The 144179-nt window shown below is 46.2% G+C and overlaps 3 protein-coding genes across 8 annotated transcripts; all 3 read left to right on the top strand.

The window, feature by feature from the left end:
- Positions 1–42566: 42566 nt before the first annotated feature.
- Positions 42567–70695, top strand: Tbc1d22 (TBC1 domain family member 22). The gene is made up of 12 exons (XM_089571921.1): positions 42567–42772; positions 44242–44289; positions 44794–44927; positions 49097–49270; positions 51066–51257; positions 53586–53656; positions 54481–54609; positions 61110–61175; positions 62068–62188; positions 62758–62940; positions 64696–64919; positions 69675–70695. Exons 1-12 carry the CDS (start codon positions 42693–42695, stop codon positions 69807–69809), a joined length of 1557 nt encoding a protein of 518 aa, XP_089428047.1. The 5' UTR covers positions 42567–42692; the 3' UTR covers positions 69810–70695.
- A 4628-nt stretch (positions 70696–75323) lies between these two features.
- Positions 75324–131270, top strand: LOC149359812 (uncharacterized). Of its 6 annotated transcripts, XM_089571920.1 has the most exons (9): positions 75324–75766; positions 77272–77322; positions 80625–80729; positions 118970–119077; positions 120224–120329; positions 125585–125703; positions 126447–126501; positions 127883–128016; positions 130993–131270. In XM_089571920.1, the coding sequence occupies exons 1-9, from the start codon at positions 75686–75688 to the stop codon at positions 131143–131145; spliced, it is 912 nt and encodes a 303-aa protein (XP_089428046.1). In that variant the 5' UTR covers positions 75324–75685; the 3' UTR covers positions 131146–131270. The 6 variants fall into 6 exon arrangements, with proteins under 6 accessions (XP_089428046.1, XP_089428045.1, XP_089428043.1 ...); XM_089571917.1 differs by lacking the exons at positions 75324–75766; positions 77272–77322; positions 80625–80729 and adding an exon at positions 93650–94748; XM_089571915.1 differs by lacking the exons at positions 75324–75766; positions 77272–77322; positions 80625–80729 and adding an exon at positions 94747–94869.
- A 6865-nt stretch (positions 131271–138135) lies between these two features.
- Positions 138136–141226, top strand: LOC149359811 (uncharacterized). Its single transcript, XM_089569149.1, has one exon. It carries the CDS (start codon positions 138136–138138, stop codon positions 139957–139959), a length of 1824 nt encoding a protein of 607 aa, XP_089425275.1. The 3' UTR covers positions 139960–141226.
- Positions 141227–144179: the final 2953 nt, after the last annotated feature.

Below are 144179 nucleotides of genomic sequence, written 5' to 3'. Positions count from 1 at the left end.
CTCTGCTTCGACGCCGATATCAGCCGCCCATCTTCCTTCAGGGTGCATAATATACACCGATGCATCACACACAGCAGTGCAGGGAGTTACTGCAGTTTACAGTCCCTCACATCCTCATCTCAACTCCCGCGCTACATATAGGACGGATACTTGCTCCCCCCTGGCCTTGGAGCTTCAGGCGATACACAATGCCATTGCTTCCCTTCCATTCGTACCTACTTTCGATATTGTACACATTTACACCGACTCCCTTGCCGCCCTTAAGCAGCTTAAGGCTGTCCGGCGCACATTCCAAGTTACACAATCCATTCACCAACTTTGCACAAAATACCCCTGTCCTGTGCGTATACATTGGATTCGCGGGCATGCCCAGGATCCGCATAATATCCATGTGGATGCAATGACACACCTTGACACATCCGATATCCCGCCACCTTCCCCTCTTCCCTCAGATCCGTTCCTGTTCCATGTTTCCGAGAAACAGTCTTTGCGTCAGCGAACACGCGCTCTAATTCCTCCGTGTTCGTACCCTCTCCCCCGAAGTCTCACTCGGGAGGAGGAGGTATCTGTGCGCCGGATTCGGGCAGGAGCGGCTCTGACTCCTTCTGTGCGTCATCGGTGGCGTGACAAACGTTACGAAGTGACAGACAAGTGTCCCCATTGTGGTGCTGCGCCCGACCAGTGTGATGAAAAACACTTGCTGTGGACTTGCCCGGCTACAGCTTCGGCGAGACAACGTTTTCTAAGAAAGGTTGGCCTGCGATGGGACGTTGCAGACGACTATACCAAGTGGACTCTAGATAATCGCTATATCACGAACTTTTGCCGCTTTTTAAGCGAGGCTTGTTTGCACTCCTTTTTATAACTTTCTTTCCTTCTTCATTATGCCTGATGGCAAACAGCTCGAATAAAAAAAAAAGTAGCCAAAATTTGTTAGGCCACAGCGGCGAGGTAGCCGCGTTTTCGAAATTCTAAAAACTGATGCGCATATTAATTACAGTGGGCTACACGCCTTTCAATAATTAAGAAGCCTAACAATGATAGTTAAAAAGTTAACTATTCGATATTAGTTAACTATCCTGCCAGTTAGCGTATCTTAGCTGTATTCTGATGCACTACACGGGTGACAGTGCTATGCCGAAAAGAGCGCTCTTCTTAGTCAAAATCCCATTTTTAAACACTTTTTAAAGTCATGGGTGAAACACCCTGTATACTTGTAGGCTGTAAGACAGCTTTGTTGCTGACCGATTTCTATTCTTCCGATTTCTATTCTTCCGACTTCTATTCTTCCGATTTCTATTCTTCCGATTTCTATTCTTCCAGTTTTTTCAAAGGGATTAGAAAACTTAATTAACAACAGGATGACTGAATTTTGTGAAAAGCATAACATACTAGCTAAATCTCCGTTCGGATTTAGAAAGGGACTTTCAACTGAATTAGCACTTGTAACTGAAAAAGAACTTATTTTGCATGCAATAGAAAGCAAATTACTAACTCTAGGTGTATTTATTGATTTCTCGAAGGCCTTTGATCGCATAAATCATACTACATTACTAAAGAAACTTGAAATCTACGGATTTCGATGGGTATTCCTAAGTTTACTGAAAAGTTATCTCCAGTATCGCCAACAAAGAGTGCACATTAATACTCACATATCTGAAATTAGGGAAATTAACAGCGGGCTGCCTCAAGGGAGTATCCTCGGCCTATTGCTGTTTAATATTTACATTAACGACATAACATCTATTGATGAATCAGCTACATTTGTTATTTACGGCGATGATACTACCATATTTTTTACTTCACCTACTCCGGTGGCTTATTCGACCGAGCAAACCTTACATTGTTAAAATTGCACAAATGGAGCTCTGAAAACTCATTAACAATCGACACTAATAAAACCAGAGCTATTCTCTTCTGGGCAAAAAATCAGGACGTGTCCGTTACTGGTAATCTAATGATCGGAACATCAGTCATTGACATCGTCCATTCCTTCAAAAGTTTTGGGGTCATATTCGAGGAGCATTTATCTTGGAATTCACATGTCGACATGGTGGCTAACAAAATTGCCAAAGTAGTTGGAGTACTAACCAAATTACGTTCCTTTTTACCGACCAGAATAAAATTAGTTATTTGTAACTCACTCATCCTTTCGCACATTAGCTATTGTCATCTGATTTGGGGGACTACCACTGCCTCTAACATAAACAAGCTGTTGTTACTCCAGAAAAAGTCAGTGCGCGTCATTTCGGACTCCTCGTGTGATCCTCATACAGAACCCCTCTTTGACAATCTGAAAATCCGTCCAGTTCACTTTCTGTATAATGACACATTACTCAACCGATACTTTAAAACAAGAAACCAAGGAAATAATTTCATTGCAACATTATCGAACCTGATGAGAAATGATAAGGTTTATGAAACACGTCACCATGAAATCTGGCACATTCCATCAGTGCGCACCAACTATGGCACTCAGTCATTACGCGTGAGATTGTCGTCCCTATAGAATATTCGCAATCTATAAAAAAAATTCAGTTAGCTAAAAGCAAACGTAGAAGAAAGTCTACCTCTTTTCCTGCACATTTTAGAACTTTCATCAACGTGTCACTTTCTCTTGTTTTTCCTAACGTTCTTATTGCTGGCTTTGTTATCCTCTATTCACCAGTGCTTTCGTGCTGTCGTCCTCTGTTTGTTTTGCTTAGCTATTATCCATGTATCTGCCTTGTATCATTACCGAGAATGTTTTTACTAGTAGATTGTGAATTGTTTGTCTTATTAATAACGCAATTGTTCATTTAGTTTTCAGTCATGACTTTTTATGTTCTGAATTACAAATCTGCAACTGACGATGCCAACTATCATTTGTACGTACATGTCAGTACGCACATGAATTGTTAAGGGGCACAGACCCCGTCAAGCTGTCTTCTTCAGCTTTTTGTCTGTGCTCCAGACCTCTGTAAATATGTCGAATAAAGATGAATGAATGAATGAATGAATGAATGAATGAATGAATGAATGAATGAATGAATGAATGAATGAATGAATGAATGAATGAATGAATGAATGAATGAATGAATGAATGAATGAATGAATGAATGAATGAGAGTCAATCCTGGCTTGAAGCCTTCGAGTTTCGAAGGTTCTCATTCAAGCTTCCGTCAGTTGCACTCGCTATGCGTGCGACTCATGGTCGTAGAATACGGCAGGGTATGCCGGAAATTATTCTGATCTAATCGCACTTCGGTTCTCTATCACCACGCTTTTACTTTAGCGGCTACGAATCTTTTTGTTTCTGAAATGAGGAATAAGTGGTGTAATGTTGTCAAGACCAGAAAAGAATAGAAGCCCCTTTGTCTTGAATAAGCAAAGTTTTTTACGAACCTGTTGATAACATTAACTGAGATACGAACTTATCTTGGGGTCTAAAGAGCACAGCTTTTGTCTTGTTCATGTTGATATTCAGCGAGTTATAAAGGGACCAATGGTATAAGCAACACAGGCATCTTGTAGCCTCTACTTTGAGGTTCGATAGACATCGCGCTCTATAGAATAGGCTGGTATCTTCAGCGTAAATGACAAAAGTTTTGTTAGGGTCAATATTCACAATATCATTTATATAGAGATTGCTTCTTACGAAATAAAAATAAATTAAAAATAAAACAAAGCAGCGGCCCGATTATGCTACCCTGGGGTACGCCGGTAAAGATGCGCTTGGGGTCAGATATAGTGTTATTAATTACAGCCCGCTGGTAACGGGACTCTAAATATGATTTAATATTATAAAAACAACCTCGTGAGCCATGTGTATCAAATTTTGCATGTAACGTTTCGTGATTTACCCGACAAAATGCTTTTGAAAATTTTACAAAAATGCCCGTTATCTCTTAGTGTTTGAAAGAATCTAGATTTAGCTCCTTTTGTGTAAGAAGGGTGGTCTCAGTGGAACATAACTTTCCATGCTGTCTTGGTGTCATTAGCCTATGTTTCCCAGAGAAACCTAGAATCCTAGTATGTAGTAGCTTTTCTAAACATTTGGAAAATAAAGGAAGTATAGATATTGGAAGGCAATTGGATGAATTATTTGCATCCCCTCCTTTATGAATTATAATGACCCTTGCAGTTTGCATGCTTCTAGGGAAAGTGCCTTTGGTAAGGCAAAAAGTTAAAGGTGTGGTCCAAAATCGGTCAAAGAATGTCAGTTACATGCTTGAATGACGGTATGTGGAAATCATTCACGTCCCTAGACTTGCTATTTTAAAGAGAATTAAAGCGTCGTTTAATCTCATTTTGGTCCGTGGGAGCTAGGAAAGCAATAAATGAGTTCCGCTGATCCAGATGCGTCATGCAAATAGGGTCGTGAACGCTATGCGCAACTGACGCAAAGAAATCGTTGAATGAATCTGCTAGCCTTTGTCCTGATAACTTCTCTTTATCTATTGTGATTTCTTGTCCACTGTCGTTTTTCGGCGGATTAATAATCTGATTAATTTGTTTCCACACTTTAGCACTTCATTTCAGGTTATCACCGTTAAATAAATTGTGGAAGTATTCTTTCTTTACCCGGCGAAGGAATGAAGATCAGCGGAAGCAGATTGAACGGGTCGCCCGGACGTTGCAGACACTGGAGTCTTGAAATGAGGGCCCCACCCGGGGGCAGGAACACCGAGCATGAAAATAGCTCCATGAAGGGTCCTCGAACCTTTTCAGCAATAAAGTTTTATCCTCTCTATCCCTCTTGCCCCCATCACCCCCCTCAGCTCTCTCAGCAACCCCTTCCCCGAAAGGGCGCCCACCCTCAAGCCCATCTAGAGATCGTATTAATGACCGAAAATAGCATTGTCTCAAAGGAACCCACTGAACCGGACCCATGGCCCCTAATCTCTAAGGATGTGCTGAGCCATATATCGTAATAATTCTTTTTCGAGGTTCCTTAAAACAGCGCAAAAAACAAGGACACAGGAAGAAAAGACACACACAGCGCTGACTGACAACTAAATTTATTCATGAAATATACATGTATATATACACATGGCAAGATGCGCGAGAGGTGCAAACTGGTATAATGCGCAAAAAACTAGAAAAAACCTAAGAATAGGTTTTTTTCTTCATTTTTTGCGCATTATACCAATTTGCGCCTCTCGCGCATCTTGCCATGTGTATATATACATGTATATTTCATGAATAAATTTAGTTGTCAGTCAGCGCTGCGTGTGTCTTTTCTTCCTGTGCCCTTGTCTTTTGCGCTATTTTAAGGAATCATAGTTCACCAACTAGCATGGCACGTCTTTGGTCGTAGCCGCCTGCAGCATTAGGATGACGATCGCAAATTGTGCCATTTTCCGACGATATAGTGTCAATGGCAGGGCTGACTAAAGGCAAGGCAGTGAAGGAATAGATGTAAAAAAAAAAAATATATCGCATGTTATAAATACGGCCGCAGGACAACATTATGTTTAACCAACACTGTTTAAGCAACACTGTTTAACCCAGAGTAATGCTATTATACAACTTTCACGGTAAAAAGGGGGTGTCTTTTCGAGCTCTTCTGCAGGACCGTGGACACAGGTGCTTCATGCGAGGAGCTAAGTTAGGAACCATGGGTGCCATGGGCCAGCTGGTGAGCCAGCCAAGCACATCGCGTGCCGGCTATCCAGCGTCTCCAATGGGAGCCTCGTACACGTCTGGCAGCACGCCACCGTGAACGCGGAAAGAATGCCGTGAGCGGGAGCGCGGGAAATTCGGCGTGCTGACCCGCATACGTCAAGGGGATCGCGTAAAACATCGTTGTGTGTAGGCGGAACGCTACCGGTCGGCTGACCTGCTCGTATACAACAAAGCGTGGTCGATACTGGGGAGAGGGCTGAATATAGCAAGTCTTTGCTGCTCTTCATTTTTTGGGCAATTTTTGTAGCGCCGGCGTGGAAGTTGTAAATGATGGAGCTCAGAAATGCTGAGCAGTGCGGAGGTAACGCAAGGCGATATTAGTTTCAGTGAAATGTTTAAACTGCGATAGCTGCGCAGATGGTTTGGTTTGGTTTATTGGAGTTTAACGTCCCAAAGCAACTCAGGCTATGAGAGAGGGCGTATTGAAGGGCTCCGGAAATTTCGACCACCTGGGGTTCTTTAACGTGCACTGACATCGCACAGCACGCGGGACTCTAGAATTTCGCCTCCATCGAAATTCGGCCGCCGCGACCGGGATCGAACCCGCGTCTTTCGGGTCAGCAACCGAGCACCATAACCACTGAGCCACCGCGGCGGGCAATCGAAAGATATCACAACATGATATAAAGGGATTTCATGATTATGTCATTGCACTTAATGACTAAGTGACTAATTGGTAATTAGTAGTACTTAAGAAGTGGCATGTGGGACTGTGCACTGCGCCTGTACCTTAACTAACATTAATTAATCAGTGTGCCAGTTAAGGTCATGTTAACTGTCATTAACCACACATTAACTAGTAATGTGTGGTTAGTTAGTTTCATTAACCGTAACCACTGAGCCACCGCGGCGTGGAATAGCTGCGCAGAGGATGGTCTCTGGGCTAAAATATGTTACTGCTTCTTCCCCATGCAGGTCAATGAGAATGTTATCCAGGTGGACTTGTTCTATATGCGGCCTTGTGGAATGGTTTGGACCATGAACATTTTCGTATGCGGTCGCTGCAGTACGTTTTAATATCAGTGCACCAAGCACAGGACGATGACAGCTTGGAAACAAAATACAGGCTGCTATAGGTGGTTCCACGCAGAAAGACGGGATATTTGTAGTGGTGTTTACGTTATAGCAGGATGTCTGTCGGCAATTGTTTGGGCGGTGTCAGTCAGCAAAATGGACTACCCGCTGTACCAGTAGGCCAATGTCCCTTAATAACTTCAGTAGTAGTTCTGTCACTGCACGCTACTCAGTTCGTGAACCGTCAGGGTACATGTGAGGACGTTTTACAATGGCGCATTCTATTTCTGAATGGTTGACACGCCGTGGCTAAGGATAACAACACCAGTACTGTTGATGAGCTCGCCGGTATCCTGCCCTCGAGCGCTTGTGATCCGGCTTTTCCAGGTGATTGGTGATGTGCACTGGAATCCCCGTCAATAATATAAAGCTCGGATATGCTATTTAGAAATGAAACCAATTACTGATAGTATTTCGGGGCCCCGCATTATTGTGGGAGCTTCCAGATCGCATCGCTGTGGAAAGAGTCGCAGCATCAAAAAGATTTCCCCGGTGGAGAAGGTTTGTCCGCTGCCACTAAAATTGTTTGCTGAAATTTTACAAATTTCATCAGCTGCCAACAGCGTTTGCGCAAGCGCAATTCACGTAACTGAACCCATGTCTGCCAAGTTGTGACGAAATCAAATCGCAGCTTTGCTAATAGGACCACTATTAACACCACAGCGTTAGAGGCCCCGAGTCGCAGAAGAGCCGGTGTCGTTGTCGGCGTCGGCGGCGTTGACCGTGAGCGAAAAATCCCAGAAGCATTGTTAAATAAAACCCAATAAGAAATTGGTGGCGTTGGGGAATCGAACAGTGGCCTCCGGAGTGCGCTAACCACTCCGCTACGCCAGCACTAGGGCTCGGAATGAACAGAGGCGCGTCTAAGTGAATACGGTATTGTCTTAGGAGGGTGCTTCAAAGGCATGTGGTGCCCATTCCTTTCGGGTGTACACCGAGATATGAGAGACAAGCGTATTTCCTTTGCTTAAAACCAATTTTCATTTCATGTTCCTTCCCTTATGGCGTGGTTCGGGTGTCCACCGAGATATGAAAGACAGGCGTCGTTTCCTTTCCTTCGGGCAAGGCGTCGCTCCGAACGGGCGATGGCGTTCTGTGGACCCCTTGGCATCCCTGCAGCACGAAGCATCCTCTAATCTTCTGAAGCGAAAAGCTTCACCACTGGGGTCGGAGCCGAGATTCGTGTATGCCGTGAAACCGAATGGCGAGTTCTGCGCATGCGCGAAACCGAGTGACGTCACGCGCGGCGCAGGTGGCCGCAGCCGTCGCCGCCGCCGCCTCCGCCGCCTGACCTTTCGGCGCAGCCGCGCGCTACTGCGCACGTCGTCGCCTCCTCGCCACCGTTTGCCCTTTCGTTGCAGCCGCGTCTTTACCACAGTTGCTACGCGTGCAGAAGGAGGGTTATATAACGCGCCCGCCTACACCGTTATCGTGGTGCTCCCAGTGCATTGTGCGCGAACTGCGACAGCCTTGACGTCAAACAAAGCATAACTGCAGCTTTTCGCTTGTATATCCAGGCTTAACCAGAGCTAAGCCACTGCCATAATTTTTTGCTCAAGAAGTTGAAACAATTTCTTTAGGTTGATGTATACTGAGAACAAAAAACACCTTGCATACAACAATAGACACTTCTAGGCGCTTATGCAATAACTCTGACACATTGGCGCCTTTGTGTTCTCCGAGAAATTTACATTCTCGCGTCCTTATTTCTCAGCTTTCAGGGACAGGCACGTGCCCAGCTATTGCGCAAAAGTTATGAGCTTACAAGCGACCTTTCTTATACATTTGGATGACGACAGCTAAATGCCTACCCGAGGCGCCGCTCTTACAACAATGGAAGAAAGACATGAGGGAATAATAAGCAGCCCGTGAGTATACCAAAGAGCACTTTATGGTCCAACAAGTTTGCATAACTAAATACAAAATTTTGGAAAAATAATAACCATAGTGAAAAGAACCCCTAAGTGCTATTCTAAACCCAAGATCTGTACTTGCGATTTTATTCTGTGTTGGTGTTGTTAACCCCTGCAGAAACGGGCCATACCCTCTCATCGCATACCATATATCTTTTCGTATCGTGCCCACGTACCGTTATTTATTGCATATGGCGTATTTTAATGCGCGTTTAACCACTTCTTGTTTGAATTTAGTCTGATGCTTGACAAAAAGATATGAAACCACTTCTCAAACTACCAGTGTGTTAGAAAATGAAAAAAAAATTGATGCAGCGCAATTGCAGCAGTAGAATAAACTGGCAGCGATGCCACGAAAAAGGAAAAAAAAACGCTACTGATGAGAGATTTTTTTTAATTTTCATTCTTGGCATTTTCGAGAAGCGGTACTCGGGATGTTGATTTTGAAGGAGGTGAAAAATTTGAATTACTAAGTTATTGAAAAATGCCTTTCGCACTTTGTGCCGGAGACCGGTGACCCTATTTCAACCTTGCTCAACATGAACTTCTTTCACGAAAGTGCTGATGGCGCCCCTTTTTATTTTCGTTTGCCAGCTCCGAGGCTCGCATTTGATGCGTGCAACTGATGCGTCACAAATTTGCTGCAACAGGCTTGAAGTGTACAACACTTGTGAGATTGGCTGATCATGAGGCACCTCAGTATCAGCGCGGTAGCGTGGCCACTCTGTGGCTCCCAAACTCTATTTCAGAAATTAAAAGTTTTCACCACCACCGGCTGTCATAGGCAGCGGCTGGTATCGAAGCATTTAGCGCTTTGATTCGGGGATACAGTGAACTCTGCAAAACACGGTGACACCGCGCGTACCTGTAGGCGTATACTTAGGGTTATTCGTTTTCTGGTTTTATATTTTTTCAAATTCGGGGGGTAAAAATCGGGCGTTATTTTTCGTCTTGATAATAGGGGAGAAATCGGGTTTTTCGGGGAAAAACTCCGAAATTCGGGTTGTATCGGGTTAAATTTGGGAACTAATAATTTATTCGATTTGCTCTATCCGGTGGGTAACAATTAGGACTATATTTTGGGCTGCTTTCAAGAAAGTATTGCAAAATTTGGCGTTTCTTTGGTAATTAATTATTACTCGCTGTGAGAGGCAACGGTCAGTTTTGAGAAAAAAAAACATTTTATTCACGAGGGCTGGTCATAGAAGTTCTACACGTCCTTATTAACATACATAGTCATCTGCATGCGCAACATCTCGGTTTCCATCCGAGACCTGTCTGGTCTCTGCAGGTACCTTAGCTGAGAGAACGCTCGCTCAACGTCACAGCTGCCATTAGCTAGGCACAACAATGACAACGCTGCATTTGCTAGCCTTGGGTAACGCACAGTTGCGTCGTTCCAATAGTCCATCACCTCAACACCTTCATTTGTGGGGCTTGCTTCCAGCAAGTACTGGTTAAACTCCTCGAGAAGCGATCCTACATCGTCCATCACGGAAATAAAGAGAGGTCGGTAGTCATCAAACGACTGACTCAGCAGCCGCTTCTGGAACGGATCGAGTACGGCTACACCACTGTAGTACGGCTCCCAGTTTCCACAATGTCAACTGGTTTTCTTCTTTGTCTGAGAAGTTCCGTTTCAATGTGCAGTCCCATTTTGTGGAGATTTCGGCGCTGTCTTGTCTGTCTGTCGGCCGCCTTGGCCGCCTCTCGCCTGCGCGCCAACTAGAAGCACAGCAATTCCGTGGGCACAATTATTTCAGAAATCGGGAAAAATCGGGTTTTACCCGATATTTTAGGAACACGTTCGGGGTGCAAAAATCGGGTAAAATCGGGTTTTACCCGAAAACGAACAACCCTACGTATACTGAGGTTCCACGCTGGCGAGCCTTTGCCTCTGCAACTGTTACAATACCCTCCCAGCAACGCAACGGACTTAGCGAGAGGTGGTAAAAATCATCGAGCTCGCTCACCTTCGTGCTCAAATAAATAAATAAATAAATAAATAAATATATAAATAAATAAAACTTTATTTACATGGAAGGCACGTGAGGTTTAACATTCTGAAGCTGCAGGTGAGCTGTAAGGAACGACGTAAGGGGAGCACTCCGGATTGATTTGGACCGCGTAGAGTTCTTAAACAGTACTGACGTTGCAGAACATGAGACCTTTTGTACGTTTGGCGACCATCAAAATGCGGCTGCAGTGGCCGTTATCCGACTCCGCCGCTATCTTGGGCTAGGAATGAAGTTGAACGCCCAAGCCACCGAGTCACCCCGAGAGGTGCACTTTGGATGGGGAAAGGATGGCTGAAGGGTTAAAACACATGTACGTTGGAGCCACGTATACTCACCGAGGGCATTCGTGGCTGGCAAAAAAAAAAAAAGCGCTCGAAGTCAGCGCCTGTATGTAAAGACACATGGGAAACCATTGAAATCTAACGTTCGACGAAAACTCGTCTGGTCGGGAAGAACATTCATGAAGTCAATAGAAGGAACACCGACCAAAAGGTTGTTGTTTAATATGAAGACGAAGACGTTTCGGCTTCCATACGGAAGCCTTGATCACTGGGCGAAAAGCCCAAAACACATCGCTTAAGTGCACTGCAGTAATCGCCCCAGGCATCTTGCATACGTAGGCGGGAGATTGCCTGCGTTGTGGTTAAGGGTTTTTTCTGTTGATTGAATTATTAGGGATTCTAGATACCGACGTGATAGCCAATTCTTCTCTCTTGCGATGACTGAAGCTTCTTCCCAGGCTATTTTGTGCGTCGCGGCTTCCACGTGTTCCGCAAGTGCATTAGAAGCAATCCTCTTGTTCCTGACGTCGTTCTTGTGGTCCCTCAATCGTCTCTTGAAATTCCCGCTCTCGCCGATATAGCAGTAGTCGCAATCTGCGCAGGGAATCTTGTAGATGACGCCAGGAAACTTCTCTTTCTTTATCTTGTCTTTGACAGACACCAGCTCGTGCTTCAGCTTGCACGCCGGAACGTGAGCGACGTGTACGCCGTAAGTGCGTAAAACGCGAGCCAGAGACTCGCTCACGCCCGGTACATATGGGATAGCGGCTCGGGCTCGGCGCGGGGGACCAACTGGTTCTGACTGGCGTGATGACCGTTGAAGAACTGGATCTACGAAGTGCTTCGGGTAGCCGCATTCACTCAGTTCTCGGCGCACTTGGCGTAGGTCAGCAGCCCGATCTTCTGGTCTTGGGCAGATGTTTTTGGCACGTCGGACGAGGGAAGCCACGACGGAGCGTTTGTGGCAAACCGGGTGCACGGAATTAAAATGAAGGTACCGGCCTGTGTGGGTGTCCTTTCTATAAACTTTGAAAGAAAGGCGGTGGTTACGGCGTTCGACCAAACGTCCAGAAAAGGAAGACGGCAAGCAGCCTCCTCCTCAACCGTGAATTGAATGGAGTCTTCCATGCTATTGATGTGATCTGTGAAGGCACCTAACGCATCCTTTTTGATAATGCAGAAACAGTCATCTACGTAACGTACAAAAACTTTTGGGTGCGGTTCGAAGGTGGCCAGTGCACGGGCTTCTATTGCTTCCATGGTAAGGTTTGCGGTTGTCACCGATATAGATGCGCCCATAGCGGTGCCGTGAACTTGCTTGTAGACTGCATCCCGGAAAACAAAGTAAGTGTTCTCAAGGCAGAACTGCAACACCTTCAGGAGATCTGATGTTTCGATAGGGGTTCGTTCACACAATCCGTCGTCATTCTGCAGCGCTGAACGGCACACATCCACAGCCAGATCAACGGGTACGCTGGTGAACAGCGATTTTACTTCAAAAGACACCATGACCTCGTCGTCCTCCGTGACGTCACGTACTTTTTCAATGAAATCGAAAGAGTCACGTATGAAAGTCGAGCTCTTTCCAACGAGTGGCGCCAGAACCTTGTGCAAGTAGCCCGACAAGCGATATAAGGGCGATCGTGTAAAGTCAACTATCGGTCGCATCGGGACATTAGGCTTATGGATCTTCGGGAGACCATAAAAGGCGGGAGCGGATCCATTGTGGCAGAGAAGCTTGAAATAAAGTGACTTGTGGTCCGGTGGAACAAAACGGAAGACGTCAGTCAAAAGAATCTGCAAGTTCCTTTCTACCTTGAGCGTGGGGTCACGTTTCAGCGGCAAGTACGTACTGTCGTCCTGCAGAAGGTCATTCATTTTCTCGAGGTAGTCGCTGCGGTCCAAGATGACGGTAGCGTTGCCTTTGTCAGCGGGAAGTATAGTTATGTCGGAGTTCTTACGCAGGCTTTTGATAGCATCACGCTCCCCAGGAATAAGCGGGGTCGGAGGGTGTCGCGGAAGCTTGGCAAGGATGAAAAAGTACGTGACGTCACGGTGGAGGACGACGAGGTCATGGTGTCTTTTGATGTAAAATCGCTGTTCACCAGCGTACCCGTTGATCTGGCTGTGGATGTGTGCCGTTCAGCACTGCAGAATGACGACGGATTGTGTGAACGAACCCCTATCGAAACATCAGATCTCCTGAAGGTGTTGCAGTTCTGCCTTGGGAACACTTACTTTGTTTTCCGGGATGCAGTCTACAAGCAAGTTCACGGCACCGCTATGGGCGCATCTATATCGGTGACAACCGCAAACCTTACCATGGAAGCAATAGAAGCCCGTGCACTGGCCACCTTCGAACCGCACCCAAAAGTTTTTGTACGTTACGTAGATGACTGTTTCTGCATTATCAAAAAGGATGCGTTAGGTGCCTTCACAGATCACATCAATAGCATGGAAGACTCCATTCAATTCACGGTTGAGGAGGAGGCTGCTTGCCGTCTTCCTTTTCTGGACGTTTTGGTCGAACGCCGTAACCACCGCCTTTCTTTCAAAGTTTATAGAAAGGACACCCACACAGGCCGGTACCTTCATTTTAATTCCGTGCACCCGGTTTGCCACAAACGCTCCGTCGTGGCTTCCCTCGTCCGACGTGCCAAAAACATCTGCCCAAGACCAGAAGATCGGGCTGCTGACCTACGCCAAGTGCGCCGAGAACTGAGTGAATGCGGCTACCCGAAGCACTTCGTAGATTCAGTTCTTCAACGGTCATCACGCCAGTCAGAACCAGTTGGTCCCCCGCGCCGAGCCCGAGCCGCTATCCCATATGTACCGGGCGTGAGCGAGTCTCTGGCTCGCGTTTTACGCACTTACGGCGTACACGTCGCTCACGTTCCGGCGTGCAAGCTGAGGCACGAGCTGGTGTCTGTCAAAGACAAGATAAAGAAAGAGAAGTTTCCTGGCGTCATCTACAAAAAAAAAAATAAAAAAAAGATTCCCTGCGCAGATTGCGACTACTGCTATATCGGCGAGAGCGGGAATTTCAAGAGACGATTGAGGGACCACAAGAACGACGTCAGGAACAAGAGGATTGCTTCTAATGCACTTGCGGAACACGTGGAAGCCGCGACGCACAAAATAGCCTGGGAAGAAGCTTCAGTCATCGCAAGAGAGAAGAATTGGCTATCACGTCGGTATCTAGAATCCCTAATAATTCAATCAACAGAAAAAACCCCTAACCACAACGCAGGCAATCTCCCGCCTACGTATGCAAGATGCCTGGGGCGATTACTGCAGTGCACTTAAGCGATGGGCTTTGGGCTTTTCGCCCAGTGATCAAGGCTTCCGTATAGAAGCCGAAACGTCTTCGTCTTCATATTAAACAACCTTTTGGTCGGCGTTCCTTCTATTGACTTCATGAATGGGAAACCATTCGGCCCATGTTAGTGTGCATGAACTAATATTCTTGGTGTATTTTTACGATTATGATAAGAAGTGCAAGGCATGTACGTGTCGTTGCGCGGGTTAACAAGTTAAACAGTTCCGCCTGACGCAAGAGCCGCCTTTTGCGTGTTGTTGCCAACAGACTCTCAATAAACCATCGGCAGCTCTTGGTAGCGGTGTTGGCGCAACCAGTCAAAAACGCCACGAAGCCATCTAAAAAGTAACGCTTAATTTGATTACAATTTTTTTTTGTAGCGAGAGCTACATTGCTCGCCGTCTCGCCGTTACGCTGTGGGCCTTTGGCGCCACCTGCGCGCATGCACGAGGAGACGAGTGACGTCACAGCCGCGCAGCTGGAGCGCCGCGCGCTCGCCGCTCACCTCCGACCGAGAGCCCGAGAGGAGCCGCCGAGTGACGTCACAGCTGCCGGCGCCGCTCGCCTCCGACCGAGAGAGAGACTGCGCATGCGCGGCGAAGGGACGAGGAGGGTCTCGGTGTATAAATGATGGTGATGCGGGGATGGAAAAAACACACTGTCATGGCGGCCAAGGAGAGCGAGGCCGACGCTGTGCGGCACAGGAGACGGGAGAAACTCCAGCCGTCGGGCCATGACGATAAGCGAAACAACTAGACGTAACCAGAGATATACCGTACCTCTCGCTACGTATACCCTGGCATAGCTCAGCTAATGTACTGCCAATTTTTTTTTCATTAAATCGTCTTGAGGCGGCGTCTGGCTGAGACCGGGCGCTAGTCAACGACTGAGATATTGCCAGGCGCGGGCCGCAAGCGTGGCATACTACAGAAAGAGAGAGACAGAGAGAAATTTATTTACTGCGCGCAGTCCGGCGTTCTAGCCGTGTTTATAGCTCCCAACATGCAATGGCTTAGGAGCAGCAGCAAGATCTGTCATAGTTGTACTGGTTACAAAAAAAAAGAAAAAATAATGGGCACGGCGGACGCAGCCTGGCTATTTCGCTAACCAGAACTCTGCTGTGCAGTACGGAGCTCGAAAGAACGCTTTTTCAATACAGTGTTACTAAATCTTCATGTGGTCCTGACAACCTTGCAAACATTTTTTTGAAACGATATGCTGAATGTATAGCTCAGTTCATTGTAATTTTAGTTTGGGCTTCGCTACTTGCTGGAAAATTACCGGATGACTGGAGGAAAGCCAGAGTTGGGCCCGTGTTCAATAACGGCGACCGTTCATTATTGCAAAACTACCGTCCAATATCACTGACATCCTCATGTTGTAAACTAATTGAACATATTGTTGTCAATGAGATTAACGAATTTCTGGATAAACACTCCATACTGTCTAATGTTCAACACGGATTTAGAAAAGGCTTTTCAACAGTAACACAACTAGTCACAGTAATACATTCACTCGCCTCATGTCTTGATAAAAATGGTCAAATTGACGCTGCCTTTCTCGATTTTAGAAAAGCTTTTGATACAGTTCCACATGACAAGCTAATATTAAAACTTAGACTTCTTGAGCTTCCAGAAATTCTGATCGCATGGATAACAAACTATCTAACAAACCGCCGCCAGTTCATAGCAATTAATGATCAATAATCTAGCTGTCTTCCGGTCAACTTAGGAGTCCCTCAAGGAAGTGTCCTAGGATCATTGCTTTTTTTTACTTTACATAAATGATGTTACTACTGCAATTAATTCCACTGTGCAAATCAGGTTGTTTGCGGACAATTGTGTACTTTTTCGTGAAATCACTTCAACAAACGATCAAATCTATTTAAATGCTTCTCTTGCTGGCATATTTGATTAGTACAAAATCTGGAGAATGCGGCTTAATACTGAAAGGCGGTCTTTCTTCGCTTCTCTCATCAAAGAGCTCAATTATCCTTTACGTACATGTTAGGTTCGTCGCCTTTGCAGGAAGAAACCAAATATAAGTATTTGGGCGTCACAATTCCTAACAATTTATCATAGAATTTACACACTGACAATATTTGTTCTTCGGCCTTGCTTAAATTTTTTTGCGACATAAACTTAAAAACTGTCCCCCTAACGTAAAATTGCTTGCTTATCATTCACTAATTAGACCTAAACTTGAATATGCATGCGTTGTTTGGGACCCGTTTACTAAACAAAATATAAAATGTCTTGAAAGGGTACAAAGGAAAGCTGTGCAATTAATCTACTCAAAATTCTCTCGCCATGATTCTTCCTCACAAATAATTAGTTATAATGGCATTGAGCTTCTTGAGCAGCGAAGGAAAAATCTTCGATTGCGGTTCCTTTCCATGCTTTTTAATGGCGATTTAGCAATAAACCCTTCATCCTATCTGTCTCGTTCAACCTCCAGACTTACTCGACACCATCATCCGAATTCACTAACCCCTCATTTTGCACGGATGGATGTATTCAAGTTTTCATTTTTTACCCGAGCTACAACAGACTGGAATGATTCATTGGTTCCTGTTTCCATTGACTGATGCATTGTTTATTCTATTATTCTTTCTTAACACCCTGCTTGGGCGTGAACAAGGTCTGCAGTATGGAATAAATCAATCGTAAAATAAATTGACAGGGAGATCATGAAACCTGATGCGAGAAAGCTGCGATAGCACTTGAATTTGCCCTCGATTATTACTTTGATGCTTGTACTCTAATGAATGGTTTTACTCATGTCCAACATTCTGGGACAAAAATTTTCAATATTGCAATATTATATATGGTACTGTTATGGAAGTATTGAAGGTAATGGTTCATTTTCTCGATGTGCGGCAAATTTTTTTTTAAGTTTTCCCATCCAAACCAATAGTTAACGCTTTCAACGATATCAAAAACGTTAATAGCAAAAAAAGTTAAGCCTGTCGACGGGAGATCTGAGGATATAGTGATTGTTCTAGTGAAATTTTACAATATATGAAAAAAATGCGTTCATAAATTCTTTCCCGTTCAAAAATGCTTTTGTGCAGAATTGTTGGGAATGAAGCCAACACTTCACACACGCGACAAAATTTTTCTGGAACGTGCAGGTGGGTGGGTAATGGGTGTTTTTTTTTTTGTGGGTGGAGGTGGGGTTGGAAGGTTGTTCTTGGGTGGGACTTCTCGAGGACAGCCGACTTTCCCACTGCGTTTTTGAATTCGATTTTGCCTTCGTTTTCAGAGCGAAAGCTCTATTCCTGACCCAGGGAACGGCTGGTTCCGTCAGTTTCACCTTCAACCTCAGCCAAGGTCAGGCCCCCGCTCGGGGCGAACGGCGCAAGAACGAAGGGGCAAAAAAAAAAATGTACAGCCAATGGCGCGCCTTTCCCGTCTGCCGGAGCGAACAGCGCCTCTCAATAGATGGCGCTGGCGCCCGCACAGGGGAGAGAAGGGAAGAGAGAGGGGAGAGAAGCGCAAGCTTCAAGCACAGCTTTGCCAGATCGAGTCAAAAACGGCTGACACCGCCATTAGAAGCCACAATGGCGGGCATTCCAGCGCCAGCCACGTGGATGGGGCTTGCACTGGCATGGACAGCGAGAGGCCAGAAGGTCAGACATGTTCAGGCAGGTGGCAGGTGGCAGCTGGGAATTCGAGAGGCGATACTGAGAAGGGGTCCGAGCTATTTCCAAGAAATGAGGTCACAGTCGCTGATAAGAGGCAGCAAGATCCGGAAGTTAGGAGGGAGTGGCAGAGTACCCTAGTGCTTATCGCTGGTGACTCAAACATGGGGCGCTGCAAAAGAGCTATTCTGGACCGGGTGAAGGGTGATAGGCGGGTAGCAGTCGGGGTGTTTCCAGGAAAGACAATGGACGATGTTCTGAAAGCGACTAAAAGTGAACTTTCCGAGAAGGCTGCAAGGCGTAACTTGGTAGTGGTAGCTGCGGGGCTAAATGATGTCCTGAATGGTAACGCCGCACAAGTAGGGAAAACATTAGCTGAGGGAGTTGACGGTATAAGGGCGATAGCACAGCAAGCGCAGATCGTGGTGTGTACAGTGCCGGAGGTGCAAGGAAGGAATGCAGAGGTTGCTAAAGACGTTGTGAATCTTAATCGCGAGATAAGGCAGTTAGGCCTCGAGAAAGGCTTTGAGGTGGTAGAAATAAACAAGGAAGTGCACAGGGCAGGTTCGGGCAGAGACTTTGGACGAGATGGCATCCATTTCAGTGGAAGGGTAGGAGAAGAGATAGGCAGGCGCCTGGGAGGCCGAGCGGTAGCTTTTTTAGGGGGTCCACGGTGGCTCAGGGCGTAGGGGTAGGTAGAAGCGATGTAAATGTAACAATGGCGGCTGATCCCAACAAAGTGGCCACTAGGAGGCCCAGAAAGAAAACTACGAAAAAGAAATTTAACGCCAGGATTAGTTACATAAACATGCAAGGGGGTAGAAAGAGAGCGAAATGGCTAGAAATAGAACAGCAGTTAAAGGACGAAGCAGTAGGTGTATACGCTCTATGCGAGACACATCTGAGGGATCTAGAAGATCCACCTTTCATCGATGGCTATGTCTGGGAAGGGTGCAACAGAACAACAACGGAGAAGAAGGGAGGATGAGTAGGTATGCTGATACATCAAGGAACAAATTGGCAAAGAATAAAATCAACTTGCAAAGAACATGTCTGGGTATCAGGTACAATTGCTGGCAAAAGGACATGGCTAGGGGTAGTTTATTTAGGGACCTGGGACAAATGCAGGCAAGAAAACAAGGATCTAGTTAAGTGCCTCAATGACGATATAAAGCAGATTGGAGACGGTGTCGATATTATTTTGCTTGGAGACATGAACGGCCACATCGAGGATCTGGATGGATACAAAGATTGTAACGGGAAGTTAATGCTAGACTTGTGTGAGCGGCACAACTTAGTTATTGTCAATAGAGAAACTAAATGTGAGGGACAAATCACGTGGGAATCCCGTAACACGCAAACAACGATTGACTACTGTCTAATGTCGCAGGGCATCTATAAAAAGCTCACAATAATAGAAATAGACGAAGAGGGGAAGTCCAGCCTAGGAAGTGATCATAAACGTATTAGTCTACAGTTGGGAGCCCTAGTCAAAAGAGAAATGCAACGAAGTCAAAAAGACGACGCAAAATTAAACGATGAACAAATAGCGCTAATATCAGCCGATATAGAAGAAGTAATCGAGAAACGCCCCATGGAAAAATGGGATTATATTCAGTTGGAACTGCTCATCGCTACAAAAATGAAACAAGTGAAAGGAGTTAACCGCTGGAGAGGAAACAGGAAGCCACGAAGCTGGTGGAATATGGAAATTAAGGAGGCCATCGAACAACGACGGGTGGCTTCAAGGGAACACAGAGAAGCAAAGAAGGCGCAGTTATCTGTAGAGGAAATAGGAAAAAAATGGGAATCTTATCGACAAAAGAAACAGCAAGTTCAGGTCCTAGTCCAGGCTAAAATAAAGCAGTCCTCTGATAAATGGCTGGCTGAAGTTCGCGAGGCAAATAAAGGGGGGCCAAGAAAATTCTGGAACCATATAAGCTGGTTGGGAAAAACAAATCAAAGAAAGCAGGAACAGATTATAGATGCTGAGGGAAAATGTTTAGAGGGAGACGATGCTGTGGACTACATTACGTCATTTATAGCTGCGTCTTTTAGCAACGCCAATGGGGTAATCTCCCCAAGTGAGGCGGCAACACAGGACAGCACAAAAGAGAACAGCTTAGAACTGACTAGTCTTAACTGGGAAAAGGCGGAAGCGAATATTCCTAAAACCACATCCGCAGGGATAGACGAAATTCCAATTAAGCTGATTAATGAACTTGGCCCAAGAAGCAAGGGCGCGCTGATAAAAGCATTGGAGGCAGTCATAACAAATCAGCAAATTCCGCACAGCTGGAGACAGAGTAAAGTGAATTTGATTTATAAAGGGAAAGGAGATAAGATGAACATAAAATCCTTCCGTCCGATTACGATAACATCTGTTATGTACAGGCTGGCAATGCAGGCGGTGAAATTAAAAATGCAGTCATGGGTAGAAGGGAATAGGATACTCGGAGAACTTCAGAATGGGTTCAGAAGGGGTAGGCGGTTAGATGATAGCCTGTTCGTGCTTACCCAATGCATAGAAATAGCTAAGGCGGAAAATAGACCTCTGTTTTTAGCCTTTCTGGACATAAGCGGTGCATACGATAACGTGAACAGGGAACTCCTGTGGAGCATATTGAAAGATTTAGGTATTGGTGATGAGGTAATTGATTTTCTACAGGAAATCTACCGAGATAATGAAGTTGAAATTACATGGGAAGGGAAAAAAAGTACCACAACTGTGGGGGTGCACAAAGGATTAAGGCAAGGTTGTCCTCTATCACCGCTGCTGTTCATGCTTTACGTGATAAATATAGAAAGAAGGCTAGAAGAAAGTAATCTGGGTTATAATCTATCGTACAGATTAGGCGGAAATGTAGTTGAGCAGCGACTCCCGGGTTTAATGTATGCAGACGATATTGTACTGTTAGCAGATAGCCAGGAAGATTTACAAGCTTTGGTTAATTGCTGTGGAGACGAAGGAGATGCTCTAGGATTCAGTTTTAGCGCAACTAAATCAGGTGTGATGATTTTTAACGATACAACTGATCAGGTGCTTAAAATACAAGGCCACGAAAAACCCAAAGTGGCCGAATACAAATACCTCGGGATATGGCTAAACGAAGGGCAGATATACACGGAAAAGCATGAACAGGCTCTTAGGGCAAAAGGACGAAGAGACGCCGGGATAATGAAACATAGAGCATTATGGGGGTACAACAAATATGAAGTACTAAGAGGTATTTGGAAAGGAATAATGGTGCCGGGACTTACTTTCGGCAATGCGGTTCTGTGCTTAAGGGCAGAAGTTCAGTCGAGATTAGACGTAAATCAGAGAGCTGTTGGAAGATTAGCACTAGGTGCCCACGGTAAAACCACAAACGAGGCAGTACAAGGGGATATGGGCTGGGCATCGTTCGAGGCACGGGAAGCTAAGAGTAAAATAATATATGAAGAACGCCTGAGGAAATTGGACGATAACAGATGGGCAGCTAAGGTATTTAAATATTTATACAGAAAGAACGTTGACTCACAGTGGCGGAAAAGAACTAGAAAACTAACCAGTAAGTATACCGGTCATGAGGACGGAGAAATAAAGAGCATTAAACGACAGGTTAAAAACGCGGAAGTTAAAAATTGGATGAATTCAATGGAAAAGAAACATAGTGTAGAACTATATCGATTCTGGAAAAGGCAGATCAGGAAAGAATTTTTCTATGATAACTCAAGAGGCAGTGCCCTACTTTTTGAAGCTAGATCAGGGTGTCTTAGAACGCGCAGCTACAAAAAGAAATTTAACGAAGAAGATGACACATGTGCAGTGTGTGGTAGATCTGTGGAAACAATTGAACACCTCATAATCAAGTGTGATGGTATCCATCCGGATGTCGATGCAGGCACAGTCACTCTTTCTGAGGCCCTAGGGTTTAAAGATAACAATGGTCATGCAAATAAATCTGCAGTGGAAGTGAGCAAGGAGCGATTGGAGGATTGGTGGCTGAAAAGCAGAGATGTGGCATACGGTTAGAATTGTAGGAAACCGTAGGCAAAGGTGATGGCGAATCTTAATGAGAATTGCCAACACAGTAAACAAAAAAAAATAAAGAAAAGCTGAGCATGGTGGCAATTGCCACCACCCCGTTTCAAAGGGGGCGCTCCTATCCATCCATCCATCCAGCCATGGGCTCACGGAAATTGGCGCACGCGGCGCGAACAGCAGCGAGCTCGGCGACACAATCTCTGCAAACCGATGGTCTTGTCCTTTGACACACCAAACAGAACCGAGCTATCGCTCGACAAACTTGGTTTAACCGATTTCACCCGCTGCTAATTTTTACGTTCCACTGCTGCGTGGACTTCTAGTGGTTGAAGGCCTTGCTGAGGGGTGAACGTAGGTGGGTTGATGGAGGGTGCGCTTCTGGAGGGTAGAGTTGGGTGGATGTACGGTGTCTCTGGAGGTTGGAGAGTGAACAAAAGCCTGAACGGAATAAATGGGCTTCAATGAGAGCTCTTGTAAGAAGAGGAGGGGATAGGCGCAGTAGTGAGTCATGCCTGCCACTGTCTGTTCGAATATACTCGAAGGCAAAGATAAAGACTCGATGAAGATGTAAACAATTAAACTGTACCTAAAATTTGCGGCCTGTCTTCGCCATCGTGAAATGGCAAGAGCGGCTGAGCTATGAAGACAGAATAGCAATGATACCCATTTAAAGGGAGACTGAAGCACTTTTTTTTGAAAATCAGGCTGGCAGCGTCGTCGTGCAGTTTTTCATGCTGTATACTGGAACATCGCATCCAAACGTTGTTCCAGCGCCCTTCCTGTTAAAATCCCCAGTGGATTGACAGCATCTCTAAATAAAAATAAATAAAATAAGGCAAAAACAAGCGCGAATGGCCTTTGTTTTTGGCAGAAATATGCGGCCTGTGCCGCGGGGCACACCGCGCGGCGCGCCGCCGCCCGTGATTGGTCAAGAGAGGTCGTGACGACACTGAGGCCTGGAGAAGCTGCCGATGCGGATCCGGCGCTGCGTTGAGTGCAGATCGCAGCTTTCCGTGGTGTTGTAAAAGCGAATATGGCGACTATTTTTTTACTCACCTCCAAAGAAAAGGATACTACAGTTTGTCCATTCCAAGTATCACCTGAAAGCAAAAAAGACATAAGCAAAAAATTCTACGCCTAGCACAAGCATACGCCAGCGTGAAAGACGCGTATGCAGACCATACGTAAAAGGTGCCAGCACAACCTCAGCTCGTATTCTCGGAAAGAAAGGGGTGAGAACAATACTCAAGTCAATTATCACCCCCGGACGCCTCCCGGCTCGCCCGAAAGAGCGTCATCCTAAAGAAAAGGCCCAAAGCGCTGTGTACAAAAAGTCCTGTTCTCAGTACCCGGCGTTGTAGGTTGGGGCAAGAAAGTATTTCAAGGAAACGATGAAGCAGCACAAAGTTGATGTCAAAATTAGCGAAGCGCAGTGGCCAAGCACTGCGAGGCATGTGAGCAAAGGATAGTGACGCAATCATTATGCACTGGAAACCAAGCCAAATACGCGCACAATGCTGCTGCTTCACTCGTGGCGCGTTCAGCAAATGCCAGAAACTATTAACCGCTCCCTCGGAAACGCTCTCCCTGCCTAGATTTGCAGTTTAGGTTCAGTGAAGTAGTGGCCAACTATATGTGTGTTTAAAAGCCAAGCTAGCTGCAACACGCCCGCTGCCACAACTTGATGAAGAAACCGAGTAGGGTTGCGAAACATGGTGTTTTTTTTTTTTTTGCAAAAACTTGGTTGGCATTCATTTCTCTCTTAAATTTGCATGCGAAATCAGAACGTGGAACGCTTTCAGTTTAATCGCTTAGCTACGATTAAACGAGATGCCGCATATGAAGAGCTTCGATGCTTGCTTGATTTGCTTTTCTTTGCTTGCTTGCTTGCTTGCTTGCTTGCTTGCTTGCTTGCTTGCTTGCTTGCTTGCTTGCTTGCTTGCTTGCTTGCTTGGACACGTCGAACCGAGTATAAAATCACTAACCGAGCCTTGCTGAGGACGCCTCAGGTGGTCTGGCCGCACCTAAGCTGAGGAGAGCGACACATGCTTGAGCCTCTATAAGGTTTCTGCAGGGGCTAAGTGAGCATGTTTCTACCTTTAGAAGAGGCGCTTCTTCGGAATGGTGACACCCCTCTCATGCGCGAGAAAATAGAAGGGACTGTGTCATAGTTCAGTCGCGGCCGTAGTTGTTCGTGGACACGAACGCAGAGTAGTACCTCGTGTTGAATCTTATTCTCAAGGTCGGCTGACACACTTTGTACGTCACAACGCATGCAGCACGAGAAACAACGCGCGCTGAAAACTCGCTCGGGTGCGCCGAAGTATCCCCGGCTCCTCAACGTGACTTCACGTTGGCCGACATGGACCAACACCACCTTGACTTAGGTGGTGTTGCATGGACGAGGTTTCCCTCTCCGCTGTTCTCTCCTGCGCTCGCGCAGGGGCGCGGGAGGTTTAAACATCGCGTTTTTAATTGGTGATTGCGCCACTGTTCTAGCCAATATCGAAAAAATAATTTCACAGACGTGATCAGCAATGACACTACTTCAAAAACCTAAAAAATTAGGTGATTCGAAAACCGCCTCAGTATCCCTTTAAGCCCAAGTGATGATGAAGAGGAAGGTAAAGTAGCAGGAAGTAATCGAAATGTGCCATGTTAAATGAGGTCAACAACAACAACAATCGAAATCGGCGCAATTAGGGGGAATTCATTTCTGCATCACTTGTACCTGCTTCTGTATGCAGGGTGTTCCACCTAAGACTTTCCGCAATTTTTAAAAATAGGCTTTTTTGGTTAGAGGAGCGCTTTTTCGGCATAGCATTGTAAGCGGTGTAACACATCAGAATGCAGCTAAAACGTGCTAACTAGAAGGATGGCTAATTAACCACGAATAGTTAACTTTTTAACTGTTACTCTTAGACTCTTCTAACCTCATATAGAACTTCTATACCTCATACGAATTCTCACATGTTTCTTTGTTTTTCTTCTTCCCGGTTGCTGTTCTTGTAATTGTATTTACGGCTGCTTTGGATTTGCTACGGTACTCCTGGTATCTGCGGAGTATTTGATGATGATGGTTATTTATTTTTGAACTCTTTGTATAGTTTAATTAGGTTTATGTGCGTTTTGTCGCTGTCTGCCAATTAGAGGTTCATGGGTCCCTGTCAAGTTGTTGCTAACAGCTTTAACCCATGAGCCTCTCCATGGATGTACCTTTTCGTTCTGAAAAAATGAGTTGATTTATTGATTGACTGACTGATTGATTGATTGATTGATTGATTGATTGATTGATTGATTGATTGATTTGCTCTTTAATCATTAAGAGTCGTGTTGCACAACGTGAGTAATATCCATGCCAGTTTTTAGTTTTGTAAACGCCCTTGGTGCTGTGAACTACAAACGCTTGTCCTGAACTCCTGGTAATGCACCATCATAGCTCAGCGGTTACAACGTTTGACTGATGAACCCAAGACAGCATAAGCTTTCGATGGCGGCGAAATGCAAGAGGGCCCATGTTCTGTAGATGTCTGTGAATGTTCAAATTCCCAGAGAATCTAAATCGATCCGGCGCTCTTCACTGCTGCGTCTCATAGCCCGCGTGCGCCTTCAGATGTTAAACACCACATATCATTTATCATCTTTTCAGCATCCAAGTTGCGTCATATAAATCTGAGCACACTGTGCGAAGCGTTAAGCTCGGTTCCAAGCAAGGACTCAGTTATTTGATGAACGCTGGGTGAAGGTAAGGCGGGTAGGTGAGTATCTTACCGGTATTCACCTACGAGGCGGAAACGCGGAGGCTAACGAAAAAGATTCAGCTCAAGTTAAGGACAACGCGGCGAACTATGGAAAGATAAATGATAGGCGTAACGTTAAGAGACCGCAGGAGGGTAGAGTGGATAAGGGTACAAACACGGGTTAATGACATCCTGGTTACACGGATGTCATTACGGGTTATGGGAACAAACACGGGTTAATGACAGGCAAGCGTAGCATGGGGCGCCAGAAAGTTAGGTTGGCGGATGATGTTGAGAAGTTTGCGGTGATACGGTGTGCGCAATTGGTAAAAGACAAGATTAATTGGAGAGACACGGGAGAGGCTTTTGCCCTGCAGTGGGCGTAGCCAGGCTGATGATGATGATGATGCTATTTTCTGGACAAGAATGCCAAGGAGGTAAAATAGCAGAAGCATGTTACACCTGCATATAAAATCGTACAGTGTGAACAAAACAGAGCCAACCTGTCCACCTGCATATAATAATGCTATATGCACACCTACAGAAAATGCAGAAAGAAAGAAACTAAGATTGAAGGTTAACTTATCCTATATTCTGATGTCCTGTATTACTCCGCTGGCCAATCACAAAAGTAAACGAAATCAACTTTTTTATGTCGTACTACATTAAAGAAGCCAGGAATCAAAATTCTAAAGGCTATAATTTTTTTTCCCTCTTGATCAGCTTCTTCTTTAGGTCACAGGAAAAAGTTTCAATAACGGACTACTTTTTTGTCGTGGAGAAATTCGGTGCAGCGGTCCAGAATGGGGGCGCAGCTTCACTGCATGTTGCATCCGACCATACACAGTTATTACGTAAGCTTTGTTTCGGTTTGGGCGGAATGATGGGCCAGTTTTCCTCGCGTTGCGGGGATTCCGAGGTCGAATTGTTATTCGTTTAAAAAACTGATATGGCATCATCTTGTAGTGGCTGTGAACTCTTTACTGGCCCTAACCAGCAGGCCAAACCAATTAAAATCAATTCTTAATGTACAGCACCTTGCCTAGTTGCTTAGTATGGTTCTCAAAATTACTGCGGTGTGGTGTTCCTTGGTTGCACAGTTCGTCCATGAAAACATGTTACCTTTCGCTTCCGCCACCCTATATTTAAGAATTTTTCAGAGCTTTCGGTGAAACACCAGGTGAATGATGCAACTGCGTGCCTTGACCGTCTCGCTCACCGACTCCCTGCGTGCTGTCCACAAAGGAGTAATGAAAGTGACAACGTTAATGGCAAACGCACAATGGGCCGGGCTTTACACTTTCCTCCGCTTCACCTGTGACTTTGTTGAATACTTCGGTGTTTTGTACGTGCGTAATTTACTTTGATAGCTGACCAAGAACACTGTGTCAGTGTGTGGTGCCGTGGAAAAGTAAGCACTCGTGCCTTATCCTCGTTTCCAACGGCGGCGATCTCAGTTCAGTGAGCTAATGGCCTAGTGGCGCCACCTTGTGACAGTAATACTAACCGGAATACGCTGGACTTCGCAGCGGGCCAGCCTCAAAAGCCGATAAATCATTATTCGACCTACGTTATCAGTTGTTTGCTCGTGTAAATAATAATACAGTTACTGCCATTGACATAATTGATGCCAAACGCCGCGGTGGCTCAGTGGTTATGGTGCTCGGCTGCTGACCCGAAATACGCGGGCGTGTTCGATCCCGGCCGCGGCGGTGGAATTTCGATGGAGGCGGAATTCTAGAGGCCCGTGTTCTGTGCGTTGTCAGTGCACATTAAAGAACCCCAGGGGGTCGAAATTTCTGGAGCCCTCCACTACGGCGTCTCTCATAGCCTGAGTCCCTTTGGGACGTTAAACCCCATAAACCAAACCAAACCAAACCAAACACTTCTTTTTCGAGCCTTCTTCCAATAAACGCATACGCACAGAACGCAGTGCTTGTACATGAGGGCTCTACCCCTCCGAATGTGACTGCAGATATAAACAAACATAAAAAGAACTAGCGGCGTTCGCTGGCGGCGATTTGAGGAATGTCGCTCTTTTGCTAACGAAGCCGTCGCGGTGGCTCAGTGGCTATGGTTCTCGGCTGCTGGCCCGAAATACGCGGGTTCGATCCCGGCCGTGGCGGCTGAATTTCTTTGGGGGAGAAATTCGAGGCCCGTGTACTGTGCGATGTCAGTGCACGTTAAAGAACCCCAGGTGGTCGAAATTTCCGGAGCCCTCCACTACGGCGTCTCTCATAGCCTTAGTCGCTTTGGGACGTTAAACCCCATAAAACCAAACCAAACCTTTTGCTAACGCAGTAAAACTGTTCCTAACGTTCTCTGTTTTGTACGGCGTTGTAGAAGAACAACTTTGGATTTGGATTGGGATGGTCGTAATGTTCCTTCTCTCTATCTCTTTTCCATAGCCGTTGGCACAACTGTATCAGAATGGTTTCATAGGGTCCTCTACCAGACTGGAATAGCAGGAATGCTAGTACACAAGCAGGCAGCAGGCTTTGGTCCGACACCGAACATTGAATGTTCAGAGTGTCCTCGATGGAAAGCACGAACAATCTAAATATCTTCTTTACTGCAGTTTCATACTTCTATACAAAACGCCTCATGACCTTAGGCGTACGGGACTCAGGAAAAAATGCTAACATAATATATAAACTAATAAGAAAGGAAATGTCAAAGACTACAAAATTTTATGCCGATTCATCTAGCGTCGTTTCTTCACATGGCAATGGAAAACGTATGCCGAATTTTGAAGGGGAACTCTGAAGAAGCACTGCAGCAGCGGCATATGGTGCTGCTGGAGTGAGCATTCTAATTTGAGCAATCTATGTGGAGCTTCGAAGCTGCGTTCTTTTACAGGGTGGTGATACCTACTGCTCGATCGGGAGACACCATTTTGGGGCACAATAATTGCTCTGACCCCTACCATGGAGAGAAACCTTTAAAAATTTATCCTAAAACAAAATTTCGATGTCTGAAAGCAGTATTGAACATTCTAGTGGGCAAAACGGCAGAAATATCAGCCCAGGGTCCTTGATAGGCTCCTTCTTTGTCGGGAACTTCATAGCGAGAATAAGGTTGACCACCGAAGGCGGTGGTCAGTTTGTAGTGCGGGTTCAAGAAAATCGGTAACGTTGAAGGACATTTTTCCTGTGCGGCTCTAAGGAATGAAGAGCAGGTATATAATAAGGTTGAAAAAAATTAAAGGGTACACATAAGCTTCGCCTTAAGGGTATAAGGCGATAGCGTAATGGATTAATTCCCATATATGGACAAGGTCATTCTCTACTATATGTTCATAGATCCGTACGAACCCTCAAACCCCTCCAGGCGCAGTGGTTAAGCGATACGCCACTGCCCTGCGATGGCAGGTGCTTCCAGCGGTGGGGCTTGTGCGACCCAGGTTGCTCTTCCCGAGCGACCAGTCGTTAATTTAACTACCACCTGCCACGGTCGGCAGTTCTGCCCCTATCCGGTGGGCAGCTAGGTCGTGATGACTCCGTAAGGTCACGTGACCTAGGTGGCCTACTCGCCAGAGCCATGCTCGTGATTTTTCGCTCACTACACTGACCCTGATTTTCGGTGTAACGGGGCCTTTAACGCTCTCGCGCTAACAAAAACGAGCATGGTAGCAACTTCCACCAGCCCGTTTCAAAGAATACGTTCCTATCTGCCATCCATCCAACATAGAATCACTGGAAGAAGCATGGTGGAGGACAATAGATTCTATGCACCTGCTTGAAGATGGCCGTCCCTTTGGAAGCGCGCAGAGAATCCGTGTGCGGTAAATTGTAAGGGTGGGAAACCATTTAATATTGGCCGAAGAATCAAGGCGCAGTATGGGAACGCCTGTCTGTCGCTTCGGCAGTTTTATGAGTGGCAAATTAAGTGTAAGAGCAGCTTCACCAATAGCTGACGCAGCACGCTCCGGACGTCTGCACGCTGCGACTACGCCGGACGTTATTGCTGCTGTGGAGGCAACGACCCATGACAGCGGGTGGATTGCAATCGAAGTGGCGCAAGAGATTACTCATTGCACTTCGCGGGTGAAATCATCTGCGACGGCTTGCGCTGTCGCGAGGTTCCTGCTATATATGTGGGCACCAAAATAACTTACCCGAGAACTGAAAAGAAAGACGCGTGTACGCTGAAATGTTGTTTCGACCTTTTGAAGTAGAATTAAGGAGACGGCTTCCTACAGCGTATATAGCCACAGGAGACAAATGCTGGATCAATTATTTACAGCTATATACCAAATAAGCTAGCGGTGACATTCATCGTCGGAAGAACCCAAAAAGCCCTGGACAGCACCGTCGGCCGGCAAATTAAGGCTTACAGAGTAGAAGCTTGGGCGAGTTGGTGACATGGTTCACTTGCCACATAGCGCTAAAAAGACACGGACACAAGGGAGACACACAGGACGGGCGCTAACGGAGACTATGGTGCATGGTTGCAAAGACAAACCTGGAGCATTACACGCCCATGAGACTAACTGCGAACGGCAATTGACCGACTGCATTCAATGTATTCACTTGCCCTATAGTGCCCATTGATTACCACATTTTCTGCCTCTAAAGATTCTTAGGCGCTCAGCGGAAGGCAGTTTATTCCGGAAGGGGAAGCAGCGATGCGTGGAAGGGGAGTAGGAGGAAGGGAACCCTTTTGGGGTCAATATATTTATTAATTAATTTATTCACAGGTACTATCAATCCCAAACGGACTGATAAAGAATGAAAAGAAGTTTAATGAAAAGAAGGCCTAAGAGGTCGGCCGGAAAGGTGGATATTTGGCCTGCTACTCTGCACTGGGGAGGGGGAAAAAGAGAAAAAAAAAGAGGGGTCGTGATGGGTGTCGATGTGGTGAGAAGAGAGATGAGAATATGTGCGCGCACATTCGATGGCATCGCAACCGCGAGTCGAGGCCCGTGAAAAGGAACGTTTGCTCCGCCAATGCCCTTGCCCATCTGCTGAGACCAATTGAAGAGCTTGTGGAAGATGGGCGAGGGTAAATGAAAGAAAAAGAGGCAATGGCGGCATTGCGTGAGCATAGAATGTGTTATATATCTTCCCTGATCTCCGGACAGTTGGAGGTGTGAGCTGTGTCACGCCTTTCGACGTTGCAGAACATTAGGGTGGTGAGGGGAGCAATGCAGAGGTAGTGCAGGACCAATCTGAATAGTTCTTTTATTCCGGAATCAAGGGATTGGTTCTCAAGTGCTTTCAGCGCCCTTGGGAGTATGCCAAACGAAAGTAAAATACTTCTCTGCCTTACTGCATTTTCTTCACAGAAAAGATATCTAGGATATTTTTTCACTACCCGGCCTATACCGGGGCTTATAAGTTATGGCGCCCACCACATTTGCAGGGCCTACTAGCAGGAGCGTCAGATGTTTTTTTTTAATATGTGAGAATTGAATGGGCTTGCAGAGACGGGGAACGCTGCACGCTAGCACCTAATTTCAATAGCGCCGTCTCCAATATCGAGCGATAAAAGAGCGGCTTGGTTGCCGCGAGCTTTTAGAAGTTTAGATATTAAAACCTCACGATTTACGGCGGCGCGCCGTATCATCCCCCAGAGGATTCCACTTAGGTTAATTCTTCCCCCAGAAAAGCAGTAAGGGCTCTGTGTTTCTTAGCGTCAGGTCATCCCTTGCTGGAAGAGTGTTACAGCAAGAAGGGACACAGCGGCGAGAAAACACGAGCTTTTTGTCATCTGTCACCTCTGTCGCAGCACCGCTCTGAAAGTCGCATACTTCGCACAGCCGAACGAGAATGTATAGATAGTTTTCATCACGGGCGCCATCTTTGAGTATGCGGCTACCTTCCACAGTTTACGCGGGAACCGGTTGGCGAGGGTTGGGCGCAGGCTTCACATTATAGACTAACAGTGCGTGGTATATGAGCAGCCAGAAGTGAAGGGTCAGGCGAAAAACGAAAGTTGTTTTTAAAGGTGTGTCACAAAAGTTTTATTTTTTTTCCTCTGGCCCTCTGAGTAAGTTCGAGCTGCGCGGTGTGCAAAAAAAAAAGTTTGTCAGTTTGACTGCATACACCCTGTCACACAAGAAAATTTAATCGCACTTTGTACCTTTTATATGTGCTTGCAGCTATATTGAAATGATTAAAGAGACCCTGAAAAAAAAAAAGTGGCTGTGATTCAACCCGGCTGAAACTAGCAAGACAAGAGAGAAGCTCGGCTGTGCCTGGTCTTTGCCAGACGGCCACTTTTTTATTGTGCCCCTCTCCACTCTGAGCACGTGATTTGGCGAGGGAGGCAGCGGCGCAGCTGACGCGTGGCAGCGAGCGAGGCACGTGATCTGACGTCACAGTCACACCTCCGCCCCTCCTCCTGGTTGAAGGTCATTGTAAAGCGGTTTTGACGTTGAGCTTTGCATGCGGAGAATATAGCTTTTCGCGCTAATAAGAGTCTTTATCGATAAAGCACTGCGCTCGAATCAGAAAGAGGCCACTACCACCCGAAATGAAGCTTTTGTGAGCTAGAAGTGACAAAAAAAATGGCTGGTGTTGAATGCGTTTTGAACCTATTTATACGAGCGAAAGCTCTTTAAAGGGACACTGAGGAGAAATTGCAGTTGGCTTGTATCCACAGAATACCAGCTCCTGATTACAAAAACGCCACTCATACTGACAACAAAGCTCTTGTAACGTAGAAAAGAGCAAGAGCCAAAATACAGGTATCGCCGCCACAGGCCAAACTCGCAAGTACAAGCGTGATGACGTCATAGGACAAAACAGTGTTGCTAGAACCAATGGTTCTAGCAACACTATAGCACGGCGGCTATAGGCAGCTACGCGTGCGCCTGCAGCATCGGGACCAATCAGCGCCTGCTCACCAGCGGTAGCCGCGCGGGCACCCGTTACTCTGCTGACGGCATCCTCCATGGCTGACGGTAACAAGGCACACGGTATGCTAAAGGTGTCTATTTGCGAGAACTTCGTTCACTACTTCGAGAGCGGGATCCACCGTAACGCTGGCAAAACGCCGGTGCAAACGTAAACGAAGCGACGGTAGCGACGACCGCAATAGCCGATAGATGCCTTCAACGTGCGGCCGGCGGTAGCTTTCTTTTCGGCTGCTGCTAGGCCGCACTGCTGGCCGTCAGAAATCACGGAGTCTGCGTTACGTCGTGTGCACGTCATGTTTCACGTCACTTAGTCCTTTGTCGTCATAAGAGAATCCCAAGTTTGAATCAGAGCGGCGGGAAAAACTTTTTCAACTTCGAATCCAAATTTCTTAGAAATAAATGCATCTTTCACTGCCGGCCAAGTGGCAACAAAGCCATGAAATGCCGAACTCTCGGATTTTGCTATAAAAAAATATTAATAGAGCTCTCCTCGCTGTCCCTTTAAGCATGGTCTCCACTGTCTCAAATCAGATGTCAAGATCAAGGATCAAAGTCAAGGTCAGGTACCCAGTGTTCATAGTCATATGATCACGCGGTCATACTACTATAGTTCGGGTCATACCACCACGCAGGTAAGTTCGGTTTGACCTTGTGAGGCACTGAAGGTCATTGTCTCATCCACATCGAAATCGGAAATTGTACCTCGAGGAGTAGAGCTCTAGCTCTAAACAAATTTCAGAGGGCACTTAAGACTCCTTGCGTGCTGTGAAGCGCGCGTTGCACTTATATATTGACTTCAAAACGGTGGCAACCCGTCTTTGTCAGTAAGAACGTCACGATGTTGAACGAACTGGTGGGAAATCCAATCTTCACGGCGATAAATATGCGCCTCTTGCCCCCAAACAAAACCAACTCTGGGAACTCATTCAATTTGTTTTTCAGACATGTTTAGAACTTCCATTACTGGCAGAAGTCGAGGGGTGAGTAGGGGGCCATTGAAAAGCTGGATTATCTCATCAGCGTGATGGTGGGTGCAGGCACTCAGCTTTGCCTTTCACATTGTTGTGCTTTCACTGAACTTCAGTGTTAGGAATATGCTTATGTGTTTGTCCAACAACCCAGGTAGCATCGGTCATGAAAACAATGTTTTAAAATTGTTATGTAAGTTGCAGTAACATTATTGTTGCATTGGAACGTTACGTTAAAGTTAAATATGAACAAATAGCGTTATATGTACGTCACAACGCATGCAGCACGAGAAACAACGCGCGCTGAAAACTCGCTCGGGTGCGCCGAAGTATCCCCGGCTCCTCAACGTGACGTCACGTTGGCCGACATGGACCAACACCACCTTGACTTAGGTGGTGTTGCATGGACGAGGTTTCCCTCTCTGCTGTTCTTTCCTGCGCTCGCGGGGCGCGGGAGGTTTAAACATCGCGTTTTTAATTGGTGATTGCGCCACTGTTCTAGCTAATATCGAAAAAATAATTTCACAGACGTGATCAGCAATGACACTACTTCAAAAACCTAAAAAATTAGCTGATTCGAAAACCGCCTCAGTATCCCTTTAAAGAAGGTAAAGTAGCAGGAAGTAAGTAATCGAAATGTGCCATGTTAAATGAGGTCAACAACAACAACAATCGAAATCGGCGCAATTAGGGGAATTCATTTCTGCATCACTTGTACCTGCTTCTGTATGCAGGGTGTTCCACCTAAGACTTTCCGCAATTTTTAAAAATAGGCTTTTTAGGTTAGAGGAGCGCTTTTTCGGCATAGCATTGTAAGCGGTGTAACACATCAGAATGCAGCTAAAACATGCCAACTAGAATGATGGCTAATTAACCACGAATAGTTAACTTTTTAACTGTTACTCTTAGACTCTTCTAACCTCATATAGAACTTCTATACCTCATACGAATTCTCAAATGTTTCTTTGTTTTTCTTCTTCCCGGTTGCTGTTCTTGTAATTGTATTTACGCCTGCTTTGGATTTGCTAAGGTACTCCTGGTATCTGTGGAGTATTTGATGATGCTGGTTATTTATTTTTGAACTCTTTGTATAGTTTAATTAGGTTTATGTGCGTTTTGTCGCTGTCTGCCAATTAGAGGTTCATGGGTCCCTGTCAAGTTGTTGCTAACAGCTTTAACCCATGAACCTCTCCATGGATGTACCTTTTCGTTCTGAAAAAATGAGTTGATTTATTTATTGATTGATTGATTGATGATTGATTGGCTCTTTAATCATTAAGAGTCGTGTTGCACAACGTGAGTAATATCCATGCCAGTTTTTAGTTTTGTAAACGCCCTTGGTGCTGTGAACTACAAGCGCTTGTCCTGAACTCCTGGTAATGCACCACCACAGCTCAGCGGTTACGACGTTTGACTGATGAGCCCAAGACGGCATAAGATTTCGATGGCGGCGAAATGCAAGAGCGCCCATGTTCTGTAGATGTCTGTGAATGTTCAAATTCCCAGAGGATCTAAATCGATCCGGAGCTCTTCACTGCTGCGTCTCATAGCCCGCGTGCGCCTTCAGACGTTAAACACCACATATCGTGTACCATCTTTTCAGCATCCAAGCTGCGTCATAAAAATCTGAGCACATTGTGCGAAGCGTTAAGCTCGGTTCCAAGTCGAAATCAAGAGGAAGAAATGGGCTTGGGCAGGGCATGTAATGCGCAGGTAAGATAACCGCTGGTCCTTAAGGGTAACGGAGTGGGTTCCAAGAGAAGGCAAGCGTAGCATGTGGCGCCAGAAAGTTAGGTGGGCGGATGATGTTGAGAAGTTTGCGGTGATACGGTGTGCGCAATTGGTAAAATACAAGATTAATTGGAGAGACACGGGAGAGGCTTTAGCCCTGCAGTGGGCGTAGCCAGGCTGATGATGATGATGCTATCTTCTGGACAAGAATGCCAAGGAGGTAAAATAGCAGAAGCATGTTAGAGCTGCATATAAAATCGTGCAGTGTGAACAAAACAGAGCCAACCTGTCCACCTGCATGTAATAATGCTATATGCACGCCTACAGAATTTAATACGTTAAAATGCAGCAAAAAAGAAACTAAGGTTGCAGGTTAACTTGTCCTCAGTGGTTATGGTGCTCGGCTGCTGACCCGAAAGACGCGGGTTGGATCCCGGCCGCGGCGGTTGAATTTCTTTGGAGGAGAAATTCTAGAGGCCCGTGTACTGTGCGATGTCAGTGCACGTTAAAGAACCCCAGGTGGTCGAAATTTCCGGAGCCCTCCACTACGGCGTCCCTCATAGCCTTAGTCGCTTTGGGACGTTAAACCCCATAAACCAACCAACCTATATTCCGGCGTCCTGTATTACTCCGCTGGACGATAACAAAAGGAAACGAAATCAGCCTTTTAATGTCGTACTACATTAAAGAAGCCAGGAATCAAAATTCTAAAGGCTATAATTTTTTTTCCCTCTTGATCAGCTTATTCTTTAGGTCACAGGAAAGTTTTAACAACGGACTACTTTCTTGTCGTGGAGGAATTCTGTGCAGCGGTTCAGAATTCCAGAATGGAGGCGCAGCTTCACTGCATGTTGCATCCGACCATACACAGTTATTACGTAAGCTTTGTTTCGGTTTGGGCGGAATGATGGGCCAGTTTTCCTCGCGTTGCGGGGATTCCGAGGTCGAATTGTTATTCGTTTAAAAAGCTAATATGGCATCATCCTGTAGTGGCTGTCAACTCTTTACTGGCCCTAACCAGCAGGCCAAACCAATTAAAATCAATTCTTAATGTACAGCACCTTGCCTAGTTGCTTAGTATGGTTCTCAAAATTACTGCGGTGTGGTGTTCCTTCCCAGTCAAAAAAAAAACCATTGAAATCAATTGGACATTCCAAATGGAACCAAGTGGACATTCCCATTGGTTCCAATTGGATTTCCCAATTGGAACCAATTAGTTCCAGTGGTGTTTTTGGACACCCGACCAATTCGACCCAACTGGACTAGCCAATTGGACCCATTAGGCCAGGCAGTTATTTCACCCAGAAAATATTCACAAAATATGTTATGTTCATTGAGAGAGGTAGCTAAATGTTTGTGAATAATATACTCTAGAATCTTGGACAAATATTTCTACAACTGAACATATTATAATATGCAAAAGGAAAACTCATTTATGAGGACTGCAGGGAGATGTCGTGCCTAGTGCCAATCAACATTGTTCTACGGAATTGAGATTAACACGTTTTTATGGAAATCAAAGTCAACAGGCACAGATACATCACACGCAAGCAACATTCAGGCACTAGTAGCATATATTAGCTCAATATGTACATCCAGAGAACATACTTCTGCTTTAACTTATATACCCCATTTTTGAGGCTCTCATGCTGGGGCCAGTGACACTTGCCCACTGAGCGCAGTTATTTAATTTAATTTCAGCTGCAGTGGTGGTGCAGATGATGAGTACAATTTAATAGGTTAAGCTGCTGATAGCTCTTATTATAGGAACCATATTGGTTCTACCTTGTTTGTCAAAAATGCAAACATTCATTTGAAAAATTGGGTGCAGTTGGGCGGTCCAATTGGATGTAATGGGTAATATCAATTGGGCCCACCAATTGGAAATCCAAATGGTCCAATCGGATAGTCCAATTGGAATACCATTCCAATTGGAATTATTTGGAAACTCAACTAGTCCAATTGGAACCGTTTGGAACCAGTTGGAAATCCAATTGGTTCCAATGGTTCTTTTTGACTGGGTTGGTTGCACAGTTCGTCCATGAAAACATGTTACCTTTCGCTTCCGCCACCCTATATTTAAGAATTTTTCAGAGCTTTCGGTGAAACACCAGGTGAATGATGCAACTGCGCGCCTTGGCCGTCTCGCTCACCGACTCCCTGCGTGCTGTCCACAAAGGAGTAATGAAAGTGACAACGTTACACAATGGGCCGGGCTTTACACTCTCCTCCGCTTCACCTGTGACTTCGTTGAATACTTCGGTGTTTTGTACGTGTGTAATTTACTTTGACAGCTGACCAAGAACACTGTGTCAGTGTGTGGTGCCGTGGAAAAGTAAGCACTCGTGCCTTATCCTCGTTTCCAACGGCGGCGATCTCAATGAGCCAATGGCCTAGTGGCGCCACCTTGTGACAGTAATACTAACCGGAATACGCTAGACTTTTCAGCGGGCCAGCCTCAAAAGCCGATAAATCATTATTCGACCTACGCTATCAGTTGTTTGCTCGTGTAAATAATAATACAGTTACTGCCATTGACATAATTGATGCCAAACGCCGCGGTGGCTCAGTGGTTATGGTGCTCGGCTGCTGACCCGAAATATGCGGGCGTGTTAATTCGATCCCGGCCGCGGCGGTGGAATTTCGATGGAGGCGGAATTCTAGAGGCCCGTGTTCTGTGCGTTGTCAGTGCACATTAAAGAACCCCAGGGGGTCGAAATTTCCGGAGCCCTCCACTACGGCGTCTCTCATAGCCTGAGCCACTTTGGGACGTTAAACCCCATAAACCAAACCAAACCAAACACTTCTTTTTCGAGCCTTCTTCCAATAAACGCATACGCACAGAACGCAGTGCTTGTACATGAGGGCTCTACCCCTCCGAATGTGACTGCAGATATAAACAAACATAAAAAGAACTAGCGGCGTTCGCTGGCGGCGATTTGAGGAATGTCGCTCTTTTGCTAACGCAGTAAAACTGTTCCTAACGTTCTCTGTTTTGTACGGCGTTGTAGTAGAACAACTTTGGATTTGGATTGGGATGGTCGTAATGTTCCTTCTCTCTATCTCTTTTCCATAGCCGTTGGCACAACTGTATCAGAATGGTTTCATAGGGTCCTCTACCAGACTGGAATAGCAGGAATGCTAGTACACAAGCAGGCAGCAGGCTTTGGTCCGACACCGAACATTGAATGTTCAGAGTGTCCTCGATGGAAAGCACGAACAATCTAAATATCTTCTTTACTGCAGTTTCATACTTCTATACAAAACGCCTCATGACCTTAGGCGTACGGGACTCAGGAAAAAATGCTAACATAATATATAAACTAATAAGAAAGGAAATGTCAAAGACTACAAAATTTTATGCCGATTCATCTAGCGTCGTTTCTTCACATGGCAATGGAAAACGTATGCCGAATTTTGAAGGGGAACTCTGAAGAGGCACTGCAGCAGCGGCAGATGGTGCTGCTGGAGTGAGCATTCTAATTTGAGCAATCTATGTGGAGCTTCGAAGCTGCGTTCTTTTACAGGGTGGTGATACCTACTGCTCGACCGGGAGACACCATTTTGGGGCACAATAATTGCTCTGACCCCTACCATGGAGAGAAACCTTTAAAAATTTATCCTAAAACAAAATTTCGATGTCTGAAAGCAGTATTGAACATTCTAGTGGGCAAAACGGCAGAAATATCAGCCCAGGGTCCTTGATAGGCTCCTTCTTTGTCGGGAACTTCATAGCGAGAATAAGGTTGACCACCGAAGGCGGTGGTCAGTTTGTAGTGCGGGTTCAAGAAAATCGGTAACGTTGAAGGACATTTTTCCTGTGCGGCTCTAAGGAATGAAGAGCAGGTATATAATAAGGTTGAAAAAAATTAAAGGGTACACATAAGCTTCGCCTTAAGGGTATAAGGCGATAGCGTAATGGATTAATTCCCATATATGGACAAGGTCATTCTCTATATACTATACATTCATAGATCCGTAGGAACCCTCAAACCCCTCCCGGCGCAGTGGTTAAGCGATGCGCCACTGCCCTGCGATGGCCGGTGCTCCCAGCTGTGGGGCTTGTGCGACCCAGGTTGCTCTTCCCGAGCCACCAGTCGTGATGACTCCGTAAGGTCACGTGACCTAGGTTGCCCACTCGCCAGAGCCATGGCCGTGATTTTTCGCTCACTACACTGACCCTGATTTTCTGTGTAACGGGGCCTTTAACGCTCTCGCGCTAACAAAAACGAACATGGTAGCAACTTCCACCAGCCCGTTTCAAAGAATACGTTCCTATCTGCCATCCATCCAACATAGAATCACTGGAAGAAGCATGGTGGAGGACAATAGATTCTATGCACCTGCTTGAAGATGGCCGTCCCTTTGGAAGCGCGCAGAGAATCCGTGTGCGGTAAATTGTAAGGGTGGGAAACCATTTAATATTGACCGAAGAATCAAGGCGCAGTATGGGAACGCCTGTCTGTCGCTTCGGCAGTTTTATGAGTGGCAAATTAAGTGTAAGAGCAGCTTCACCAATAGCTGACGCAGCACGCTCCGGACGTCTGCACGCTGCGACTACGCCGGACGTTATTGCTGCTGTGGAGGCAACGACCCATGACAGCGGGCGGATTGCAGTCGAAGTGGCGCAAGCGATTACTCATTGCACTGCGGGTGAAATCATCTGCGACGGCTTACGCTGTCGCGAGGTTCCTGCTATATATGTGGGCACCAAAATAACTTACCCGAGAACTGAAAAGAACGACGCGTGTACGCTGAAATGTTGTTTCGACCTTTTGAAGTAGAATTAAGGAGACGGCTTCCTACAGCGTATATAGCCACAAGAGACAAATGTTGGATCCATAATTTACAGCTATATACTAAATTAGCTAGTGGTGACTTCATCGTCGGAAGAACCGAAAAAGCCCTGGACAGCACCGTCGGCCGGCAAATTAAGGCTTACAGAGTAGAAGCTTGGGCGAGTTGGTGACATGGTTCACTTGCCACATAGCGCTAAAAAGACACGGACACAAGGGAGACACACAGGACGGGCGCTAACGGAGACTATGGCGCATGGTTGCAAAGACAGACATGGAGCACTACACGCCCATGAGACTAACTGCGAACGGCAATTCGCACTGTGACCGACTGCATTCAATGTATTCACTTGCCCTATAGTGCCCATTGATTTCCACATTTTCTGCCTCTAAAGATTCTTAGGCGCTCAGCGGAAGGCAGTTGATCCCGGAAGGGGAAGCAGAGATGCGTGGAAGGGGAGTATATAGGAGGAAGGGAACCCTTTTGGGGCCAATACTAGAGAGATAATTATTTATTTGTTTGTTTGTTTATTTATTTATTCATTTATTGACAGGTACTATCAGCCCCAAAAGGGCTGATAATGAACGAAAAGAAGTTTAATGAAAAGAAGGGCTAAGAGGTCGGCCGGAAAGATGGATATTTGGCCTGCTACTCTGCACTGGGGAAGGGGAAAAGGAGAAAAAAAAAGTGCCGTGATGGCTGGCGATGTGGTGAGTAGAGAGATGAGAATATGTAGTATGAGAATATGTAGACTGTGAACAAGAAACCCGTACGGGTTTCGAAACGTCTTTCTTTTTTCGACTATGGTCAGTGACTGCTACTTCACTTCATTGCAGATGAGACTATGTGCGCGCCCGCCACATTCGATGGCATCGCAACCGCGAGTCGAGGCCCGTGGAAAGGAACGCTTGCTCCGCCAATGCCCGTTGCTCATCTGCTGAGACCGAGTGAAGCGCTCCAAGATGGGCGAGGGTAAAGGAAATAAAAGAAAGGTAACGACAGCGTTACGTGGAGAATCTTCTCTGTTCTCCGAACAGCTGGAGGTGGGAGCGGTGCCGCGCCTTTCGACGTTGCAAAGCATTAGGGTGGTGAGGGGAGCGATGCATGGGCGGCTGCAGGACCAATCTGAATAGTTCTTTTGGAAATGGGCACATTTCCGCTCCCTTTCTATTCGCTAAATCCCTCTCATGGTTGGCAATGTCAGCTGGATGATCAGATTCATTCCGCCGCCTGCGAAAAGATGTCGGCTCCAACCGACTCTCTTCGTCCATAGCGAGAAACAGGCAGGCGCGCGCGCGAGAGCGGTGCCTTTGCCTTTTCAAGTGAACGGAGTCATGTGGCGTGACCACAGCTGGCAAGACGACAGTCGGCGCAGCGGCGGTGGCGGGCGCGCGGCTGCAGCTGTGGCGAATCATGTGGCTGGTCACGTGGCAGGCACTCATCCGCTTAAAGGTCAAATGTGGCCTCCCGGTGACCTTGGCTCCTGCTAGGTCAATAAAGCTTTCGCTTTAAAAAATGGTTATTGAGGAACGGACATGACGCGGTAACTGTCTCACATATCTCGGTGGACTCCCTAACCGCACCGTAAGAGGAGGGATAAAGGAAGGAGTGAGAAAAGAAAGGAAGCAGTGCCGTAGTGGAGGTCTCCGGTATAATTTAGACCACCTGGGGATCATTAAACTGCATTGACAATCGCACAGCACACGGGCACCTTTAGCGTTTCGCCTCCATCAAAACATAGGGCATCATTTCGCCTCAATCAAAACAGGGCATCGCCAAATTTGAAAATCTGAGGACCGCCAAGATTTGTTAACTTGGAAAATGTGGACCCTCAAAATTCCAAAGGAACCCAAAAGTAGGAGCACCCCAAACGATCAGTTAAGTAAGATTCGTGTGGATTAAAGTGGATTAATTGCTCGGATTAGTATAATTAATCCCAACGGATAATCCAAAGGAAGGTACTCGGACATTCTAGGAGGATGTGCCTACCATGTAAGAGTTATGGAACCTGTTCCACGCGGAGTTTTGGCGGGAAAATCGCATTCATTGTGACACCGCAACAGGCAACCTAAATGTATGGGTTTCGCACGCGCAGAGATCCGTTTATTTATTCTGCGATTAAATTGCTTTTTTTCCTCGAAAAAGCTTATATACTTTCAACCCCCCCCCCCCCCCCCAAAAAAAAAAAATGCTTTCCGAAGCACCCATTCGCTTTGCTTAAGCATTTTTGTTAAGTCGCTTGGGCAAGACAGCGTTGGTTCAAATGGTTCAAATCCGAAAGTACGAACCACTGATGGTACGAACAGTACGAAGGTACAAACACGACCTATCGTCAACGTAAAACGAGAAGTGAGCTCCTGGAGAGCAACTTTTTGCACAAGAGGCAGAGCACGTATTCTCAATCAATTATTTTTTAGAAATAATGAGTGTACAGAATTCTTGCGAGTTAGTTTTTTATTAAGGATGCTTTTGGTTTGCGACGATAGGGTGCGAGCAGTAACGACGGATCTGACGCCACCGGAAAAGCAACGTTGTGGAAGACAACATGGCGACGTGATGTGTGAAAGTACCGATGAGCAGTTGTGTAGAAATGCTAGTTGTGCCCTCTTTTATTACTTAAATCATGGGGATCCTTGACTTTCTCCTGAAATCATGATGCAAGGGTTCACGGAAAAAAATGCCAACGACAGGACCGCATTTTGGAGAAAGAATGCGCGATCCGTTCCAGGAAGGTAAAACATATTCGCCGCTTTTTCCCTTTGAATAACCGCGACAACGGTGTAATCTGCACTTACGAGGTTTAATTACCCGTGCAAACTATGCATGGCATCGGCGATCGTGCACAAGAAGTGTCTACGACGGGCGTAGGCCGAAGCATTGCGACATGCCGGCAAACGTCTTGGCAGTCGTCGCCGTGACCTCGCCTGTGTTTACGATTTGATGAAGTTTCCGTAAACACACGTAGCAGTGGCGTTCTCCAATATTTGATACCATTTCTGGCAGCGTCGTGCAATGTAGAGGACACGTCACCGCATCAGTTGATTCATCGGGCCCACACATTCTTGTGCATCGGTTATAACCGCGTCCGTGTAGCCGTTTTTGGTCACGGTCATTGCCTGACAAAATTGTCGACAATAAGCGCACCCCGTGGGAAACAATATTGCATACTCTGCCTTCCCGAGCTCGTGCGCATTGTATACCGCTTGGGTCAGCTTTCGCGAAATTGTCCATTTTTAATGAATCGCTGTGCTTTGACGGCCTTCCTACCTCTACGTTAACGGGAGAAAAAGCTTAGTGCTGTCGTTTATTCCGTGCATTACGACACGTCCTGCGTAACGGCGCCAAAGTTTGTTTGAGCTTTTGTTTTTGGGTGTCATCTCGCGGACTGGTTGTAGCCAACAGCGTAGGCGCCGTCCAGCAGCTGCTTGCCTCGTTTTGTGCATACGGGAGCGCTACGTAGGCGCAGGCTTGCGGTCACTGCGTTGCATGCACATTCGCGGTACGCACATTTGTTTCGCTTCGCATTGTCGACTGTTTAGTTCACAGCGAATATTTTAGAGCGCTTGCTGCGATGCTTCCTTATTTGTGTCCTTTCGCGTACTTCCCTCTGCTGCTGGACTGTGTGCGTGCACTTCTATTGTCCCATTACAGTGCAGGTGCTTGCCGGTCACGGGTGCTATTAACGCTCAGCCGTTACTTGAGGGCTCTACCCATTGTCGTAGTTAGATACTTTGTGTTTTAACTGGCGTACTTTTGCCCCCGGGATGTTTTGCGGCATTAGCTCGGGTCAAACAAAGTCTATTCCTGCTGTATGTTACCAATAATCAAGTTTCTTGCAGTCGGTTTGTCCAGGTGTTAAATAATCTCAGAGCATGCCCTTGTAGTATATACAGGAGTAAGTGTTTGCACTGAATGGAGTGCAAATCTTCCCTAACGTATTTGTAAGCCCCAGGACGGACCTTCATAATACTGAATGGGAATGTTTTAAAATTTTGGTTGGCATGGTTTTCAGATGACCATTTAGTTTGTTAGGATTGTAGGGCCGAGGTTCGAAGTTTAATACTGGTGTGCTGCATTTCTTGTTTTAGTATTTGCCTTAGAGCTGCGTGTGAGAATGAAACCATTGTATAAGTTTAGCTTGAAGGAAACGTTGAAATTGAAACTAGGTTTGCTAATTTGAAAAATATTTGGTACCCTTCAGCATCAAGCCGGTTTATGGAGCATCCCATCCACCAAGGAAAGATAACATGTAAGTGCGTGTGTGTTATGAAAGCACTTTCTTTTGTTTCTGTTCGTGTTGCTTATGCCATCTTGAAGAACAGCATAGGCGAACATTTTTGCTTATTTTTTTTCATCATGGTATACTTGACATCTTTGAATGTGTAAGGTAACTTTTACATCTGTTAATGGTTTGATTTGGTTAACCAAAACCATATGTGTTAATGTGTAGCCCATTAGCCCATATGGAATAGGTTATCAATGCTGAAAGACTACACAACTTTTTTGCCAGAAAATTCGTCTGGTTCACTTAATTTCACTTCTCTGACATTTTCTTTGCTTAGAAACAAGAAAAGAAAATGTAAGTGGTTTTTAAACAAGAACAAACTACCATGGGTTGCTAGCTCTTGATACGCATGCCAGGATCTTACTTTTTTAAGTCTTGATTTGCCAATTTGTGACATGCTCACTGCTTGCACAGTTTTTGTTGACTGCACAGCTCTAATTCTGCATGTTGTTCACTTTTATTTTTAAGGCCATCCACCCCGAAGAAAGATGGTCACAGTAGTCGACATCGAAGAAACACATCATCTAGCTCATTCAAGGACTTTCAGGAAAGCACCGACGATGCCTGGGATATTGGCGATGATGAGTTCTGCGTTGTGTCAGGTGAGAATCTGCCTTGGTCTGCAGTGGCCATGTAAAGTGCAGTCTGCACCTAAAATTTTCAGGTCATTTACTGTATAACTAGAGCAGTTGTTTAGGTGTGTAGGGGACCACTTTCATCTATTGCTGGGATTACTGAGACTTGGGTACTGACGTACAAATCTTGAGTTGGAGAAAATTGGAGCTAGCTTTAGGCTGAGCAAATTCAAATGAATTTGAACCTCTGTGAGCTTGAGTGAATCTCGATGTGAGTCAATTTGGCGGCATAATCATCAGGTTTATTTACATCAGTCCCTGCAGCGGCTCAGTGACTTGGAACCTCAGCAGAGCGATCCTCTTCACATTCTGGGGCATTAGCTTTTTGTACCAAAAGTTTTTCAAAAGGTTCTACACACTTTTGAGAAAGATTACTCATTGAAATGCTGTGGAAAGCTGAAGTGGTATATGCTAGCATGAGCACCTTAAGGGGTAATGTCAAATCTTTTGGCAACTGCTTATCGCTTGTACTGTGAGAGAGGTTTTTCTGCAATGCAACGGACAAGTGAGCAAATCAAATCAAATCAATAATTTATTTTCAACATTGATACAATGCTGATGGCTTCCGTGACAAAAAGCTGTGAGGACAGCTTGACTAGGTCAGGGAACCATTTTGGCAGCAGCGACTTCATATACACTTCAATAATTCAAATACAAATGAAATGTGCAACAGAATACATACATTGTCTTACTTACTGAGTACAATAGTTAAAATGCAAGTGAATATTGTAATGGAATACACGGACTTCATTCATCAACTTAACTACGCCACAAAAGAACAATGTGCCCTACAATAAAACTACGCAACAAACGAATAAAAATTAGTACCATAAAGCGTTTTACACATGAGATCCCGATGAGAAGGCAAACACACACACTCACTCTGTATGCCCAAATTCACAATTACCACTCAAAATCATAAAACAGTCTTAGAAAATTGCCCAGAAACAAACATGCTGCGCAATGCGGTGCGCGTTAGGGCAATGGAACCAGAAAATTGTGTTTTAATCTTGTTTAATAGAAATGGTACGTTGTACGTTAATGTTTGCAGAAGATAATTAGTGCGTGGCCGCGGTACAAACCATTCCTCAGACGCTCTGGTTCGATATGTGCGAGTTTGCAAAGTAAGAGTACACAGCTCCTTCAGGAACTGCTGGTAAGATACACTTGAGAAGTACAGCAGGTATAGTAGATGGTAATCGTAAATCTGTTGTATACTGACCAACTTGAACTGAGTAAAGAGGTCATGAGTGTGGTGAAAGTATGAAACATTAGCAATGCAACGAACAGCTTTCTTTTCGAGCCTATGTAGTATAGTCATGTTTTTTTTAGTAGTCGTGGCCCAAATTAACGTGCAGTAGTTAATGTGGGACCGAAAGACGGAGTGAAAAACTTGAAGTTTAATGTTAGTTGGAAAAATATCTCGAGATCGACGTATTAAGCCAACAGCGGAAGAGAGTTTTTTCACCAGTTGCTGTATATGCGCATCCCAAGTCATACGGTGCGATAGTACCACTCCTAAAACCTTGTGCTCTTTGACTATATCGATTGTAGAGCTGCCCAAGCGGAGCCCGCCAATCAAACTTACTGGTTTGTTTTTTGAAGCAAACAGAATGGCTTTTGATTTTTTAGGATTTATTCTTAAACAGTTTTTGCTCGACCAATCAAGCAATTTGCAGAGAGTTTCATTAGCGGTATGCAGTAGGTGAAAACTATTATCTGATGTGAAAAACAAGCTGGTATCATCAGCGTACAAAACAAACTTGACATGCTTATCAATACGAACCACATCGTTCACATAGATATTAAACAAAAACGGTCCCAAAACGCTGCCTTGAGGGACGCCGCATGGTATTTCTTTAAAGGACGACAGATTGCCATCGATAACTACAGACTGCATGCGTGTTGCAAGGTATGACTTTAAGAGTGAGTGGGGTCTGCCCCGAATGCCATAGTGATACAGCTTATTAAGGAGAACAGTATGGTTGAGGCAGTTGAAAGCTTTGCTATAATCTACAAACACCCCAAGCGTTAGTTTATTTGCATCCATGTTTTTGAGTATCAATTCCTTTTGAATCAAAAGGGCAGACTCGGTAGAGCACCCTTTTCTGAACCCATGCTGACATTCATAAAGAAGTTTATGCTTGGTAAAAAAGGGGTCGAGACGAGACAGAATAACTTTTTTAAGACCTTTTGAAAACACTGGGAGAACTGACACTGGTCGGTAGTTGGCAGCATCATTTTTGTCGCTGCCTTTATATATAACTGAAACTTTTGCGCGTTTCATGTTTAGTGGAAAAAAACCCGTCTCCAAAGCAAGGTTATAAATGTGTACGAGGGCTGGACAGATGACGTCGAGGACGTATTTGACCGGTCGGACCTGGATATTATCTATGTCAAGGCTTTTACTGTTCTTTAGTAACGTAAATATGTTGTAAACCTCAGCTGTATTAGTTGGCACCATAAAAACAGTGTTCAAGAGGTTGCCGTCAAGGACGCAAGACGTTACAGAAGGAGCAGCATTGTTAGTCATGGCAGTTATGTAGTGGGTGTTGAAATGCTCTGCTAGAGCACCTTCAGTAAGCAGTTGACCTTCGACAGTCATCTGAAACTGATTAGGCGCAGCTGTACGCAGGCCGACTGCGTCGTTCACAATCTTCCAGATCCGATCAGGACGAGATGTCGAGGCATCCTGAATCAGCTGCTGAAAGTACTGCACTTTGGCTTTCCTTAGTTCTGATGTGATTCGATTGCGTAGTTTCTTGAACTCTGCAAATATGGAAGGCTTACGCGTTTTTAAGAACACAGCGAAAAGCTTATTTTTATCTTCAATCATTTTTACCTGCTCGATGCCGATCCAAGGTTTTCTTATCGATCGACGCTGCCTAACAGATTTCAGTTTGAAGCATGCCTTGTAATGGGCAGAAAAAATAGTCATAAAAGTGTCGTATGCTTTATCTGCAGTACTTTCTGCAAAAACCTCAGACCAGTCAGTGCTAATAATTTTGTTCCTAAAATCATCGAGACTGGTGTCATTTATAGATTGAAAAATGAACTTTGAACGAGAAGGTTTGCGACCCACAGCGACGTCTGAATAAGCCATAAAAACAGGACAATGATCACTCAGGCTGCAATTGACGGTTCCGGCTGCGGTTACTGGTGTGTTGCTGTTCGTAATCAATAGGTTCAAAACCGATGAAGTTGTTGATGTGACACGCGTTGGTGTTTTAATGACGTTTTGAAACCCACAGGCTGCAAGTTTGTTGTTCAGTTCAGTAGAAGAGGTATTACCTGCAGTAACATTAATATTAAAATCTCCACCAAGAACTAGCCGCAATCGTTCGAAGGATGCATATTCGAGTAGGTTATCCACAAAGTCCATGAATCTTTTAACATCGCCTGAAGGAGCCTGTTGTTAACCAGTACTTCAAGGAGAGTCTGCAATATTTCTTTGCTGCCACAAGCTGTGCGAGATCTGTCGTGTGGCATTTGGATATCCAGCTATTTCTGTGCATGCAATGGACACTTCTGCACGTTAAAGAACCCCAGGTGGTCGAAATTTCCGGAGCCCTCCACTACGGCGTCTCTCATAGCCTTAGTTGCTTTGGGACGTTAAACCCCATAAACCAAACCAAACCAACTTCTAGTTTCACTGCGTGGAGTAGCACTTCTGTGTGTTTGACATTTGTGCACTTTGCGCTGTACGTTTTGATTAGTACTGAGAGTTATTCTGGAACTTTGCCACCATGTGGTAGTTTCTTTCTGGTCCTCACTTTATGTTTACAGGCTGCTATAGGGAGCATTGGTAATGTTTCACTGTTCCATTTCTTCTAAGGGAAATGCAAGAAATGCTTGTGTGTTGTGCAATGCTGGCGCACGTCAAACAACCCCAGGTGGTCTAAATTGATCCACAGTCTTCCGTCATGTTGTCCCTCATAGCCTATGTGTTGCTTTGGGACATCAAATCTCGTATACCATGTACCTTTTTTTTCCTTTGTGCGTCATTGTGTAGTGAAAGCATTTCAGTTCTCGCAAACACTAACTGAGGCAGCCCAGTAATCTTGAAAGAACTAGCAGCTCTCACTCTGTGGTCACCAATCTGTGAAACTCCTCTCCTCATTCCTTGTCGTTCACAGACGTGAAGATAGTGTCCAAGGTTGTGCAATCCACCGCAGAATCGGTCATCACCAACCACAGCAAAGCCCAGAACTCTGCTGAGCTCCCGGACGAATCTCTGGGCTACGATGTCTCCGACGGATGCTCAGCAGAAGCACGTGCAGCGGCACTACAGCGGCTCGCCATGCAGAAAGGTGGGCGGCTAATTCTGGCTTTACTCTTTGGGTACGGAATCATTGGATTCGGTATATCAACATAGGTTTGGCATGTAATGTTCAGAGCACATCAGGTAGATGACTTGCTTGTCCTACGACTTGCGTGTCCTAGCAATAAAACAGGCTTTCATGCGAAACGCTTTTTCAGAGATCTGAATCATCTGGGTAATGTTTCAGCTTTGTCTGATATGACCGTTGTTCATACATTAATTTCGCCAGAGTTTGATTTTTTCTTTATTGTCAGAAATGTAAGCTATCATGAAAAATGTCTCTTTTTAGGCTGATGTGGTTATCTACAGACTTTGTGAAGCATACCTGTTAAATCATTGACTACGCCTTGGTCATCATTGTCTGTTGCATGCAGTGTGACTGCTCACTCTGTTTTATTTAGTTTTTTTAAAGAAATGTGGTTGTCAGCATCTTTCCAAACTAATGGGTGCAAAAATAGAAAATATAGCACTAAATGGCAATGAGCAGTTGCAAGAAACTTATTGCAGCGAATATAATATTGCAGTGGATCTCAAAGACATACTTAAACTGTTGAGCCTCGCTCTTTCAGAGTCCTACAGTGTCATCTAAAAAGAAAGGGACCATAAAACTTGTGCTTCCTAGCAGAAGATGGGACCTCGGGATGGAGGTATATTTGTAATGAATGCCAGATTGCACATAGAACTAGCCAGCTTTTTAGGTTCCTGCGAGCAACAAATCTGTGAAAGTTGAGAATACAAAAATGTGCACAGATGAAACAACTTTTACCTTCCTCACAGAATTGCAGTTAATCTGGGTTCTTATGGGTTGGTAACCTGATCCACATCACTATACTGTATTGCACAGTGTTTTAAGGCGGAAGCCTTTAATGTCTCATCGTTGTAAGCAGCAGTTGTCGACAGAAAATGTCACGCTTTTCAATTGGTGGAAACGGTCGTGATGTCACAGTGCGCGAATTTCAAACGGGGCCAATTGCACTTTGGCTAGTAACCATGCAACCAATTGAAGGGATCGTATAGTGATGCTCCAAGTTAGAACCGGAATGGGCGATGGCGTTCTATGGACTCCTTGGCAGCGTTGCAAGACGCTGTCGCGTTCCACTCTTAGGGGCGAAGCTTAACATCTTAACCACACATCAGTGACCACACTTTAGGTCAAAAAAGTGCCCCCCTGAATTTTGACGGGTGTCCACCGAGACATGTGAGACAGTTACGTAATTTCCTTTCCTCAAATACAATTTTCATTTTCTTCATTATGGCTCCTCTTTATCTATCTTCTTTCACTCCCACCTCCCTTCCTCTACAGTGCGGTTCAGGTGTCCACCGAGATGACAGAGAATTACTGCGCCATTTCCTTTCCTCAAAAAGCGTGTTGCGTTCAAAGGGCAAGGCATCACACCGAACAGGTGGTGGCAGGTGGTGGTGTTCCGTGGACTCCCTGGCAGTGCTACAACGCGCTGTCGCGTTCCACTCCTAAAGGCAAAGCTTAAGCGTCATTAATTAGCAGTTAATTAGCATTCAGGCATTAATCAGTAATTAACAATTAATTAGTGATTTGCCATCACTTAGTAATTAGTACTCAAATATATGTACGCCACCAGTGCCACAGAAACAGCGAAGGTGGTGCGGAAAACGCTTCCGCCTCTACCCACTTTAGACAGTCAAAGTGCCCCCTGAATTTTTTGAAGACGAAGGAGGCAGTGAAGAATGGATCCATGTAATGTTTGAAATTTCTGTGTTTTCAGCATTGTTTTCAAAACTAACCTCCTGTATTTCGTTCACGCCAGCATGTGCAGGTTCCCCGCTGGAGCCATGTGTGGTGCCGCCGTCGCGAACGGGCTTTGGGCCAGGCATGGCCGTGCGCCATCCAGCCGGCATGAATGCATCACCCCACCACTCAGCCTCACAGAATGCCCTCAACACGCAGGCGACCTTGGAGAAGTTCCAGAGTGTACTGCAAAGCCCCAAGACAGATCTTGGTGAGATGCAAGCCGCCTCTTATTGGGTAGGAGTTCTGAAATTAGGGGGCCGGCCGAAATGTTTTACACTGCACAGGTAAATGGCAATGAATGTTCTATGCCGTTTAGTTTCACTAACGTTGCTTGTAGAGTTGATGCCAGACACCTAATATTTGACTGCACTAACACTCCTGATGCAACTCCTTTGCATTGATAACCAGGTGAAGATGCTGTTGGGTTTGTTAACCCTTTCTCAGTGGTTGAGGTGAAACATTATGTACTGTTGGGCACAAAAGTCTCCAAGAGTTGCATAGGCATCGTGCTTTTCAGTGGTCACCTTCGTTCATTGCCACAAGGGTATATGCTTTCTTTGGAGGAGAAATTCTAGAGGCCCGTGTGCTGTGCGATGTCAGTGCACGTTAAAGAACCCCAGGTGGTCGAAATTTCCGGAGCCCTCCACTACGGCGTCTCTCATAGCCTTAGTCGCTTTGGGACGTTAAACCCCATAAAACCAAACCAAACCAAACAAGGGTATATGCTTGGGCTTGTTGGTTCATATTTGAAAGGTAAAAACGTAGCGCAAAGAAACACGGACACAGAAAGACAGACAACACACAGCGCTATGTGTGTTGTCTGTCTTTCTGTGTCTGTGTTTCTCTGCACTATGTTTTTACCTTTCATTACCACAAGTTTAGTCAGGATCCACTGGGTAGCAACCAATACATTGGCTGCGGTTGCCACTAAAGTGGTATTCAGAGACGTCAGCGCGGATGGGTGTGGAGAGGACGTGCACGATGTCACCAGCTGGCCAGCCGAGAGGGACGAGCATGAGCAAAGCGGCCGGGCTCTGGAGGCAGAGTGGGAAGGGCTGAAAAGAAAATAAGGGAACAAGACAATACCCCCTGGTGCGGGGAATGGAAGGAGAGTGGTGGTAAAAAAAAAAAAATTGAGAGAGAAGGGGAAGAACAGAACAGATGCGTAAAAGGAAGGGGGTAAAAAAGGGAAGAAACCCAAAGAGAGGAAACAAATAGAGAAAGATGGCAGCAGGCCACACCCTACGCATACCACCATAGGCAAAGTGCTGTCACATCTCCTGGCGATATGGGGACTGAACATACCAAACCAAACGAATGGTCTTTTCCTGCATGGGTGCCAGCTGTTGGAGCAAAACCGGAAGCTATGTTGCCGCTTGTCCTCTCGAAGGCGTGACGGCATGACGTGTGCACAGTCGCCCTCACTTAGAAAGGAGTTCCATCACCTGTGTGAATACTGCTTAATGTGTGATAGAGACTGCTGTCTTTGATAGTATACTTAGTAGCACTGTTTTAATGTGATGCACTGTTTTAATGTGATGAGTGAAACTGATCTTTAGTTGGGGCATCTGCCTATACATGTCGAAGCCAAATGTAGTGGCTGTGCATTAGCAGAGGGCCCCAGGTCTTGTGAATATTGTTTGCCTTACCCGTTCATGAACCCCAATCTTTTCATATTACTGTCGTTGCACTTGTCCTTTTATTATGTCATGGCAGACAGATAGCAGCTGCTGGCCGGTTTCCTTCCGTGTCACGAATGGCAGGTGTGTTTTTAATCAGAGGAGTAGGTAAAGCAGGTTGAGCAAACTTGTTTAGTCATTATGTCCGAGCCTGTAGTAATTGGAATGACATGCATGAAAAAAAGGGATCTAATCTTCAGTCAGTGGACAGAGGGTTACAACCATTTCGCATTGCTGGCAGCAATACTCAGCCTGTAGCAGAGTTGGAATGATCGGGGTAGAGGGAAACCTTGAAGGCTGATTGCTTTGCTCTGTCCATACAGCCTATATACTACATATAGAACAACTGTCTCTGTGGGCAATTTCATGTGTGACAGCTCCTCATGCTGAGTATTCACTGCAATTTTGACAAAAGGTGCTTTTTAGTTTTATGTGAGAGTTCACACAATTCACCTATTCTAAAGAAAGGTTCATTGTAGCTCAATTTTTTTTGTTTACGTTGGCAGTTATAATGCTTTACTCATGACTTGGTGGCATGTCTACTTCACTGATATTTTTTCATCTTGACGAATTTCATCTCAACAGGATTGCAGCGGATGTATTGATTGGAACAGCTTAATTCATTGCAGTCATCACTGCTAATTATATCAATGTTGCTCTGCCTGTTAAAGGTTATGAAGTGAAATTTTGCGCCTTATGGACCAAATGCATTTATGTTGTAACCCTCTGCTCTGCCTGCATGCAGTGACTTGTATGTTACTGTGCACTGTTGTGTAGTTGCTGCGTGGTTTGTTGGCTTGTGAAGAATGATGTGAGTGTATTCGTTTCATCTGATTGGCGTTTCCTGCCTGCTCCAGATGCACTCCGCTCTTTAAGTTGGAAGGGTATCCCCGCCGAAGTGCGCCCCATCACGTGGAGGCTTCTGGCGGTGCGTATCATTCCCCTGTTTCTCACTTTGTTTAATAAAAGTGTCCTGCAAGACATGACGTGGGGTGTTTTTAGTTTGAGGGACATCTCATTACAACGGATGTCAAAGCTACGGCTGAACAGATTAAGAGTATGGAACAAAACAGGGAAGCAGCCGTGTTATATGCTCATACATAGTGAAAAGAAAAGAATTTAGAGTGCATATTTGTGGATGAAAATGAAGTTGCAAAAGTAAGGCTTTACAAAAGCCAAAGCCATGATAGAAAAGCAAGGGAACTAAATTTAGAAGCTTGCATTCGAAATAGCAAAGGAGCAGTGTACTACATAAGTTGAGGAATAACGTATGTGGAAATGTTCTTGGATTATTTTTGCTACTTGGTAGAGAAGCAGTTACGTCAGAGATCGTTTCAGTGCAATTTGTCAGCACAGGTTGATTAATCGTGTGCATTTTTGGCACAGGCATTGAATGTGCTGCAGAAATGGGGGCTTGGTGAATTAGCTTCGAGCACAGTTACATTAGGGGCTAGCATTGTGCCGAAGTACACCTGGAAGTGAAATGTCATTGCCAATGTGGTTATGTACACATGCATTGGCCTAATTTTCAGGGGTGAGTGTAAGGGTGCATCTGTCAGCACGAATGCACTCGTGAAGTAAGTGCAAGAGGGTAATGTTGTGGTGCGTTTCCAGTTGTTGCAGCCAAAGTGGCTTTTGTTTCCTTCCATTTTCCAACAAGTTCACTAACACATATTTGTGTCTTCCATTCTTCCTACTCTTTGATTGCTGCTTTCAGTGAATGTACCACTTTTCTCTTCTTATTTCCTGCAGGGTTACTTGCCAGCCAACTCAGAGAGACGGGCGGCAGTTCTTGAAAGGAAGCGGGAGGAGTATTTCAACTTTGTAAAGCAGTATTACGACACGCGAAACGAAGACATCCATCAAGAAACGTACAGACAGGTTAGTAAGGTCTTCTGCGTGGGTCCACAGGGTCTTTGCAAGGTGCCCCTCGTGGGGCTTAATTGGGGTGATAAACACGTTTTCCCCGTTTAACCGCGGCTGACCAAGTTCAAAACCGCGTGGACCCCACCCCGTGATTGCGTACGCTACCGAGCGCAGGCCGACCATGGCGGACCTTGCTCCGAGGGAACAAAGGAACGACACACTGGCTGACACAAACAAGGCATTTATTGCTACAACAACAACGCCAGCTAGCAACAAAATACTCTGAGGAATCGAGGACATCAGACTCACCAGTATGGTTACGAGTGAATGTTCACCCACACTAGGGCAAGGGAAAACTCAGAGGCCGGACAGGATGGGCTGGCGGGAACATGTTCCCACCACAAGGTCGCCCACCGACGAAGAGCGGAGCTGCACGCGACAGGTCCGCGCGCTTTCCCGGTGCCGAGCAGAAGAGGCCCATCTCTGTGGCGCCATCTATGGCGCTAGTGTCGCTGCGACGCGAGCGCCCTCCCCTGTTAGTGAAAGTAACACAACTAAGGAGGGTGCATTGCGGGGAAGCTAACCACAGAGAACGAGTTGAGGGTGCATTGCGGGAAAGCGAACCACAGGGGACGAGTGCGTTCCCACACCCTACGGCATCCCTTTGGTCATTTGCTGTCCGCATAAACAGCTGATGTTCTGGTGGACTGGCATCTGGCGACTGCATTGTGCATGTTTGATTGTGTGCTCATGTCATAGCTGCTCTTCATCTTCTGTGGGAACTTAAATGCATTTAGGGTCTTAAAAGCCTTCTGAACTGTGTGCCATTCTCCTAGATACTTCAAGAAAGTGTGTGGGAGGCACATACCTATGCGTAACTATAGGCAAACCGCGAGCAATTAGACCCCGTAATCGACGCTTTGCTTTGAAGAAAAATGCCAAGAATCGGGCATACTGGACAAACTGCCCAATATCGCCCACAGACGTGATCCACTGCCATCGTGGTACAACGTCTCTGTATGTCACCGCACATTAACGTGCTACACAAGCACATATCACAAGAATACTTCTCTTTAAATGCAAAGTATGCAAGTTAAAACAGAATTTTATGCAGATGGCTCAAAAATGTAGAGAAGATAATAAACGAGAACATTGAAAACAGCATTGTCTATGATCATGGAGTAGAATGGAATGGACTGGAAGCTATGAAGCCGAAACACACCCTCTCTTCCTACGCAGCAGAATATAGTCCTTACACTACAGCCACAACACACTGATAGAATAAAATTGTGCTGGGTTCCGAGCCATTTTGGAATTATTAGAAACGAGGGAACAGATGTGTGTGCTCCTCAAGCTCTGAAAATGGATATCAAGTGGTTAAAAATTTCCTACAGTGATTGAATGAAATTAGTGCAAATCATGCTGAGAAATGAATGGCAGACTAAATGCAAAATAAGGCCAAATACAGTGAAAGCTCGTTAATTCGACCCCCGTTAATTCGGAAAATCGGATAATTTGACGCGCACGCGAGGTCCCTACAATTATACATAGGAGTCTATGGGGCAAAACTCGTTAATTCGAACAAATTTTGCCGTGTGTCGGTTAATTCGACTTCACTCCGCAGCCCGCCAACCGGTGTGCCGAGAGCAAAAAGAAAAAACGAGCGACGCTACTCTACCGCTGATAGGCCATCCGTACGGTCATTGTCGTCAGCAGCATGAGCGAGGGCGAGGGAAGCGAGGTTAGCGGTGGCCGAAGCGGCTGGCGTCTTTTTTTTTTGTGTGCTTTGTTGTATCGCAGCAGTCGTGTTGGTGTCGTCCGCTTAACCCTATCGACAGCAAGTCTCGTTTTTGCGTGTGTCGTCGTTTCTACATATTCTTGCTGCTACGATCGCGGTTATTTTACCATAAGGCGGCGCCTTTTTTGGTAATTGTGCACTTCGTCAGCGTGTTTACTGCGCTGCTTGTTGTTGCTGTTTTGTTGCGACTGAGAGAAGGGTGAAAGGAAATTGCACGGGCCTGCCTACTGGCTCAGCCGAGCCACCACCGCTGCCACGTGCAGATAGAGGAGAGTTAAAAGATTAGAGGAAAGATAAAGAGAAAAGATAAGACGCGCGTCGCAGCAACAACCGCGTCCGCCGAAGCCCCGTTCGCTTCACCTCCTCCCCACGCTGCTTTCGAGTGGGTAGCGCACAGTGCCTGCGCGCCTCGCCTTTGTGTCCTGTCAGCTGATCAAGAATGAAATAATTGAAGTGACAGGCGCTGACAACGACGATTCATCGGAAGGTGACGATTATGAGCAGTTGTCCCAAATGCCGAAGTGCACGGTGAAAGAAGCCACAGAAGCCTTGTCCGTGCGGGAGGATTTCTGTGAACAAATCCCTGACAGTGCGTGTGCCGCAGAGCACCTGGCAGCTGTTAGAGCTATCGTAGTCGCTCAAATTCGCTCGAAAAAGCAGACGGTGATAACGGCTTTCTTTGCCAAATAAAGGTACGTCCTATTCTGGCAAACATTGTTTTTTGTGGTTCATTCGATAATTCGACATTCGGATAATTCGACAATTTTTCGCGGTCCCATCAGTGTCGAATTAACGAGCTTTTACTGTAGTAAGCCTCACCTAGTAAAGCCCATCATAGGAGAATGGAAGTCATCTACACATCAGGAACGTTTCATTGAAGTGATTTTATGTCGTCGTCGCGTTACACACAGTTACACACAGTCGCGTTACACACCTTACACACAGTTTTATTCTTGCAAAACAAGAAAAAACAAAATGTGAGCTGTGCACGGGACTGATCACTATAAACCTCATTTTATATTCATGCATGATGTTCAAGAAACTTTGGGGACAAACATTTACCCCAGTTTTATTCTGAGTGTACCCTTTTCATCCTAGTTTATTACCCTTAAGAGAAAATACACTTGTGGACGTTTCTCATGTTTTTGCATTTTCAAAGAAACAAAGCTTCTTAGCAAACTGTGTATGACATTTTAAATGTGTTTTAGCCCTTTTTCACTTAGCCGACAAATGCAATTTACCTTGCATTTGGTGCATGATAGGCTTAGTTGTTTATGTGCCATAAAACACAACTGTGGTGGTTCGCCGAGCCCGTCAAAGAAGACACCAATGGGCCCGTTAGTTACGACACCTTTATACGTCGCTGCGCATTAACACACAAACTGCGAACCGGTGTGCACACAGGCTGCGCATTAACACACAAACTGCGAACCGGTGTGCACACAGGCAGGCGGTGGTCTTACGGAACACGGCCACGTACGGCTCTAATCTACCAGACGGCGTTCTAGTCAATGGCCTAATGCCTGCGCGGCCACAAATGTCCCGTGCCACTCACGGTTCGAAGTGGGTCCCGAGGACACGGTGGAGTCGCTGGTCCGGAGCGTTGGTTTGCCTGGCGACACAGGTCGGTGGTTGCCCAAGCGAAGCGGCGGCCTCGACGGCGGCGAACCGAAGTCGTTGCATCGTTGCAGCTCGCCAAGACTGGCACTGGCGAGATGGCGGCCCAAAGCCATCACATTACTGCGGCACAGCACCTACGCACACATAGGTCTCCCGCAGCCAACCCAGCCACAACCGCAGCGTTCGAACACTGCCACGTCCCCCTGCACTCCACGCCCACTCCACACCATCGTCATCTTCGCCGCGCCGGCCACTGCAGCAGCACCACCACCACAACAAAGCAATGCTGTGGAGGAGATTGTTATGCCATTGGATGCCAAGACTGAACACTCGCGACAGAACGCCTTGTAGTCTTGACTATTTTGTCATCGCACCAAAAATAACTGCCACTTTGCTTCTTGTATCTAGTCACAAAGCATAAGCAATAACACCTCAGAAGTTTCAAAGTAAGCTTAAGTTTGCAGTTTTGAGCAAGCCTAATTGTGAGTGAAACTAATGCCAATGGAGTGTATGCTTAAATAATGTAGGTGGTTCTGCTTTCTGGTCTTTCTTGGCAATTCCTCCTCCTCATTCTGGGTCAGCTTTTCTGCTGGCACTGCGCAGTTCCTGTAATGGCATGTTTGCTTTGGCATCTGGACTTCGTTCTGCCACATGTGCTAGTCAAGCGAAGTGTCAAGGACAGTGCAGGCCGTAGTGCAATAAGATTGAGTTATTTCAAGCCCGGTTAATCTGAAATCCAGGATAATCTGAATAATTTCTGTGGTCCCATAATTTCTAATGGAAATTAGATTAGCTAATTTGAAGCGGCGCCTGCATCGGCCCAGTTAATTCAAAGATTTGGGGTGCTGTGCGGGAATGCCAGATCCATATTTTGCTGAAAACTGGTGCATTGACGGCCCCACGGAGCTGTGAGGTGGCGCCACAAAGCGTTGCCGGTTAAATGCCGATGTTTGATATGCGAAGTGCCCCATCCCCAGTACCTTTAGCACAAGCCGGTCTCCCAAGCCTTGCGCTTGTCCCACGACAGGTTGACTGCTTGCAATGCCGCCTGCGGCATTTCTTTCAGTGGTGTACCATGGTTAGAGTGTTAGGTTACCGGCATCTATCTCAAATTCCATTGCATATTAGTCTACCGTTCTTACGAAAAACAACCATCCGAAATTGGGGGGGTCGACCTATACTTGGAATGGCGTTTCGCAGCGTCTATGTTGTTTTGGACGAGTGGCGGGTAGTGTGTGCCCATTCCCACCAGGATGCGTGGAGCTCCAGGCATAAAAAAGAGCGTTTATTCATGTGCAAATTGGTTCTGCTAAAGAAAATTCGAAATACGCGCTGTTCACCCGACTCGTTCACGTTGGCGGCCGCTTCCTCGGACGAGCGTTGGGTGTCGCGAGAGCAAATACTGATAGTCTCAGAGGGGTGCGTTGTGCCGGCATCTGAAACTACAGGACCGTTTGCAGTTCAGTTTGCCTCTAGTTAGTCAGGCGACATGCGAGTGTGGAAGGTGGGGTGGAGCGTCATTTGTTTGCTTTTGGATCTACATTGGCATCAGAATGCTGTCCTTGTGATCGCATCATTACGCCTTTATTGCTTTGAGTTCTGTACGCACCGCGATGCCATCCCGCAGGAAGCTACAAAACAAATTTCAGTGGCAGGACGAAGTGGGAAGCAGGAGGGGATGTATGCGTCGACTTATTATTTGGAACCAGCTTTTTTTTTTGGCTAGCAAGGGCTTCGGGCAAAGGGGTAGACTTCAATGCGCCAGCATGTTGTAAACACAAAGTTTGCCCCGTAAAGGTAGCACATTGCTGAAGTTAAATTTTCCTTCTGGGTCCCATTGTTTTGCTGTGCTTGATTAATTTGAAACGCGGTCAATTCGTATATTTTTCGCGGTCCTGGTTTCTTTGAATTGAGTAGGTTTTTACTAGCTCATGAGTGCGGGCACTGCGACGTTGTCTATATGTGAAGATGGTATGGTGCGCTGACATCTGATGTCAAAGCACACAAAGTTGTGAACAACTTCTTCCAACCATTTTAATAGTAGTAGTTAAAATATATACATGTTTTTTGGCAGATTTTGTCTTTTGGAACTTTCAAGATTTTTTTTTTTACATTTGAGTGATACCCATTGAGCCTGAAGTAGTTGATGACTATAGTCCACCCTTGGTTAGAAACTCCACTTGCGAAACTGTATGATGTGCACTGCTGTGCGGGGGATCTGTGTCATATTGGGCTAAACCTCATTAATTAGCTTTGGGGACATGATACTTTGTAAACAACATTGAAGAAAGAATTTTATTGTACAGTCAAGCCCACTTATAACAATATTTTTTATAACAATATATCGGATATAACAATGGTCAGTCATGGCACCAACAGCTTTGCCACGTGTTCTGTGGTAAAATAAACTGCTTATAGCAATGCTGTCAAGGCACGTTATTGGTTATAACAATTAAATCTGGTAATTGAGCATCAACCATTATAGAAAAAAAAAAGAAGGAAATGCTACAACCACACCAGCAAAACCATGTTTACAACACAAAAGCGTGCACAAAGGGGGGCCGACCAATGGACTAAGCTGGCACAGCAACGCCACGAAAGCAAAAGAGGCAGGCGTCATCAAGTCAGGAGAGCTGCTGCATTGCTGTATTGGCTATGCGCGCCATGCGTACCCCCAATCAGTCGGTGCAGTGCGCGTGCATGCAGCCAGCGCGGTTTTTCTCTTGTCAGCTGTCACCGCACCCTTAGTTCTGCATGCTTCTTGAATTTCCCATAAGAATCACTTCCGGAAAGACGGCTTGATTCCTGTGACGTGGAGGTGCGCGAAGCTCCCGGTGGCGCAGTGATGGCGGTGCTTTGGTCATCAGTGAATGATGAACATTGTTCCGGTTCCCTGAAGTTCGAATTAACGAACTTTTACAGGCATTAGAACAATCAAACCCCTCCAGGTATTTACTGTCAATAAATGCGGTGGAGTTTGTCATCTTTTCTTTTTTTCAGGCATTTCCATGGCAATTGAATATTGTTATAAGTGGGCTTGACTGTAATTATCAACCCTCTGACCTTGCTCTTCTTTGCTTCTCTGGCCCTTTTTCAGATACACATCGACATCCCACGTATGAGCCCCTTGGTGCCATTATTTCAGCAGGAGTCAGTGCAACAGGTACGTCATTGATTAGCTGCTTGCAGGCTCCATGCATTCTAATTTTTCAAGTGAAGCTAAATGTAAGGATGTCAAGGCGGAGGCTTGGGCAAGTTGGTACATCATATGTAAGTAAAACAGCGCTAGACACGGGACAAAGGAAGAAACAACACAGCGCCTTGTGCTGTGTTGTTTCTTCCTTTGTCCCGTGTCTAGCGCTGTTTTACTTACGTAAGGATGTCTCCGTACTACTAAGGTTTCAGTGCGTGTTTAAGTGTGCCACATGGATTAAATTAATCCAATGCCTTCCACTGCAGTGTGCCTGATAGCCCACAGTGCTTCTTTGGCATATTAGAGATTATTAATCATTTGATAATCGGAAAGTTAATTTTGAGTATTTTCACATAATGGTGACAGCACCATGAACAGATGAGTAGACTGATGTGGCACTCAAACGAGCTCTTTATTTAACTGACTTGTGCTCACAACGAGTTGAAAAACTTAGCGGCAGCGATAGCAACAAGCGTGCTCGGTGGTCGCTAAAGAACAGAATCACCATCGCTCTTGGTTGCGCTCACTTGAAAACTGACAAAGAGCTTTCGAGATAAGATGTAGAAAGCACCCATAACAATCTCGAACAGAGTAGAAGCAGAATCTGGAGGCTAACATTCTTCCAGATAAACCTGGTTGCATCTCGTGTCACAAAATGACAAAGCCATGTGCTGCCGACTAAGAGTATGAGCAAACAAACAGACTTGGCAAAAACTCAAGGCAGTATTTAGTGCTTCCTTGAGCCATTTGTTTCCTCAGTGCTATCCTATTGCAGTTTATTTTCGAGTATTAGTTTCTTTATGTGTATAAATCGAAAGCTGCAACATGCCTCCATGTGGTGCCTTTTGCTCCCTTGCTGCAGATATTCGAGAGGATCTTGTACATATGGGCCATTCGGCATCCCGCGAGCGGCTACGTCCAAGGCATGAACGATCTCGTAACCCCTTTCTTTGTGGTCTTTCTTCAAGAACACGTGCCTAAAGGTGAGCTTACTTCGTGCAGGTGTCACGAGGCGCGTACTTTTCAGACCCACTCCTTGGTGGTATAGAATTCATGGCAGACTTTGCACATCGGGGCTTCTCACTACTAGGTTACATAAAAGCCTTGGGTTCTGTGGCATGCTTTTTTTAAACCCCTTCCTCTCCTTTGTTTGGGAAGTATAATACTAGTACCATAATTGCTTATAGTAGCAAGCTCTTTCACTGTACAGTGAGTCATTAGAATTTAATTTGGAAACTTCTTGAGGGGTGTGCATTTGCATGCTCTTTTTTTTGCGTGCATGTTAGGCAGGAAGGGGCGAAAGACAAGGCATGTGGCATTCCTCAGCACCATTTGAAAGCCACTGGGATTTCTTGTGATAAAAAGACTGACTATCCCTATACTCATTTGATTTACTTTTTGCAACTGACAAATTAAAGTGAATGTAGCAGAGGTTCTCGTATGTTTCAGTGCGACAACGTGTGCATCTCCTGGTTGCAGTCTGCATCAGTTTCTGCTGTAACATGTGTGACAGTAAATGGCTGGAGCACCTGCCTGCTTTCTCCTTTGCCAGAGGCAGAAGTGGAGACGTTCATGGTGGACCGGCTGGAGCAGTCTGTCCTGCAGGACATCGAGGCGGACAGTTTCTGGTGCATGAGCAAGCTGCTGGACGGCATCCAGGACAACTACACGTTCGCGCAGCCAGGCATCCAGAGCAAAGTGAACACCCTCAAGGAGCTCATCCAGCGTATAGACGGTGAGGGAGGCATTAGCCTGCTTGCCCGTCCCGTGAGGTGACTTAGTAGCCTTGGGAGGCGGAAAGCAAATGACTCGCAAAGAATGTCCATTCCTCTAAGGCCCATCCGAATCGTGATGATGATGGCATATAAAATATGGGGCTAGCAGCAAAGTTTCATATTGATGGTAGTGGTAGACCTCTACAATGTAATGACACAGACCAGGATTAGTAGTTTGGAAGCATCCATTAAGTGGACATAACAAGCAGGGATGTGAATCTTGCTAGAAAAAAACACATTGCTGCCATTCTCTTGGATCATGTTAGTTGCGCAGATGCTTCCGCCAGGGCATCTTTCCATAGGAACTCTTCTTTGCTACTGTTGAGAGCATTCAATATTCCTCATTTCTTGAAAGCACGAGCGACGAGCTCCTCTGGAATGCCAGGCCGAGTGTCCGCGATTCAACTTAATAGCTTGTCTGGAGAGGCCCGTTAGTTTCAGCCGTCCCGCAGCAGTAACTGCAGGCTCTTCCTACCTCATTCAGTCTATGTAGCAGTGCTTGGCTCTGTGCCGATGCTTTCGGCAGCTACGATTGCTTTCCTTTTAAAAGCAGCCGAATACTGCTGTCGCAGTCCCGGCACCTTGCAAGGTTCGATTGTCCTGCTTCCGACTGCTTGGGTACAGCGAGGTCAGCATGTTGAAATGCCATTAAAATCAAAACCACGAAACCGCCAAGCGACGCCATCGCTAGATAGCGCCTCATGTTGCTAGAACCTTGGTGATGATACCATTGAATAATGAGACCGGGATGGCAAATTTGGGCTGAAAATTTGGGCATCCACATATAACAATAAGAAGAAATTTGACGTGCTAAAGTCTGGAAAAATTCTTGTTATACACTGGTTTTTATTGTAATTTGGCGAGGAATCGGAAGAAATATTTGAATTACCTGGAAATTCAAATGATTGTATGACCCGCCAAAAAACTGTCACAAGCCGTTTCCATCACAGTAAATTTATTTGTTGAAAGCCAGAGCAGTGGTCGCCTTCTTTTGAGGTAAGAGCTACGCGGCAAAAAAAAAAACTATTTTTCACAGTTCTAGCAGTGCCCAATTGCGTGCACACTGTCAGGGGTGTTAAATTGTGATAGCCTTTGTACATGGTGCAGTGCAGCAGTGGTGAAGCTGCCTCACAAGTGGCAGCATTGCGTGTGAAGAGGCTGCACTGCATAAACAGCGGACGACATCTGATGAGCGTGCAGTTTCAGAATGAAAGAATAACATGTATGGTTGCAAGGGGAACGCGCGTTGGCACTGGAATGGCAAGAACAAAAAAGGACTGGCGGCATGCCATATAGCATCCAGAATGACCCGCAGCTATACACACTATACACTTGCATATGACCTGCTGATCATTTCAGATATTGCATGTGCTGCCCCTATAGTAGATCCAATCAAGGCACTGCCAGGGCTGATGGGTAAGGGGAAGTCTCAGGGACCATGCAATGGCAGCAGCTTCGATGAATTGGCGCTCCAGAACTCTTTTTTGTGTGTGTGTGTGTGTGTGTGTGTGCGCGTGCATGCGGGCGTGCGAGCGGGCAGGCGAACAGGCGGGCGGGCGGGCAAGCGGGCGGGCGGGCAAGCGGGTGGGCAAGCGGGCGGGCGGGCAAGCGGGCGGGCAAGCGGGCGTGCGCGCGCTCCCATACTTAGTGGGGTCACTGCGCTGGGGCAGCAGAGCATCCCTTCGCTTCATGTCTTCCCTCTGAACATGGTGCAGCGCCGCTGCACGACCACCTGTCGCGGCACTGCGTGGAGTTCCTGCAGTTCACCTTCCGGTGGATGAACAACCTGCTGATGCGTGAGCTGCCCCTGCACTGCACCATCCGCCTGTGGGACACCTACCTGGCCGAGCCCGAGGGCTTCTCCACTTTCCACCTGTACGTGTGCGCCGCCTTCCTGCGCTACTGGTCCTCGGCCCTGCTGCGCGAGAGGGACTTCCAGGTATACTTTCCCCTGCCTTTCCCCGTGCTGGTTAGGAACACATGGGCTCAGCCTCTAGAGTTTAGCCCGGATGTTCTGAGAAAGACTCGTGCGGGTCCTCACTTCCAGCTGATTATGTTGACGTCTATTTGAGGTGTGTGGTGTGAGCAGTCTCCCGACCAGGGGAGCCAGTTCAGGTGTTGGAGGAGAATGAAAGGGAGTTCGAGTGGGAAAGGAACAAATGTGTGGAAGGATTCCTGGTTCCTTCCTGTATTCTGCTGAGGAACAGCAGCAACAGCCAAGGCACTGCCCGCTATGCTGTGTGCTCTGCTGCACACAGACTGTGCACAATTGCACTGCGTGAATCACTCCATCACTATGCAGATTGATTAGCACACATAATAGGCACGTGCTAACTGAAGTGTGTCGCTAAATTTTAGACAGTCAGTACTAAGAAACTAGGAAGGTCCTTTCCAAGCTTCAAGTCCAACGCTGCAGTTTGTCATTAGTTTTGTGCCATTGTTACACATGTCATTTCAGTTTACCACCATTAATGATAGCATCTTGTTCGGCATTCAGCTGCTAAGCACAAGGACGTGGGATGAAATCCTAGCCTTCTGTCTTCTGTGGCATGGACAAACACCGCATGAACGTTACGACGTAGAGTGGGACCGTGCGGTGGTCCAGGGACCCAAGGGGGGTCTAAACACACTTGCCATGATAAAGTTTTTCTCTCTCTCTGTGGCATTCGCCTGATGACCGTGAGGATGCCGAACAAAACCGCAATGGCCACATTGTAATACATAGAGGCTGAATGCAAAAGACGCCTGTATGCTGTGCCTTGTCGGTACATTTTAAAGGGACACTGAGGAGAAATTGAAGTTGGCTTGTATCGACAGAATACCAGCTCCTGATTACAAAAACGCCACTCATACTGACAACAAAGCTCTTGTAACGTAGAACAGAGCAAGAACCAAAAGACAGGTATCGCCGCCACAAGCCAAACTCGCAAGTACAAGCGTGATGACGTCATAGGACAAAACAATGTTGCTAGGACCAAGCAACAATAGGACACGAGAATCTTCGAATCACTGAGGCGCAGCCAATGCATGAGCAAATCTCCCTGACGTCGCCAGATGGCGCCACGTACCCGGCAGCTACGCGCGCGCCTGCAGCATCGGGACAAATCAGCGCCTGCTCATCGGTGGTAGGCGGGCTCCTGGTATTCCGCTAACGGTAACAAAGTACACGGTATGCTAAAGGTGTCTATTTGCGAGAACTTTGTTGATGACTTCGAGAACGGCATCCATCGTAACGCTGGCAAAACGCCGGTGGAAACGTAAACGAAGCGACGGTAGCAAAGGCCGCAATAGCCGATAGATGCCTTCAACGTCCGGCCGGCGGTTGCTTTCTTTTCGGCTGCTGCTAGGCCGCTCTGCTGGCCGTCAGAAATCACGGAGTCCCCGTCACGTCATGTTTCACGTCACTTAGTCCTGTGTCGTCATAGGAGAATCCCAAGTTTGAATCAGAGTGGTGGGAAAAACTTTTTCAACTTCAAATCCAAATTTCTTAGAAATAAATGCATCTTTAGCTGCCGGCCAAGTGGCAACAAAGCCATGAAATGCTGAACTATCGGATTTTGCTATAAAAAAAATATTAATAGAGCTCTCCTCACTGTCCCTTTAAGAAACTCCAGATGGCTAAAATTATTGGGAGTCCTCCACTGTAGTGCCTTTTTCTTCCTTATTTCACTCCCTCCTTCGTGTCGTCTCTCATGATTCGCTTGAGATGTCCAGCAACAGTGAGATGGTTATTGCACCTTTCCCCATAACCAGTTCTCATATCCTTTACTCATCACACCTCTACCCTTAGCAAGCCCCTTATTTTGTTACACAAACACATGCGCGTCCAGTGGGTTTCCTCGCCAATGATGGCAACTGCCATAGAAAACAAGAGGAGCAGTGAAGGAAAGAGGTGAAGTCTGCCCAAATCTAGCTTGGTGTTGTGGGCATGTGCTTGCGTATCACAACATTAGTCCAATGTGTTGAAGGGAATTCCCCAGAGCGGGTTAGGTTTCAATAAAGGGAGTAAATACTCCTTAGCCTCCACCTGAGTTTGGCTGAATGGCTAATAAAGGGAACTACATAGCTTTCTCAGAAACTTGACAGCTGAATAAAAATTGTGGGGTTTAAATCGGGGAGATAAACACGTTCTCCCCGTTTAATCGCGGCTGACAGAGTTCAAAGCCGCTCGGACCCCACCCCGTGGTCGCGTACGCTACCGAGCGCATGCCGACCACGGCGGGCCTTGCTCTGCGGGAACAAAGGAACGACACACTGGCTGACACAAACAAGGCATTTATTGCTATAACAACAATAACGCCAGCTAGCGACAAAATACACTGAGGAATCGAGGATGTCCAACTCACCAGCAAGGTTACGAGCGAATGTTCGCCCACGGTAGGGCAGAGGGAATATCTCCGAGGCCGGACGGGACGAACTGAGGGGAACACGTTTCCACACGAGGACGCCCGCGGCGAAGAGCAGAGCTTTGCGCGTGAACGTCCAACACGCTTCCCTGTCCCAGGGAGAAGAGCCAGCTATCCCTCGCGCGCGCGCAGCAAAACGCCATCCGTGGCGCTGGTGTCGCTGCGGCGCGAGCGCCCTCCCCTGTTAGTTACAGTAACCAAACCGAGAGGACTGCTTTTCGGGGGGAGCTAACAACAGTGGGGTGTGCAATGCGGGAAAGCGAACGCAGGGGACGAAGGCGTCCCCACAAAATTGAAGAAAAAATTCATCATCGCGGTGTTTGAATTTTGATGGTGAAATTCTAGAGGCCCGTATATTCTGTGCGATGTCGATGCACATTAAAGAACCCTAGGTGGTTGAAATTTCCGGAGCTCTTCACTATGGTGTTCCTCATAGCCTGAGTTGCTGAGTCGCCACAAACCACTAAGAATCAGAATTCGAGTACTATGAGGAGTGGATAGCACTTTATTCGCTTAAACCCCCACAAACCACTAAGAATCAGAATTCGAATACTATGAGGAGTGGATAGCACTTTATTCACATCAATCCAATTGATCGCCCATAAATTTTTTTCGTACTGCTTGGTGGTGACAATTGCTTGCTTGTTCTAAGTGAGAAAGTATGCTGGCATCTGCAAACGCTATACGTCAACCAATCTGCAGTGGCAGCATCTCTCTGGAGATGGACAACTTGCTGCTCTTCCTCTCCACATGCTTGTTTGTTTTTACGGGTAATGCAACAACAGTCTGAATGAAGAGCCTTGTATCTTTGTTGGGGCCTGGAGATTGATGGTGACATATGTGGGGTGTTTAATTTCATTGAAGACAAGTTTTTCTTAAAAATAGATGCTGCAATAGATACATACCTAGTACCATTGATGTAGTTGGGTTATGTGGCCAGGTGGATACTTATACCAGTATATTTGTAACTTCATTAGTTAACTTCCTAATCTAATGTTGTGATGTTCGGCCTAATGCTGTAACTTTTTATTCTTCTTTTAGGCCATATCTATGCATACTGAATGCATACGTCGCTTCAAACTACAACAAACTATTCATGATACAAAAGAAAATATTGAGAATGTGTGAAAATTATATTGGTGACAAACGAGGACTCCGAACAAAACCGCTCTTCATTAAAAACAGCATGCTTAAAGCAGATCAAGTTTATTATTTCAAACTACTTCAGTGGATTTATAAAAATAGGCTGCACACAATACCTGTAGACAGTTGCACTTCATACCCAATACGTAGACCACACCATCTCAAGCCCGCCACAAGAACTAATTACGGAAGGCAAAAATTGAATTATCAAACAATTAACATATTAAACAGGGATCACTTTAATGTACAATACACACAATCCTTCCACAACTTCAAAAAGAACTGTAAAAAGCTATTAGTGGGCAGCGACATTGCATTCTCTTTTTGTTAACTTGCGCTCATCCCTGATAACACATGTAACCTCAGCTACGTTGCATTATGTTATGTTATTTCTATTATTTATGTTATATTATGTTATGTTATTTCTATCTTCGGTTGTAAAATACATTTGCCATTGTTTTAGCATGTACCCTACACATCAGTCTAAACCTTGTTTTTTTTTCTGAAATGCTTCTATGTACTGATCTATTTACTGCATATGCGATTTATTTTTTGGGCCAATGAATTGTGGTTTTTCTTTTCTTTGATTGGCTTCTGATGTAAGCCAATTTGTTATTACATAATACCTATTGCATATGTCTTTTCTGCCTCTTTAAAATATACCATGTTCAAGAAAAACTAATGCTTTGAAGACATGTGATCTGAATAATTGAATTTTTTTTGCTTTCTGTTGTGTGCTAAAATATGTTTAGCAAATATGTGTGTGAATGACACGTCATGCTGCCTTGAACTGTGGGGGCGCAGAGGCTCTGTCAGGCATTTTGCCTTTACCTCTGCCCCCTACACTGTGAGAATCCGTGAAACAATAAAAAAAAAATGGAACAACTGGTGCATTTATTTTTTCTTCTTGCTCACATTGGGATGTATGGCAAACTCTACGACCAAGATCCACTTTGCTGTGTTTCGTCGCAATCAAAATGAGGAGCAGTTTTGTCTAGAGAAACATCTTGGACTTATCTGCTTTACACATGCATGCATGTCCAATGCTCTGCACCTGCAAAGGGCGTCTACGATGTGCACTGCACGTTTTGCTCAAGCTCGGGTTCATTACTTTTCTCTCTTGTTGTCTTCTCGCCTTGTTGCAGGGCCTTATGCTGCTCCTTCAGAACTTGCCAACGTACGACTGGGGCAACGAGGAGATCACTCTGCTCGTCGCCGAGGCGTACCGGCTCAAGTACACCTTTGCCGACGCTCCCAATCACCTGCAAGCCCGGAAGTGATGCCAATGAACAGACACCGCTTTGTGTGTGTGTGTGCACGCACGTGCTTCAGTGTTGTGCCTCATGTCCCTTCTTCACCCCAGGGCAGAGACCAATCACGAAGAAGGGTAACCAACTTGACAAGGACAGCTTCGGGCGGTGCACGTGGCATCAGCAGCGTGAAGGCAAAAGAAGAAGAATGAGGAAGGAAAACATGTCGTTGCTTCCTTTTGCATCGGTAGGAAGGTGGCTGTAAACAAGGAACGCTGCAGGTCTCTAAGCAGTGCTGCCTCACTGTTTGGCCAGCATTTGCCCAACCTCATCGAATGAATGAACTTTGGAGTCAGAGCACCTTTTCAATGCTGGTGCATTGAGATGATCTTAGCAAGCACTGGGTAAGGAGGCTTTCGGCCTGGTGTGGGTTTGTGTGCATACAAAGGGCATGATTCTGCAGCTAAGTGAGGCAGCACTGCCGACAGGACGCGAGCCATCTCGTTTTTTGCCACTTTCTTTTTCCGAGATCCCTTCCTGGAAGGTCATCCTGCTCCTCTTGGAAGAGGCTTGCCAGCCTTCCCTTGTCACCTGCCTGCAAATTTTTTAACTGTATATTTTTGTACATTAAACAAAGCCTCTCTATGAGATTCCCATCAAAGCACAGCGGAAGAGCTTGGGCAGCATGTCGGGTTGCTCAGAGGGATGTGAAGTGCCTGCCGGATTTAAGGTACAGTCCTGGTGTTAGCACGTGGGGAAGCTCATTTTGTGGGAAAGACACCGTTGGGTGGTTGTAATCTCTGGATGCGTGACGAAGTGTTGGTTGGTCCCTGTGCAATGTGACCTTGAGTGTGTTGAATTAACACACTGGCTTTTCAGTTAGAAGTATGAGATTAAAAGTATGTTTGAAAGCCGATTACTAGGAGTTTCTGTTCTCTTTTTTTTTTATCTTTGGAGCACAACATTGGTTATATGTCTGCAGTGGCCCTTTTGTGCCGTGGCCACTGACTTTGCTGCTGGTGAACTAGGGTGTAGTGAGAAATAGAATTTTAGTGAAATGACTGTGACAGCTGCAGGCAAGACAGTGGAGCTCGACAAGGGGCCGTATCCAGAATTCTAGGCCAAGCGACATCAGTCTGACCTCTCACCTTGAAAGCCGTCTTGTGTGTATATGAATTGGCTGGAAGGTAGTCTGAAGCCATTTTTGTAATGCACTTGAAGCCACTGTGTTGGCTCGGTGGTTAAGGTGTTCTGCCATTGACCTGAAAGAGACAGATCCAAGCCAGGCTATGGTGGTCACATTTCGATGGAGGCAAAATGCTAGAGAGTTATGTACTGCAATGTTGGGGCACTTTTTAAAGAACCCCAGGTGGTTGAAATTATCTGGAGCCCTCCACTATGGCGTCCATCATAGCTTGAGTTGCTTTGGGACGTTAAACCCTATAAACCAACCGTAATACACTTCAGGCTGCACGAAAGCTTGCCTTTCATCTTTAGCATGCCTGACAGAGAACCAGCAGCTTTTTTTTTTGTGAAGTAAAAGCACGCTGGGGATAGTATGGGCCAAGTTAGATGCCCTTGCATAATGTTGGACAGGTTCAGCACGGGAAGAATGTGTTGGAATAGTAGTATGTTGATTATTGTCTGCATTAAGCCTATGTTTTGCCTTTTCATTTCATAATTGACTTTTCTGCAAGGTATGTTTCTGGAGATTGTTGCTGCATTTTCAGTTTGTTGGATTTTGCTACACACAGCCATAAGCTTAGTTAAAAAATTTGTGTTGTTTTTGTGTGTGAGCACATGGAACATCTGTGGCTACGTCCACGAATCGCATCGGTTGCGAAGCTCTGGCTCAGATTGGGGTATCAAGGGATTAATTGATGGTGTTATTAACTTATAGCTTCATGTGACTTTTGAGCTTTGAACTAACACTGCTTTTACCACTGGCTGATATGCTGCATCCAATGGGTGCCTTTCTGAGCAGTTTCAGCTGGTCAGCCCTTGATTTATGAGAGGCCAAAAGCTTTGTGTTATGGCTTAGCCGCACAGCACTGCAGAAACCATTGATGCAACATTTGTTAGCGCCTACCAGCAAATGTGGTGTGTTAACTTTCTCTATTCTAACTTCACTAACCCCATGCACATTCCAGCAAAACAAATGCCCTCATTAATGGCCCCTACTTCTCTTTCTTTAATGCAAAGTTAATTTGGTTGCCACAGGTCGTGCAATTACAGTACACAGACTAGTGTGCCAGATTTCGGAGCATAAATACTGCTAGGAGTTTCACTTCTGTGTTATGAACTCTATCCCCCCAGCATCCTCAAATGAGGCTTAAGATGCATCCCTATGATGCATTAGACATAAGTATGCATATATCATTGTGTGGCATTTCCCTTCAACCGCCTCAGTAACTTATAACCTAATTTCTTCTCTAATACAGTTTTTGATTTCAACGACTGAACAATAGCTGGGACACCATTTTAATTCACTACTTAGGCCAGCCTGTCTGAAGAGCCTGAATTGACACATCAGCGATTATAGCACTTTTTTTTTCATATCGCGCGTGACCTAAACCTACCTGTGGTGTCACAGCCATATCGTTTGGTTGTTCAAATTGAAAGCATGAAAGAAGAAATTCAGCTACGCTGAATTAGGGGCTCTAAAATGAGAATGTCAGCTTACGCACTTTTTTTTTCTTTGAGTGGTGTCTGTTGGAAGGCGGTTGCAGGGAAAATTTGGTGGAAGGGTCATTAATGGACAAAAATGGATAGGAAAGGTGTGATAGCACTGGAGTTTAGTCTTCGAAGACCAGATTACGAATTGAGTACAGCAAGGAAATTACGCGGCTGTCATTCCCAGCACTCGAGTTTGGTTGATTTTGGCATTTCGAAGACGAGGTTATGAATTGAGTACAGGAAGGAAGGTCGTGTTGCTGTCATTGGTTTTTTGAAGGGAGATTATGAATTGAATGCAGGAGGGAAGACACGCGGCTGTCATTCCTAGTACTCAAGTTTGGTTGCTTTTGGCATTTCGAAGACGAGGTTATGAATCAAGTACAGGAAGGAAGGTCATGTGGCTGTCATTCGCAGCACTCTTCAAATGACTGATTTTTTATTTTGGCAATGAGCTGTACATGTGCCATAATTGCTTCGTTGCATAATAATTACATGACATCCAGAAGCTGGGACGTTTATCCTGCCGGGCAGAGAAGGCATCTCGGCCACTTCTCAATCCTTCCTGTATCCCTTTCCTCACGGCACAACTCAAGTGGCCAGGTGTGGCAATAGATACTTTTAGCATAGTGCGCACTGTTACCACTTACCGTCTACCGCGCCCTGCACTGCGCAAGCGCTGATTGGTTGGTACCGACGCGGCAGGCTAGCACGATGTTGACGGGAACGTGGCGCCATCTAGCGGCCTCAGCGAGATCTGTGCATGCAAGAGGCGGTAAGTGGTAGCCATACACGCTGTGCTAAAAGTATCAAATTAGAGACATTTACCTTACCGCCTAGCGAGCTCGGTTAGTGCGCATGAGGAAATCGCACTGAAGGCACCAGATAGCGTCACGTGCTGCCCAGTGGCGTCGGGACCAATCAGCGCATGCGCACTGGCGGGGCAAGTTAAGTGGTAGCGGTAAACTGCGCCTTCCCTTTCCTAATGAAACGTTCGCATTAAAATATTCTCGGAAGGCGAGTTCAGTCCCGGCCGCGGCGGCCGTGGCTCAATAGGCAACCGCGGGCTGTGCGATGTGTCAGTACGCGGTAAGGATTCTCAGGAAGCGACGGCGCGATTAATCCGCCGCATAGCTAACCGCAGACAAGGGGTGAGGGAAAGAGATTTATGCCGACTAGTGCAGGCCTTTGCGCTAAGCAGGATACTCTATGCCACCCCTTATCTCAAATTTTCGAAAGCAGAAAAGGACAAATTGGATAGTATGATACGGCAGGCCTATAAGGCTGCGTTAGGACTCCCACTAAATGCCTCAACCGAAAGGCTTATGAGGTTAGGAATACATAACACCTACAACGAACTGAAAGAAGCCCATTTAATGGCTCAAACAGCGCGATTAGCCAATTCCAGAACTGGCAGGAGTATTCTTACCAGGCTCGGAATTAACTTTCAACCTACGAATAACGATGCTAAAGTAGACTTACCCCGCGACTATAGGACGGCCCTACTAATCAAACCACTCCCCAAAAACATGCACCCCGTACACCATGAGGGTAGAAGACAAGCAAGAGCCAAAGCCTTACATAACAAATACAGACAGTGCGCTGGAACACTTTATGTAGATGCGGCAGAATACAAAAATACCAATGCCTTTGCAATTGTGGTTGTGAACGAGAATGGTGACCACATCGCCTCGGCGACAATCAAAACGAAATCCTCTGAAACGGCAGAAGAGGCGGCTATAGCCCTCGCCCTAGCGCATACCCAAGGGAGCATCATCTTCAGCGATTCCAAAATGGGTATCAATAATTTCGCTAAAGGGCGAATTACAAACATCTCCCTTAGAATCCTTAACGTAACCAAATTCTCACCAAATTATTCCCAATTGATATGGGTCCCAGCCCATTCGGGGAATCCGGGGAACGAGGCAGCCCACAATAAAGCCCGAGGTTTCGTCGACCGGGCAGTGGATGAGTCTGGCTCCCTGAATTTCACGAAGGACTCCATGATCACATATCATGATCTCACCAATCATTTTAAACTAGAGAGGAGAATTTTCCCCCCTCCAGACAAAAGACTTACTAAAGAACAAGAGGTTACGTGGCGTCGTCTACAGACGAGATCGATACGCACCCCATCACTCCTCGCGCACATTTATCCAGATCTTTACAACCCAAACTGCAAACACTGTGGCCAACGTGCTACCTACGATCACATCCTGTGGGACTGCAAAATAGAGCCACCTCCGGGTGATCTAGTTACAGCTCCTTCTCTCGAGCGGTGGGAGACCGTGCTGGCTAGCTCTGACCCCAGAACGCAAGTTTTGGCGGTGGAGTGGGCTGACAAAGTCGTCGAGGGCTATGTACTCTCGACCACTTAACGCGACCTCTTGCCAAGCTCTTCCCGGCGAATAAAATGTTTTACAATCAATTCTCAGGAGGTCGAAATTATTCCCGAGCCCTCCACTGCGGTGCTTCTTTGTCTTCCTTTCTTCACTGCATCCTTCATACCTTCAGGTGTGCGCCTTTTCGTTGTTACTATAAAACATAAGGGAAAGCTTTTGCTAGCTGCGGCATCTGCTATGGAAGCCTGAAGGACGTTAGCTGGGGCCAGCGGAAATAAAAAAAATATTTGTTTCATTTTTTTCTAGGCTACTCGTGTAGATTAGCCGCCTGGTCTGTCAGGCGTTGGCTGCTGTTTCTTGCGCTCTGAGATTAATGACAATTCATAATAATGATTCTGCGTCTGAATAGGATACATGAAGAAATATGAAGAAATCTGGTGATGCTACCAAGCGCTACTTTATGGCTATGCGAAGCGCTTGACACTACTATACTTCAAAGAGGGGACCGCAGGCAGTGGTCTAGTGGTACAACCTACTATATGCCTAGAGGTACTAGAGGCGTTGTCAGCTGTTAGGTGTGCTTTCGGTACCACTTCGTGTGCGGGAAATGATCACCGCGAGGAGTTGAACGGTTTTAACCAGAAGTTCTGGTGCCCATACCAGGCAACGTGCTGCTGTGCCGTGACACTCGCCGACGAAGCCGCTTGAGCAACGCGCGCCGCGCGGGTCGGCGTGTCCTGCCCGGCTTAGCGGGGGACACTTGGCCAGACTTGGCGACGTAATCGAGCGTAGCGGTAGTACACCTGCACGCCCACTCCGATGAAGGACTTGGCACATGACTGACTAGCGATCGACTTGCTTACTGCTTCCTGAGTGATGTGACGAGGAAACATGGACTTACGGTCGACCGAATACCGGCCACTCTTTGGTGGACCCGTCGACAGACCGCTGTTCGACGAAACCAACACGCGGGTAAGGTGGTGTGCTGGCGTTTTCTCTGCCTCATCACCGATTGGACTGTCGCGCCTGCGCAAGGCTGGCACGGCGCTGTGTTTCAAACGTCCCTGGCAGCAGTGCTGCTGTACGCTTGCCCGAAAAGTTTCCTCATGGGCGTGTGCTGGACTGTTCGTTGTGATGTTCGCTGTGAAAACTATTGGCTTGGATGTGCTCAGAGTTGCTCCGCTACATATCTCTTGCCAGTTAGTTGCGAGGAAACACGGTGTACTGTCGCTGAAAACGTGGCGAGGGCGATGTGTGCTGCTTGCGGTATCATCGCATTGTGTTCGATTGCTGGCGCAGGTGCTCTCTCAAGCGGAGCTTCACTTTTGTGTTTTCGTCTGCTGTTTCTTTTTTTGTTTCTTTCCTGTTTGCTTTGTTTGCCGAGTTAACCATGGTCTGATTTACTACTTTTTTTTGTTGGCGAAAAAGAAGGTAATTCTGCGATCGGAAACCATGCCCCGTTTGGATATGTGTCGGGGTTGGACTTTTCGGTTTTTGTTTTCTGAAAATTCGGCGGTCTTTTTTCGGTTTCTATTTCTGAACCCAGTTTTCTGTTCTTTTTTAGGCGATTATTTTTTTCCTGCAGATGAATTACTGACTTTTTTCGGGGATATAATGTGGCATCTCAGTGCGGTAAAATTTCACTTATTTCCTCATCTCGGCCGTCTTGCCAGATCAAGCATTCCATTTAAAAATAATTAACGCCTAAATGGTGGTATTTAGAGCTGTGCTAGTTCAAAGATATGTTATCATCATTGCCGAAAGTAACGAAGTTAAATGATTCAACCGTCAGACAATACTTGAAGTGTAATTGCACTTCCTGAATGTACGTTGTCATATTAGCGCTGAAATGCTGCACTGGGTTGAGCAAGAGGGTGACTGGACATCGCATAGTCTACGTCTATACTGCAGCGATGGAACTGCTGCTTAAGTCAATGTAGGCAGAACATGACACTTTTTCAATACATTTATAAATGGTCTCGCATGAGTATCCTTATATGCAATGGAAGAACCTACTTAATGATGTAATTGGCCTAGCAGTGTAATGACAGTGAACAACGCTACACTAGCACATAACGCTGAGGAGGTAGATAGAGCCTCTCGGTATGCAGAGGTGTGTAAAATAGTAGAGTAATGCGTCAAAACGCAAGACTGCGCTGCTTAATCCAAAGGTACCACCATGATTAATATCCTCCTTTTACTGGATAATTCCTACATAATAGCAAGCTAGCTGTGGTCTCCATGCCATGAATACTGACCTTTCTCGGTTAAAACTGTATTTTGAAAGTTGAATTCGGTTCACCTTTTTTGGTTTTTGGTCTAAACCGAAAAGTCCTTGCCATGTGTACTGAGGTCAACAACAGCAACAACTTTGCTGCACCTACGTATTTCTGTGCATTGCGGTTGGTTTGAGATTTGTTTTCGCAGCTTAGCAAATATCTGAGTGATCTATTTTCAATATTTCTCATTTGTTGCAGGAACGAATCCTGCATCTGATTATTGGGGCCATCACAGTAATTTTTGTTTTGGTGAGTAAAAGTCATATTTCACATTTTAATTTTGCTCTCTGAAATCCATGATTACTGTGAGTTTCTTTCTGTGGTCAGTCAATTTGATTCAATCTCTACTGCTTGCAGTATTATATTACTTTGGCAAAAGATAGTTGTCCTTGTGGTTCTTCATTCTTTTTCTTATGCAGTGCATTTCATTTCATGCAGTGCATTTCAATCACCACAAGCACGAGTGGTGATTGCAGAGAAGAGCAAAATATGCCGGCGTGAAAAGCATTTCGGCATGACGCCATATTATTGCAGGCAGCTTGGAGTTGCTTGCATGTAGGTTACATCTGGTGGCCTGAAAGCCATGTGTGTTTGTGCACCCGTTGCATCCTTTATGGCACTTATTTTTTACACTTGATGTCTAAGTAATGCTCTTAAGGGCACAAAGAAGCAAGTTAAAATGCACTCTATTCTTCAGCTTTCTGTTGAAGGTATAGCAAACTGCGGTACTGAAGGCTTGCATACTATAAAGCACCATGATATCTTTGCATGCACCTCAGAGAAAGAGAAATATGAAACTAAGCTGTAATTATAGCTCAGCGCAAAGGGGATTTAAGAAAGGACATTGAAGGAGCAATGAGGACAACTCTATCCAACTTCTGTTCTTACAAAAAATCGGTTATCTAGCTTTTTCTGGTTTTGTTGACGTTTGTCCGGCAGCTGAAGACCCATTTATTGCTTACGAAATTGTATTTGTGACGTCTACCTCAGGAAGGACTCCATGATCACTGTTATGAATGGTGGTGTAGCCTTGCCTCAGGGATCTGCGTCATAAAACTGTGTTGACGCACTGCAGTGTGTGAAATGAGCCGTTGGTGGCAACACCTGTATTTAATTTTTTCGTCTTTCCTTAATTACAAAAGCTCTGTTTTCACTGAAAGTAGCGTCTTTGCCATTAGAACACGGTAATCTATTGATACAGGCCAACATCAATAAGTCCTAGGGTTTTTTATGGTTTGTGCTTTTTACTGAAACCGTTACTGCAGGTTCTTCTTTGTCTCATGATTTTTATGCCAAATTTGGCTGCCAAGTGGGATTTTTTTGCAGTGGAAATAAATTTTAAAGCTTCCCTATTTGGGACCTCAAACAAGGCTATTTGTACAAGCAACCATGCATTTGTGGCGTCACAAGCTACCACCCCGTTCATATTTACTCCCCACTCGCACAATGAGAAAGTATCGAGCTTGTTTTCAGTCATTTCGAATATTTCGTGGTAGGGGCTACCGCTTTGTTGCTGGCTCAGCCATTCAAAAGAAGTTGTCTGTGATGTCACCTCTTAGTCATCAGTGATGTCATTTGTTTGCTGGAAACCCGGTTTCATTTTTGCTTTTTGCAGTTTTAATATTGTTTGCCCATTATTTTGAAAAAAATGATTTACATCAACTAAGAGAGGTAGGAGTTGGAAATATAAAGCAACTGCCAGCTCAGATGTTGAAAAGTGGCCAGAAGTTGCCATTTAAAAATAGAGCCACGGATAGAGAGGCAATGCACAGGAAATATGCAGTAGATCGAAACTTGCTATCAGTAAATATAGAAGTGTAAAGAATGAACTCAGAAAAGAAACATTTATGGCAATACAAAAGATAGCGTCATATGCTTTGAAGCTATATCAAGCTATTTTAGAAAGCAAATCTACACGGGGAAATTTCCTCCAGAGGATGGTTTGTGCATAGCATGTGGAAGTGGTAGTTAAATGATTGACCCTGTTTTGTAAGGATGTTGCAGAATCTATGCAGGTGGAAATGTGACCTTCGCCGGCCTTCCAGAGCTCGTGGGATAGTAAAAAAAAAAAAATTGTGAATGAGTCTGTGGTAGAAAATAGTAAAAAATGGTTCCAGGATGAGTGTTATAACAGTGGGGGAATGATGTGGTAAATGGTTGTCACCATTTGCTTTTATTTTTCGAGAATAGTAATGAAGTAAATAGAACTTACTTTCATGGAACTACAGATACTGAAGATAAGTTGATTTGTAAAAGGCATAAGAGATGTGTTTGGAGGTACTTGCGCTGCTTCATTTTAATGAAGCAGCGCACATTCAGTTGTTGCGATTGTACGCTTACCTGTGAGAGAAGGTTCTAGTTTGCCTTGCTTAGTTGAAGTACACAGGCACGTTCATTTTTATGTCCTCTCCCAGCTAGAGGAAAGGCTTGCACTGTGCATTGCTGGTAACATGTTTAATACAAGCCCATATGTGCCTTCAGACAGAGTTCTGCAAAACTGGCATTGTCAGCAGTCGGGAGGTGTGTTTAAACACTCTAGTGAATTGGAGGGAACTGTGGATCACATCATAAAGTGCCAAAATGTCCAGCTGTTTGCCAAGACAACCTCATTACCGACAGCCAGCCACATAGCCAGTACTTTGGGGGGGAGGGGGGAAGGGCCCAGTGTTAAGCGAGGTTTGGTTTATAGGGGTTTAATGTCCCAAAGCGACTCAGGCTGTGAGGGACGCCGCAGTGAGGGGCTCCGGAAATTTCGGCCACCTGGGGTTCTTTAACGTGCACTGACATCGCACAGTACACGGGCCTTTAGAATTTCGCCTCCATTGAAATTTGATTGCCGCGGCCGCGATCGAACCTGCGTCTTTTGGGTCAGCAGCTGAGCGCCATAACCACTGAGCCTCTGTGGCAAGCAGTGTTAAGTGAGGAGGGGGTTAGGAGTTGCTTGATTTCAGGGAGGGCCTAGCTTATGTACATGCCTGCCAGCACAGCAGCACTCGTATCTGTAGGAGATGTCAATTGGGATGATGTGCTTGCGCAGGCACGGACAGGAAGCTGTAGAAGAAGAGCAGCTCTGTGTTGAATGTTGGGAACATTGTAGGACACTGAATTGCTGTTGATATGCTGTTGATGTTTATCAAAAGTAATGCAAAAGTTGCCATAATTTTTTATTTCCTGACATATATTTTTTAAATTTTGCCTGTTTGTAGATTAGCTCTTTTTCTATGATAGCCATTAATTTTTTGCAGGTAAGTAGTGTAGTTTTTGCAGGTAACTATGGATCTTTTCCACTGCATATAGCTAATGGATTCCAAGGAGAAGCAATGGGCTGTCATGGGGTTTTTCATGAAGGAAAGATGCAGGCTGTTCGATATCCATAGAAAGCTATTGATTGCTTATGAACATGACACCATTGACTAGGGCAATATGCTAAGCTGACGTGCTGAGGTGCACTAAGCAGAGTTGCACTAAGCAGAGCTGCACCAAGCTGAGGCGCAATATGCTGAGGTGCACTAAGCTGACCACCTTCTACATATTGTTTTTTTTTTTTTCAGATCACGTTCATCCTCGCATTCTTTTACTCCGTTCGTCCGCCATGTGGGAGGCACATCTATTATGCACTTTGCATCCTCTGTCTATGCTTCGCCCATGCTATGCTGGTAAGACCTCTGATTTTGTGTTTTGTATTGGGGTCTCAGGTGAAAGGATATGCGTAAGCATTCAAAAGCCAAAAGTGCCGGTAGTTTTCTGGCAAAGCTTACTGAGGACAGGGGGCTTACTTGTAGCAGAAGCGCTGCAAAGCTGATGGATGCAGGCGCTTTCCTGCATCATTGGCTGAATGCTTCCTTTGGGTTCTCTGTTGCAGTGCAGCACACTGCTTATTTGAGAGAGTGCCAGGGAGGAATGGTGGTGACCATCTCTGCTTAAGTTAGCCCTAACTCTTCGATTATAACCAGCTTTGACTATGACTGGTGGTTTGGGCAGCCTGCACATATTTGTATATACATGTAGAGGGGTTCCTGCCAGGGTAGCAGTTCCTGGCATGCTTTGTTTAGAGCTCTGTTCTTTCTTACATTTCATTCCTCTTTGAGCGAGATGAAAAAATTGCGCACTTAAACGGAGTTCTTGTTGTATTTGCTCTTAACCATCATACCAGTAGAGACTGCTGGCATTGAAGGGCCCCCAGAGTGTTAATATATCCTATATCATCATAAAAGCCTATGAAGACTGGTATGTTGAAAGCATCAAACAAAACTCATAAAAAGAAGATAAATGCATCAGCTGCAATGCATGTGTCACCACTCGCCAGTTATCTTTAGTAACAACTGTGGAATTAATCTGCCACTGACCCAGGTTTTGTTAACAATTGTTTGAACTTTGTGCTGTTGGGGTGGCTCAATGGTTATGGCACTCGGCTGCTGATACGAAAGACGCAGGTTTGATCTCTGCCATGGTGGTTGAATTTCAATGGAGATGATATTCTAGAGGTCTATGTGCTGTGCGATGTCAGTGTGCATTAAAGAACCCCAGGTGGGCTGAAATTTCCGCAGTCCGACGTCCCTCATAGCCTGAGTTGCTTTGGGACATAACCCCCATAAACTAAACTAAACTAGTTTTAGCTTTGTATCAGAGAGGTGCGTAGACCATCCTGGCTTTCTAAAAGTTTTTTGCCCACCACTCACTTCTTATAATGAAAAGTCTGACCCCATCCTTGGTGTACATGTCTTGAAAGTTCAGGCGCTGAAACTTTGAAAGTAGTGGGGAATGGCATATGTTGGGCCTGTTGAGAGCATTGTTGAGGCAAATGAGAATTTGATATTTGTACACTGTCAGAGTTCAGACATTTTGGTTCTTTGACTGAAGCTCACATCAAAATGTAAATTCCTCAGTTCACTAGGAGGTAAAATACAAAAATGCTTTTGTGCTGAAATTTTGGTGTGCTGTAAAGAACCCCAGGTGTTTGAAAGTAATTTGGAGTCCTCTACTGTGACTTGATGCATAGCCCACAGTACTTTGGCACACAAAAATCCACAAATCTCAGTTTTGCATCTCTCTCTTTTGCTACCATGAATGCTTTGTATGCTAGTGCAAGGTGTGTCTTTACCTGCGAACAAGCAAGATTGTAATCAGTTGGCTGTCAGCAAGAAGCATGGCAAGATTGCCATGTTGCTGGCTTCCTACTTTCGGAATGGATGGTCATAGCTATCCACACTGATGAGTCTGGTGGTAATGAGTGTGTGGATCGTTGAGGAGCATACTGGATCAAACCATGTCTTGTGTGACTAATTGTTTTAGTGTGCTCTCACTGCTTGGCCTAAACAGGCTTTCCCCAGCTGTTGATAATTCCTGTTCTTTGCACACTTGCATATGTCATTGCCAAAGGGCCTATGTAGTTAATAGACAGTTTTAGCTGTGCGTCCGCAAGGGCTTAGCGTATGCAAGGAGCTTGCGGGGACCGTAGTGCGCATGCGCAGAACGCAAGCGCGATCCGTGCGTTTTGCGTACGTACGCAAGCCAGCGGACTTTGCGTTGCGTTGCTTGCGTGGCTTGCGTGGTTAACGTTGGCAACATGGCGGCGCCCTGCACGCCCGCTTCGGACCAAATACTGCATCGTCGCTGCATTTTTCGACGCGATAGCTCGCTCTAAACGGTTGTATTCACTTTTATTTTGTGCATTCTCACCCCTCCGTAACGATGTATGTGACAAATAGTCATCGTTTTTTAGATAAATCCAGGAATTTCTTGATGTTAAGCCTAACTATTTACGGCGTGCACTGTCGTCATAGCAACGACCTCCGGTAAAGTACTTCTCCAACTTAGTGCTAGAATTTATATTTTCGTTTGATTCAATTGATTTACATTTTAAAAAAAACAAAGCCTTCGAATGCAACCACCTCTGCCATTAATAAAAGAGGAAAAAGTTTCCTCAGCACACAGTTCAGGAGCTTTGACTTGCTGTCGCTAGATGGCGCCACCGTACCCTACGCTTACCGGGCGCTACGCTAGCCACTCCCAACTAAAACTGTCGTTGCCAGGACGTGTGGCACTGCGCGTAAGGTGCGCCCGTAGCGTACGCACAGCTTTTGCGGACGCACAGCTAAAACTGCCTAATGTGGTTCATGGTGTAAAGGGTGGACTTGTGTATTTTGTGCTCATGCAGCACAGTGGAGATTCGTAATGCCATGAAACTCCTTGGTGCTGCTTGCAGTCATCATGTGGGTGTTTTAGGAAATGTCTGAGATATGTTCATAAGTGTAGAGGGGCTAGCCGGCGTACTGTTGGTTGTATAGTTCGAGAGTGGGGTGTGCCTTTGAGATGCATGCATTTATTGCTTTTTTTTTGTTTTCAGATCCATTGGTACAGGGAAGGAGGAGTTGATCCCAAGTTTCGAAACCTCATTTATGCTAACACTGTGATTATACACTTGTTCTGCATATCGGCCATCACATATTTTGTTCATGGTTGTTAGCAAATGTTTTTGGGGTGCACTTGGGCGGGAAACTGGCTTTGTTAATTATCTTTGAGGGTTTTAAAGGATCATAGCTGTCCACTTAGCCTTGTACCAGAGGCACTGGGTGACGTCACGTCCAGGTGTACATCTCTTGCATTATATTTAATTGATTCGTTGAGCTATTAGAAAGCTCTGTGTATTGGAATCGATTAAGTAAATTACGCGCTTTTTTTTTTTTTACAAGGTGCTGCAGCACAGTCTGTTGCTGCTAGCTTTTCACGGGCAACTTTATTTAGGAAATTGCATGGTATTTGCGAGCTTGGGAAATGCTGCATGCGAGACCAGTCTCAATAGTGTTGTTCATGCTTGCCATATATGACCACACAACATTGGCTGAAGTACAAGGGCTTTCTTCATGGGGCATCAAGAACTGCTTCATTAATTAATCTCTCCTGTTCTTTAACATTTTTTTATGTCTTTGCTCCAGCGTAGATTGCAATGGTAGCATTAGTTTGCGTTAACAATGCTATCTCCATTCACCTTCCGGGATTTTAATGGCAGTGTAGATTCTGTGTAAATAACTGGTAAGTTCGGCGCAAACATTTTTGATGCCCTTGATCTGATGTTCACTTGGTGAATGGCGCCCTGAAACTCGCTCTTTTAGGCTATGGACTCGAAGACATGTACTCACTGTGAAACACATGGAGGCCAGTGCGAAAACAGTTGTAGCAGGAACTCGGTGTTACTTCAAGGCTCCAGCAATGCTCTTGGTGCCTGGAAGTACAGGCTGGTAACGGTCTAAAAAGCAGGAACATGATGAAAACTAGGCAGCAAGGCCTGGCCACTCCTGTGAATCCAGAAAAAGTGACTCCTGCGTACTTGATAGAGAAGTGTGCATTCATTTGGTGCGTTGATTTTGTTTCGTTATGTGCTTTAAGGCGCATTAGCTGTTTTGTCTCGTGTACTTCCCCTCACATTCCAAGCGTCCTATACGGTGTTTTTCTTTTTACCCTTATTTCACAGCACAGAGCCATAGCACAAGTGTCAGTGTGGGTCGCAGATTGGACCGTGAAGGAATCGTGTTATTCATACACAGTGACTAGCACTCACTGTCGCGAAAGTTGTATTCTTGTCATTAAAATTTTATCCACTGGCCTTGCAGGAATGTTCATTGTCCAAAGAAAAATTACCGTAAATACTAGTAGCAGCAATTTTATGTCAAGCAGTTCAGAGTGCACTAAGGAGCAAGACACACATAGCAGTTTATAAAATACCAACAGTAACAACAGTAAAGGTGGGCACAGATCTATTATCCCTATTATTTTTGTTGTCAAGTGCTTGTGAGTGGCATTTTTTTATATTGTTTTCTTAGCATATTAAAAGTTACTGGTGTCTGGAAGCTATATTTTGTGAAGCATATGCTTTTTTTTTTATACAGTTGAATGCAAGCTGCAGTGGCTCCCTTTAAAATGAAAATACTGAACTTTGTAGATCTTTTCAGCCTGTCAGATGCTTGCAATAACTGAAGTGCCTGAAATATGTGACTTAACAACAGCATATACGAATAAATTTTAAAAGTAGTAATGAAATGAGTAGTTTGCAAGGAGATGTTTATTAAATGCCAGAGAGTATTTCCAGAAATCTTGCACTCACCTCAACTGAACCATTCAGTTATTGTGGGGCTGAGACATTTCTTCGGCAGCAGCTGATATTTTAAATATTAGAACATCCACCTAATGTTTGAATAAGATGCCTACAACTCTCTCATGCTTCTGGAAGGCCTGTTGTTGGGTTTAAACAACAGAATGTGTTAAACGCATTTTGCATGCTTGGAAAACTGCACTTCATTTTTGCTCTTACTAAGCTAGAACTTGGCTCGTGACATTACGTGCAGTCTCGCCTCGCTCTTGCCTGCGTGTGCAAAGATGTTCTGATATGCTTTCAGCCATTTTTTAGGTTGTTGCTGTTTTTATTGCATTCTGTCCTTACACAATACAGTCACATTGCCACATGTTTACTGCATGTTGCTATGACATGACACTGCTGAAGTTCATATTAACCAATGAGACCAAGTGGGATGGTTCACATTAACCAGAAATTTTTTACTCTGTCTGTGGGAAACAAGCTGAAAGTTCCCGAGCTGCTCTTTGACTTATTAGTGTTTGTCTCAAAGGGAGTTGACTGTGTTGACTGTACTGCAAGGAATGTTTTGACTGGTTGTTGCATTTATGAAAAATATGCTTTGCTTGTGGACTGTGGTTTCACATGTCTGCATGAGTACAGCTGTGTGAGTGCAACTACGCAGTCAGACAAAGGTATGCAACTGATATGACAGTACCTTCCCTGGCGAAAATCTTTCCCAGCCCAAATGGTTTATGGAACAATTTCCAGTTGGTTCCAGTTGGTTCCAACTGGAACCAGCTGGGAATTGTTCTATAAACCAGTTGAGGTGGGAAAGATTTTCACCTGGGTTTGCTCTTTGCCTTTTATCTGTGGTGTATTGTTTTTCACTCGCATGCTGTAACGAGATTTAACCTTGGCTGTGATCTCACTTGTGCCTTGCTGTCCAGTCAGGCCATGTGTTGTGCTCACCACATTCATGCAGCTTTTGCTTGTAGGCCTGTCGAGTTGTATTAACTGTACTAACAGTAACAGTGTAGTCCAAGTTAAAAACCAAGTAACAGGCCCAAAGGTAAATCTCGGGATGTTTGCAGTACCTTGCAAATCAGCAGTTTGCTGTTGTACTGTGCTCTGCACACTAGCCACATTTTGTATGTCTTTGAAAGGTTTTTGATGCATCACCTGAAAGCAGCAATGTAGGAAAATATACTGAGAACTTGTGATAGCTAACAGAGTCCACATATTGGCTGCTTTTCAGAGTTTCCTTGCAACTGCTCCAGCACATTCACGTTATACCTCAACTCTTGTTTCCCGGTTTGAGTTCATGATGTTACTGCTGTGTTGTTCTTCTGACAAAGCGTCGTGGCTGTCTTGTTCATTCGTGGCTCTCTCCATTCTCGTGTTCGTGCACACACTGTGGTAACATCCTGGAGGCATTTGTGGACTGCGTTGCAGTTGCCTGATCATTATATAAACAGTTAACCTTCTAAAAGCTCTATTATTTTGTCTTCACAAGCAGGTAGTTATCACGAAGCACCTACTCCCAGCAGCTTGCGTCGTGGTAACGCAGTAAACTAAAGCCCCTCGATGAAGTTTATTGAGGGGCTTTAAGTAAACCTGGTAGTGCTGCTGTCGATCCAGCGCTTTTGCCCGCATGCTTGAAATTCACTCTTAAGATGATCACACGGCTCCATGTTGGTGCAGTTATGCCAGAGGTTAAGGAAAGACGCGGCAGTTAAAACTATTTTAGGTATTTATGGATGAAATTTAACCAAATTTGGTTCAGAAATGTAGCTTTTCACACTGATTTGAGAACTACATTTTATTTTAAACTAATTTTATATGTCAGCATGGTCACAAAGCCATGTTCTGTGTAGTAAAGAAATTAATTCTTTTCTTAGGTGCCCAGTACTTGGGCAAATAAAAGGTGTACTCCAGCATGCATATTTACATGAAAACAATTGTTACAAAAATAACTTCAAAAAAATATTTTACATGCACACACAAAAAATCTAGAGATTTATTGCACTTTTTCACATTTTGGAATTCATGTGCAAAAAAAAAAATCATTATACTGTCATCCGTTCACGCACTGCTGAAGGGATGAGTGACAGCAAGTGGAGAAAAAATAAAAGCTGTGGAAATCAAAGTTCATTGTCTTATTGTCCTCGTTTATCGCCTTGTATGCTTCTGCTTTGATCAGAAAAATTCGGCATTGCAGCCAAAGGAAGCTCTGATCTCGTGATATTTTCTCTTCATTGTGATACTATAGTAGTGGTGCTCTGTTGCCGAAAATCTGTGAAATTCGCAATGCGTCGGGATCTTCAGAGTCGCGATTCGCTCAATTTTCGATGGCAATACATCAAATGAACGCTACTTTCTAAATTATGTGCACATATTTCGCTGTAGTTTTCGTCACAAGACAGACGACGACCTGAGGGTTAAAAAAAAAATACTGATGATGTGGGCGGCAGGTAGGCCTCCTGCTTTTTAGCTCATAACGCCGCCGACGCTGCCGGATTTTCTGCAGAGTAGGTGCCTTCAACAGAACAAAAATTAGGGATGGTCAGACATGACCACTGGTATCTTGACCATCTGCACAGATTTCTCAAAACCCGTTGCGCATGCGCGCTCTTACTGGAACCAGTTAAGCCACCATCTTGGCTGTAGTCCTTCGCGGTGCAATAGTCCGCTTTCCTTCGCTCTTCGCAGCATTCTTCGCACTCCTTTGGCAGTTATCACATTTACTACGGGACCGTGGAGGGTGAGCTTCTCTAGGAGTAGCTTTCAGCAGCTGCTGCAATGCGGGGAGGTGGCGACCTCAACGGTGACTACGCACTTCTCACTTGAGAGGCATTACTTGTTATTCGAACCATTGGGCTTGGAATGTTGAAGGTGGCTATGAAAACGTGCTTGCCCCTCATTTTCCCATGATCTGCCAGAAAAACGTGCTTGCCGATGCGCACATTTTCGCGTATTCCAATGATGTTTCTTTGCTGGCCATTTTAGTTCCTTAGTAATTTTCTCAGTGCCAATCCAGTAGTCGTCCATGTCGTGAAACTCTTTTTATTCCTTCATTCGGGCTCCTTTATATATATATATATACAAAAAAAAAGGGCAAGAAATGGCACTTGCTTTTCTGCTTTTTCTCACAGAAACCAACATAAATCTATTCAATAAGTAAATACTTCAGGTCATGTTTTACTGAATTATCTACCATATCGAACTGAACGAGTCCCACATGAGAGCAGAACAACAGGTATAATTAAGCATTATTGCAGTCCCACTTTTCGCTACTTGAATGAGCATGCATAGCGTTTGTGCTTTGGTTTTACTGTGTCGTTGCACAGTCCCTAACATTTTCATTTTTTTTTTCTTCAGCTGTGTTTGGTAATGAGGCGCCAAAATTTCATGTTCCACTTTGCTGGCTACGTAAAAATTCCCGTGCATGTGTGTGCTTAATTCGCGCTTATATAATGCGCATAGCGTAGATGAGCAAAAATATTAAAAAAAATACTGAGGAGAGCTTCGCTATTTTGCGGCTTAACAGCAAGAGCCTGGGCAGTACAAGCATGTTATGCCGTTTTTATTAAAGAAATCCATGATAACTTCGTGTGTTCTGCGCGAATTGAGAAAGGAAAAGAAGACTGGAGGTGTTGAGTGGGCTATGTTTGGGTTGAATTATGATTAGTTGTCTGGCTTTTAGTTGATTTAGCAGCTGCTCGTTGCATGACTGTTGTTTTAATTTCAGAAAAATTTCATTTTAGTGGCTCTTGCAGCACCGCGCAACCCAGTGCTACATCAGTGCTTGGCTGACCGTGCTTGAAAGCGCCACATCGATGCCGTCTCAAGCTATCGTTTTTTCTTTATTCAGAAAAACGTTTTTCATTATTCAGAAACAGTTTTGCACCCAAGGCGAAACTGTTGGCATAGAACAGCGCTGTGATAAACTCTTTAGCACACTATACAGGGCACATCTTCTCCAGTTCTGACATCACTAAGGCCTTGCACGGCGTTAACAGGAAACAAAAAACAGGCCCTAAAAAAATTTAGTGTCCGTACTCCTATGGCATGTGGACATGGTGGTGAGCCTTTTCGAGAAAATGTTTTTTTTTTGTCTGGTTGGGTGGGGGGGGGGGGGGGTAGAAGGCGGTGACTTTCAGCAATCGTAGTCAAGTGGCGGCAGAGGGAGAGCAGAAAGTCTGGGTTTTCCTGTTAAGCTATTGTTGTGCAAAAAGTTTTATTTATCGATTAAACTCCCACGAGGACAGTGAGTGGTACATTTCTATTTTTCCAGACGTGCCTCATGTGTGGCCTATTTCCCCAACACGCAACAACTCCGACTGGCCCGGTTTTGCATACTTGTGTTGCCCCAGATACGTGGAAATGAGGCAGTGCTGAGTTTCCCTAGTATGTGCTGCACTTCCTGAACATCGGTGTGCGCATCCCGTGCCCTGTCCAATAAAGCAGTGTCCCACCGGATGAAGTGGTTGCAGTTTTATGTGAAAGCCGGCTATTAGTAAACCGAAGGGAAGCGGGTGCTTTTTTACTTCTAGAGCTGTGTAGGGCACATGTCCCAGATAAACGTCACTGGCGTCGCCGTTGAACATTGTAACAAATGAACTAGTGGGGTTTTACGTACCGGAGCGATACATCACTTATGAGTGGGGCTCCGTGTTTCCGGTAGTGATTTTTTTTCTAGTTGAGGGGTTATTTATCTGTGTTTATTTTTTCCTATTGAATCGGTGTTTTCTATGTCTGATTTCAATGACAGAGAGAAATCTGTGTTTATCGAGGCTTGTGTTGTAAAGCGACTGTATGTTACAGGAGAAAACAACGCACCTGACATTACACAGTTATATTGAACACGTAGCAAACATTCTACACAATGAAATAACACTCCAACGAATGAGAATAACGACTGAAACGCGACGCATGAATGAAAATGAAATTAATGCCTGAACTTATTTAAAAAAATTCTATTCTTACAATGAAAAAATTCGTATTCTACACAATGAAATAACACTCCAACGAATGAGAATAACGACTGAAACGCGACGCATGAATAAAAATGAAATTAATGCCTGAAGTTATTTAAAAAAATTGACATGTGCATTTGACGGATTTGTCAGCCATTGGAGCACGCTCCTTGCCACTCAGGAAATGCAGGCTAGGAATGGTCGTTCTACATTTGCGCTTGACACGGGTATGGCGAGAAAATCAAGGGAAGCAAGACCGGCCATTCTTCGCTGTGCGTTCTCCATAAGTACCAAGGCAAACTTCAGCACATAGAACTTTGTATAGTGAATATTCCAAGGCTTCCTCTTTCAAAGATGGCAGGTCCGCAGAGCTCACTGCAGGCAAAAACACTCCACTTGAAGTTTTTTTCTGCTGTCATTAGTTCCTGCTTCTTGGCTGGATCCACAAGCTGCACTTATGCCAAAAGTCATTTCTCGAGAAATGAAAACTCTTCAAAATGTTCCTATTTATGACGGTTTCCCACTTCGTCCGAATCTTCTGGAGGGTGGGGTGGGCCAGTGGGGTGTGGAGTTGGCTGACAGATGGTGCTTCTGAAGCTTTACCTTCTCAGTTAGTCAGTCAGTCAGTCACAGCTGGTCGGCCAATCAGTATGTCGGTCGGATGGACGGACGGACAGACACAGACAGACAGACGAGTTCAGATAAGTTAAGGTGCAAGGGTGTCAACTGGCAGCCAGTGTATCTCAGGTGAGGGTGGAAGAGAGTTCTCGATGGTCCTCATGGAGGACCACACCCTCTGGACACTTGCAGCTGATATCCGGGCAGGTATATCTGCCCGGATATCCGGGCAGGTATCTGCCCGGATTTGCAGGTGCAGGTATCTGCACCTGCAAATGTGAGCCTTGTCGTGATGAAGAGAGAAGCGGCCAGCGTCTCTTCATGCCCCAGCCGGTCCGCGTCCAGATAACACCAGAGCAGAGGTCGCCAACGAAATCCTTCAGCTCAAGCTCCTGTCAGCCAAGATCACTCTCCCTCCCCAAGGCACAGCAAGCATCTTGTACGTTGCCGATCTGCGGCGGATCAGCGTGAAGAGCGATTGCCTTTGAACTTGAATATAAACAGTGGACTTTATACTTGCTTGTGCATGTGTACTTATTTGTTTTTTCCTGTTGCATTTCACAGGAGACTCAAAGACAACCAAATGAGAGTAAAACAACTGCAGGTTGGCGACATTTTGTTGTGTCGCTTGCATCAGCGAATATTCTCGGCAGCTTCTTTTAGTAGCTTTTAAATGATAATAGATGGCAATTTATGTTAATGGGATGAAGAATATTGGCAGTTAAAGTTGCCTGACCCTCCGCAATATCGAATTCTTAAGTGATTAATAAAAAATATGCGTCTAAATGGCATCCTTTGGAGCCCACTGAGTCCACTATTAAGGCTGGCACTCCTGGAATATTTTAAAACGATAAATATCTGGCAAATATTTGAAAAAAAAAAATTTACTGTCACACGGGATGCTTAAAAGGACACTGAGGACAATATAATTTTTGAGTTAGAAAAATTGGACTGTTTGGCATTTTGTGGCTTCGTTAATTGTCGGGCGTCCGGCTGCGAGAGATGCATTTATTGCTAAGTGATTTGGATTCAAATTTGAAAAACTTTTTCCCGCCGCTCTGATTCAAATTCGGGACTCTCTGATGTCGAAATAGCCGAAAAGTGACGTAACTGGTGTAAACGTGTACTCCGTGACGCCGGGCGGACGTTGGAGGTCTCTATCAGCCGTCGCTTCGTTGGCGGGTCAGGCAGGATAGTCCAGTCCGAGCGCCGAGGAGTCGGCAGCGTGGGTGGTGGTGGTGAAAACATTTATTAAGAAGGGACAGGAGGTATGTTTGCATCAGCCCGCAAGGGACCGATCCTAGCAGCGTCGGCAGCAAGCCAAGCTACTGGTGCGGCAGCTGTCACCGCCGAGCCACCGTCACGAATGTGGAGACTGGTGCGTACGGACACATTTAAATTCTGTAATAATAGTTATCGTGGCGCTGGTTATGCAGCCCGGCGTCTTGGTACGTTGACAAAGCGAACATGCCGTTGCTAACACTGGGCCGCGGACCACGGCGTTAACGGCGTCTTGTATTAATCCACTGGCCAATCGCAACTGTAAACGAAATCTGCTTTTTGATATTTGACTATATCAGACAATCCATGTATCAAAATTCTGGAGCTCATAATTTTTTTCTTGTGATGAAACTTATTGTTTACGTAACAAGAAACGTTTAAGCAGCGAACTACGTTTTTGTACGTGGAGGAATTCTGTGCGCGGAGGCTGAATGTGGGAGGAGCTTCACTTCCCCCGTCGCCTTTTGGCATGAATTCCGTCCGAGGAGCACTTAGAGGGGCACTTTGAGTCCCTCTGCTGCTCTGCACTTATAAATCGTGGAGCGTCAGAACGAAACCACGCGGGCATGCAAATCGCATAGCCGCGAAGCACCAGAGCTTAGCTGGCCTCATGTTGCGTCGCTGAGTACAGGTTTTCTTTGGCTTCCAACTTTCAGGTTGTCTTTTTTTCGTCTTCCTCGTGTGATAAAAGTGCACGAGCAGTTTAAAAAAAAAAAATCTCTGCCTCTCCCGTAAACGAGAGTAGAGTAAGCATGAAATGTTTACGGGCCTAATGTCATCTCGGTGGACACCCGAACCGCACCGTACAGGAAGGGAGGAACGCCACCACCCGTTCAGCGCGATGCCTTGCCGTTTGAACGCAAGGTTTTTTGAGGAAAGGAAATGGCGCAGTAATTCTCTGCCATCTCGGTGGACACCCGAACCGCACCGTAAAGGAAGGGAGGAATGCCACCACCCGTTCGGCGCGATGCCTTGCCCTTTGAACGCAGCGCTTCTCCCCCGGATCACGTATGACAACGAAGTGTAACGTGGCATTTATGTGCTTTTTGCACCCTTATTAGAAATCGGAAATTATAATTCCGTGCATTATCAAACCCACAGCTCCACTGATATCCTGATAAACATTGAGAAGGCACTGGCAGCAGTTATTTTTTGTCTCGTTTGGAGACCAACCGGTGCTTGCATGCCGGTCGCGTAGGAGGGCTTAGAGAGTCTCGTTAAATCTCGTTGAGTCTCGTACGGTGCCCGGATGTTCTCGTTTCAGAGCCCGGATGACTGGAATTCAGTGCCCGGATGAGTGGATTTCAGTGCCCGGATGAGTGGATTTCAGTGCCCGGATGACGGGAATTCAGTGCCCGGATGAGTGGATTTCAGTGCCCGGATGATGGCTCTAGGTCTCGGCGTGACGTCACCACACTGCCGACAACGGGGGCTAAAAGCAATTCATGCTTAAAAATCTCTGCCTCTCCCTTAACCACGGAGATAGAAGGCTTTTAGGAGGCGCAACTCCGTGGCCCCGCGGCCGGCGCGGGCGACCAGAAAACGTCACAGAGGGGAGGAAGGGAGGTCGGTTTCCGTGGCGCGCGGTAGATGGCGCTCACGCGCGGTGCCCGCTAGAGTTACTGTATATGCTACCAAAGGTAGCTTTGGTAGCATATACAGTAACTCTAGTGCCCGCTTGGGCAGCGCGAGGCACCGCGCTGCGCGGTGCGTGGCGCGGTTTCGGGACGGCGGAGCGTGAAAAAAAAAAGCAGTGCGGGAACATATTGGCAGGGTGTTACAGGGAACCCCTCCGTTTGTGGTCTGGGGCCGCTGATGGGGTATCAAGAATGTTACCATTCCAGCCGGCTTGCACGGAGAACAGCGGCTAAGTAGCTGTAGACGTCGTGCTTCTAGCTGTGGCTAAACTAGCCAGCCCACGGAGGGGCTCACAATTTTTTTTTAAACATTGCACCGCTCCCTTTTCATCCCCTGCGGTCAGAGGGACCCTGAAGCGGGCTTCCAAACGCTGTACTTTCCCTGTAAGGCGGGTTGAATCCCACGATGGACGAGCCCAGCTGGTTCCTTATCTCCCCTGCTGCAAGGGAATCACAACGCTGTCACCGCTAATTGGGCACTGCACGTATCGATACGGCTTCGAGTCACCGAGCGGCCTCTTTCATCTTGTTGTGGAGCGGTCCATTGTAGCTAGCCATGCCTGAGACGTCAGGCTCTTCTATTTGGCTATTCGGGTCAAAATGGGCTAACACAATGCGTCGCTGCCCAGCTCAGACTGTCTTGAGAACGGCGAGGAAGACAGCCCTGCTTGTGCACAGTGACGGCTGGGAAACTCCCCCCAATCCCTGCAGAGGAGCTTCGCCAAATCTTTTAGCAGCTTCGGACACAAAGTGGCGGAAGGCAAGAAACCAAGAAAAAATAAATAAATAAGGAATACTCTGTAACACGCAACACCCTCGAAACAGCGGGTGGGGTCGTGTGCTCTAGTCTCCAGAAGCTGTGTGACCGACGTGTTAGAGTGCTCGCGCTCGAGTCCTGGTCTATCTCCGTGGACCCGGTGTACGCCTTACTGCCTCGCTGTAGCATACGATGGGACGTAAGTGATTTGTTCCGAACTGCAATAGCGGATACAAGTCCTGCAAAGAAAGCGTCATCTCCTTCAAGGCTTCCAGTGACTTGTTCCCAGAGATTTGTTCCGACTGAAGAGGACACGCGAATCAGCAAGCTATGATGTACGTGTTGCCTTAATTATGACTGATGCTTGCGCCGGGAGCATATGCACCTCTTCATCACTTTACTTCTTCAGCAAGCTTTGCTGCATGCCTCTCTATCGTGGTCCTTAAGACCCAGAAGGTAAGCACACAAAGCTAATATCCTTCGCATGCTTCATGTACTAGTATCCAACGAATTTCCTTCACGACGTGAGTAAAAAGGGCAGCCATCGCGCGCGGCACTGCCCACCAGTAAGTGGAAGAGCGCCGAGCCGCAGGCACATCAACAGTTAGAATTCGAATGTAAATTGCCTCCCGTACTATGAGGCCACGTTTTACCACACGATAACTCAGGGCAGCATGACATTTGCGAAAAAAATGTTGGCCGCGCAAATATGCTCTCCCGCGGAAGCACGGAAATGCACGCGACGGCGCGAGCGCGCGTCGTCCTCGGGAACCTGACGAGGGCGGCATCCGGCGGCGGTCGAAGGAAGCAGACAGCGCCTGTGACTCTCCGCGGCCGCGGGAGAGAGGCGAGTTTCGCCTCCTAAATGCTTCTATCTCCGTGCCCGTAACCGAGAGTAGAGTAAGCATGAAATGTTTACGGGCCTAATGTCATCTCGGTGGACACCCGAACCGCACCGTACAGGAAGGGAGGAACGCCACCACCCGTTCAGCGCGATGCCTTGTCATTTGAACGCAAGGTTTTTTGAGGAAAGGAAATGGCGCAGTAATTCTCTGCCATCTCGGTGGACACCCGAACCGCACCGTAAAGGAAGGGAGGAACGCCACCACCCGTTCGGCACGATGCCTTGCCCTTTGAACGCAGCGCTTCTCCCCCGGATCACGTACGACAACGAAGTGCAACATGCAATTTATGTGGTTTTTGCATGCGTTATTAGAAATCGGAAATTATAATTCCGTGCGTTATCAAACCCACAGCTCCACTGATATCTTGATAAACATTGAGAAGGCACTGGCAGCAGTTATTTTTTGTCTCGTTTGGAGACCAACCAGCGCTTGCATGCCGGTCGCGTAGGAGGGCTTACGGAGTCTCGTTAAATCTCGCTAAGTCTCGTACGGTGCCCGGATGTTCTCGTTTCAGAGCCCGGATGACTGGAATTCAGTGCCCGGATGAGTGGATTTCAATGCCCGGATGACTGGATTTCAGTGCCCGGATGACTGGAATTCAGTGCCCGGATGACTGGATTTCAGTGCCCGGATATCTGGATTTCAGTGCCCGGATGACTGGATTTCAGTGCCCGGATGATGGCTCTCGGTCTCGGCGTGACGTCACCACACTGCCGACAACGGGGGCTAAAAGCATTTCATGCTTAAAAACTGATATACTTCAGTATCTAAAACCCGCAACCTTCGTACACATTTGTCAGCCTCATATAGATCCGGCCGTCAATTTCGGTTACTTCGTCATTTGGCTTGTCCTTGCGGGATTGACGTGCGATACCTGTATTTTAGTTCCTACTCTTTCCTATCTTACAAGGGCTTTGTCTTCAGTGAGAGTGGTCTTTTCGTGGTTAGGGTCTGGCATTCTGTCGATACAAGCCAACTTCGATTTGCACAGATTACATGAATACTACTTCCTCTTCACAGCCTTTCCTCATTTTTATATGGTAGCTGTTTCTGATAAGCTCTCTCCACTTCACACTATTCCTTAGATCCTCTTCAGCATTATCTTGCCACCAATTCCTAGGTTGTCCCATGGGTTTTCAAACTTCAGCTTGATCGTCTGCTTTCCGATGTATTCTTCGCCCTATCTCATTACATGACCAAACCATTGCAGCCTTCTTTCTTGACTTTTCCTTGCTATAGCATTAAACGCCTCATAAACGAAAAATGGCAGGTGGTTTAGCAGTGCTAAGCACGAAATATTGTGCGAAAATTGGAAATTTCGCCGCGGAATATCTCCCACCTCCTTGGGAATTCTGAAGAATTACCTGAAAGACAGGAAAGACAGGGAGTTAATCTGGGCACCGGCTCACTCGTCAAACCTGGGGCATAAGGCAGCCCACGATAAAGCACGAGGATCTATCGACCGAGCTGTGGATGCTAACTCGGACGTCGAAATCACAAGAGACGGCCTTAATACCATCGCGAGATCACTCAGCTTTAAAGGCTAGAGAGGCTAATCTTCTCACCTCAGCGTAAAAACTTAACAAAAGAACAGGAGGTACTGTGGAGACAACTACAAACTAAAACTCCCCCTAACCCCGCTGTCCTATAAGCCACGTGTACCCAGAGAGATTTCAACCCGAGTGCAGCAAATGCGACGGCAAAGCCACCGTAGACCACACCTTCTGGAACTCGATACCCCACCAAAATTGCATCAGAAGCTCGCGCACTCGGGCCCGTGGGAGACCTTGCTGCACAGTTCCGACCTGGAAATCCAAGTGCAGGTCACGTCGACAAGAGGCCAAGAGGTCGCCGCCAGTCTCCACTTACGGCCACCTGGCAAGGTCGGTTTCAATCACTTACTCAAGCCGATAATAAAAGTTTTCCAGTCCAATTTCAGACGGACGCTAACGCCACGTACCCCCTTTACCAAAAGTAACCGTGCAGCAGGTTTTTGCTGCTCAAGTCTTATAGTGGAGCCCTTACGGCAGCCTTCAAGACCAAAAGGTATCAAAACGTGAGGAAAAGGGCTCACCTTACTTTACAGAGATTCAGAGCTTAAAGGCACTGTTGCCCGGTTACTTTTGGCAAAGACGGTACCTCGAGGCGCGATTGAGGTGTCCATTGACCCAGTGAGCCCGTTATGCGCCTCCTATTTCGTCAAACCAACAGAGTCTATACCTTCCGCCGGTTTTAAAGGAAATGCGCTTAACTGCCTTAATTTTTAGGTGGACGCCACCGCATACTCACAGCGCGATTGAGTGCACTGCTGGCTTCCTTCGTCGGTTTCTGTAACGCGTCTCACACGCTGCCGTTCTCGGTTTCACTTGACCGGGTTTCACACAGTGCGACTGGAAGTACTTTCGCACTAAAAACTTGCCTGCATTCGGCGGCGTCCGGCTAGCCACCATGTCCGGCGTCGTCTGTACAAAATTCGCTGTGTGGTCAACAGGGTGTGTGACTTCATGAGACCACGTGACATGACCGAGCTCTGATTGGTACACGGTGTGTGTTACGCCATGAGACCACGTGACAAGGCAGAGTCGCTGGTCAGGTGACATGGCCGAGCGCGGTGTAGACGGGTCTAGATAGCTCCGCGTGTCAGGTTAGAATGCAGCCAGAATTGACGCCGCATGTGTCTATTGTAGGGAAAATTGCACTTTCTGGAAAATATCTGCCGTTTCATGACAGCCCCAGACAAACCCGTTTAGAGGCTTGAACAAACGCCTCGCGAACAGTAAATACTACAGGAGGGTGACAACTGAACTAAAAGAGTGTGCACGTACACTTGAAAACTCGGGCTTGAACAGTACAGGTCCAGTGAGCGTCACAACCAAGCAAAGTGAAACTATAAATGCGCGTGAAAACAAAGAGAAAAGGAAGTGATACCCTGATTAAAATAAACAAACAAACGAACAACTTATTGCACATGCACAAGAAATGAGGACAGATTGCTGCACAAAAATGGATGCATATTTAATGGAAAGAATTATACATATTTAATGAAAAGTACAGGGTCTGTCCTGAAAGTAATGAGACAAGTCGCGGAGTGACGCGTGCATGCGCGAGATCGGGAAACCGCTTTTGGGGGAAGGAGGGGGAACCTTCAGCTTCACAATGCAAATACCACTGTTGGCTCCGAGCAGGTCAAGCGAGTGGACGTGTTCGAACGCTTAGCCCTGTTTCGTCGCTGCGCCGAGGAAACCATGGAGGCAAAAATGGAACAGCGCTATGCGGAGAAGCTTTGCAGCAAACTGAGTAAGTCACCTACCGAGTCAATGGACGTGATCAAGACAGCATACGGGAACGATGCGATGTCCAGGCCGTGTGTTCTAATGGCACAAAGCAGTTAAAAACGGTCGTGAAGACGTTCACGACGAGCAACGGTCGGGGCGCCCGACGATGACTGTTACAGACGGTAATGTTGACTGTGTGGTCCTGAACGTCTTCACAGCCATTAGTAAATGCTTTGTGCCATTGCAACCCTTGCGATCTGGACATTGCATCATTACCACATGCCGTCAAATGTCTCGGTAGGTAATTCACTGAGTTTATTGCAAAGCTTCACCGCATGGCGCTTTTCCAACGTTCGCTCCATGGTTTCCTCGACGCAGCGACGAAACAGGGGTACACGCTCGAACACGTCCACTCGCTTTACCTACTCGAAGCCAACTGAGGTCTTTGCATTGTGAAGCTGAAGGTTCTCCCTCCTTCCCCCAAAAGCGGTTTCCCGATGTAGCGCATGCACGCGCCACGCCGCGACTTGTCTCATTACTTTCAGGACAGAGCCTGTATGTAAGGCAGCACATACTAGCATAGCCCTTCAGTTTGAAGGACTATGGTACTATCAATATCAAATGAAGCGCGAACTGCAACTCTGGAAGATGCCACACTAGGCAGGTAGAATAATACTACAGCGGTCGATTTTCGCATCGAAGGCGTAAAAACTGGACTTTGGAAGTGTTATAGACCAAGCTAGAACTGTATCTCCAGCCGCTAATGTTTTGATTGTTTGTTCTCGCAGTTCATTTGAAGCTGATGGCACTGAGTCAACGAGTGACCGTGGTCGCAACAAATCAGAGACGCTGCCAGTACAAGCTGATTCCAATCTGAGTCGACGGATGCGGAAGTCGATGCTATATTTTGCACCAGTTTAGACCGGAAACGGCTGAGTGGCGCCAAAATTTCGGGAAAAGCTGCCAAGAGATTTTGTGTTTTATCCTGTGAGCCGCGCCTCTTAAGGTCGGCGTCACGGGGTTAAGCACGTGTATGAGCGCCAGCGGCTGTATCCTGAACGGAAGCGAGGGGGGGGGGGGGGGGGGCATTTCTTCACAAATATACCGTTAGACTGAGCCAACAGCTGCGTTTCCGGGTTGAAAAAAAAAAGCCTTTTTACGATGCACCAGCTTTGGCGGTAACTGATCAGGAACAGAAAAAATGATTTTAATGGTTTATGGGGTTTCAACGTCTCAAAGCGACTCAGGCTATTAGGGACGCCGTAGTGAAGGAAACCGGTAATTTCGACCACCTGGGGCTCTTTAAAGTGAACATGAACTCATTATCGCTATCCGAACAACTGCCATTCTTGAACATTGAATCTAAACACCGAAACCGAAGTGAAAACCGAATTGCTAGCTCACCTTATTTGCATTTGGCCTAACAACGCAGATCGACCAAAATTTTTTAGTGTCCGTTACTTCGAGCCTGCAGTTCACTTGAAACAAGCTGTAGCGACAATGCTAACTTCAGCAGACTCCGCCCGAGTATAAGCAGGCACGCCCCGTGCACTTTCCTTTTCATCCTTCTCTCAGTCGCAACCAACCAACCCGCCTCTAAGAGCGGAACGCGACAGCGTCTTGCAACGTTTCCAGGGGGTCCATAGAACGCCATCGCCCGTTCGGTTCACGTATTGGTGCTACGCAGACGACGACGAAGAGCAGGCAGTGCCGCTGGATGGAGCGATCGCGCGACAACGGACGATTCTGCTGGTGGATAATCCTTTCCCTCCTTTTCGTTCTTCCTCTGTCCCGGCAGTCTTCCTGCTGTGTACGCGTTCTGTATTATGGGAAGAGGGAACCATCCGAATTATTTAATAGAACAGTGCCTGTTTCCTTCCGTTGTCGATAAGCGGAGAACATCATCATCCATCAACTAAGACTTTCAGATTTCGTGCCTTCTTACGAGACGAACTATTAACAGTGAAATCGGGATATCCACTGCATCATAACCACTTACTCGTACGAGTTCTCCTGCATATTAGATGACATAGGTAATGGAATACAGGAGGAGGAGGAGGAGGAAGAAGAGGAAGGGCAGGGAGGTTAACTAAGGCAACAACAATCTGTCAGCCTATACCCTATTAATACTCCTTTTCCTCTAAAACTCCTAATCATTCCATCAGTTCACCGCCTGTGTCTTGGCCACTCCCCCGTAGTGGGTATGTGTCATTCTACTTGAGGCCAACCAACCAACCAACAACCGGAAGAATAATCGGTTTGCTACCCTCCATGCGGGGAAAGGAGTGAGGGGATAAAAATGAAAGAGAAAAGAAAGTAGCAGAAAATTGAAGTCGCTATGAAAAGTCAGCGTTCGTTAAAGTCACAGCCTGTCATGCAGGCCAGAAGTTCGCAAGAAGCGGAGCAGTGCCTTGGAGGCCTTCACCGCCGACGATCGCCGCGGCCAGTGGGCAAGAATCTTCATTTCCGTCAGTGGGCGTGGATCTAGACGCTCCAGCGCACTGCTGAGAGACTGCCTACAACGGCGCAAGAAAACAAGGACGAGAACACACAATAGACAGGACTGGCACTAACTACCAACTGATTTATTATGTCGAAAAAAAAACAGCTTATTACAACATGAAAGAACACATAAAAACAACGAACACAAGAAGTGTAGAAAAAGAGCAAGCATATTAAACTGCTGCCATTGAACCGTTCAAAAAGGAAATATCTCCATCAGTTAGCGATACTGACGGTTGCGCACACACATGGGGCCCTGTTGCTTGATCAAGTGTGCCTCCTTTATGTCTCTTTTCAGTCTGTCATTCGCATCATTCGCAGTCGGGTTAAATGACACTTTCTGGAGCGCATTGACCTCTCGGCCCACACGTTCCTTCTGACCAAGATCCTCTTGGATGACGTTGGATGACGTTCTTATAGCCTCCAGGTGATTCCCGCGTACGTTCTCCTCGATAAACATTTGTTCACCTTATTTTGCTGCACAGTGCATCGCACTGAATTTTCTAAAACAGACTACAGGAAGACCTTTTGTTCCCCGAAATACCGTGCGATTCAGCGGTGACACGGCTGAGCAACCACAGAAGGCGTGCGAAGCCTGGTTTCGGAATTCTCTGCAACCGGAACCAGTTCATCATTTCTCATGCCATCATTTAATGCTGCTGTTGTGAGGTAACCGTAGCCATCTGCAAAGAAATGGAGCGTTTCGCCGATCAAGCGGCTAAGAAAAGCCGAGAAGAAACGTTTATTACTGCGGAGTTAGCTTGGTGAAAGCAGCAATGCGACTTGCCTGTAACAGTGAATTAGTGCTGCGCAAAAGTCTTTGCAGCTCTCAGAAAGATTGATAACACAATTATACTGGCCTCCCATCACGTTGGGCTCTCTGGCGAGGCATGTTATTTGGAGAGAGGTCTGTCTGTTGCAACTCACGCTGCAATCCCGACGTGTCTAAGCACAGGACGACTATTTCAGCGTATTCATCGGTGTGGTTCTTCAGTCGGATTAGGATGAGTTGGTTGGCCGCTATAATCCGCTTGCCTTCAACGAAGAACCGCGATTCCACAGCACACAATAGAAATCGAAAACTCGGCACCCACTAAAAAAAATTCAGGGGGCACTTCGGCTCTCTAAAGTGCTGCAAGGCGAAAGCGTTTCCTGGCCACTGTTTGTTTTTATTTACTTTTTTTCATATTTTGTTTTCTATTATTTTTCTGTTCCTTTTCTCAATTTTATTGTTTTTTATTTTTATTTTCACATCTTATTTTTATTTGGTTTTTATTTTTGTTTATTTTCTTATTTTTATTTTTTATTTCCATTTTCTTGACTTCACTCCTTTTATTTTTATGAAGCTCATGCATTCACTAGATGCGCCTTTATTCATGCTGGAACCTTGAGCCTTTTAAGCAATGACGCTGAAAGGCGGACGAATCTGCCGACGCGTCTGTCGACACTTCTGCCGACGCGTCTGTCGACACTCCTGCCGACGCGTCTGTCGACATTCCTGCCGACGAGTCTGTCGACACTCCTGCCGACGCGTTTGTCGACACGGCTGCCGACGCGTCTGTCAACACTCCTGCCGACGCGTCTGCTAACGACAGTACGAGGCATTAAAGGCTTTCGCCTTAATATCGTCGTGGACATTGATAGGGCTGTCTCCATTGTGTTGTACAGTATTGTCAGACAAGTAACTTATTGTTATTGTCTAGAGGCCCGTGTGCTGTGCGATGTCAGCGCAAGTTAAATAACCCCAGGTGGACTATATTTCTGGAGCCTTTCATTACGGCGTCTCTCATAGCCTGAGTCGCTTTGGTACGATAAACCCCATAAACCAACCAGCCAATATCAAAAACGCATGTTTGCTGTTAAATATGGAAGCTATATAATTAAAAAATGTGGATGGGCAAGTGAACGCGACGATGTTGTGTCGAAGACCATTCTAGTCCGAGGCTGACTGGAGAAGGAATGGTACGGCAAATGCAGTAGTACGTGGCCGGGTAACTTGAAGGTGATGACAAATGCGGAGCGAAGATATGTGCTGGAGGACAGAAGTAGGATGCCACATGTAGTTAGCTGAAAAAAAAAAAAGCGCCGATGAAATAAGTACATACTTACGATTCGACGGTGACAGGCCAGGGTAGTTGGGTCAGATTATGCTTTCAATCATGGTATACTGACGTTGTACTCGCCGCCGCGGTGGCTCAGTGGCTATGGTGCTCGGCTGCTGACCCAAAAGACGCGGGTTCGATCCCGGCCGCGGCGGCTGGAATTTCTTTGGAGGAGAAATTCTAGAGGCCCGTGTACTGTGCGATGTCAGTGCACGTTAAAGAACCCCAGGTGGTCGAAATTTCCGGAGCCCTCCACTACGGCGTCTCTCATAGCCTTAGTCGCTTTGGGACGTTAAACCCCATAAACCAAACCAACCTATGGGGCAGAAACGTGGCGGCTAAGAAAGAGGGTTCAGCTTAAGTTAAGAACAACGCAGCGAGCTATGGAAAGGAAAATGATAGGTGTAACGTTAAGAGATCGGAAGAGGGCGGAGTGGGTGAGGGAACAAACGCAGGTTAATGACATCTTAGTTGAAATCAAGAGGAAGAAATGGGCTTGGGCAGGGCATGTAATGCGAAGGCAAGATAACCGCTGGTCCTTAAGGGTAACGAGAAAGCAAACGTAGCAGGGGACGACAGAAAGTTAGGTGGGCGGATGAGATTAAGAAGTTTGCGGGGATACAGTGGCGGCAACTGACAAAGGACAGGGTTAATTGGAGAGACATGGGAGAGGCCTTTGCCCTGCAGTGGGTGTAGTCAGGCTGATGATGATGATGATGATGATGATGATGATACTGACGTTGTATGAATGGCATGAATGAAAGAATCTAGTGCCTCGGTTCTGAACAGATTCAAAGGAATTTGTTAAATATATTTGCTTAGAGCTCAAGATGGCAGAGGTATATTCCAGCTTAGATCGAACAAGTGATTTGTATGCAAGTAATTTTATGTTTTGTGGCGCGTGGCGTCGATGACGTTTCAAGAATCCAAGACTTCTGCTAGGAGATTATATGACTTTAGAGACATGCGCTTTCCAGGCCAGATCATTGCTCAAGGTTACGCCGAGGTCTCTGTAAGACTGAGTTAATTCAACCGTGACATGTGGGATTACATGTGGGAACGTGAGAGGATTACGTTTGCAGTTAAATGACACGAGTTTGCACTTACCGGAGTTAAGTTCCATTGGTTGCACCAGTCCCGAACACAATTTAAAGTGGGGTGAAACTTTGAAATCGAGTTTCAAAATGTGGCTGTACAGCAGTAGCAATAAAAGCTATAGTCATAAAATTTGAAAGGAATATTAAACGCAGACGCAGCCTGCAGCAGAGCCAAAAATTAGTTTTAAATTTTGAAGCAGTTTTTTATTTTTGTTTTTTACTTTTTATACGTTTTTACCTTTTATTTAAGATCTACTACCCACAGAGTGTTCCAGTTTTGTACAAAGGTAACAACAAATGCTTCACAGAAGTGGAACTAGAATTATGTTCCTACCACGAAAACTAGATTTGTTACGTTTTTTTGCTTTTGCAGATGCATGAAAATTGCCACTTATGACCGGTCTCTTTATGCTAGAAAAAATAAAACCGGACCTAGGCTATTGATTCTAGTTCCAGTTATGCAACTGCCACTAATTAACACCTCTGTCAAATTTTGTTTGCTTGTGCCCTATAGTTCCCGAGAAAAAGGTACACAAACTTCCAAAAATGTTGTTTTGAGAAAAACGCCGGTGAAGTCTTTTAAAAAAATTTTATTGTTCAAAAATTTCCTGGGCTGTAGTCATTTTCAGTGGCAGCATCGCCATACCCTTTCTGTTTGTTTCTTTCCTGTCCTTTCTTTCCTGTTTTGCTTCAGATCTCAGCTTGAAATCATTTTTTTTACCCTCCGTCTGTCTATAGATGCTAGCGTTGACACACGCAGAGGCCCAGGGGTAGCTCCCAAATGTTTCAGCACCCTTACTCGTGCTACATTTCCATCATTAAAGCATGCAATTGCATCATAGACAGCTGTATCAACTGTTTTGAGACTGGCAAAGATGGTTTCAGGACACCTCACCCGGATTATTTGTTAGTACATCGACAGCACAAGGGGACAGAGTCAAAGCTTAGCGCGCAGCCATAAACAGAAGAGGAACGGAAGGAGCCCTAGTGGCTTAAAAACGTACTATTCACAAGAATAAATTCAAAATCGACACCGAAACTTTCAGAGCATTGACTTGAAACGAAGAGATTGCGTCGAGATCACAGTGGAGTTCAGTGGTCGAGATACACCCACGTTTCCTGTCAACGTGTCAAAGGAAAAGGACAAAAAAAAATTATTTTTGAAACAGCGAATATCCAAGTGTAATATATTTTCCGAAACATAAAGAAATTCTCTATCAGATGATTGAAAAATCTCAAAACTGAATTTTTTGACCAAACAAAGTCTGGTTGGCCGGAGGGGTTATGAACTGTGCGATAGAGAACACAGTCATGGACGAACATGCGGATGTTACAGATGTTAGGAAGCGACCCCGCTCAGTCTGTACACAGGGCAGGATAGTGATCGCAGTCAACGACGGCGGATGTCTGTGGACCTCCCCACTGTGCTGTCGTTCGCTCCATATGGTGAAAGTTCCTGACAGATCAAGTCTAGCCGAAGTTACGGAGAAAAGACCGTAGCCGCGTGTGTATTCTTAAGCACGCGCGCGTCTCTTATTCGGAACGTCGCAAAGCAGCCGAAAATTCAAGAAAACAGCGGAGCACCGCATTTGAGTGAATACCTCTTAACACCGGCCATACCCTAGCGCTATAAAAGCACCTGAACCCTCGACAGTGTTTTTCACTTTTTTTTCCACTACCATGAAAAAAGCGTGTTCATTTAAAATACATCCACAGTATGGGTGCTTTAATCTGTTACACCAATTAAAGCAATATGATTTTAACGACTAACGCCCTTCGTAATAGGAGTAACAGGTACCGTACACTAGTTATTTTAAGAAGTGTGTCAAATTATTGTGGCACTTACTAAGGTACAGCTAGTAACACGAAATCAGAATTAATTAAGAAGTGACTGTGATAATGATAATATTATTGTAGACAATCCTATAGCGAGAGTAAAAATAAATGTCCCAGTAAAGGAGTAGAGGCACGTAATTTATATGTTGCACTTCTCGTCAAGGATTACTGTCACTTCCACGCAATGGGGAAGAACAGCGAGTTTTTTGGTTTTGATAACAAGCTTTGGACTGAAAATTAATGATTGACTGGCATTTCTTTCATGCATCCTTGTTTGTTTTAAACCTTTTCTACCTTTTTTCAAGTACGTGGGCGCTGTGGGAATAAATTTTTAGCACTTGGATATAAACTCGCTTGCCTCATATTTGCGGCAAATGTTCACCTTCGAACGTTCGGGTAGTGCTGCGCAACTTTTCTGATGTGAAGGAGGACTTGGAACGGTGGTAAAATTTTTCGTTCCTCTCGGCTCAGCCCAGTTCTGTTGAGCGTATTTCCTCTGGGAAAACATTTTTCAGAGACGAAAAGCGTGCCAAGTGTAGTGTCCGCTGCTTTTCGCAACCGCATTGACTTATACCAGGTGGCTATGCACTGATAGCGTGCTCAGTCACCCCCTGTATATGGCCAGGATAGACAAACATTTTCAATCTCACCTTTCTATTGACATGAGTGCGTAACTCGTGGAACTGTACACATTCAAATTACTGCATTTTCACGATTGTAATTCGGCCTATATTTAAGGCTTTAAAACCTGAAGTGGGGGATCGATTTACAATCGAAACTAAAGCATGACACCATAAATGAAAGCGAAGCAAACGAGATATCACGGATGTTACAGCGTGGCTGCAGTTTTGTTTGCTCTATGGCGCTACCCAGTAGCATTCGGCTATTCTACGCGCTTTTTCGGATTTTTCATCTTTTTAAACTTTTTACTGCTCACTCGGCGCTCAAGTGAGTGGGGATAGTTGATGGATGAGCCGACGCCGCTCACGCGTAGTTTCTCTTGGCTCTGTTTGACGCATTTGACGACTGCCGGCCACGTTTTAACAGTTTTAATGTAGCGCTTCGCCAATCGTCATTTGTGCTCCGGGTTCGGTAAGAGTCCGGCGCTCATTCGTGGCGATATTCAAGATAGCTATAATTCTTTACGCCGAAGAAACAACTGCGCGCCGGGCCGCAAGTTCGACGTCTCGGAACGGGTGATACAGGTGTGATGGCTGCAGTGACGCAAAATTTTCTGCTGTTCCTCGCAATGTCGTGGTGCGGTTGTTTAGGAAGTGGGGGATTTCGCTGCACGAAGACAATAGAACGACGTGCTATGGGACCGCAGCAGCGAAGATCACGGCACCGCTAGCGAAGACGATGGAATATGTGTGGACGAGTAGCCCTGCGACTAACACATTCCCGTATTAGTATTACCCCCAACAAGCAATAATGGGGGTCGACTTAAATTCGAGTCGACTTACAATCGTGTAAGGTGGGGAGGCAAAACAACCGCGTTACAATGGAACTTAGGCCGTCGTGCCTAGGACGCTGCATCTTGCCTGTCGGGAGCGTTATCACGGACATTATGCCACAGTCAAGCTTGAAGGAATCTCTTCAACCGAAACTGCATGTCGCCGCTGGGGAATCAAGCTGTTACTGCCAATCCAACCCTCTCTCAAAGTTTATTTTCTTTTACCGCGAGAGGCACAATGAAATACTTGTACTGAACATGTGGCTCAGCTATGTTCGGACACTGAACGCCTACGAAGCACTCATAAAAGCGCCCAAGCGTTTTTCATTGCAATAGCTGGCAGTGCCGACGCTGTTTCGCCTCCACCTGCCTCGTAGCTGCGACCCTAGCGGCAGTTTCTGTCCCTGTATCAAACTTCCTCGGAAGCTTCATGGCCAGTAAAAAGGTACGGCGCAAACACGGGACAACGGGAACGAGATAAACACAGCGCAAGTGTTTGTCTCATTCCCTTTGTCCTGTCTTAGCGCTGTTACATTTTCCCCCGTCAACGTGTGCCAACCAGCTCGAATCAGGCCTCTACTAGGTATTGGACTCAGGTAAAAGTTGAGTGGATGAATGAATGAAGGGATGGTTTAATTATCTCCTTGAGTAATGGTGGGTGGCTCGACTTTTTATATTTTTCTTTCGAATCCTTCCTATTGTAAAAATCTTTGGTTCTGGCTAAGCGCCGTATATTTAATTATTTTTGTTAATATATACTTGAGTACGTATGATAATATATTTCATTGCGTATTTTCTCGGCATGAACGCCACCAATTCCGTCAGACGTCTTTGGCTACTTTTTTTCTTGATTTTTCTTTTCAGCATTTATTTCTTGCTGTTTTAAATCCCTCTGTCCTTGCAAAAGGTGCCCTATGGCCACGTTTTACTACAGAATGACACTGCGACATCCTGGCAAAACATGTTCATATTTTTCGATATCATTTCCGCATGCTACACTGGAGTTATCGACTCCGTGAACCTTTCTCTCCTAAATCGTCTCATAAACCTTATTTCGAACAGTAGGCCTCTGCCTTCTGATTAACGATAAAACGCTTCCTGTCTGTTTTTATTCTTTGCCCTCCAGCATAGCTGTAGGCCGTAGCCGGTTTTCTTTTCAATGCGCTTTTTCATTAAACTATTTTCACATCTGACTCCTCGGTTAACGTCCTCTCCTCCGTCTCCGCTCTTGAATACCTGCTTGTTAGTTTTATAGTTTTTTTTAAGTTACGAATAATTTTTTTGTGCAACATATCTAGAAGTCCTCATTGTCCATCCTCTTTTATTCTTAATCTAGAAATAAAAAAAAGTCTAACCCGTGTACGTCTGTATTGCTGCGTGTGCACGAATCGAAACATTAGGAAGGCTAGGCACGTGCCTTGTTTTCTTTATTTGTTGGAAGTTCGTTTTACACGATTGCGTAAGGAGCTCGTTCTGCTGAAAATCCGGCGTCGGCTTTCGACCTGCGTTAGTCAGAAAAAAATCCCAGACGTTTCAAACATAAAAACAAATTACCGTCATTGCGATTCGTATAGGCCCTCTGCGTTCTAGGCGCGGATGCATCGCTTAGGCCACGAAGGGTCGTTGGATCAGGGGAACCTTTTGAACGCGTTGTGGTGCGTATGATTGAATAACGTGTGTTTTAGATGTGTACTGACAATACAATAATTAAAAACATACAGAATTACAGAATGAAGAAAAATACAGAAAAAAGTACAGAAAAATGCAGAATACAAAAATAAGAAAGTGCAGAAATACAGAAAATACGCAATAATTAGGCGTAATAAATTGCGCGCAACGAAAAGACGGTGTTATGGTGCTCCATTGATCTGAAACAAATGGTGTACATGTGTATTAGTATGTCGTGCAGTGCACCCTGATAGTGATTTGGGATTGGTAATCGGTAATGTGATCAGTAATTGTGATTGTCATTGATAACATTGATCTGTGATGTGATTGTGGATTGGCAATCGGCGGAGAAATGAGGAATAAAAGGAATAAAAGAGAAAAAAGTAGAAGTCGCTCTCGCCGTCCACCTTTAAGGCGAAGCTTAAGCGTTGCCTCTAATTTTTCATTTATCTTTTTGCAGCCGATTTATATCTTGTACTCAACAGGAGCCCGAAGTAATGGTCAAGCACTGTACTTTAGTCATACTCCGGCGCCATGAGAGGTGGCTCAGTCACATTCACGTTAAAGAACCCCAAGTGGTCGAAATTATTCCGCAGACCTCCACTATGGCACCTCTTTCTCTCTTCCTTCTTTCACTCCCACCTTCCTCCTTTCTCTTATGGCGCGGTTCGGGTGACCACCGAGAAATGTGAGACAGTTACACGCCATTTCCTCTCCTCAAAACTCATTTTCATTTTTTTTCGCGTCGTTTCCGGGCTTGAGCCGAGCTTGTGCAGTTCACTTAAGAGCCGGGCGAAGTAGGTCAGGTTCTTCGAATAAGTCCTACCCAATACAAAAATTAAAGCCAGAGTAGAGCTCTACAATGCACACACCAGGACAAAGAAAACAACGTCCACTGCAGTACTCGAGATCCCACCTTACGCTATTTACTGCCGAGAAGCGGACAGTCGTTGTTTCAGCAGCAAACATTGGAACTCTGCGTATACGAGCTCGAGACTGCTACTAGCACCTTTCTAGAGCAATTAAAGTCTTTCCTACCTACCTACCTCGAGACGTGTAGAAGGCGTGACAATTGAGAGGCATCTACCTTTCTAGCAGTGGCAATTAGAAGGATCGAAGGATCTGATACAACTCGTAGTGGCTCGTTACGTCTGCGAAGGGCCTGCGCCTATGCCAACGGTGAACGTTTAAGGCGAACAGCTACGAAAGATTGCGCTCCTGCGCAAGCGGAGTCCTCTGCTTCGGTTGTCCAAAGACACCGGCATGATGGCCTTCACTGCCTCGAGTGCCCTCGGCAGTGAATATTTTCTGGCCTCAGTTGTCCATAACGGGAAATAGCTAAGCGAATACCGTCGTCGCGAAACACACGCGACAAACATCGCTGTCGCGTCCACCCGCTACTTACAACCACTCTCCTCTCACGTTCGCTCACATCCACTCCCAACCACTCACACCCATTCATTGCAACTCACGTCGGCTCACGTCGACTCATACACTCATAATTCGTGTCCATTCACCACTCTTTATGCTGACACTGGCATCCACTCACGCGCACTAATCTCCACTCACGCACACTTACACTCATGAATACTCACACTGACATCTACTCACTCGCACTAATACTCACATTCATCTCAACTTGCGGTCATATCCACTCACTCGCACTCACACTCACGTCCACTCACACTCACAACCGCTCAGTCACACTCCCACTCATGACCACCCACACTCACATCCACTCACTCGCACTCGCACTCAAAGACGTGAGTGTGAGGGAGGCGATATGAGTGCACTCATGAGCGAGTGTGCCGACCTATGACTTTAGTACGTGCGTGCAGTAGTTTTTATCAAAAGGTTACAACAGCCGGGATATCATTTTCTTTCCCAGCTTTGGAAAGTATACCATGCTGCTTTCTATCCAAACTGAACACACTGATCGGTCGTACTTTGGTTGATAAATTCCCCTGTAAGTAATTGCAGCCACACACTGGATTTAGATCGCGCGCTTTCAGTTTCTATTAGAATCTGCTGTATGAGTCGGACATCGAGTGTACAGTTCGCTCATTGTTTCCTGACATCATCAGCACAAATCTTCTCTCACGCTCATTTCCTGACATTAAGGATTTCTCTCTGTATTCAACCGACTTCTGAGCAATGAAAGCGCGTGGCATGGTGGACATGTATTAATGTACAGTATTATTCAAAAGTCTTCGGGCCACGCGTCCTACTTCTGAGCTGCATAGTGCGCACTCACTGCACCCTTAATTACCAAAGGGCCTTGAAACGCCAGGGCAAGGGTTGTTCTCGTCGTATGAACGTTTACAGCTTGACGGTTGCCGTGAATGCTTCATAATACGGCTGAAAAGCAAACCTTGTGTCCTGAAGGCTTTTAGTGGGGGCTGTGCATCGTCACTTTTTTGCTGGTGAATTCTAAAATGAAATGGTTTGTAATGTACGTTCAGTATGTCCTCTCAGGCGGCAGGATATCCTAATATCTGTTTGCCGAATGCACGTGCCAACTCTTTACAGCAACTTCCTGTCGCCATATGCGCTGCTAGACACGTGTTGCGGAACGAGCTTGAATGTGTACTCTGTTGTGAACGATCGCAAAGGATGCTCGCATGAATAACGACCGGAAAGAACAGACGGGACCCGCGCCAGTGTTGTAGACAGCATCGCTGCTGAATTCGCTGAAACGGAACTCTAATGTAAACTGGAATTTAAGTTGTTTAGCAAAGGTTTAACGCTTGGATGAATACATAACATTCCTTCAAGTACAGCTGTCTCAGACATCACTTTTAATTGTAAGATACTGCTGCGAACATATTGATTTCGTGGAATCTACCATTTCGTCGCAAAATCTTGCTTTTAAAGTTTGTGTTGCAATCGAAACGGGTACTCAAGGCTGCCACAGAAAACCAGTGGGGTGCGTATTTGAAAATAAATGGCAGAAAACTATCAGCCTTTCGAGGAGGGACTGGCGTGAATGCGAAAACTGTTTATCAATTACGAGCTGTCACATTAAAGTAGAAAGTTAAAGCAAGGTACCCGTGCCTATATTTGCCTGTACAGTTCTAGGATAAACTATATACTACTGTTAATTGATGTATTTCAATATATTAGGACGCGGAGCTTCTTAATTCATAATTTTCAGGAAACAGACAGCATATGAAGGCAGCGCCGCGAACCACTGGATCAGCGCTAATAAAACCGCGATTAACGTTCTATCAAAGAAGTTCGTGGACAAACTTAGCGAGGTGTTCGAGTTAAGAGGAATGCATACGGCCACAAAATGTCATCGCACTGAATGTGACCGAAGAACCTCAGACTTTTTCGAAACGAAAAAGATTGCCATTCGAACGACCACATCCCCAACGTTGGTACTAAAAAAGACCAGGCGAGTACACCTATATTGTGACCGGCCTTTCTAGTGGCATTTGTGGCTTATAGTCACACCCTGTGGGCATGATGTGCAGATTAGGCTTACGCGGGTGGCTGTAAAGCTACTTTCTTGATCGACTTCCTCAGCGCTCGTTATTCTGCGTACATCAAATATATACTTCGCACATTTGAGCGCTCACTTAATTCCTCGATAGTAATAGCGAAAGCATTCGAGGTCCTGTCAAGAAAAAGCAGGTGGTCCACCTACTACGGGGAGCAGGTTATAACCGGCCCATCATGACAGGTGGAAATCAAATTGATTCAGATAAATTCAATGTAATTGCCACTTGCCCACCGTGGCACTGTGCATCAACTCATTGGTTGAAAGAAAGGTAGAAAGATAGAGGTCGAAAGATAGTTGGTCAAAAGCCTCCGGATAACTAACTATCTATGCGAAGGTGAGTCTTAAGGAAGCTCGGGACGAGCACCCACCGATGGCTGCGTTTTAAACAGCAAACCTGCCGGGGCAGTGGCGCATCGCTTAACCGCACCATCACTGCGCCACATACCGGCATCAGGACTCCCCGCGACCTATGAATCTGTTAGACAGAAGGTGTACTTGTGCGGGAGGGATCTCAAAAGCTATCGCATTGTACTCTTAAGGGTAGGTTAAGCGTCATCCAAGTTTTTCTTTCTCGCACAGCAGTCCTTCAATTTTTTGTGGACGGCTTCCAAACTGAAAGGACTTTCGGAACCATGCACTCACGAACGGTTCTCAACAAGCACAGGACGTTAGAGCGTGTATGCTGATTTAGGGGCTTTACTATATTTATTCCATGACTACCAAGAAGGTAAGCGTCGCCGTGTTGTACTTAATATCACAGCTCTGGTTCTGTGAAGGACTTTCTCCTGGGTTCACGATCTCCGCTGTCGGCAATGCCCGTTTGCGTTCTGTGGCGTAGCTGAAAACTCTCGCATTCACTTGCTGGTCATAGGGAATGGTACCCAGGTGGGCCGCAGTTTTGTGGGAAGGGTTTTCTGCCATATGTGGTCACGCCATTCAAGAATGCGGTTTGTGAGGACATGCCACGCAAGAATGCGCCATGCTTGGCCATGCCTTCCAAGGGCATGCCATCCGTGGTCACGTCATGCAATAGTGTACCATACATGGTCACGTCATGCAATAGTGTACCATACATGGTCACGCAATTAAAAGTGTGGCATGCTTGGTGACGCAATCCAACGGCGTGCGTGTTCACGTCGTCAAATGCGTAGCATGCCTGGTCATGATAACCAATAGCGTACCATACGTGGCCACGCCATCCAAAAATAATGGTCACCTGCCATGCGTGGTAACGCCACACAAGATTGCACCTTGCTTGGCCACGTCAACAAAGAGTGTATCATACGTGGCAACGCCATCCGTGAATGTGCTTTGCTTCATGATATCCAAGATTTCCCTGCGGCGTAACGCCATCCAAGAATGCCCATGTGAGGTCACGGCATCTAAGAGTGCCTTGCGTGGTCAGCCCATCGAGGAGTGTACCATGCTTGGCCACGCAACTAAGAGTGTAGCCTATCCAAGAATGTACCACGTTGGGTACCTCCAACTGAGAAGGTGCCATGTGGAGTCATGCCATCCAAGAATATGCCTTATAATTTCACCGCATCGAAGAATGTATTATGTGGAGTCACGCTATGCAGGAAAGTCTCATCTGGGTTCACACCATCCAAGAATGTATCATGTCGGTCACGCTATCCAAATAAGTTCTATATAGATGCCACGCCATCCAAGAATGTATTATGTGGGCCACGCTGTTCAAATAAGTTACATATAGAGGTCACACCATCCAAGAATGCATTATGTGCGTCGAGCTGTCCAAATAAGTCCCATGTAGGGGTCACACGATCTAAAAATATCCCGTGGATCACGCTGTTCAAGAAAGTCGCGTGCGGTGTCGCGCCATCCAAGAATGTTTCATTTGGAGTCACGCCATTCAGAAATCTCATGCATGGTTGCGCGATCCAAGAATGTGCCACTTTTGGTAACTCCATCCAGGTGGATCTGTGGGAGGTGCCTGCTGTCGTAGGTGGAGGGAGGCACAGGAATCACCGTCATATCTCTAGCTCGGTAAATAATGGTGACGAGTCGTGGAGATTACATTTTCTTCGGTTTGTCGCATTCTATAGACCTGCGCATGAAATGCTGCTTCCATGCAAGCACACTGCACGCGCTTGCGTTCGCCTTGCGCAAGAGTTCGCAAGTCCAAAGAACACACGAATAGATGTTTCCATGAAAGTTGTTTCACTTTGCGTGGAGTTCTCAGGTCGGCGCTCGTACATGCGTTAGAGGCTCTGCTTGTTTTGTCATTTGAGTGCGGTGGCGGTAACATATGTTTTTGTTCGAAAGATGGCGGAATGAATAGGTTGCCGGCCTTAGATACTAGGCTGCATTCAAGTTGAGTGCCTGATCGCAGGCGGCCGGAAATAAGACAGATGGAGGCGAGCTATAGACAGGACGAAAAAAAAAAGTGCGTGGCCGGCTGATTTACACAGCTATGCGCCACATACCATAGCATTTCATTCACCCTTTATTCCGCGAAAAACACTCGTTACCCCGTTAGCCTCGAACATAGATTTTCTGACACTCAGCCGCGGAACATTTAATACAACTGAGCTGTTACATAACAAGAACACCAAAAACTCGTAGCAGCGTTTAGCGGGACTTGCGAAAAATATCAACTGTTTTATCTTTGCTAATCTGTCAGTGTTACGATTGGCCGCACAGATGGAAATCGCTGTTACACAGAGTGTGCTAAAGCCGCCACGGTGGCTCAGTGGTTATGGTGCTCGGCTGTTGACCCGAAAGACGCGGGTTCGATCCCGGCTGCGGTGGTCGAATTTTGGATGGAGGCGAAATTCTAGAGGCCCGTGTACTGTGCGATGCCAGTGCACGTTAAAGGTGGCCCAAATTTCCGGAGCCCTCCACTACGGCGTCTCTCATAGCCTGAGTCGCTTTGGGACGTTAAACCCCATAAACCAAACCAAACCAACAGAGTGTGCTAAGGCGCTAGTTTATTCATAGAGTACGCACGGTTGGATGATGAGATCGTGATGCAAAAACACAGTGTGTTGCGTAGCTGGAGCCGGTGGCATTATCTATAGGAGCCACCATTGCCTCTGTCTCGCGCAAACACACGCACGAATACTGACCGGTCGCAGTGGCGCAGAGGCTGTGGCATTCGGTCGCCGAGCCCAAAGGCGCGGGTTCGATCCTGGTTTACTGAGGCTTAGGTGCGCAGTAAAGAACAATACAGAAGAACAATATGTTATGCGGATTGGCTCACAGCCAACAGGGTAGTTTTCGCCCTAAAATGAATATAATTAACGGACACACACACACACACGCACACGCACACACAAGCACTCACACACGCACACGCGCGCACGAACACTCACACACGCACACACACACATACACATACGCACACACACACTTACACGCACGCACGCACGCACGCACGCGCACGCACGCACACACACACACACACACACACACACACACACACACACACACACACACACACACACACACACACACACACACACACACACACAAACACACACACACACACACACACACACACACACACGCACGCACGCACGCACGCTCGCACCTGCGCTGCACAGACGTGCAAAAATATGTACGCCGTTATGCACAGAAACACCGACAAACATGTACAACTGCACAAAAAGAGAGCCACACAAGCGTAGGTATCACAAAGAGAAAAGCACAACAGCGGTTCACATTTACCGTTGATTCTTCATTGCAGCGACGCTATGCTCTGCGTTCCCCATAATTTAGCAGGATGCGTGACGTGCACCGGAAAGAGAGCGGTACGGAACGTGCGGATGATTCACGGAGGAGAGAAAAACATAAAGCTCGCACCAGCTTCGATAGAGCTGGCTCAGTACTGGAAAACAGAAGGGCACACGGGCACACAGGACTGGTCGGCATCAACTGTTTCTGGGGCATCAAGAGCACAGCGACGCATAACCAAAGCAAGCAATGGTAAGGTGACAGTGATGATTAGGGCTCAGATATTCGCCGGGAACACGGTTCGCAATCAAACGCGGTTCATCTCAAGAACCGCTGCACTATAGACACCTTCGCTTCTTATACTTCCTTTGGTTTATTCTCAGCTTAGCCCGAGCGAGTTCAAACGGAGTTGTTAACCGGCCGCCGCCAGTTTACCGGAGAGCGGTTTACCGGGCAGGAGCCATTAGATTGCATAAACGCACTAGAACGGCAAAGCGGAAAGTTGGGCAAGTTGGATAACGTTCATGATGTAAAAAATAGCGCACAGGGAACACACGGGACGGAAAGTAAACGACGCAGACAAGCGCTAACTCGCAACTGAGGTTTATTGCTGACGCGCGCAATATAAGGTAGTCACTTTAAAAACATAAAACAAAAACAACCACAAACAGTGGGAGGGACTGTTTGTGGTTGTTTTTGTTTTATGTTTTTAAAATGACTACCTTATATTGCGCGCGTCAGCAATAAACCTCAGTTGCGAGTTAGCGCTTGTCTGCGTCGTTTACTTTCCGTCCCGTGTGTTCCCTGTGCGCTATTTTTTACATCATGCACTAGAACAGGCCACGTCTTACAAATCAGGGTGATTAGAAGAGCTAAATGGGAAAAACAGCACGCTACATGTTTTGTTCACGTCTTTCCAACTCGGGTCGCCTTGTTTACTTCTATTACACTTTCATCGTCACCATCGTAGTAGCTTCTTTTGGGGTCGGTCGTTGCTCAACACCAGAAATTTGATTTTTTGCTTTACGTTTTCTAGAAGAACAGTGGCAGGGTTGCAGTCAGTATCCATAGGCTCCTCTCCAAGGAAGAACCCTGAAACGCATTTTCACGTTGCTTTGAAAGTACACGTATCGCTTGCTACTTGCAACCCTTGCCTTGTTAACCCAGGACGGTTCAGACAAGCGCCATACTGCCACACCACTTCTGGAGTGGTGGCCGCGTGAGCACGCAGCAGTCCAGCGGGCAACATGGCGGCCCAAAAAGAGAACTTTTTGCAAATTCTTATATATCTTTCTGACCTGGCCGTCGCCATGTTGCTGGGTGGACTGTTTTTTGCACCCGGCGTTACCAGGCGCTACAAGGCACTGAACGCACTTGAAACTGCTACGTGGCACTGGTGGAGGTGCGGGCTCGACGCCCCGATGTCCAGGACTCCTCTTGGAAGCCACTCATCGAGTCTCGACCGGCTTCCACATGTCTGCAACAGTAGCCGCTAGGCGGCTGCTTGGCATGAAGCTCGCGCTCCACGTTGGTGGCTTTAGTGAAGGAACTGAAGTTCCTTTCCGGCCGCCTATCGGTGCTCTTCGGTGTTGGAGTTCCTCTGCAGTCCAGACCTCGAGTTCCCAACTCAAACTGCTACGTGTCAATGTGCTTCTGTCTCTACGTGCCAATGTGCTTCTGTCTCTCAATCCCCATATGAAGGCGAAAGGAAAAGGAGAAGCCCCATGTTTGCATTAGGAGCCGGACTCTGATGCCGCTGTTCCACTCCGCTTTTATCCACCGCGATCGCTCAGTGGCTTTCGCGTTCGACCGCTGAGCCCTAGGACGCGGGATCGAATCCCTGTCTCGGCGGCCGTATTTAGACCTAAGCGAAATGCAAAATACGGCCACGCGGTGCGTGAAGTCAGGGTTTGTGTCGTGTGGTCGTGCTTCTGCGATGCTTCGAAAGCTTTACAGCGAGTACCAGTTCCCTACAAAGTACAAAAAAATTTCCGTAAAAGTGCAACACTAGCGAAAGCATCTGTTCCACACTGCTAATTTTTCTTGTTTTTTTTTTTTTTAAAGGGTGCGCTGAGCCCGTTAGCACCGTTGCATTCACGTACCCTTAAAAGGTGCGGGGTGAAGCTCATTCGGGTGCATGGGTCTGTAAGGGTGGGCATAAGCAATCAAAACTGATCAAACTGCAAAGCAGCCTTAATTAAAAGGGGTGCAACTCTAGCGATCACACCCTTACTGTATGAGTGTGACAACCATACCATGCACCCATCTGGAAGGATGCAAGGATGTGAGCATTTTTTACAAAAGGGAATTTTTTTACAGCGATACTCGCTGACCAGAATCTCTGTCCGGCGACAGCGACGAAATCAGCTAACCGTACAGTGCGAGGGCCGCCCTTTTCAGGAGTGAATAGCGTCCGTACATTTTACTATACCTAGTATATATGGCGTGTTGTGCCTCTTCCTCGTATGTCTCAAACTCCCGTTTACATCGTACCTCCCGTTGTGCCCTGCTGCTTAGGAAGAACTGAGGGTGCCCAAGAAGAAGGACCTGGTGTGCCCCTTGGCTGCCCAGTATGCTGCAGAGCACACGCTGCGACTGCATCCGGTGCAGGAGAAACTCATGGAGGTGAGCAAGAAGAGACGCATGTGCACTCAACACACACGGTAATGCGGTGCTGCGACGGGACTTTGGGTCGCGGCTGAGTACGACAGATGTTTTGAAAGCACAGCTGCTCCAGGCACCACAGTAGGGGTCACAGATGTAAAAGATGGCAGTTTGAAAGATGTGCTGGGTTGAAATACGCGTAGCGTAGTCCTCGCTATGTGCCTTTCCTCTGGCCGCTCTCCATACGTGTACAGGTGCGAAAGTACAAATGGTAGTACTTAGTTTTAATTTAATAGAAGCGCCTGTCTGTGTTTGTTCTGGTTTTCTTTGGGAAAATGCCAGCACTATTTTACTAGCAGCAGCAAGAATTACAAAAATAAAGAAAAACTGCAGCAAAACTCGCTCGCTCGCTCACTCACTCACTCACTCACTCACTCACTCACTCACTCACTCACTCACTCACTCACTCACTCACTCACTCACTCACTCACTCACTCACTCACTCACTCACTCACTCACTCACTCACTCACTCACTCACTCACTCACTCACTCACTCACTCACTCACTCACTCACTCACTCACTCACTCACTCACTCACTCACTCACATCACTCACTCACTCACTCACTCACTCACTCACTCACTCACTCACTCACTCACTCACTCACTCACTCACTCACTCACTCACTCACTCACTCACTCACTCACTCACTCACTCACTCACTCACTCACTCACTCACTCACTCACTCACTCACTCACTAACTCACTCTGTAATAAGCAATTAACGATTTTCCTGTTTCCGGCCGCAGCTGTTGAGTGAACTCCAAACTGCATCATCATTTCATTTACTTTGCACTTGAGATTCAGTAACGATATGTGGAAATCAATTAACTGCGCAGAATTCTCTCGAACTTGATGTTTTCTCATTGCTTAGCATCAGAGAAAGAATTCAAAAGTAGTACTGGAACACTCACGGCATGGCGCAAACTACGTCGTAACAGTGTTCATTGAGCGTACGTATACGCTGCCGACATGTCGCTTAAGCATAGCGAGGAGGAAGCAGCACATATTTCTGGGTCGTTCATTGCCACCCAATGCGGGCAGTACCACCGTAGTCGTGTAGTGCATCTGTCTAATACGAGAGCTCAACACACGGTTCCTTGCAGATCACAAAGAAGCATCGTTACGGCTCTATGTTGGGTGACAGTTGCCAGCTGCAGTTCTTTCAAATCCTGCTCAAGACTATGTCAGCCAAAAAGTACCTCGAAATAGGTGAGTACCGTGTGAACGATTGGCTTTGCCGCTGTAGACCTGTCGGCTGATGGGCTGCGTATTTTATAGAACAACAAATATAGATCGGCGGAAAGAATTATACGAGTATCGAAAGCTGTTGCTAAAATTCGTAAGTGAAATGTGCCATCAAGGTGAAATGAAACACGAAGAGGGTAATTGAAACGTGAACTCAAGAACACAAAAATGTTAGGTGGTGCAGCAGATACACAGGACGGATTCGTTAACACTTCCGCCCCACGGCATTCGTGCCATGGAAGAAAAAGCCAAGCGCACTACGCACTAGTATTCACCCGCCTTCAGCTCAAAATTTCTAGTTAGCCTTCTCAATTTTCATCATCTTGTTCGTGCGTAATTTGACGCTGATTTTACATTGTATAATATATGAGCATATGACCCCCCCCCCCCCCTTCCCCCCCCCCCCCCCCCCCTTAGGGAGATGTTATTGAGCTTCGCATAGGAAGCTATTTGGGAGTAAGAATACGAACTCTGGCACAAGAACCAAAAATAAAAACGCACTTTCTCAACGTATGCATCAGACGCGAGAGTAAAAAAACTTGCCAAAATTGCATCAATAACTCACAGTTTAGTACACAAGATATGAACAAGTGTTCAGAGGAGGCCACAGTTCGCCAGCCAAGGTTTTACATAAGGACTTCTTGGCTAGTGAACTGAGGCTGCCCCTGAACTCTTGTTCACTTCGTATTGTGTTATCAAGAATCCCATCTTCCGGCCCTCTCACTACCGCGGACCACAAATTAGTTTTTAGTTTAGCTTTCTTTAATGCAGCAAGTTTTCATGAAAATAAGTTTGAAGAGCGCATTATAAAGATGGTAATGATATTCCACAGTAAATAAATATTTGAATAAAGTGTTGAATCTGCTGCAATTTATTCAGGAAACCAGATAGGAAAATGTTAGTTGGGCGCAATACAAGCAATATGTTAATGTGGAAGTGCCAGGAGTAAATGCCACCGGTATTCTTACTGAGCGTTAAATGGCTGTCTTACGAGTGTGCTTACGAGTGTGCTTAAGCGCGTGAAGCCATCGGGCTTGCGCCAAGCTATCGTTATGAGGACAGAAAATTTCCTTGAACTTTGTAAGCTAGAGGTGGATATATAAGCTAGAGGCGGCTAATTAGAGGTGCTAGAGGTGGCTAATTAAAGGTTCTATGCTTGTAACTGCAAATAACGGTGTATCAGTGGGAAGTGTAGGCGAGAGGAAACTCCCAAGCAAAATGAAATGAGCTCTCCAGGTCTTACCATTACGCTGACAAGGTCGTGTCATGGCTGTAATGATCTTCAACGCTACGTATGGACACCACTGTCAACTAAACTGCGTTACTCTGCCTCAAACCAGTATTGCTTGTTTCTCCGATCAGCTCCCGCTGCCATAAGCTGGCTGGGCTCACAAGTTCCGCAGTGTGACTAGAATGCTCCTTTTAGCACACTATGCGCAAAGCCAACGCCACTAGCAAGCCTCATTAAGCCTTTAAAAGTTCAGTAATAGATTCGTCGGACTGTACTACAAACACTTCATGCTTTTACTGAGAATTCCATAGCTAAATATTCTCGAGAGCAAATGTAGCTTAAGGTATCTGGGTCGCTAAATTCCCAGGATAAGTTGTTGGTGACAGAACTGGTTTGGTTTGGTTTATGGGGTTCAACGTCCCAAAGCGACTCAGTCTATGAGGGATGCCGTCGTGGAGGGCTCCGGAAATTTCGACCACCTGTGTTTCTTTTACGTGCACTGACATCGCACAGTCCACGGGCCTCTAGAATTTCGAAATTCAACCGCCACGGCCGGGATCGAACCCGCGTCTTTCGGGTCAGCAGCCGAGCGCCGTAACCACTGAGCCACCGCGGCGGCGTGGTGACAGAACTGCTAATTTCTTCTAAGTGGCAGAAACGCTTGGTTACTAAGGAAACTTGGCTATAGTTATAGTCCGCGTAGTGTTCCTAGGAGCACTAAGATAGCATGTCGTGCTGCAGCCTCTGGTGCCACGCAGTCAAGGGGATCAATATGTACAGGCGCCCAAATCTTTAACTGGCGTGCGCGAGCGGCGACTTTTCTGTGCGTCAGCGCCATATGAAGGAGCGAAGTTGGAAACAGGATGAGGCTAAGCGCATGCTCATAAAGCACGCTCGGCTGGGCCCGTCGTCTGCTAAGCTGTTCCTTCTTAAGGACGTCACCCCTTATTATCGCGTTTCGACGAGCAGGCAGCGTGAGTAGACGAATGGTTTTGCTCGCATTTTACGTTCCGAAGAACAGCGTTGCAGCAACCAAGCGAGGAAATAAAACTCAAAGATAGGCCGAAAACTCCCAGTCATGCGATAAGCCGGAGAACATGGATCGTTCATGTGTTACTTGCTGACGCGAAAGCGTTTTTTCATCTGAACGAAGGGCGCTTATCAACACTCAGCGTGCTTTATGCTTCAGCGTGGTGACGAAACTAAAAGGCCGCTGTGAAACTGAAGTGAAGCTGCCCTGCAGCCGTGCTCGCAGCAGTTCGGAACAGTTATCAAGATTCCACTCCGTGTATGTCAAGCGACAAGACTCCGAATTATAGGGATGTCCTTGGGCGGCTCATCGCAGAAGGAGATGCTAAAGCAACTGAAGTGGCTGGGACTTCAGTGGGCAGAATCATACGTGCCTACTGGGACGAAAGCCGGATCGAAGATGCTCCTCGCTACCTCATCAGGAAAACAAAAGAAGAAGATTTGCAGATGCTCTCCGGCTTATCGCATGATTGGACGTGTTCGGCATATCTTTCAGTTTTATTTCGTCGCTTGGTTGCTACAACGCTGTTCTTCGCAGCGTAAAATGCGAGCAAAACCGTTGGCCTACTCACGCTGTCTGCTCGTCGAAACGCGATAATAAGGGGTGACGTCCTTAAGAAGGAACAGCTTAGCAGACGACGGCCCCAGCTGAGCGTGCTTTGTGAGCATGCGCTTAGCCTCATCCTATTTCCAACTTCGCTCCGTCATACGGCGCTGACGAACAGAGAAGTCGCCGCTCGCGCACGCCAGCTAAAGATTTGGGCGCCTGTACTACCCCATGACGTAATGCAACGCCTATGCAATGCGTAATATTAGCCGGACATGGCCTACCGCAGTGTGTCGCAAAAAAAAAAACAAAAAGAATACCAGTACACGCTCGTTTCCAACCGGCTGCTCGGGTCAGCGCATACAATCTGTTCGTTTGCTCTAATGGTAGGTCTCTCCGTTTTCCTTCACGCAAACCTAAGGTAAATACATGTTTTCATATAGTATGAACCTTTTCCTGGAATCGGAACTCCACGCACCATACAGCTGGGAGGCGGGTACTGCGCACATTTTATTACTTTTTGTGTAATGTTCCCGCACTAGCGTCACTACGCATTTAGGTATTTTGCTTATTTTTCGTTACAGCGAGACTCTTTCGTTCTGGAAAACGTTTTTTGCGCGGTCGTGTTAACATTAATGAAATAGAAATGATAAAACTGGGATGTTTGGCGCGCGGCTATGTGGCGTTGCCCTTGAAAATAAGTGCGACGCATTACCCGTGTGGCACATCTGCGGCATCGCCTCTATATTGTAATTTTTCTAATCGTCCTTTGCTGGTAAAGGTATTCCATTCGGCTAATGCATGCAGATGATGCAGTAATCAAAAATGCTTCACGCCGACAGTAGAAAAAAAAGTTACATCTTTCCGAAGCTGAAAAGGTCGCCATTGTTTTACAAGTAGAAGGGTGTTACTTCAGTTTCATACAATTAGATTGCCGATAGCTTTAGAACAAGAGCCGCTATTGCTATGGCAGTCTCAGTTGGATTGGTATTGGTACCTCGGTTATGAGTCAGATTTACACGTGTGGTTGAGTACGCGGATAATACTCAGACTAATCATAAAACCCCGAGCACTTTCTCCCTTCTTAAGGTTCATTATGAACTAACACTTTGATACCTTATTAAGCCTTAATGCATTGGGTCTTAATGCCTGACTCATAACCTCTTGGACAGTGTTCTTTTTGGGCACCACACGAACACAAGAGTTTTCGGTTCGAACATGCTGCAACAATAATGCTGATGTGAGAGGAAGGTACCTCATGCAACGGTCGTTGACAATATCAGGCATTGTACAGATACTCTTTACTGCTGCACATTTACAACTGCACATATACTGCATCGACATGTATAACTCAGTGCATTTAAAGCACGAAACGTCAGTGTCAATAAGGCTATGACAGCGGTATCTCATTGAATTTCTGTGTAGCGTTTTTTTTTATGGTCACATCTGTTAGCGTCCACAAAGCGGTATGGTGTTTTAGAGCGCAGCTCTTAGGCGCCCATTCCTGCGTTCCGCGTCGTCGGCGCCGTAGGCGTTGTCGGCGTAACTTGTTGTGCAAGTGAAGATGGCTGCCACGGGAAGATCCTGGAGCATGGTGGCTAGCAGCGTAACACGCCACCTGTAAGCGGTAGTATGTGGCGTGTGAAGAGCAGCGCTCAAACTTTGTATTACCGACTATCGTGATCGTCTGTAAATTTTTTGATCGTGAGTATGAGCCCGGACTGTCAGCTGAGGCCAAACTAGCGCGTTCACTCTGGGGCTTCAGTGAATTGAGCTGTGCTGTGGGTCCTCATTATGCGTGTCCCTGAGAAAGCTTGCTATTGGTCCAGTTAGAGGACTCCGTTCTGCAAAAAAAAAAGGTAACTCACGTGACGTTAGAGGTAGAGGTTCGGAGCAATGCACGTCATGGTAAAAGGTATACAAGTAGCGCATGTACAGCCTTTGTCAAAAGTTTAGAGCTCATGTGGTTTGCTTCTAAGCACTATTGTGGCGCTCGTGCAGCATTCATGGAAGTCCTACGCATCGGAGGGAGCACGACCAATAATCTTCTTACCTTCGGGAGATTTGGGACGCTGAGGACGCATTACGGGCAAAGCAGTGTGGCCCAGAAGCAAACCCCCTGTGCTCTAAACTTCTGACAAAGGCTGTACCCCTCAAAAGTGCTGCCATTTTCGTGGCTGAACTGTGATCGCGACAGTCAACTAAGTGAACCGGTGAGATTCAGTTAAGATTGAAGCGCTTTGAGGACTGCGGGCGACGTTGCATGCGAATGTGTCGGGTTCGGATATGTGTCCGATGTTGCGTATAGGAACCGGCAGCTGCCAAAGGGCCACTTTTCTAGTTACTGCAAGGGTGAGGCACTGACGGCTATGATAAGGCCAATTAACACCGTGACCTTCACCACCTGCACAGGCACGTTCACAGGCTGCAGTGCAGTCGCCGCTGCCCTGGCGTTGCCCCCAGATGGAAAAGTGGTGGCGCTGGACCTCCACGAGACGCTGGTGAACGTCGGGAGGCCGTTATGGAAGGACGTACGTATACGACTGATTCGCACTTATATGCTGCCTAGTGGTAGCAGTGTTAGGATCAGCCAGCTCTAGCAATGGTGGCTTTAGCAGCGCCATGCCATGACTAGGTGAAATGACGTTCTATGAGAACTGGCCTCGTGTGCATCTATCTTCATGCACTGGAGCGCTGAGGTGTAGTGGACCTAATGCCTGTTTGTGGCAGAGAAGGTGCTCCTCGCTTGTTAATAAAGATGAAGAAAGCAACTGACTGATTACATTTTATTATAAAAGTTTTACTGCGATTGGTAAGCGCACCGATGGCAATAGGTGGTCTATCTTATGACTGTGTGTGGATACCTTACTTCGCTGTATTTGCCGGTTGTTGAGTGAATCATTCAATTGGTCAATTAAGAGGGTACAGTGGAAGCTTTATTATCAATAAATGTATTGATCATGGAATAAAGGTAACAAGCGTTGAGGGGGAGCCTGAATATACTTAGCCAACGTTGGGACAGGAGGACGCTCATAATGAAGACAAGTCCGTTTGTCAAAACATTGGCTAAGCACTTTGAGGCTCCCCCATCAACCCTTGTTCACTTTATCTTGTGTTGTCAACGATCCCATGTTCCTGCCCTGTCTGTAAACTCTTGGTCATGGGTTTAGGTTACAAGTGGATCAGCGTTCTGTAATTATTTTTGCCATACTTATGATAATCTCCCTCACTGCCATAATGAGCAGATGTCCTTAAAAATCTTTTTCTCCTACAGGCTGGCGTCGAAGACAAGATTGAGCTTCGTTTCGGACCGGCGGTTGAGTCTTTGGGTAAGTGCCTCCCGATGTGGGGGGAACCTTGTGCAATCTGGTCGGGTCTCTGCACAGACCAGTGGATATGAATATCATTAACCACTTGGTTCTCGAGAGAAATTTGTTGAAGCAAGTAAACTGGACTGCACTTGCTTTAAAAAGTGCTAAACACAGAAAGGCATAAAATCTATCTTTTAGTCGACTAATTAACCACGTATGTAGCCGGAATGTGGAATTCAACGAAAAATTTGAAAGGGAGTCTGAGCACACCCCAGAGAGCGGCGACGGTAAAAGGAAGGAGCACCTTGGATTAAAGAACAAACGCTGATAGATGATGCTATAGATGTAACGCAGTGGAAGGAGAGAACTTGAAAAAAAAAAGAAAACATGGTAATATAACTCAGAAAATCATTGGGCTGTGAGAGCACCAAGTTTAGCGAAACGCGGTCTGCAGCGACACTGGGACAAAACGTATCTAGAAATTCAGGTCAAAATCATCTTCAAGCGGAAAACAGTTTATGAACGCAATTTTTTCATGCATTGTAAGAATTAAGTATAACAATCAACATGTGCATGGCAATCCGCCGGCAGTTCTTTTTTTTTGCTGTTAACGTTTTTAGTACCGTGAAAAGCGTTCGCAATTGTTTTTTTTTTATGGCAGTTTTGACTGTTAGATGCGATCGATGGGAACACGTTAAAAAGAGATTTTGTTGCACACCAGAATAATGTTTAGTTTTATGGGGTTTAACGTCCCAAAGCGACTAAGGCTATGAGAGACGCCGTAGTGGAGGGCTCCGGAAATTTCGACCACCTGGGGTTCTTTAACGTGCACTGACATCGCACAGTACACGGGCATCTAGAATTTCTCCTCCAAAGAAATTCAACCGCCGCGGCCGGGATCGAACCCGCGTTGTACCATTACTTTCAATATTTAGATGACAGTATCTTGCAATATTTCAGTATTCAAAAATTTTTCCCCAGAATGTTGGACATGCGAGTGACATGAACACTAAGGGGCGGCAACAGTAGCAGATACGCTTCTGCAGAAGCGTTACTTTGTGTTAGAAGCTATGTTTTAGAAAGGTAAGGCTAGAGAAGGATAGGGGCAGGGAATATTGAACTAAAAAACGCTTTAACAAGTGAAATGGCGTCCATAAGAGAAATAGCTAGTTGTGATACAAAATTCTAAACTTTCTCAAACAGGCTAAGAGCTATCTTATAAGGAAACAAACCGTTCAACGCACGGGGATACTTTAAAAGGCAGGGAAAGGGACCGAATACACATCTCACAGTCAGTACCATTTGCGTAAGCGACCTCATTTTGGACTGGTAACTCGTTCTTTGGTACAGATAAGCTGAACAGTCTGAGGAAATATTTTACGGTTGTCTCACCTCGCAGATGCTTTGCTGCGGGAAGGACAGGCGGGCACTTTCGACTTCGTGTTCATCGACGCAGACAAGGAGAACTACGACAACTATTACGAGAGGTGCCTGCAGTTGGTCAGGCAGAACGGACTTATCGCCATCGACAACGTATGTCTCGAAGCTCTCTTATGCTACTATTTCTGTCGCATCTCAACCAAGTTTGCCCATGTGTGCAAGGTGCAGTGTTCCCCAATACTTGGAGTCCAAAAACACAACAGAAAATTATCTGTCGTCACAGCAGATTTTCTGTAATGTGTTTGCCCATGAACTTGAAGTAACAACAGAAATTTTCGTCGTAAAAAGAGAAGTTTGTGTAGTTACTACAGAAACGTACCACAGACTATAGAAAAGTGCTGCACACAAATGCTGTAAAACAACAGAAAAATCGGTCATTACGAAAAAACATTTTGCCGTATTTTTGACACGGTTCTGTCGTTTTTTGGGCTGGGTAGCGTCTGCGCATTGTTGTTTTCAAGCAGAATTACTATAAACGCTGCGTGCGCTGGCGCGTCGTGGTATACGCCTAACAATGAACGATCTCAAAAATTTTAACGAGCGCACGAGAATGAAACAAGGACAGAAAAAAGACACACACCACAAAGCGCCGTTTTTTGAATGAACGATGCTTAGCACCCGTGAACAAGTAACGAAGGACCTCCCGGCCTTTCTCAAGGTCACTCAAGGTATGACCAGACCGCTTAAACACCTCCTCTCTCCCGTGGTTGTCCAAGAACAGCATGAGCCACAAGCTCGGTTCCGCCTGACCCCCCCCCCCCAAAAAAAAAAAAAAAAAGAAGTAACTAGTCTGCATCCGCCTCATGACACGGAGGGGGGGTTTAACAATGTGGCAAAGGTACCAGAAGGCACCCAGCATGACTGATTGAACCAGGTAGCGCCTCTCAAGCAGAGGCTGGTCAAATGTCTGTGCCCTTAGCACACGAGCTATAATGCCTTCGACGACGGAAGACCACACACCATCCCATATTCCAACACAGTCGTAGGTCACGCCTAAAATGTACATCTGCGAGCAACTGTGCAAAGGTATCTCAGATGTAATGCGAGTTCGAGGAGACCCCACCAAAAAAGGCCGCCACCGTCTGGAAGACGTTGAAGTAACGAGCGTTGTTTGGTTTACTAGAATTGATATGAATGAGATTAAAGGGAGGTACGCCAATGGAAATACGAATTTGTAAGTTTGTTTTCACATGTGATAAAGAGACAAACATTTCACTTGTACAGATTGCAACCAACTATCACACAAACTATGCCACCATTTCGTCCCCTGACGTCATACTTACATAGTTCCACCTCTATCCACCATATTGGACCATAACGTCATTGGCACGCGGCAGGTGGTCGTTTCTACAGTGGTATTGTATACGGCGCTACAAGTCTCAATGCGAGATATGCTGTTTTCTAGTTGCTGCCACAGATGGCGCTGTGATCTCAGGGTGGTAGCAGACCCACGAAATATCGAAACGTGATGAGTAAGAACTAACGCTCATAAAAGTCACTACTCTCAAGTAATTAAGAGCCGCCCCAGACAAGCAGGCGTACTCACAAAAAAATTGGCTGTGGTTTAGCTCTGGTTAAACCTGGAGGATTGCGAAAGTAACACCTGCGCGTAGCCATATATTGTTGCGTAAGCTGCATTGCTCACGGTCTCGCCATCTCGCGTGCTCTTGCACAACCATACTGCACATGCGCGAGGAGCAAGTGACGTCACTACGCACAGCTGGCGTGCCTCGCCGCGCGCGCGCGCTCGCTTTCCTTTGACAACGCCAACGTTAATGAACACAATGAACGCCGATGGCCTATGACTTCAGCGCTGCGTTTCTGGTACAACCTTGTGAATGCCTGCAGCTCACATCTCTCTCTCTCTCTCATCACCCCACGTACAATAAACACGATTCAGGCATCCACTGACCCAGAGAGCCAGTTATGCGCACATCCTTTCCTTAAAATGATCGGAGTGTAAAACGTGGTCAACGCCAACGCCAATGAACACAACGAACGCCGACGGCCTATGGCTTCAGCGCCGCATTTCTGGCACAACGTTGTCAACGTCAACGCCTGCAGCACGCACCTGTCGCTACCGCCACTTAGCTTTAAGCATGGTTGAGGTATCCACTGTTCCAAGAGGGCAGTTATGCGCCTTCCCTCTGGTTCAGGTGTCCACCGAGATGTGGACACCTCACCCTCACCTCATGCTACGTATATCCTGGCACAGCAGAGCTCAGCTACTACCAATTTTATATACACCACAAACCACGCAGATGGCAAGCAGATGGCAATGCGCAATCGCTACTGCGCATCAGATAGACTGAGAAAGAGAGAGGGAGACTGTCGGCGAAGCGATGGAGTGCGCGTGGCGGCGGCGGCTCTTGCCCCGGCGCGCCAGCTGTGTGTCGTGTGACGTCAGCCGCTCCTCGCGCATGCGCAGCTTGGCCTTTACAGAGATCCGCTAAATGGCTCGGCAACTAGCGTAGTGTTGCTTTCACAACAAAAGATTTAAAGTTTCAAGGAAGCTGCGTTCATCAGCTAAGTAGAGAGAGATGTAATCTGCATATGCGGTGACGCGCAGCGCTACCCAAGGCAGTGGCGATTGACAGCCAAGAGGAAAGGGTCTAATGCTAAGACAAACAAAAGCGTGGATAGCGGACAACATTGGTGGGCTCCGCGGCCAACATCAAATGCGGTACTTTCCTAGCCTTCTAGAACGAGAACGAAGTGATTGAAATATCCCTACGCATTGCTTGCTTCGGGCATTGGCTTCGTGCTCACGAAAGAACTAACAGGAATGAGGTGCTTCTGGTTCCAACCGCCCGTCTATCTCTCCCTCTGTGTTATTACAGCGTTCAATCCTGTGCCGCATTCACCGATGCGGGAAGGACTAATGGCGAAGTGAAAGTTCTCGCTGAGTTTTACATTTTGTGCATTAGAATGAATAGCTTATGCACCACAAAAGTTCAACTTACTGCTATCCATATACTGGTTGTCTTGCAAAGTTTTGTTGTCTGACACTTCTCCTGGTATTCGCCTGTTTTCCCTGGTCCTTATAACCTCACCTCTTGTTCATGCCAGGTGCTGTGGCGAGGTACGGTTTACGACCCCGAAGACCAGACGTCGGAGTCCATGTCTTTGCGGGCCTTCAACAAGAAGCTGCACGAGGACGAGAGGATAGACATCTGCCTTCTTCCCGTGGCCGACGGGCTAACGTTTGCACGCAAGAGGTGAAAGGTCATCTAGGATAGGTGCCTGGCTACACAGAGTCTTAATAGCGTGAATGTCATCAGTAATAGAACCGATCAACGTGGTGCGTTGTCCTGGATAAATAAATATTTTGCTCAGTCGCACGGATACTCTTTAATACGCTTTGTTTCTCCGGAAAGATGGGCTATGTGGGTGAAGGTCTTCATGCTCTGCGCTTGTACTTTTTAATGCTAAAGATTAAATGGATTACTCAAGACAAGGTCATCGGCGCCGCAATTTGACCTTCGAGTGGAGGAGTGGTGGCTGTGGCAGCCACGTGACATATTTTCCCTCACTCCTGCCTTTATCCCTTCCCTTAAAGCGCAGTTCGGGCGTCCACCGAGTTGTGGGGCAGATACTTTGCCGTTTCCTTTCGTCAAAAAACAAACCAAACAAAACAAGTGGGCCGCCGGCGTTCATTGGGTTCATAAGCATTGGCTTTGACAAGGTTGTAGAGACCGTTGATTTTGGTGAAAGGAAAGGCGCAGAACTGGTTTCCTGGGTCAATGGACACCTCAATGTCGCTTTCATTCATGTACTTGGCGTTGGTGTCCACGTACAAAAACCTGCTTTCGCTCAATAGCCACGGAGCTGGCTGAAAGGCGCTTCAGGCGTTGGTCGACTCCGTCCATCGTACGCGGAGAATTAAAAAAAAAAAGGCGGGAGCCGGACGTTAATCCTATTTAATTAGGGAAATCGGCCACACAGGACAATAAGTCGAGGTTTCTAAGAATGCTCGGAACGTGTCGATCGAGTTCCCGCGGCAAAAAGACGAGTTCAGATTCCTCTTCACTGTACCTTTAAAGGAATTTCGGATCAATCGGACGCTATGACTGGTCCAAAGCTCTAAATTTAGCGGATTGGCCTGCTACTCGCGGCAGAAAAGGGGACTGCTCAGGACTCTTCAAAGCTGGGAAAAGAAAACATACAGGGCGTCACCAGGAAATCTGAGAGCATGTTCCAACGCGCTGCGGTTATCTGTATACCGAGTTTATTTCACGGAAACCCACTTCAGGCCTTAGTTATATCTTGCGAAAGCAAACATTGCAGGAGCACTGTTCACCGCTTCTGTAGAACTCGCTTGTGTGACATGCGCAAGAAGTATCCAACAGGCGATTCGCTTCTATTGTACTATAGTTCGAACACGTGAATGTAGCTAGTGCAGGAATTAGCGAGAAAGATAAAATACAGCAAACAATGCTAAGCATGAAGAGTTCGAAAATAAAAAAATATAGCCTCAAATTAGGTCTTCTTGCGAGGTCGCACTACTAACAATGTTGGAATCACGCAGCCGGCTCACCTTGCAAACATCCGGGCAATTGAAGGAGTCTAAAAACATAGAATTCTGTTGGAGGACGTCGCTAAGTTTTCCCCTAGTATTGCTGTCCCTACCGTCACAAAGAGAGTCACCCAGCCTAAGGAAAAATATGCGGCTGGCGGTGATGCCTTGCCAGTCACTGGAGACATTCCTGGATTTGTCCCATTCGTCAACGCGTGCAGCACTCAGAACTGTCCGAAGCGCCAGGATTGTTTCCAGCATGTCCTTGTGTTCTGTTATGTTTTCGCTGAGGCTGTGGAGGCAAGGCAGGAGTTCACTACTGTTCTTCAAAAGGGCAACAAGCCACTTGTTCTCTTTTGCGAACAAGTAAGACCACAAACTCTTGGCTATAGGGACGCCGACCAGAGGAAGATCCATGAGATTTTTCTCGTCGTTGCGATGATCGAGGAGGGCGTAGGCCAGAGGAGTCACGACTACCCAAGGGTCCGAGATGTAGACGGATTCGTCCGTCATTAGCCACTTGGGAAGGTGCCGTTGTCTTCTCTTAATTTCGAGCCTAAATTCGTAGTCCTTAATCACCAGGAAATGTGCGGCGAAGTTGCTCGACGGTAGTGCAGGGGATACGTCGCGTGGTAGGACATCGGATGGGAAGTACGAACTTAAGCGCTCCACATGATTAACTAGCTCTGTGCGACTTTCAGAAGGAAAGAGGTCTGCAACAATACCTGTGAATGCGGCGACGACTTGGGAGTAGATTGTCTTTATGTGCTGGTTCTTGGAAGCAGTAACCATCATATTCGCGTAGAAGTCAATCCATAAGCTTGGAAAATGTTTTTGGAGCATGCAACGGCTCTCGGAGTTGTGAGTGGCGTTGGCAGTGCCGTTCGCCGTTACCTCTAGGTATATCGGTGCGACAGCGTGAGCGATTATCGATGTCAAAGGAAGTGAGGGGTTGCCGCTTGTCGTGAGCAGCTTGAAAACAGCGGAGATGCGACCCGGCAAATCGATGCAGACTATTCGGACCTTTTGGAACGGAGCTTCGAAGACGTCGCGGGACAACGCCTCCATTGCCGTTTGGGCGCCTTGGGCTCGAAACAAGTCGGGACTACAGGTCGACACAGTACTGTCCAGCTGCTCGCCAAAGCTTGCCTCGAAAGCGAAATAATCTCGGCGCTGTGTCGAACTACCCGTGTGATCTTGCACCATACTTAAGACGTCGTCGATGCATTCAACACAGGTGTAGTTGAAGGTCGAGAAGGTTGAGGCAAGTTTTGCTAGCGGGAGCTCGATTCGAAACGTGGGATAGAATGAGTCCAGGACTGAGATATGTATGGGCATCTTGATCAGTAGCTTGAGTGAAACAAAAGCCATTAAGAGCAAGAGCTGGCCAACGTTCGCAGAACGCGGTACCCTGGCGTTACGCAGAATGGCAGAAGTCATCTCTCTCACGAACTGCCGGGGTCCGTGGTCCAGCAAAGCTTCGCACTGGGAAAGTAGGGTGGCAAGCAGTCTTCCGGAGTGCGCCTTGGGGTGGTCTCGAGAGCGAATAAGAGCATCACGCTCGTTCCAGGTGTTCCAGCGGAACGCGAACGTTTGGCGGACGTTGAGTGGGCAGACGTAGCTTTGGAAGTCGTCGCATGGGCTGCGGTCGTGGTCGACGTTGAGGCTTTCCAGGAAGGCGAGGCAGCAGAATGGCTTCTCGTCCGGAGGCGTTCCTGTGCTCCCCACGGTGTGCTGGAACTGCTTGATTTTGTGCGAGAGACCCCAGAGGAAGATGCAGGCGCCTACGCCGACGGCCAGGCCCGCGATCGCCATGGCTGCGAGCTTGCGAGGAATACGTGCGTCTCGCCGTTGTCTCGGTGTAGGTCTGCTTTCGGGGCAACTGGAATGGACGCTACTCAGCATGGTCGAGTCCTTGCCGAGACGAGTTGTAGTCGACGGTGCGCGTTCGTACACACGCATTGCGCTTCGTCTTCTTCTTCTTCTGCCTGTTTCTTTTGATGTCACGTGCCTCTGGAAGAGCCTGAATATTCATCCGCGTATGAGCAAAAATTCAAGAACGCCAGACACGTCACGAATGTCAGACAACGACCGGAAGAAAGACCACACGAAGGTGCGAAGAACATTCTAAAATGTCAGTGATTTCAAACAGATTTCGTAGGTTCTGGGCGGGAATGGGCGTTTGACCTACTCTCAACGCCGAGACACAGACATGAGTGGAGGATCAGAGTATAAACAAGCCCGCAGTGTGTTCCTCTGATGCATGAGTGTTTGAAGTAATGAAATACGACCGAGCCAGAAAATTTCACCTGGCTGTGAACCCCAGAGAGAACACAAATGAGAGATTTGAAGTACTATTGGCTAAAGGCGCCTGATCACCTCTTGGTTCACAATGTGTTTCTAGTCCGGTGGTTCGATGCATGGTCCATGGAGAGCATACCCACAAAGCTTTCCTATGAGGCCTTATTATTTATTTATTTATTCATTGCGCCCTTAGGGCATTACAATAGGGGGTTTCTGACAAAAAAAGTTACACGAGGTCATGCGAAACAATGGTACAACTGTCGAGGTAAAAATGTCAAAGCATGGCAAATCGTCATTGCAATATAGAAGCAGACATGTGAAATGAAAAGTAGTGGCAAAAATATGTGATCGAAAGGTAAGAACAAAGATAACGTCCCCGCAGTATAGTAGGTGCCTATAAAAATAAACAAGAAATGAAAGAAACAAAGTAATACAATTTTCACACTGCAGCTCGTAGATGCTGCAAGGTCATAGAAGGCGGAGCTGGAATGCGGTCTAGAACGAAGCGCCGGCGTCATCAGTAAGGCTGCGGAACTGAAGCGGCAAAATGAAGTCTGCTGACTAACACAAATACGAGGAAAATAATTGTTTACAGGTTTGTAATTTATAGCGATTTAAAACACAATTTTAATTACCCGTTAAAAATGGTTTAATTGTGTGAATTTGGTTGGGTAGTACAACGCTTTTTAAATAAAATAATATATGTATGTTCGAATACATTTTTTTTTCAGAGCAAAAAACACAGGACGAAGAAAGGACCACGACCGCCGCCTTTCCACTTTAACACGTATGTTCGAGTTCCCTCACAGTAGCGACCAGCGGCTCTGTTATGCCGTTCACCCAGACCTAGGTACTGCGACTTGCTTGCCGCTAACTGCCGGCCACTTCCGGCCACTTCCGACCTTCGCCGACGTATCTCGTCACCTCGTGACTTCGTTGCATGCAGCTTCTCGTCTTTTATCAGCGTTGATTTCAAGCGCTTGGTTACTTTTATTGCGGCTTCTCGTCTTTTATCAGCGTTGATTTCAAGCGCTTGGTTACTTTTATTGCGTAAGCACTTATCTGATGGGCACGAACCTCTATAGCAAAATCGTCCGTTGTTTGTTCATTTGTCTGTTCGCAACTGGCCTAGCGTGAGCGCTTCGTCTCAAGGCAATGCCTGCTTAACGTCGTATTCTTCGTGGCACTAATCCGCGCTTTCGCACTGATTAGAATTTAGTAAACATTCTCTGCAGCCTTTTTGTCCTCACGCTACGTTTTCATGGCCTACGTGTGGGTGCTTGTTTTCTGCCTTGCCAGCCACAGTTATAGTCGCACGGTTTAGACGCTGCTCGCTTCGGCGAGATTGTGTGGTTCGAGACGGAGAGCGCACACACCACGCGAAGAACTGGTGCTTTGTAGGAAATTGCGAAAGTGAGAACTGCTCAGCTGGCATCACGTTGCAACGGTAGGGTTTTACAGTCGCTTTGATACTATGGTATGCTGCTTCCATTGAGTACCTATACCAGACAAAAATGTATGTCCTCCGTGTGCTCTTAAAATCAGCCCTAATTTTGGCGGGAAAGTACAGCGCAATTTAAATCACTCTAATGCCGTTTCTGCACAGGAGACAACTAGGTCGTTCTCTGCTCGTGCAAAGTTTAAGCTTGTCTAGTAGGTTAGTACAGCAACCTCTTGTGTCACTATTCCGAACTGTGTGTGTTGTGGTTTTCAACTAATAAGTTGACTTTGGTTAAAAATTTGAGCTGCTGTCTCTTTTCATGTGGGCTTAACTCAATCTGCCCGATCCGGTCACAACCCATTACTAGCAAACTCGGGTGCTCAAGAACGCCTGTCAAACCTATAATTATGTACCCATAACTGTACCCCTTCTGCGTAAAGACGAATCGTTAAGCCTGTTGGTGCGTTAACACCTTGATCTACAGCTCTATACACGAGGAAAAGACGAAGGAAGAAGATACAAGAATGCGTATGTGCCATGCCACTAAAGCAACAAAAACAACAGCTGAAAACAGCGTCGGTAGTCTGCGCTCATCGAGTCTTCTTTCTTCGTCTTTGTCTCGCGGGGTTCCCGCCAAAAAATCACGTGGCTATGACGTCACGTTTTACTTTTTAATTATGACGTCATAATTTAGTGTTCCGAGCACTTCGAAGAGGGCGCTGGCTACGCACCATAAGCCTCCATGTTTTGAACGTCTGGACTTCAATGCAAGCAGTGCTACCACTCTACATCCACCTTTGGTGCTGCATCAGCAGAACTGCAGAAGTGTCAGCGGCTGAAACGACACGATCTGGTAGCCGGTTCCATTGGTTTATCGTACGCGGGAAAAAAGATGATTGGAGTACGGATGTGCAGCAAGCTATTTCACGTATTTTGTAAATCTGGTCTTTTCTGACAGAGGTGAACATAGGGGACTCTAGGTAAAGATTGCGATCAACCAAAACCTTTCCTCGCGCTTTTTGCTTCAGCACTTTGAGCCTGCTAGATAAAAAGCGGTGCGCTTCAAGAACTTGTCACGAAAGCGCTTTCTTCAGTGCGGTAACGCTGGCATCATATCTGTCAAGCATAACGTTGTAACCGTCGCGATTAAGCTAGTGCGCCTCGCTTCTCGCAGCCATGCCCTCTCCACAACTATCTTCCCCGCGCGCTGCATCGACTATCCTCGATAAGCCAAGGTTTTTTTCCTCCTCGTTTCCAGGGTAAGGCACGAGCGAAGACCGTTGCGTACTACGTTCAAAGTCAGTGGCAGTCGGTGTCGACGTAGTATGTTGTAAACGAAAACTTAAGCTTCATTCCAAGTGATACCGAGCGCTTCCTCCACAAGGTTTGAGGGGAAAGCTGCGCTTACTCTCTTTTTGCGAAGTACCAGTATCTGCTTCCATATCCTTTGCGAGCGCCCTCCCTATACAGACAAGAGAAGAACGTTTCAAATCGATTTCAAACAACTGGGCTGCCACCCCCTTATCGTGATTTCGTGATGCCTTTGTGAAGCTCCCGTGCAGAAATTTGCTGAGGCGCCGGAGCATGGCAAAGTCTCTACTGCAGCTTTTTTGTGAGTTCATGGCGTATTTTGTAAACATCTATTTCACTTTCCATTTCAGTTGGTTGTGACGTCAATGTGACTGAAGCAACAGCAGATAAGGAAGGATTAGAGGCGATACAACTCGTTTCCATGTGCTCCATCATTTGTGGGCCTCGGCTCCGCCACTGCGACACGGGCTCGATACGCGTTTATACAAGTGAGCGGCATTAAGTGCGCGTTTCTGTCACGACAGGCATGACGTCTTCTCTCATGCCCTGCATCAATGGGCGAAGCGACTAATGAGAGAGGACCATAAGGATTGGAAAGGAAACGCATAGTTACGCAGGTGGGCTCGGTGGCTGTGCCACGATGCAGTCATCAATTCCGCTCGTTTTCGCCACGCAGGTTTTTGCACCGCTCATCACCCAGATGCTATTCCTGTCCCTGGTTCCCGCCCCTTCGCATGCCACCTGTGCCATCGAATCCCTTCGTTTCGAATCTCCCGCCGGCCTGTCTGCACAGCAGCCTGCGGCTTCAACCTGTCCGGCAGCGCCACCGCTGCTATTCCTCGACCACCTCGACTGTCCCCGGACTCACCCAAGGTCATCGACAGCAGCAGCTACGGCGACTATAAAACCGCATCACCCGCGCTCGGCGCCCTGTGGGCTCGGTGGCTGTGCCACGATGCAGTCATCAATTCCGCTCGTTTTCGCCACGCAGGTTTTTGCACCGCTCATCACCCAGATGCTATTCCTGTCCCTGGTTCCCGCCCCTTCGCATGCCACCTGTGCCATCGAATCCCTTCGTTTCGAATCTCCCGCCGGCCTGTCTGCACAGCAGCCTGCGGCTTCAACCTGTCCGGCAGCGCCACCGCTGCTATTCCTCGACCACCTCGACTGTCCCCGGACTCACCCAAGGTCATCGACAGCAGCAGCTACGGCGACTATAAAACCGCATCACCCGCGCTCGGCGCCCTGTGGGCTCGGTGGCTGTGCCACGATGCAGTCATCAATTCCGCTCGTTTTCGCCACGCAGGTTTTTGCACCGCTCATCACCCAGATGCTATTCCTGTCCCTGGTTCCCGCCCCTTCGCATGCCACCTGTGCCATCGAATCCCTTCGTTTCGAATCTCCCGCCGGCCTGTCTGCACAGCAGCCTGCGGCTTCAACCTGTCCGGCAGCGCCACCGCTGCTATTCCTCGACCACCTCGACTGTCCCCGGACTCACCCAAGGTCATCGACAGCAGCAGCTACGGCGACTATAAAACCGCATCACCCGCGCTCGGCGCCCTGTGGGCTCGGTGGCTGTGCCACGATGCAGTCATCAATTCCGCTCGTTTTCGCCACGCAGGTCAGTAAACAATACTCTCTTTTCACGAAAAAATCGAGCAATTACTGCCTCCTGCAGCTACCGAGCCCACAGAGCTGCCTTTCCATTGCTCTTGAATGTGCTGATGTCGTGCGTGCCCTGTTGCTCTTGGCTGGCGATGTTGAATCAAACCCAGGCCCCGAAAAGGTTCTAGAGGAACTGAAGAAACTCTCTGATGGTCAGTCACAATTAATAGTCGAGGTCCAAGGTCTTAGAAATCAACTTACAACTACGGTACAAGCTATTTCTGATCTTAGTAACAGGTTATCCACCCTAGAAATTCATTATCAAGATGTTGTAACCCTACGCACCGACATGGATACGATCTGCGCTAACACTACCCAAACAGCCAAAGAAATCAGAGGTATAGAAGCCCGTTTGGATGACGCCGAAAATCGCTCGCGACGCAACAATTTAATCTTTTACAACATTAAAGATGAGAGTACATCTGAAACATATTCGGAATCTGAAGAAACAGTCCTCCGCCTCTGCCGTGATCAGTTAGATCTATCCATTGACCCTAAAGAAATTGAAAGGGCTCATCGTCTCGGGCGTCATTCTCCTGAGCGCATTCGACCCATAATAGTGAAATTTACATTTTTTAAAACCAAGGAGATGATTCTTTCAAATGGCCATAAGTTAAAAGGCACCGATTACAGCATAGGGGAGGACTTTTCACGCCCTGTCCGAGAAGCGCGAAGGCACCTCGTAAAGTTTGCCAAAGCTACTACCACTAAATTTTCCTTGCGCTACAAAACTTTGTGCATCGGTTCTAAACGCTATGCATTCGACGAGTCATCACAGTCTGTACACGAAATCTCATAGCATAAGTCTTATCGTCGCGCCACTACTAATCTTCCTTGTAACAGCCCTCGCGGTAAACTTCCAAATCTTCCTTTTTCTGTTATCTTTACCAACATACGTAGTTTCCTTCCCAAGCGTGAACACATTTGTAATCTTGTTTCATCATCTTCCAGCAATATACTTGTACTAACAGAAACGTGGCTAACAGACGACGTCACCGATCCGGAAGTTTTAGCTGATTTACCAAATTTTAACGTTTTCCGAAAGGACCGCAAAGGTTCACGAGGAGGAGGTGTTCTTATTGCCACTAACCAGCTGTTGCCTTGTTCTGTCATTAACATCCAATCAGAGCTTGAAATACTTTGGATAATCTGCCGTTCCGTACCACAAATCGTCATACTAGGCGTCTGTTACCGGCCCCCCTCCAGTAGTCCAATCTTTTCCTCAAAGTTAAGCGATAGTCTAAATCAAATAACTAGCAAATATCCCAACGCGCGCATTCTTCTTTTCGGTGATTTTAATTACCCATCCATTGACTGGCTGAACCCAACACCAACAGGCAATACTGAAATGACGAACTTTGTCGACGTTTGTTTGAATTTCAATCTTACCCAGTTAGTAACTGAACCCACACGCGTAACACATGAATCCTCCAATATCCTGGACCTCATTCTAACTAACCACCCGGAAAGTTTATCATCACTTACTTCTCTCCGCGAAATTAGTGACCACAAAGTTTTACACGCTACTTTCACCTTCATCCCCCAATCGCGCTTAACATTCCCTAAAACGATTCGCCTTTATGACAGAGCGAATTACGAAGAAATCAATAATCATTTAATAGCGTTCTTTCCAAACTTTGATACAAGTTTCGATGATCGATCAATTGAGGAAAACTGGCTTATCTTTAAAACTAAAATTATAGAACTTACAGCGAAGTTTATTCCCACCATCACATTTCGTGCCAATCCCAACAAACCATGGTTCACAAAGCATTTGAAAACACTTGAAAACAAAAAGAAGAGATTTTTCCGTGCAGCTAAACGTAACCCGAGTGCATGCGCATGGAAGAAATATTACGAAGCCGAGTCAACATACCTGCAGTCTATCCATGATGCCAAACGAACATTTTTCCAAACTGACCTCCCCAAGATTCTAACAAATAACCCGAGAAAATTCTGGAAAGTATTAAACCCCGAACAGGCGCCGGTCATCACACTTGCTAACCCGCTTGGTGAGATGACCAGTGGCATTGAATGTGCTAATATTTTTAACGCCGCTTTTTCATCCGTTTTCACACACGAAACTGATATGCCCCTTTGTACCGAAACTGACAACCTGAGTTCGCATATGCCTCCAATCATCTTTTCTGTGCACGGCATTATATCTATCATTGAAAATATCAAGATGTCATCTTCTGCAGGTGCTGATGATATCACCCCCAAGTTCCTAAAAAATACTTGCCATGCTTCCGCAGCGTATCTGTCAAAACTGTTTGCACAATCACTTTCCACAGGTAACATACCCAGTGATTGGAAGGTGGGGAAGGTTGTTCCGGTCTTCAAATCAGGTAACAAAGAATCACCCCTTAATTACCGTCCCATCTCTTTAACAAGTGTGCCATGCAAAATCATGGAACATGTCATTTATACTCATATAATGAACTTTCTTGACTCTATAAATTTTTTTCATCCTGCTCAACACGGTTTCCGTAAGAACCTATCGTGCGATACACAGTTGGCTATTTTCGTCCATGACCTGCATGTGAACCTCGACTGTAACCTACAAACTGACGCAATATTCCTGGACTTCGCGAAAGCATTTGACAAAGTACCCCACAAACGCTTACTACTAAAACTGTCCTGGTTAAACCTTCATCCTAACATATTACAGTGGATAAGCGAATTCCTGGCTAACCGCACCCAGTTCGTTAACGTTAATAATCAAGCCTCTAGCTCTGTTCCGGTAACATCAGGTGTCCCGCAAGGATCAGTCCTTGGTCCGCTATTATTTTTAATATACATTAATGACCTTCCAACGCATGTCTCTTGTAACGTCCGTATTTTTGCCGATGACTGTGTCATCTATCGCACTATCAACAACGCCTCTGATCAGTTCGCCCTCCAGAATGACTTAATCAGCATACAGGACTGGTGTAACAACTGGCTCATGGAACTAAACCCCAATAAATGTAAAGTCGTGTCATTTCACCGAAAACGTAATCCTGTCCTCTTCTCCTATAAAATCTCGCATGTCACGGTAGAATTAGCTCAGACTTACAAATACCTCGGAGTAACATTGTCCAATGATCTAACCTGGAACGCGCATGTCACTAAAATCATATCATCCGCTAACAGAAGCCTTGGATTCTTAAAACGACATCTACGTCATGCGCCACAAAACCTAAAATTGCTTGCCTACAAATCACTTGTCCGTTCTAAATTAGAATACGCCTCTGCTATTTGGAGCCCTAACCAAAATTATCTAATAAATTCCCTAGAATCAGTACAAAATCGAGCCACAAGATTCATACATTCGTGCTATTCATATAATGTCAGCATATCAGCACTAAAAGCAGAGGCAGGATTAACATCCCTGGCTTGTAGGCGTCATATTACTAGTATGTGCTTGTTTCAGAAATTTTATTTCAGCTCACTTCGTCGTCCTCCCTACATCAATCCGCCGGCACGCATTTCCCTCCGCATTGGTCATCCCCTTCAAGTAGCCCGGCCATGTACGCGTACAACTACATTTGCATCGTCATTCTTTCCACGCTCAGCCAAGGACTGGAACAGCCTTCCACACGACATCGCCGCAATCACCTGCCCATCAACATTTGCGAACTGTTTAACTGCTACCTTTAACAGCGAATAATATTTGTATCTTACGTTTTTTCTTTGTTTATGTAATCTGATTTTTCAATGTAACCCACCCCTTATGTAATACCCCCAATCCTGGGGGCCTTTAAGGTAATAAAGTGAAGTGAAGTGAAGTGAAGTGAAGTGAAATACGGCCTCTGGACGCCTGTCTCTGGAGCATATGTGCTGAGTGTACTATAGCTCATTGCAGTCTTCACTCCCTATCTCTTTTTGTTTGCTCCGCCCCCTTCCCTGTTTGAGGAATGGCAGTGCGGGAACGCGTTTGATTCAAACAGCGTTTGAAACAGCGCACTCCTTAGTTAACACTCCAATCAAGTTAGTAACAAAGTATAAGTACTTCGGACTTCACTTGCATTCAGATATAACATGGAACCACCATTTTAACCATAATCTTGCATCCGCTAATCGATCACTAGGTCTCTTGAAACACAACTTAAGGCATGCTCCCTATCACCTCCGAACACGTGCTTACACCACTCTAATTCGGCCTAAAATTGAATAGAGCCGCCGCGGCGGCTCTGTGGTTATGGCGCTCGGCTGCCGACCCGAAAGACACCAATTTGATCTCGGCCGCGGCGGGTGGATGCATATCGATGGACGCGAACTGCTAAAGGTCCGCGTACTGTGCCATGGCAATGCACTTTAAAGAACGCTAGGTGGTCGAAAGTTAAGGAGACCTTCACTACGGCGTTCCTCATAGCCTGAGTCGCTTTGGAACGTAAAACCTCTATAAACCATAAACTAAACCATACCCTCACATCTCTGTCATTCCACAAAATCCCGGCGTCGGCGTGTGACAGCAAAAGGAGTGAAGCCTCTAAGCTTCAGGATCTCCAGCAACCATTCACACACTCATTTGTATCCTCAAGAAGCATCGCTCAATACGACCGTCCAGAAGGCTGCATCTACCAGATGCTCATGAGAGGAACCCGTCACACATCCACACACAAACCTTCACTCTCACACCCTTGCGCCAACCAGAAGGCTTTCACCCACTTTCTCCCTCGAGATACCTCCACCCGTCTCCGGCCACAAGAAGCCCACGTAGCAGCCAAACGAAACAGAACTCCATCCCATGAATGTTCGTAACTTGAACGGGGCCAAAAGGAAGGACACGCAACAAATACGACAATGGGCACGACAATGCACCACTAGCGACTACATTTTACTGAGGTTTGATGGTTTGGTTTGGTTTATTGGGCTTTAACGTCCCGAAGCAACTCAGGCTATGAGGGACGCCGTAGTGAAGGGCTCCGGAAATTTCGACCCCCTGGGGATCTTTAACGTGCACTGACATCGCACAGCACATGGGCCTCTAGAATTTCGCCTTCATCGAAATTCGGCCGCCGCGGCCGGGATCGA

The sequence above is a fragment of the Amblyomma mixtum genome, chromosome 2, assembly GCF_055824585.1.
Source record: "Amblyomma mixtum isolate Tamu chromosome 2, ASM5582458v1, whole genome shotgun sequence".
NCBI classification, from domain to species: domain Eukaryota; kingdom Metazoa; phylum Arthropoda; class Arachnida; order Ixodida; family Ixodidae; genus Amblyomma; species Amblyomma mixtum.
The sequence above is the reverse complement of the archived record's forward strand: the minus strand, read 5'-3'. Positions and strand labels throughout refer to the sequence as shown.

Coding starts and splice junctions, on each gene's coding strand:
- LOC149359811 (XM_089569149.1), top strand. CDS start 138,136: ATGCAGTCATCAATTCCGCTCGTTTTCGCCACGCAGGTTTTTGCACCG.
- LOC149359812 (XM_089571920.1), top strand. CDS start 75,686: ATGGACTTACGGTCGACCGAATACCGGCCACTCTTTGGTGGACCCGTC. Junction 120,330..125,584: donor CAAAAAGTACCTCGAAATAG/GTGAGTACCGTG, acceptor CCACCTGCACAG/GCACGTTCACAGGCTGCAGT. Junction 125,704..126,446: donor GGAGGCCGTTATGGAAGGAC/GTACGTATACGA, acceptor TTTCTCCTACAG/GCTGGCGTCGAAGACAAGAT.
- Tbc1d22 (XM_089571921.1), top strand. CDS start 42,693: ATGATGCAAGGGTTCACGGAAAAAAATGCCAACGACAGGACCGCATTT. Junction 51,258..53,585: donor AAGCCCCAAGACAGATCTTG/GTGAGATGCAAG, acceptor TGCCTGCTCCAG/ATGCACTCCGCTCTTTAAGT. Junction 53,657..54,480: donor TCACGTGGAGGCTTCTGGCG/GTGCGTATCATT, acceptor TATTTCCTGCAG/GGTTACTTGCCAGCCAACTC.